The sequence below is a fragment of the Myotis nattereri genome (genome assembly GCF_964212035.1).
Source record: "Myotis nattereri genome assembly, chromosome: 10".
In the NCBI taxonomy this organism is placed as follows: Eukaryota; Metazoa; Chordata; class Mammalia; order Chiroptera; family Vespertilionidae; genus Myotis; species Myotis nattereri.
The window spans coordinates 11,455,128-11,599,306 of NC_138085.1; positions in this window are offsets into that span (position 1 = coordinate 11,455,128).

Consider the following 144,179-nt stretch of genomic DNA (forward strand, 5'->3'; position numbering starts at 1 on the left):
CAATTCCATGTCACGGGGGTGGGCAGGAGGCGGCTGGTGCGCCTCTCATCTGTGTTCTCTGCCTCTCCCTTCCCCTCTCTACTGTCTGTCTATATCTTGGAGGTATGATCCTTGTGTCAACCAGAACCTATACATGAAGCAAAATGAGAAGAAACTGTCACTTCTGGTAGTTTCACTGCTGACAGTTCACCAGTGTGAACATTCTGGTGTATATATTTCCAGATTTTATTTCCCCATTTTATCAGTGTATACGTAGTTATCAGAGGAAATTAAATGTTTCAAAACTTATTTTAAAACTGTATTATACAGTGAGCACCTTCCATGTCAGCATATATGTGTACGTGCATGTGTGTGTGTGTGTGTGTGTGTGTGTGTGTGTATGGAACTATGTATATGTACGTGAGAAGACATGATCTACACATGTTTTTAATAAACAAACTTATTTATTCAAAAGGAGTATTTAACTGAATGGGAAATAGTCTACATAAATAGGTAGGTACTTTTAGAAATTATCCTTATTTACTATTATAAATGTACAGTGGGGATGTATTCCTCTGAATTATTTAAGATAATCGCCTAGAACTCTTCTGATAGCACGAGAGAAGGCTTCCAGCGCAGCCAGTAGCTGGCTCCATAATGGCTTCAGGTACTGCCTCGGGCCAAGCCTGGCCAGGGCAGGGCCTCTCGTTGGACCAGGCTCTGGCCCCTGAGCGGGCCCTTCCTCTGCCTCCGGACAGCTCTGGAGCTCTGGGCGTGGACCTGGAGCAGGAGAAAGAGACACATTGACTCACACTCCTGGCTTTCCTGTGACTTAGTGCAGACAGGAAAGATGCCACCGCCTTTAAGGGAACTCCAGCCCATGAGCCTGCCCTCCCCCGATGATCTGCCCGGATGACCATTCCGCCTCACCTTGTTGAGTTGCCTCGGTGGGCTCAAGGTGCTGCAGCGCCAACCATAGATTTTGGGCGTGGCCCACCAGGTGTGAGGCAGGGGAGTTGACGGGCACCAAGACCTGCTCTACCTCGAAGCAGGCGAAAGGAAGGCGCTGCCCCAAACCCTGGACGTGGTCCAGCCAGGTCCCCACCATCGCAGCAAAGGCCCTGGGGAGAGGCAGGTGGGCAGCAGATTCTGAGTCCTGGTCTTTCCTTCCACTCTGCCCTCCCATGGCACACTTGTTTAGATCTGAGCCTCTATGCAGGCCCCCCCTTGCCCACCCAGGGGACAGCCCCATGCCACCCCCGGCCCCAGTGTGGCTGTCCTGGTTGTAGCAGTTGTGGGATCCAGCAGGTTCAACATGGAGTCTGTGTGAGACTCTTCTTCCCACTGGCAGCTCTCCTGAAGGTCCAGTGCACTGCCCACCCCCACCCTCCAGGCCCTGGGCATCTGGGCTGAGGACTGAGACAGACTTGTGAGCAGCCTGCTCACCACAGGCCTGTTGTGAGCCTGGCCACCGTGGTCAGGGGAGATGGATATGGAGAAGGGCAGGCAGAGCGGGTGGGTCTGTGGGGGGTGGGAGGGGACTGTGAGGGACAACTCAGCACAGCGTCTCCTCTGGGTCTACAAGGCCCGGGACCCCACCCACTGTCATCTTTAACTCCTGTCCTCCTGGAATAGAAGACTCCAGAGCCCAGGCCTTTCTTGGGAATCAGATGATGTATAAGATTAGGGTTCTGCCAGGCACTCTCCACCCCCCACCCACCACAGTCCCCACGATGCTGACTCTGGGGGCCCTCCTTCTGGACCCGGAGACCACTCACTTTATGACTTGGTCCTGCGGTGTGTCAGCGCGGTCATTGTAAGCATGTGTGCCTCCAGATGGAAAAATCACTCTGATTGCATCAGCCCTGATGGATGGTGGACACGACCTGCGAATGATGGAGAGCGTGACTGCTGGACCCAATGCCCAGAACTGAGTCCCAGGGATTGTGTCTGCTTCATTCCTTGAGTCAGGCTAAGTGTCTCCACAAGTGCGTGCACATTGTCGAGTAAAGAAACTCCAACCAGAAGCATGCCATACATCTGAGTGGGCCTGGGCCCGTGCTCTCCCCAGAAATCCCCAGTGTGGCTACACCAAGTTCCAGGACCGGCTAGGTGAAATCTCACACTGCTTAACAGGTTGCTTTGCATGTGCTTTTCCAACCTCTGATGCCACAGGCCGCTGATGGGTGTGTCATAGTTCTTTCCGTGGGACAGAGTGAAAGAGTTGCCACCAATAAGCGCCGCACATCCAGCTTCCCTGTCTGCAGAGCCAGGGAGCAGGTGAGACCTGCCCTGGCTTGTCCCCACAGTAGTGCTATGAGGTTCCCCCCACAGCAGCCCACTTTCAGAGGAGCATCCTGAGACTCGGGAAGATGTGGTGACGTTTTCATACCTCACAGCTAGCAGTGGGCAGAGTCACGAGTGTGTGCTCACCTAGTTAGAAGCTCGTCCAGGAACCGTTGGGCTCTGGAGCAGGCCAGCGTGGAGACGTGGGGGACGATTCCCCCCGGGAAAGCTGGTACCATGGCCATGGCCACCTTCTCCGAGGTGCCTTCCTGGAGGGCCTGCATCCTGCAGGACTCATGCAGGTTACCAGTTCGCTCAGCTGCACACTGGGTGGGAGAAGGAAGGATATCCATGTCAGCGGCATGACCGTGAATCCCACAAGGATGGAGGTTCTGAGCTCAGTCGGGAGGTCCCAGCCCCACTGGGACGTGTGCAAGAGGAGGGACAGGAGTGCCCCGGCTGGAGGAGGTTCTAGGCCTTCAAAGTGCCACTGAAGTTCCGTACATGTTCATACAATTGCCACCTTCTCGGCACCTTTCCCCCCTCACGGCCCCCTTCCCTTTAGCTGACGATCCACAAACCTCCTTGTAGTGATAGTGTATATGAGAGCCCGGGCCCTGTGAGTCCCAAAGAAAGGTCCTCGTTACAGAGATGAGAACACAGAGGCTTGGGAAATATCAGATGCCTGCTCACGGGCATGCAGGTCAGAACTGGGTGCTGTCCCGCATGCCATCCCCTCTCAGGTGCCAGAGACTTCCCTGCTACGGACATGGGTGGAGAGGGTGTGGGGACCTTGTCCCTCCCCAGCGTGGGAACAGTGTACACGGTAGAAATGGCCTGTGAAAGCCTTTGACTTCAAAAGAGAAAGTTATGTTTTATCCTTTTACATTAAAGGGCATTGTAAGACCCTCATTATGGGGATGGCAGATTCCGCAAGGTGGCAAATGCGTGGAGACTGCAGATGGGAGAAAGGCGATCACGGGGCAGGAATCTGACCAGAGGACTCGGGGAGGAGCTGATCCAGGTGATGGGTGTAAAGTGACAGGTGCCTCAGTGTCCCCATGAGGCCATTGCCAGGGACGGAACACTGTGTTTGAGTTGGACACCTTGACGTCGGCCAGGTGAAAATTTCAATGAGTGAGATTTCCTGGGCCAGGCTGAGAGCAAGGCAGCAGCCATCATCAGAAACTGCTGTTGGCAACGTCCCTGCCACAGCCCTTTGGGCTTGGAATCTGCCTGCAGCCATTCAAATTTTACACGTGCTCGTCCTTCCCCCAGCAGTGGGCGTTCATCTCCAGCTGGGGACATTACATGTCCTGTGGCCTGAATTGTGTACCCCTAATCCCATGACTTTGCAACCCCTCGAACTTGATTATGTGTCTGCATTTGAGTTTTAGTCTTCAAGCAAGTCATTCAGGTGACGTGAACTCAGTGGTGTGGGTCTTCATCGAATCTGACCAGTGTCCTTAGAAGAGGAGGGGAGGACACGTGTCAGTGCAGAGGGGAGTCCATGTGACACACAGAGAGAAGACAGCCATCTACAAGCTGAGGAGCGACCCCCTCAGGAGATACCAGCCCCACTGACAGCACCACCTCTCACTTCTAGCCTCCGGAATTGTGAGAAAATGAATGTCTGCTGTTAACACCACCCAGTGCGGCCCTATGTTATGGCAGCACAAGCAAGCAACCTAACACAGTCCGTTCCGACACACATCAGTGTTCCGGGCAGCACTGCTGACATGGCAGCTGAACTGCATTAGGCCCATGTCCATCAGCACTGAAAGGCCGCATCGCTGGGCAAACGACCTCCCCGACTGGACCAGGTCTGCAAGGACAGTGGAGCTGAGTGCTCCAGAGGATTTGTGGCAAGTGTAGTTTAAGCAACACAAACAGCGAAATGCCCACGTGCTCATGGTCGACTGTGAAGTCACACGACATTTCTCTCTCTGATATTGCTACAAATATGTGAGGAGCGTCTCTCTACCATCCCATGTAGCTGGAGGGGGGCGTGGGTGTCCACATTTCTTTGTCTTGGGGCTTTGGGACACTAGGGAGAGTCCTGCGAGGGTGCCCGGGGAGTCCCCAGATTGGAGTGTGGGTTCTGGGCACTGCCAGGTTGTGTTGGGGTTTTGGGTGTAGAGACCCTCGAGGCCAACTCTCACCTCAGACAGGCACTGGTCTGTGTCATCAGCCTGGTGCACCTGCACCCTGACCCCGTAGGTGGTGTAGTCGGGTCCATGGGCCAGCACCTCAATGATGTCCTCCTTGGAGCTCTGCAAAGACAGAGTGGGTACTGAGCCAGGAGGCATCAGGAACCTTCCACCCAATCTGTGGTCCTGTGTCATGGCAGACCTAGTCTGTGAGGACACAGGGAGGATGTTCCTTGCAGCCCTGCTGAGCTAGCAACAATTGATTTGTGTCAAGGTGTAGCCACAGTGAAAGCCTGAATGACTGAAGAAAACTCTGTCCTTGTTGGGATGATATGGAGTTGGGTCAGGCCACAGCTCCTGAGCTGGCCGCACTGCAATGGTTTGTCGTCCTCTGTGAGGTGATAGGTTGCAGAGAAAAGTATTCAAGACCTTAATCCCTTCCTACACCCCTAACCGCCCCCCGCTCCCCCCCCCCTTTTTTTTTCTTTTTTAAATACACTGCACTATCAAGTGGGATGATGTGTAAGGCTTGCAGAAGGCCTACAAGGACAGTCGGGCAGGGGCTGGTCCACAGGATACTTGGGTCAGGGTGTTCATCAGTTGAAAGGGGCATGAGGCAAAGACAGCAACAGATGCTTTCTCTCTGATCCCAAGAACACAGGAAGAAAGACTGCTTTTTTCCCCTACCAGGGAGCTGGTCGGGAGGATTGAAGGTGCAGATCACTTTGGGAGTGGGCCTGTGAGAACTTGAGGCCGCAGATTTGAGTCTGACTTCTGGTCCCACCCCAGTCACCTCAGGGTCCTGGGTGTGGGCCAGCTCTCACCTCAGTTTGGCACTGGACGGTTTTCCTGCCTTGACGCACTTGTCCTTTGTACCCGTTGAGGGCATAAGTGAACCTGTCAGCCAGCTCCTCGACGCTGCCCTTGTTGGAGCTCTGCAAAGACAGAGCCCGCTACCGGGCCAGGAGGCATGAGGGGCCCGGGCATTACCAGTGGGGAAGATGCCCACCACCCATTCTGCTCCCCAGATCAGGCAGAGAGGGGCATCTGCAAAGACCTCCAGGCAGGGAGTGAAGTTGATGACCCCTTGAGCACCCCTGCGATTTCACAAGTGGGTAGCAGAGCTCCGACCCCAGCACTCAGCTTCCCTTCCTGTGAGCCATGACCTGGGCAGTGAACATGACACACCCTCCAACACCCTCCAGACTTCTGACACTTACCAACCTGCTCCTGAGCCCAGGATGAGCATCCCTCATTCCCCGCTTCCTTCCCCTCACCATCCCGGACACACACACACACACCCGGGATGAGGGGTAGGAGGTGTGGTGCTCCCCAGGTGTGACCCCTAATTGGCACCCAAGTGTGAGCTTAAAGGGCCTGCCCTCGGTTACCTGTGTGTGCCTCCTGCCAGAGGGCGAGGGGTCTAGGTGGTGGCGCTTGCGCCTGTTTCCCCAGCAACAGAAACATCTCTTGCCCTGGGCTTTCTTCTTGCCAGAGCATCGGAAGAACGGGAAGCAACAGAGAGACATCCTGGTCTCCTGACCTTCTCCACTCAAGTGAGCTGGAAAGGCAGTTGTCTCTAGAATGTGGGTACCTGGTTACCACGGTTCCCATTTCTGTTGGGGATCTGTCCCCAGGGAAGTGAGGTCACCCCTTCAAGGTTCCATGACCTGTGCCCCTTCCTCCAATCAGGGCCACCCAATGGCCCCTCTGGGCTGCTGACCTCTCACCTTCCTGGCCCATGTTATCTCCATACCTGTATACAAGCATCCAACACAGCCCTCCCCCATGCTCCCTGGGAAGAAGGAGGCCCCTGGTTTTGGGGGAGAAAGCCGAGTTCACACCTCCTTTTTCTTAGGTGATCTGTGCCCTGGGGGAAGCCTCTGTGCCTCTCAGGGCCTCCCCCAGGCTCCCAAGCTGCCCAGTGAGGATGTTGCTAGACACCATTTCCATAGGAAGTCATCAGGTGCAGATGGGACAATTCCCCTAACAGCTGTGGGCTGGTGTCCCATGAATCTGGTACACAAACATAGAGGTGGAAGGTGACAAGAATGAGTGGGACACAGCATGCAACACTAGACAAAAGAGCCCTGGGCCCAGCCTGTGATCTCAGGGAAGTCACTGCTCATGTGGGCCTCATTTTCAAGTCTGTACCTTTAAGGGTTTGAAAGGACAGGAAATTCAGATATGGTCACTCACTGGCCTAAAACCTCACCGTGGTCTCTTGTTATAAACTTAGCCTCGGACGAGTGCCTCATGTGGGTCCAAGCGTTAGGGGCCTTCACAGTGGCTTCGAGTGAGTCCAGCCTCCTGGTGGGAACATCCTTGTGTGTCCGCTGAGTGCTCAGTAACTGGCTTCTGAACAACATAGAGGACAGCCCAGCTGATGGGGTGTCAGGTCCTGTCACTTGTACTCTCGTTCTTGAGGTCCCTTCCTTCCTCTCAGCCTCTCTCTGGCTTTCTGTGTGTGTGTGCGTCTCTGTCTGTGCCACTGACCGGTTGTTCTGTCTGGAAGCTGAGTCCACACCCTGTTCCTTACCACTTTAACCAATCTTGGTTTTGGTATGTTCTCCACTTTGTTCGGAGAGTGTCTTGGTCTGAGAAAACATACGGCATATCCTGCTACTTTATTATAACTTCTAGACATAAGCTGTCTAGTCCCATGAGTGGGATAGATTTCCACCTTGACATTCCTGATACGACGATTCTAGTGTGAACCCATCAAGGTTAACAGCAAGAGTACTAAGCCACATTGACTTCAGGGCCTCCTGATCCCATGTGTTCTCTGTGACCTGTCAACCTCTAGTATCGCCAGGTCCCTAAGCATTCTCTACCAGCAGCCCGAAGGATCTTTTGAAAATGTCAATATGATCATGTCTCTTCGGAAAACTGCCAGTGGTCTCCTATGGCCTTTAGAAATGAGTCCCAAATCCTTAGCGTGTCCGTCCAGGCCGTCCATGATCCGACCTTAGCTTCTTTTGCAGTCTTGTCTCTGCCTCACCCCTTTTCTGTGGTCACACTTTGAGATCCTCATTGGCATCACACTCTGCCAGCCCAGCTTAGAGCTGTGCCATGCCCTGTATCCCGACGTCTCACTCTGGAGTCAGTGGAAGGCTGGTGTACATTCCGGAATCGCCCATCTTTCCCCTGTCCTGCTCTCTGCTCCCATCGTCTTTTGTTTTTGTTTTCGTGTTTGTTGTTGTTGTTGTTTTGCAATACCATGAAATGCTACAACCTTGTCCACCCTCAGGAGTTTTAAGGATCTCATTCAGTGTGGCAGCTGAGAATTATAAGCAGCAGAATAGTGATGAAGCTCACAGTAGGGACTTGTCTTTCTCACCAAAGAACAAGTCCACAGGTAGGTGGATCCAATATTGAATTCAGCTGCTCAGTGATGTCAGGGTAGGCTCCCAGCATCAACGAGAGGAAAAAAATCCTCTGCTCGCTATTGTGCTTTATATCAGGGAGAAACTTAGTGTCTCAGAAATCAACTATGAAACTCTGGCGTGAACCCTTGGGCAGAACGGGCCAAATTGCAAGGGACATGGGGCAGTTTAGTGTCAAAGTGCTCCTGAAGGAGGTGCCTCAGCCCAGGAGGAGGTGGTGAGGGGAAGGGCAGTGGGGACCTGTCGGATGGAGAACTTCCTGTTTCTACTGTGATCACTAAGGGCCCCGTACATGTCTTCTGTGTGGACTTGTGGAGGAAAGGTGTCCCGAGACTCAGGGATGACTGTTTCACAACAGTTGCCTAGTGTTTTGAAGTACCCTGTCTCATAGGGTCCATATTATCCACATAGAACTGGTTAAACATATATGTTTTCATTGATCTCAGAGAGAGGAAGGGAAGGGGAACAGAGAGAGCCGGGGGTGGGGGTGGGGGTGGGGGTGGTGAGGAGGCTGGGGAAGGGGAGAGAGAAACATCCATGATGAGAGAGCATCATCAGTCCCATAGCTCCTAGCGCGCAACCCCAGTACGGGCCCTGACTGGGAATGAATCGGGGATCTCTTAGTTCCGGGGTCCACGCTCAAGCACTGAGCCACGCCAGTTGGGCAGCCACATATCAATTTAAAATGAAACCTTTTTTTAAGTCAAATTTAGTAAAACTTAAAATTCACTGAGACATTTAGGTTTCGCTTGTTGGATACCTGAGGAGTGTTGGCTTGGTGTATTGACCAGCTGGTTTTCCTTGAAAGCAAATATGAAATGAAAGAAAGGAAATGTGTCTCCCCTCAGAGCAAGAGTACTGCTCACATGAGAACGATGAGCTTTGGATGATTGGGCCACAGCACTGAATGGATCCCTCTTGCACAGCGTGCCTCCTTTTGAAATACTCACCAGTGGCATTCCTTTGTCCTTTTCTGCTTAGAATTTTCTGACATGGTGGTTTTCATTTTAATTATAGATTGTTCCAGTGGTGGTGTCAGTGAACTATGGCCCCTCGGGTAGAACCAGGCCTGTGTACCTTGTTTCCGTACTGTCCTGTTCCAGTGGAACCATTGCCTCTCCCTAAGCTGAGTTTGACTGGTGAGTTAAATACTGGGCTCATGGAGGAAGGGAAATGATTCAGGAAGTGTTTAGTGGAGGGAGTTGTTTTGAGTTACTCCTGTTGCAACCAAAGCAATGCTCTTGCTATCCCTAGTGATTTTAAGTATGGTTGAGAGCTAGTCTACTGGTTGTTTCTGGCCAAATAGCAAATGCAGCTAAACGGCGAGGGAAGTAAGAATGCCCCCCATTAAGTAAATTTTCCTTTCCTGAGACCATTTCAGGACACAAATTGGCACTTGGGAAAGTTTAGAAAGATATGATTGACTCTGGCCAGTGTTGCACGGTGGTCGAGCGTCCGTCTGTGAAGCAGGCAGGAGTGCACAGTTGGTTTGATTCCGGGTCAGGGCACAGGCCTGGGTTGCAGACTGGATCACCAGTAGGGGTCGTGAAGGAGGCAACCTATCCATGTTTGTCTCTCATGGTTCACGTTTCTGTCTCGCCCTTTGTCCCGCCCTGAAATCAATCAAAGTGTATTGTTAAAATATATATTGAGTCTAACCCCAGCTGATGGGGCTCATTGGATTGGCCTCTCCCCTTGCACTGAAAGTTTCTGGATCTGTTCCCAGGGAGGGCACATGGCAGGGTTTTGTGGTCAATTCCATGTCACGGGGGTGGGCAGGAGGCGGCTGGTGCGCCTCTCATCTGTGTTCTCTGCCTCTCCCTTCCTCTCTCTACTGTCTGTCTATATCTTGGAGGTATGATCCTTGTGTCAACCAGAACCTGTACATGAAGCAAAATGAGAAGAAACTGTCACTTCTGGTAGTTTCACTGCTGACAGTTCACCAGTGTGAACATTCTGGTGTCTATATTTCCAGATTTTATTTCCCCATTTTATCAGTGTATACGTAGTTATCAGAGGAAATTAAATGTTTCAAAACTTATTTTAAAACTGTATTATACAGTGAGCACCTTCCATGTCAGCATATATGTGTACGTGCATGTGTGTGTGTGTGTGTGTGTGTGTGTGTGTGTGTGTATGGAACTATGTATATGTACGTGAGAAGACATGATCTACACATGTTTTTAATAAACAAACTTATTTATTCAAAAGGAGTATTTAACTGAATGGGAAATAGTCTACATAAATAGGTAGGTACTTTTAGAAATTATCCTTATTTACTATTATAAATGTACAGTTGGGATGTATTCCTCTGAATTATTTAAGATAATCGCCTAGAACTCTTCTGATAGCACGAGAGAAGGCTTCCAGCGCAGCCAGTAGCTGGCTCCATAATGGCTTCAGGTACTGCCTCGGGCCAAGCCTGGCCAGGGCAGGGCCTCTCGTTGGACCAGGCTCTGGCCCCTGAGCGGGCCCTTCCTCTGCCTCCGGACAGCTCTGGAGCTCTGGGCGTGCACCTGGAGCAGGAGAAAGAGACACATTGACTCACACTCCTGGCTTTCCTGTGACTTAGTGCAGACAGGAAAGATGCCACCGCCTTTAAGGGAACTCCAGCCCATGAGCCTGCCCTCCCCCGATGATCTGCCCGGATGACCATTCCGCCTCACCTTGTTGAGTTGCCTCGGTGGGCTCAAGGTGCTGCAGCGCCAACCATAGATTTTGGGCGTGGCCCACCAGGTGTGAGGCAGGGGAGTTGACGGGCACCAAGACCTGCTCTACCTCGAAGCAGGCGAAAGGAAGGCGCTGCCCCAAACCCTGGACGTGGTCCAGCCAGGTCCCCACCATCGCAGCAAAGGCCCTGGGGAGAGGCAGGTGGGCAGCAGATTCTGAGTCCTGGTCTTTCCTTCCACTCTGCCCTCCCATGGCACACTTGTTTAGATCTGAGCCTCTATGCAGGCCCCCCCTTGCCCACCCAGGGGACAGCCCCATGCCACCCCCGGCCCCAGTGTGGCTGTCCTGGTTGTAGCAGTTGTGGGATCCAGCAGGTTCAACATGGAGTCTGTGTGAGACTCTTCTTCCCACTGGCAGCTCTCCTGAAGGTCCAGTGCACTGCCCACCCCCACCCTCCAGGCCCTGGGCATCTGGGCTGAGGACTGAGACAGACTTGTGAGCAGCCTGCTCACCACAGGCCTGTTGTGAGCCTGGCCACCGTGGTCAGGGGAGATGGATATGGAGAAGGGCAGGCAGAGCGGGTGGGTCTGTGGGGGGTGGGAGGGGACTGTGAGGGACAACTCAGCACAGCGTCTCCTCTGGGTCTACAAGGCCCGGGACCCCACCCACTGTCATCTTTAACTCCTGTCCTCCTGGAATAGAAGACTCCAGAGCCCAGGCCTTTCTTGGGAATCAGATGATGTATAAGATTAGGGTTCTGCCAGGCACTCTCCACCCCCCACCCACCACAGTCCCCACGATGCTGACTCTGGGGGCCCTCCTTCTGGACCCGGAGACCACTCACTTTATGACTTGGTCCTGCGGTGTGTCAGCGCGGTCATTGTAAGCATGTGTGCCTCCCGATGGAAAAATCACTCTGATTGCATCAGCCCTGATGGATGGTGGACACGACCTGCGAATGATGGAGAGCGTGACTGCTGGACCCAATGCCCAGAACTGAGTCCCAGGGATTGTGTCTGCTTCATTCCTTGAGTCAGGCTAAGTGTCTCCACAAGTGCGTGCACATTGTCGAGTAAAGAAACTCCAACCAGAAGCATGCCATACATCTGAGTGGGCCTGGGCCCGTGCTCTCCCCAGAAATCCCAAGGGTGGCTACACCAAGTTCCAGGACCGGCTAGGTGAAATCTCACACTGCTTAACAGGTTGCTTTGCATGTGCTTTTCCAACCTCTGATGCCACAGGCCGCTGATGGGTGTGTCATAGTTCTTTCCGTGGGACAGAGTGAAAGAGTTGCCACCAATAAGCGCCGCACATCCAGCTTCCCTGTCTGCAGAGCCAGGGAGCAGGTGAGACCTGCCCTGGCTTGTCCCCACAGTAGTGCTATGAGGTTCCCCCCACAGCAGCCCACTTTCAGAGGAGCATCCTGAGACTCGGGAAGATGTGGTGACGTTTTCATACCTCACAGCTAGCAGTGGGCAGAGGCACGAGTGTGTGCTCACCTAGTTAGAAGCTCGTCCAGGAACCGTTGGGCTCTGGAGCAGGCCAGCGTGGAGACGTGGGGGACGATTCCCCCCGGGAAAGCTGGTACCATGGCCGTGGCCACCTTCTCCGAGGTGCCTTCCTGGAGGGCCTGCATCCTGCAGGACTCATGCAGGTTACCAGTTCGCTCAGCTGCACACTGGGTGGGAGAAGGAAGGATATCCATGTCAGCGGCATGACCGTGAATCCCACAAGGATGGAGGCTCTGAGCTCAGTCGGGAGGTCCCAGCCCCACTGGGACGTGTGCAAGAGGAGGGACAGGAGTGCCCCGGCTGGAGGAGGTTCTAGGCCTTCAAAGTGCCACTGAAGTTCTGTACATGTTCATACAATTGCCACCTTCTCGGCACCTTTCCCCCCTCACGGCCCCCTTCCCTTTAGCTGAGGATCCACAAACCTCCTTGTAGTGATAGTGTATATGAGACCCCGGGCCCTGTGAGTCCCAAAGAAAGGTCCTCGTTACAGAGATGAGAGCACAGAGGCTTAGGAAATATCAGATGCCTGCTCACGGGCATGCAGGTCAGAACTGGGTGCTGTCCCGCATGCCATCCCCTCTCAGGTGCCAGAGACTTCCCTGCTACGGACATGGGTGGAGAGGGTGTGGGGACCTTGTCCCTCCCCAGCGTGGGAACAGTGTACACGGTAGAAATGGCCTGTGAAAGCCTTTGACTTCAAAAGAGAAAGTTATGTTTTATCCTTTTACATTAAAGGGCATTTTAAGACCCTCATTTTGGAGATTGCAGATTCCGCAAGGTGGCAAATGCCTGGAGACTGCAGATGGGAGAAAGGCGATCACGGGGCAGGAATCTGACCAGAGGACTCGGGGAGGAGCTGATCCATGTGGTGGGTGAAAAGTGACAGGTGCCTCAGTGTCCCCATGAGGCCATTGCCAGGGACGGAACACTGTGTTTGAGTTGGACACCTTGACGTCGGCCAGGTGAAAATTTCAATGAGTGAGATTTCCTGGGCCAGGCTGAGAGCAAGGCAGCAGCCATCATCAGAAACTGCTGTTGGCAACGTCCCTGCCACAGCCCTTTGGGCTTGGAATCTGCCTGCAGCCATTCAAATTTTACACGTGCTCGTCCTTCCCCCAGCAGTGGGCGTTCATCTCCAGCTGGGGACATTACATGTCCTGTGGCCTGAATTGTGTACCCCTAATCCCATGACTTTGCAACCCCTCGAACTTGATTATGTGTCTGCATTTGAGTTTTAGTCTTCAAGCAAGTCATTCAGGTGACGTGAATTCAGTGGTGTGGGTCTTCATCGAATCTGACCAGTGTCCTTAGAAGAGGAGGGGAGGACACGTGGCAGTGCAGAGGGGAGTCCATGTGACACACAGAGAGAAGACAGCCATCTACAAGCTGAGGAGCGACCCCCTCAGGAGATACCAGCCCCACTGACAGCACCACCTCTCACTTCTAGCCTCCGGAATTGTGAGAAAAGGAATGTCTGCTGTTAACACCACCCAGTGCGGCCCTATGTTATGGCAGCACAAGCAAGCAACCTAACACAGTCCGTTCCGACACACATCAGTGTTCCGGGCAGCACTGCTGACATGGCAGCTGAACTGCATTAGGCCCATGTCCATCAGCACTGAAAGGCCACATCGCTGGGCAAACGACCTCCCCGACTGGACCAGGTCTGCAAGGACAGTGGAGCTGAGTGCTCCAGAGGATTTGTGGCAAGTGTAGTTTAAGCAACACAAACAGCGAAATGCCCACGTGCTCATGGTGGACTGTGAAGTCACACGGCATTTCTCTCTCTGATATTGCTACAAATATGTGAGGAGCATCTCTCTACCATCCCATGTAGCTGGAGGGGGGCGTGGGTGTCCACATGTCTTTGTCTTGGGGCTGTGGGACACTAGGGAGAGTCCTGGGAGGGTGCCCGGGGAGTCCCCAGATTGGAGTGTGGGTTCTGGGCACTGCCAGGTTGTGTTGGGGTTTTGGGTGTAGAGACCCTCGAGGCCAACTCTCACCTCAGACAGGCACTGGTCTGTGTCATCAGCCTGGTGCACCTGCACCCTGACCCCGTAGGTGGTGTAGTCGGGTCCATGGACCAGCACCTCAATGATGTCCTCCTTGGAGCTCTGCAAAGACAGAGTGGGTACTGAGCCAGGAGGCATCAGGAACCTTACACCCAATCTGTGGTCCTGTGTCATGGCAGACCTAGTCTGTGAGGACACAGGGAGGATGTTCCTGGCAGCCCTGCTGAGATAGCAACAATTGATTTGTGTCAAGGTGTAGCCACAGTGAAAGCCTGAATGAAGAAAACTCTGTCCTTGTTGGGATGATATGGAATTGGGTCAGGCCACAGCTCCTGAGCTGGCTGCACTGCAATGGTTTGTCGTCCTCTGTGAGGTGATAGGTTGCAGAGAAAAGTATTCAAGACCTTAATCCCTTCCTACACCCCTAACCGCCCCCCCCTCTCCCCCCCCTTTTTTTTTCTTTTTTAAATACACTGCACTATCAAGTGGGATGATGTGTAAGGCTTGCAGAAGGCCTACAAGGACAGTCGGGCAGGGGCTGGTCCACAGGATACTTGGGGCAGGGTGTTCATCAGTTGAAAGGGGCATGAGGCAAAGACAGCAACAGATGCTTTCTCTCTGATCCCAAGAACACAGGAAGAAAGACTGCTTTTCTCCCCTACCAGGGAGCTGGTCGGGAGGATTGAAGGTGCAGATCACTTTGGGAGTGGGCCTGTGAGAACTTGAGGCCGCAGATTTGAGTCTGACTTCTGGTCCCACCCCAGTCACCTCAGGGTCCTGGGTGTGGGCCAGCTCTCACCTCAGTTTGGCACTGGACGGTTTTCCTGCCCTGACGCACTTGTCCTTTGTACCCGTTGAGGGCATAAGTGAACCTGTCAGCCAGCTCCTCGACGCTGCCCTTGTTGGAGCTCTGCAAAGACAGAGCCCGCTACCGGGCCAGGAGGCATGAGGGGCCCGGGCATTACCAGTGGGGAAGATGCCCACCACCCATTCTGCTCCCCAGATCAGGCAGAGAGGGGCATCTGCAAAGACCTCCAGGCAGGGAGTGAAGTTGATGACCCCTTGAGCACCCCTGCGATTTAACAAGTGGGTAGCAGAGCTCCGACCCCAGCACTCAGCTTCCCTTCCTGTGAGCCATGACCTGGGCAGTGAACATGACACACCCTCCAGCACCCTCCAGACTTCTGACACTTACCAACCTGATCCTGAGCCCAGGATGAGCATCCCTCATTCCCCGCTTCCTTCCCCTCACCATCCCGGACACACACACACACACACACACACACACACACACACACCCGGGATGAGGGGTAAGAGGTGTGGTGCTCCCCAGGTGTGACCCCTAATTGGCACCCAAGTGTGAGCTTAAAGGGCCTGCCCTCGGTTACCTGTGTGTGCCTCCTGCCAGAGGGCGAGGGGTCTCGGTGGTGGCGCTTGCGCCTGTTTCCCCAGCAACAGAAACATCTCTTGCCCTGGGCTTTCTTCTTGCCAGAGCATCGGAAGAACGGGAAGCAACAGAGAGACATCCTGGTCTCCTGACCTTCTCCACTCAAGTGAGCTGGAAAGGCAGTTGTCTCTAGAATGTGGGTACCTGGTTACCACGGTTCCCATTTCTGTTGGGGATCTGTCCCCAGGGAAGTGAGGTCACCCCTTCAAGGTTCCATGACCTGTGCCCCTTCCTCCAATCAGGGCCACCCAATGGCCCCTCTGGGCTGCTGACCTCTCACCTTCCTGGCCCATGTTATCTCCATACCTGTATACAAGCATCCAACACAGCCCTCCCCCATGCTCCCTGGGAAGAAGGAGGCCCCTGGTTTTGGGGGAGAAAGCCGAGTTCACACCTTCTTTTTCTTAGGTGATCTGTGCCCTGGGGGAAGCCTCTGTGCCTCTCAGGGCCTCCCCCAGGCTCCCAAGCTGCCCAGTGAGGATGATGCTAGACACCATTTCCCTAGGAAGTCATCAGGTGCAGATGGGACAATTCCCCTAACAGCTGTGGGCTGGTGTCCCATGAATCTGGTACACAAACATAGAGGTGGAAGGTGACAAGAATGAGTGGGACACAGCATGCAACACTAGACAAAAGAGCCCTGGGCCCAGCCTGTGATCTCAGGGAAGTCACTGCTCATGTGGGCCTCATTTTCAAGTCTGTACCTTTAAGGGTTTGAAAGGACAGGAAATTCAGATATGGTCACTCACTGGCCTAAAACCTCACCGTGGTCTCTTGTTATAAACTTAGCCTCGGACGAGTGCTTCATGTGGGTCCAAGCGTTAGGGGCCTTCACAGTGGCTTCGAGTGAGTCCAGCCTCCTGGTGGGAACATCCTTGTGTGTCCGCTGAGTGCTCAGTAACTGGCTTCTGAACAACATAGAGGACAGCCCAGCTGATGGGGTGTCAGGTCCTGTCACTTGTACTCTCGTTCTTGAGGTCCCTTCCTTCCTCTCAGCCTCTCTCTGGCTTTCTGTGTGTGTGTGCGTCTCTGTCTGTGCCACTGACCGGTTGTTCTGTCTGGAAGCTGAGTCCACACCCTTTTCCTTACCACTTTAACCAATCTTGGTTTTGGTATGTTCTCCACTTTGTTCTGAGAGTGTCTTGGTCTGAGAAAACATACGGCATATCCTGCTACTTTATGATAACTTCTAGACATAAGCTGTCTAGTCCCATGAGTGGGATAGATTTCCACCTTGACATTCCTGATACGACGATTCTAGTGTGAAACCATCAAGGTTAACAGCAAGAGTACTAAGCCACATTGACTTCAGGGCCTCCTGATCCCATGTGTTCTCTGTGACCTGTCAACCTCTAGTATCGCCAGGTCCCTAAGCATTCTCTACCAGCAGCCCGAAGGATCTTTTGAAAATGTCAATATGATCATGTCTCTTCTGAAAACTGCCAGTGGTCTCCTATGGCCTTTAGAAATGAGTCCCAAATCCTTAGCGTGTCCGTCCAGGCCGTCCATGATCCGACCTTAGCTTCTTTTGCAGTCTTGTCTCTGCCTCACCCCTTTTCTGTGGTCACACTTTGAGATCCTCATTGGCGTCACACTCTGCCAGCCCAGCTTAGAGCTGTGCCATGCCCTGTATCCCGACGTCTCACTCTGGAGTCAGTGGAAGGCTGGTGTACATTCCGGAATCGCCCATCTTTCCCCTGTCCTGCTCTCTGCTCCCATCGTCTTTTGTTTTTGTTTTCGTGTTTGTTGTTGTTGTTGTTTTGCAATACCATGAAATGCTACAACCTTGTCCACCCTCAGGAGTTTTAAGGATCTCATTCAGTGTGGCAGCTGAGAATTATAAGCAGCAGAATAGTGATGAAGCTAACAGTAGGGACTTGTCTTTCTCACAAAAGAACAAGTCCACAGGTAGGTGGATCCAATATTGAATTCAGCTGCTCAGTGATGTCAGGGTAGGCTCCCAGCATCAACGAGAGGAAAAAAATCCTCTGCTCGCTATTGTGCTTTATATCAGGGAGAAACTTAGTGTCTCAGAAATCAACTATGAAACTCTGGCGTGAACCCTTGGGCAGAACGGGCCAAATTGCAAGGGACGTGGGGCAGTTTAGTGTCAAAGTGCTCCTGAAGGAGGTGCCTCAGCCCAGGAGGAGGTGGTGAGGGGAAGGGCAGTGGGGACCTGTCGGATGGAGAGCTTCCTGTTTCTACTGTGATCACTAAGGGCCCCGTACATTTCTTCTGTGTGGACTTGTGGAGGAAAGGTGTCCCGAGACTCAGGGATGACTGTTTCACAACAGTTGCCTAGTGTTTTGAAGTACCCTGTCTCATAGGGTCCATATTATCCACATAGAACTGGTTAAACATATATGTTTTCATTGATTTCAGAGAGAGGAAGGGAAGGGGAACAGAGAGAGCCGGGGGTGGGGGTGGGGGTGGGGGTGGTGAGGAGGCTGGGGAAGGGGAGAGAGAAACATCAATGATGAGAGAGCATCATCAGTCCCATAGCTCCTAGCGCGCAACCCCAGTACGGGCCCTGACTGGGAATGAATCGGGGATCTCTTAGTTCCGGGGTCCACGCTCAAGCACTGAGCCACGCCAGTCGGGCAGCCACATATCAATTTAAAATGAAACCTTTTCTTAAGTCAAATTTAGTAAAACTTAAAATTCACTGAGACATTTAGGTTTCGCTTGTTGGATACCTGAGGAGTGTTGGCTTGGTGTATTGACCAGCTGGTTTTCCTTGAAAGCAAATATGAAATGAAAGAAAGGAAATGTGTCTCCCCTCAGAGCAAGAGTACTGCTCACATGAGAACGATGAGCTTTGGATGATTGGGCCACAGCACTGAATGGATCCCTCTTGCACAGCGTGCCTCCTTTTGAAATACTCACCAGTGGCATTCCTTTGTCCTTTTCTGCTTAGAATTTTCTGACATGGTGGTTTTCATTTTAATTATAGATTGTTCCAGTGGTGGTGTCAGTGAACTATGGCCCCTCGGGTAGAACCAGGGCTGTGTACCTTGTTTCCGTACTGTCCTGTTCCAGTGGAACCATTGCCTCTCCCTAAGCTGAGTTTGACTGGTGAGTTAAATACTGGGCTCATGGAGGAAGGGAAATGATTCAGGAAGTGTTTAGTGGAGGGAGTTGTTTTGAGTTACTCCTGTTGCAACCAAAGCAATGCTCTTGCTATCCCTAGTGATTTTAAGTATGGTTGAGAGCTAGTCTACTGGTTGTTTCTGGCCAAATAGCAAATGCAGCTAAACGGCGAGGGAAGTAAGAATGCCCCCCATTAAGTAAATTTTCCTTTCCTGAGACCATTTCAGGACACAAATTGGCACTTGGGAAAGTTTAGAAAGATATGATTGACTCTGGCCAGTGTTGCACGGTGGTCGAGCGTCCGTCTGTGAAGCAGGCAGGAGTGCACAGTTGGTTTGATTCCGGGTCAGGGCACAGGCCTGGGTTGCAGACTGGATCACCAGTAGGGGTCGTGAAGGAGGCAACCTACCCATGTTTGTCTCTCATGGTTCACGTTTCTGTCTCGCCCTTTGTCCCGCCCTGAAATCAATCAAAGTGTATTGTTAAAATATATATTGAGTCTAACCCCAGCTGATGGGGCTCATTGGATTGGCCTCTCCCCTTGCACTGAAAGTTTCTGGATCTGTTCCCAGGGAGGGCACATGGCAGGGTTTTGTGGTCAATTCCATGTCACGGGGGTGGTCAGGAGGCGGCTGGTGCGCCTCTCATCTGTGTTCTCTGCCTCTCCCTTCCTCTCTCTACTGTCTGTCTATATCTTGGAGGTATGATCCTTGTGTCAACCAGAACCTGTACATGAAGCAAAATGAGAAGAAACTGTCACTTCTGGTAGTTTCACTGCTGACAGTTCACCAGTGTGAACATTCTGGTGTCTATATTTCCAGATTTTATTTCCCCATTTTATCAGTGTATACGTAGTTATCAGAGGAAATTAAATGTTTCAAAACTTATTTTAAAACTGTATTATACAGTGAGCACCTTCCATGTCAGCATATATGTGTACGTGCATGTGTGTGTGTGTGTGTGTGTGTGTATGTGTGTGTATGGAACTATGTATATGTACGTGAGAAGACATGATCTACACATGTTTTTAATAAACAAACTTATTTATTCAAAAGGAGTATTTAACTGAATGGGAAATAGTCTACATAAATAGGTAGGTACTTTTAGAAATTATCCTTATTTACTATTATAAATGTACAGTTGGGATGTATTCCTCTGAATTATTTAAGATAATCGCCTAGAACTCTTCTGATAGCACGAGAGAAGGCTTCCAGCGCAGCCAGTAGCTGGCTCCATAATGGCTTCAGGTACTGCCTCGGGCCAAGCCTGGCCAGGGCAGGGCCTCTCGTTGGACCAGGCTCTGGCCCCTGAGCGGGCCCTTCCTCTGCCTCCGGACAGCTCTGGAGCTCTGGGCGTGGACCTGGAGCAGGAGAAAGAGACACATTGACTCACACTCCTGGCTTTCCTGTGACTTAGTGCAGACAGGAAAGATGCCACCGCCTTTAAGGGAACTCCAGCCCATGAGCCTGCCCTCCCCCGATGATCTGCCCGGATGACCATTCCGCCTCACCTTGTTGAGTTGCCTCGGTGGGCTCAAGGTGCTGCAGCGCCAACCATAGATTTTGGGCGTGGCCCACCAGGTGTGAGGCAGGGGAGTTGACGGGCACCAAGACCTGCTCTACCTCGAAGCAGGCGAAAGGAAGGCGCTGCCCCAAACCCTGGACGTGGTCCAGCCAGGTCCCCACCATCGCAGCAAAGGCCCTGGGGAGAGGCAGGTGGGCAGCAGATTCTGAGTCCTGGTCTTTCCTTCCACTCTGCCCTCCCATGGCACACTTGTTTAGATCTGAGCCTCTATGCAGGCCCCCCCTTGCCCACCCAGGGGACAGCCCCATGCCACCCCCGGCCCCAGTGTGGCTGTCCTGGTTGTAGCAGTTGTGGGATCCAGCAGGTTCAACATGGAGTCTGTGTGAGACTCTTCTTCCCACTGGCAGCTCTCCTGAAGGTCCAGTGCACTGCCCACCCCCACCCTCCAGGCCCTGGGCATCTGGGCTGAGGACTGAGACAGACTTGTGAGCAGCCTGCTCACCACAGGCCTGTTGTGAGCCTGGCCACCGTGGTCAGGGGAGATGGATATGGAGAAGGGCAGGCAGAGCGGGTGGGTCTGTGGGGGGTGGGAGGGGACTGTGAGGGACAACTCAGCACAGCGTCTCCTCTGGGTCTACAAGGCCCGGGACCCCACCCACTGTCATCTTTAACTCCTGTCCTCCTGGAATAGAAGACTCCAGAGCCCAGGCCTTTCTTGGGAATCAGATGATGTATAAGATTAGGGTTCTGCCAGGCACTCTCCACCCCCCACCCACCACAGTCCCCACGATGCTGACTCTGGGGGCCCTCCTTCTGGACCCGGAGACCACTCACTTTATGACTTGGTCCTGCGGTGTGTCAGCGCGGTCATTGTAAGCATGTGTGCCTCCCGATGGAAAAATCACTCTGATTGCATCAGCCCTGATGGATGGTGGACACGACCTGCGAATGATGGAGAGCGTGACTGCTGGACCCAATGCCCAGAACTGAGTCCCAGGGATTGTGTCTGCTTCATTCCTTGAGTCAGGCTAAGTGTCTCCACAAGTGCGTGCACATTGTCGAGTAAAGAAACTCCAACCAGAAGCATGCCATACATCTGAGTGGGCCTGGGCCCGTGCTCTCCCCAGAAATCCCAAGGGTGGCTACACCAAGTTCCAGGACCGGCTAGGTGAAATCTCACACTGCTTAACAGGTTGCTTTGCATGTGCTTTTCCAACCTCCGATGCCACAGGCCGCTGATGGGTGTGTCATAGTTCTTTCCGTGGGACAGAGTGAAAGAGTTGCCACCAATAAGCGCCGCACATCCAGCTTCCCTGTCTGCAGAGCCAGGGAGCAGGTGAGACCTGCCCTGGCTTGTCCCCACAGTAGTGCTATGAGGTTCCCCCCACAGCAGCCCACTTTCAGAGGAGCATCCTGAGACTCGGGAAGATGTGGTGACGTTTTCATACCTCACAGCTAGCAGTGGGCAGAGTCACGAGTGTGTGCTCACCTAGTTAGAAGCTCGTCCAGGAACCGTTGGGCTCTGGAGCAGGCCAGCGTGGAGACGTGGGGGACGATTCCCCCCGGGAAAGCTGGTACCATGGCCATGGCCACCTTCTCCGAGGTGCCTTCCTGGAGGGCCTGCATCCTGCAGGACTCATGCAGGTTACCAGTTCGCTCAGCTGCACACTGGGTGGGAGAAGGAAGGATATCCATGTCAACGGCATGACCGTGAATCCCACAAGGATGGAGGCTCTGAGCTCAGTCAGGAGGTCCCAGCCCCACTGGGACGTGTGCAAGAGGAGGGACAGGAGTGCCCCGGCTGGAGGAGGTTCTAGGCCTTCAAAGTGCCACTGAAGTTCCGTACATGTTCATACAATTGCCACCTTCTCGGCACCTTTCCCCCCTCACGGCCCCCTTCCCTTTAGCTGAGGATCCACAAACCTCCTTGTAGTGATAGTGTATATGAGACCCCGGGCCCTGTGAGTCCCAGAGAAAGGTCCTCGTTACAGAGATGAGAACACACAGGCTTAGGAAATATCAGATGCCTGCTCACGGGCATGCAGGTCAGAACTGGGTGCTGTCCCGCATGCCATCCCCTCTCAGGTGCCAGAGACTTCCCTGCTACTGACATGGGTGGAGAGGGTGTGGGGACCTTGTCCCTCCCCAGCGTGGGAACAGTGTACACGGTAGAAATGGCCTGTGAAAGCCTTTGACTTCAAAAGAGAAAGTTATGTTTTATCCTTTTACATTAAAGGGCATTGTAAGACCCTCATTATGGGGATGGCAGATTCCGCAAGGTGGCAAATGCCTGGAGACTGCAGATGGGAGAAAGGCGATCACGGGGCAGGAATCTGACCAGAGGACTCGGGGAGGAGCTAATCCATGTGGTGGGTGAAAAGTGACAGGTGCCTCAGTGTGTCCATGAGGCCATTGCCAGGGACGGAACACTGTGTTTGAGTTGGACACCTTGACGTCGGCCAGGTGAAAATTTCAATGAGTGAGATTTCCTGGGCCAGGCTGAGAGCAAGGCAGCAGCCATCATCAGAAACTGCTGTTGGCAACGTCCCTGCCACAGCCCTTTGGGCTTGGAATCTGCCTGCAGCCATTCAAATTTTACACGTGCTCGTCCTTCCCCCAGCAGTGGGCGTTCATCTCCAGCTGGGGACATTACATGTCCTGTGGCCTGAATTGTGTACCCCTAATCCCATGACTTTGCAACCCCTCGAACTTGATTATGTGTCTGCATTTGAGTTTTAGTCTTCAAGCAAGTCATTCAGGTGACGTGAATTCAGTGGTGTGGGTCTTCATCGAATCTGACCAGTGTCCTTAGAAGAGGAGGGGAGGACACGTGGCAGTGCAGAGGGGAGTCCATGTGACACACAGAGAGAAGACAGCCATCTACAAGCTGAGGAGTGACCCCCTCAGGAGATACCAGCCCCACTGACAGCACCACCTCTCACTTCTAGCCTCCGGAATTGTGAGAAAATGAATGTCTGCTGTTAACACCACCCAGTGCGGCCCTATGTTATGGCAGCACAAGCAAGCAACCTAACACAGTCCGTTCCGACACACATCAGTGTTCCAGGCAGCACTGCTGACATGGCAGCTGAACTGCATTAGGCCCATGTCCATCAGCACTGAAAGGCCACATCGCTGGGCAAACGACCTCCCCGACTGGACCAGGTCTGCAAGGACAGTGGAGCTGAGTGCTCCAGAGGATACGTGGCAGGTGTAGTTTAAGCAACACAAAGAGCGAAATGCCCACGTGCTCATGGTCGACTGTGAAGTCACACGACATTTCTCTCTCTGATATTGCTACAAATATGTGAGGAGCATCTCTCTACCATCCCATGTAGCTGGAGGGGGGCGTGGGTGTCCACATTTCTTTGTCTTGGGGCTGTGGGACACTAGGGAGAGTCCTGGGAGGGTGCCCGGGGAGTCCCCAGATTGGAGTGTGGGTTCTGGGCACTGCCAGGTTGTGTTGGGGTTTTGGGTGTAGAGACCCTCGAGGCCAACTCTCACCTCAGACAGGCACTGGTCTGTGTCATCAGCCTGGTGCACCTGCACCCTGACCCCGTAGGTGGTGTAGTCGGGTCCATGGGCCAGCACCTCAATGATGTCCTCCTTGGAGCTCTGCAAAGACAGAGTGGGTACTGAGCCAGGAGGCATCAGGAACCTTCCACCCAATCTGTGGTCCTGTGTCATGGCAGACCTAGTCTGTGAGGACACAGGGAGGATGTTCCTGGCAGCCCTGCTGAGCTAGCAACAATTGATTTGTGTCAAGGTGTAGCCACAGTGAAAGCCTGAATGACTGAAGAAAACTCTGTCCTTGTTGGGATGATATGGAGTTGGGTCAGGCCACAGCTCCTGAGCTGGCCGCACTGCAATGGTTTGTCGTCCTCTGTGAGGTGATAGGTTGCAGAGAAAAGTATTCAAGACCTTAATCCCTTCCTACACCCCTAACCGACCCCCCCGCTCCCCCCCCCCTTTTTTTTTCTTTTTTAAATACACTGCACTATCAAGTGGGATGATGTGTAAGGCTTGCAGAAGGCCTACAAGGACAGTCGGGCAGGGGCTGGTCCACAGGATACTTGGGGCAGGGTGTTCATCAGTTGAAAGGGGCATGAGGCAAAGACAGCAACAGATGCTTTCTCTCTGATCCCAAGAACACAGGAAGAAAGACTGCTTTTCTCCCCTACCAGGGAGCTGGTCAGGAGGATTGAAGGTGCAGATCACTTTGGGAGTGGGCCTGTGAGAACTTGAGGCCGCAGATTTGAGTCTGACTTCTGGTCCCACCCCAGTCACCTCAGGGTCCTGGGTGTGGGCCAGCTCTCACCTCAGTTTGGCACTGGACGGTTTTCCTGCCCTGACGCACTTGTCCTTTGTACCCGTTGAGGGCATAAGTGAACCTGTCAGCCAGCTCCTCGACGCTGCCCTTGTTGGAGCTCTGCAAAGACAGAGCCCGCTACCGGGCCAGGAGGCATGAGGGGCCCGGGCATTACCAGTGGGGAAGATGCCCACCACCCATTCTGCTCCCCAGATCAGGCAGAGAGGGGCATCTGCAAAGACCTCCAGGCAGGGAGTGAAGTTGATGACCCCTTGAGCACCCCTGCGATTTAACAAGTGGGTAGCAGAGCTCCGACCCCAGCACTCAGCTTCCCTTCCTGTGAGCCATGACCTGGGCAGTGAACATGACACACCCTCCAGCACCCTCCAGACTTCTGACACTTACCAACCTGATCCTGAGCCCAGGATGAGCATCCCTCATTCCCCGCTTCCTTCCCCTCACCATCCCGGACACACACACACACACACACACACACACACACACACACACACCCGGCATGAGGGGTAAGAGGTGTGGTGCTCCCCAGGTGTGACCCCTAATTGGCACCCAAGTGTGAGCTTAAAGGGCCTGCCCTCGGTTACCTGTGTGTGCCTCCTGCCAGAGGGCGAGGGGTCTAGGTGGTGGCGCTTGCGCCTGTTTCCCCAGCAACAGAAACATCTCTTGCCCTGGGCTTTCTTCTTGCCAGAGCATCGGAAGAACGGGAAGCAACAGAGAGACATCCTGGTCTCCTGACCTTCTCCACTCAAGTGAGCTGGAAAGGCAGTTGTCTCTAGAATGTGGGTACCTGGTTACCACGGTTCCCATTTCTGTTGGGGATCTGTCCCCAGGGAAGTGAGGTCACCCCTTCAAGGTTCCATGACCTGTGCCCCTTCCTCCAATCAGGGCCACCCAATGGCCCCTCTGGGCTGCTGACCTCTCACCTTCCTGGCCCATGTTATCTCCATACCTGTATACAAGCATCCAACACAGCCCTCCCCCATGCTCCCTGGGAAGAAGGAGGCCCCTGGTTTTGGGGGAGAAAGCCGAGTTCACACCTCCTTTTTCTTAGGTGATCTGTGCCCTGGGGGAAGCCTCTGTGCCTCTCAGGGCCTCCCCCAGGCTCCCAAGCTGCCCAGTGAGGATGTTGCTAGACACCATTTCCATAGGAAGTCATCAGGTGCAGATGGGACAATTCCCCTAACAGCTGTGGGCTGGTGTCCCATGAATCTGGTACACAAACATAGAGGTGGAAGGTGACAAGAATGAGTGGGACACAGCATGCAACACTAGACAAAAGAGCCCTGGGCCCAGCCTGTGATCTCAGGGAAGTCACTGCTCATGTGGGCCTCATTTTCAAGTCTGTACCTTTAAGGGTTTGAAAGGACAGGAAATTCAGATATGGTCACTCACTGGCCTAAAACCTCACCGTGGTCTCTTGTTATAAACTTAGCCTCGGACAAGTGCCTCATGTGGGTCCAAGCGTTAGGGGCCTTCACAGTGGCTTCGAGTGAGTCCAGCCTCCTGGTGGGAACATCCTTGTGTGTCTGCTGAGTGCTCAGTAACTGGCTTCTGAACAACATAGAGGACAGCCCAGCTGATGGGGTGTCAGGTCCTGTCACTTGTACTCTCGTTCTTGAGGTCCCTTCCTTCCTCTCAGCCTCTCTCTGGCTTTCTGTGTGTGTGTGCGTCTCTGTCTGTGCCACTGACCGGTTGTTCTGTCTGGAAGCTGAGTCCACACCCTGTTCCTTACCACTTTAACCAATCTTGGTTTTGGTATGTTCTCCACTTTGTTCGGAGAGTGTCTTGGTCTGAGAAAACATACGGCATATCCTGCTACTTTATTATAACTTCTAGACATAAGCTGTCTAGTCCCATGAGTGGGATAGATTTCCACCTTGACATTCCTGATACGACGATTCTAGTGTGAACCCATCAAGGTTAACAGCAAGAGTACTAAGCCACATTGACTTCAGGGCCTCCTGATCCCATGTGTTCTCTGTGACCTGTCAACCTCTAGTATCGCCAGGTCCCTAAGCATTCTCTACCAGCAGCCCGAAGGATCTTTTGAAAATGTCAATATGATCATGTCTCTTCGGAAAACTGCCAGTGGTCTCCTATGGCCTTTAGAAATGAGTCCCAAATCCTTAGCGTGTCCGTCCAGGCCGTCCATGATCCGACCTTAGCTTCTTTTGCAGTCTTGTCTCTGCCTCACCCCTTTTCTGTGGTCACACTTTGAGATCCTCATTGGCATCACACTCTGCCAGCCCAGCTTAGAGCTGTGCCATGCCCTGTATCCCGACGTCTCACTCTGGAGTCAGTGGAAGGCTGGTGTACATTCCGGAATCGCCCATCTTTCCCCTGTCCTGCTCTCTGCTCCCATCGTCTTTTGTTTTTGTTTTCGTGTTTGTTGTTGTTGTTGTTTTGCAATACCATGAAATGCTACAACCTTGTCCACCCTCAGGAGTTTTAAGGATCTCATTCAGTGTGGCAGCTGAGAATTATAAGCAGCAGAATAGTGATGAAGCTCACAGTAGGGACTTGTCTTTCTCACCAAAGAACAAGTCCACAGGTAGGTGGATCCAATATTGAATTCAGCTGCTCAGTGATGTCAGGGTAGGCTCCCAGCATCAACGAGAGGAAAAAAATCCTCTGCTCTCTATTGTGCTTTATATCAGGGAGAAACTTAGTGTCTCAGAAATCAACTATGAAACTCTGGCGTGAACCCTTGGGCAGAACGGGCCAAATTGCAAGGGACATGGGGCAGTTTAGTGTCAAAGTGCTCCTGAAGGAGGTGCCTCAGCCCAGGAGGAGGTGGTGAGGGGAAGGGCAGTGGGGACCTGTCGGATGGAGAACTTCCTGTTTCTACTGTGATCACTAAGGGCCCCGTACATTTCTTCTGTGTGGACTTGTGGAGGAAAGGTGTCCCGAGACTCAGGGATGACTGTTTCACAACAGTTGCCTAGTGTTTTGAAGTACCCTGTCTCATAGGGTCCATATTATCCACATAGAACTGGTTAAACATATATGTTTTCATTGATCTCAGAGAGAGGAAGGGAAGGGGAACAGAGAGAGCCGGGGGTGGGGGTGGGGGTGGGGGTGGTGAGGAGGCTGGGGAAGGGGAGAGAGAAACATCCATGATGAGAGAGCATCATCAGTCCCATAGCTCCTAGCGCGCAACCCCAGTACGGGCCCTGACTGGGAATGAATCGGGGATCTCTTAGTTCCGGGGTCCACGCTCAAGCACTGAGCCACGCCAGTTGGGCAGCCACATATCAATTTAAAATGAAACCTTTTTTTAAGTCAAATTTAGTAAAACTTAAAATTCACTGAGACATTTAGGTTTCGCTTGTTGGATACCTGAGGAGTGTTGGCTTGGTGTATTGACCAGCTGGTTTTCCTTGAAAGCAAATATGAAATGAAAGAAAGGAAATGTGTCTCCCCTCAGAGCAAGAGTACTGCTCACATGAGAACGATGAGCTTTGGATGATTGGGCCACAGCACTGAATGGATCCCTCTTGCACAGCGTGCCTCCTTTTGAAATACTCACCAGTGGCATTCCTTTGTCCTTTTCTGCTTAGAATTTTCTGACATGGTGGTTTTCATTTTAATTATAGATTGTTCCAGTGGTGGTGTCAGTGAACTATGGCCCCTCGGGTAGAACCAGGCCTGTGTACCTTGTTTCCGTACTGTCCTGTTCCAGTGGAACCATTGCCTCTCCCTAAGCTGAGTTTGACTGGTGAGTTAAATACTGGGCTCATGGAGGAAGGGAAATGATTCAGGAAGTGTTTAGTGGAGGGAGTTGTTTTGAGTTACTCCTGTTGCAACCAAAGCAATGCTCTTGCTATCCCTAGTGATTTTAAGTATGGTTGAGAGCTAGTCTACTGGTTGTTTCTGGCCAAATAGCAAATGCAGCTAAACGGCGAGGGAAGTAAGAATGCCCCCCATTAAGTAAATTTTCCTTTCCTGAGACCATTTCAGGACACAAATTGGCACTTGGGAAAGTTTAGAAAGATATGATTGACTCTGGCCAGTGTTGCACGGTGGTCGAGCGTCCGTCTGTGAAGCAGGCAGGAGTGCACAGTTGGTTTGATTCCGGGTCAGGGCACAGGCCTGGGTTGCAGACTGGATCACCAGTAGGGGTCGTGAAGGAGGCAACCTATCCATGTTTGTCTCTCATGGTTCACGTTTCTGTCTCGCCCTTTGTCCCGCCCTGAAATCAATCAAAGTGTATTGTTAAAATATATATTGAGTCTAACCCCAGCTGATGGGGCTCATTGGATTGGCCTCTCCCCTTGCACTGAAAGTTTCTGGATCTGTTCCCAGGGAGGGCACATGGCAGGGTTTTGTGGTCAATTCCATGTCACGGGGGTGGGCAGGAGGCGGCTGGTGCGCCTCTCATCTGTGTTCTCTGCCTCTCCCTTCCTCTCTCTACTGTCTGTCTATATCTTGGAGGTATGATCCTTGTGTCAACCAGAACCTGTACATGAAGCAAAATGAGAAGAAACTGTCACTTCTGGTAGTTTCACTGCTGACAGTTCACCAGTGTGAACATTCTGGTGTCTATATTTCCAGATTTTATTTCCCCATTTTATCAGTGTATACGTAGTTATCAGAGGAAATTAAATGTTTCAAAACTTATTTTAAAACTGTATTATACAGTGAGCACCTTCCATGTCAGCATATATGTGTACGTGCATGTGTGTGTGTGTGTGTGTGTGTGTGTGTGTATGGAACTATGTATATGTACGTGAGAAGACATGATCTACACATGTTTTTAATAAACAAACTTATTTATTCAAAAGGAGTATTTAACTGAATGGGAAATAGTCTACATAAATAGGTAGGTACTTTTAGAAATTATCCTTATTTACTATTATAAATGTACAGTTGGGATGTATTCCTCTGAATTATTTAAGATAATCGCCTAGAACTCTTCTGATAGCACGAGAGAAGGCTTCCAGCGCAGCCAGTAGCTGGCTCCATAATGGCTTCAGGTACTGCCTCGGGCCAAGCCTGGCCAGGGCAGGGCCTCTCGTTGGACCAGGCTCTGGCCCCTGAGCGGGCCCTTCCTCTGCCTCCGGACAGCTCTGGAGCTCTGGGCGTGCACCTGGAGCAGGAGAAAGAGACACATTGACTCACACTCCTGGCTTTCCTGTGACTTAGTGCAGACAGGAAAGATGCCACCGCCTTTAAGGGAACTCCAGCCCATGAGCCTGCCCTCCCCCGATGATCTGCCCGGATGACCATTCCGCCTCACCTTGTTGAGTTGCCTCGGTGGGCTCAAGGTGCTGCCACGCCAACCATAGATTTTGGGCGTGGCCCACCAGGTGTGAGGCAGGGGAGTTGACGGGCACCAAGACCTGCTCTACCTCGAAGCAGGCGAAAGGAAGGCGCTGCCCCAAACCCTGGACGTGGTCCAGCCAGGTCCCCACCATCGCAGCAAAGGCCCTGGGGAGAGGCAGGTGGGCAGCAGATTCTGAGTCCTGGTCTTTCCTTCCACTCTGCCCTCCCATGGCACACTTGTTTAGATCTGAGCCTCTATGCAGGCCCCCCCTTGCCCACCCAGGGGACAGCCCCATGCCACCCCCGGCCCCAGTGTGGCTGTCCTGGTTGTAGCAGTTGTGGGATCCAGCAGGTTCAACATGGAGTCTGTGTGAGACTCTTCTTCCCACTGGCAGCTCTCCTGAAGGTCCAGTGCACTGCCCACCCCCACCCTCCAGGCCCTGGGCATCTGGGCTGAGGACTGAGACAGACTTGTGAGCAGCCTGCTCACCACAGGCCTGTTCTGAGCCTGGCCACCGTGGTCAGGGGAGATGGATATGGAGAAGGGCAGGCAGAGCGGGGTGGGTCTGTGGGGGGTGGGAGGGGACTGTGAGGGACAACTCAGCACAGCGTCTCCTCTGGGTCTACAAGGCCCGGGACCCCACCCACTGTCATCTTTAACTCCTGTCCTCCTGGAATAGAAGACTCCAGAGCCCAGGCCTTTCTTGGGAATCAGATGATGTATAAGATTAGGGTTCTGCCAGGCACTCTCCACCCCCCACCCACCACAGTCCCCACGATGCTGACTCTGGGGGCCCTCCTTCTGGACCCGGAGACCACTCACTTTATGACTTGGTCCTGCGGTGTGTCAGCGCGGTCATTGTAAGCATGTGTGCCTCCAGATGGAAAAATCACTCTGATTGCATCAGCCCTGATGGATGGTGGACACGACCTGCGAATGATGGAGAGCGTGACTGCTGGACCCAATGCCCAGAACTGAGTCCCAGGGATTGTGTCTGCTTCATTCCTTGAGTCAGGCTAAGTGTCTCCACAAGTGCGTGCACATTGTCGAGTAAAGAAACTCCAACCAGATGCATGCCATACATCTGAGTGGGCCTGGGCCCGTGCTCTCCCCAGAAATCCCAAGTGTGGCTACACCAAGTTCCAGGACCGGCTAGGTGAAATCTCACACTGCTTAACAGGTTGCTTTGCATGTGCTTTTCCAACCTCTGATGCCACAGGCCGCTGATGGGTGTGTCATAGATCTTTCCGTGGGACAGAGTGAAAGAGTTGCCACCAATAAGCGCCGCACATCCAGCTTCCCTGTCTGCAGAGCCAGGGAGCAGGTGAGACCTGCCCTGGCTTGTCCCCACAGTAGTGCTATGAGGTTCCCCCCACAGCAGCCCACTGTCAGAGGAGCATCCTGAGACTCGGGAAGATGTGGTGATGTTTTCATACCTCACAGCTAGCAGTGGGCAGAGTCACGAGTGTGTGCTCAACTAGTTAGAAGCTCGTCCAGGAACCATTGGGCTCTGGAGCAGGCCAGCGTGGAGACGTGGGGGACGATTCCCCCCGGGAAAGCTGGTACCATGGCCATGGCCACCTTCTCCGAGGTGCCTTCCTGGAGGGCCTGCATCCTGCAGGACTCATGCAGGTTACCAGTTCGCTCAGCTGCACACTGGGTGGGAGAAGGAAGGATATCCCTGTCAGCGGCATGACCGTGAATCCCACAAGGATGGAGGTTCGGAGCTCAGTCGGGAGGTCCCAGCCCCACTGGAACGTGTGCAAGAGGAGGGACAGGAGTGCCCCGGCTGGAGGAGGTTCTAGGCCTTCAAAGTGCCACTGAAGTTCCGTACATGTTCATACAATTGCCACCTTCTCGGCACCTTTCCCCCCTCACGGCCCCCTTCCCTTTAGCTGAGGATCCACAAACCTCCTTGTAGTAATAGTGTATATGAAGAGCCCGGGCCCTGTGAGTCCCAGAGAAAGGTCCTCGTTACAGAGATGAGAACACACAGGCTTAGGAAATATCAGATGCCTGCTCACGGGCATGCAGGTCAGAACTGGGTGCTGTCCCGCATGACATCCCCTCTCAGGTGCCAGAGACTTCCCTGCTACTGACATGGGTGGAGAGGGTGTGGGGACCTTGTCCCTCCCCAGCGTGGGAACAGTGTACACGGTAGAAATGGCCTGTGAAAGCCTTTGACTTCAAAAGAGAAAGTTATGTTTTATCCTTTTACATTAAAGGGCATTGTCAGACCCTCAATATGGGGATGGCAGATTCCGCAAGGTGGCAAATGCCTGGAGACTGCAGATGGGAGAAAGGCGATCACGGGGCGGGAATCTGACCAGAGGACTCGGGGAGGAGCTGATCCAGGTGATCGGTGTAAAGTGACAGGTGCCTCAGTGTGTCCATGAGGCCATTGCCAGGGACGGAACACTGTGTTTGAGTTGGACACCTTGACGTCGGCCAGGTGAAAATTTCAATGAGTGAGATTTCCTGGGCCAGGCTGAGAGCAAGGCAGCAGCCATCATCAGAAACTGCTGTTGGCAACGTCCCTGCCACAGCCCTTTGGGCTTGGAATCTGCCTGCAGCCGTTCAAATTTTACACGTGCTCGTCCTTCCCCCAGCAGTGGGCGTTCATCTCCAGCTGGGGACATTACATGTCCTGTGGCCTGAATTGTGTACCCCTAATCCCATGACTTTGCAACCCCTCGAACTTGATTATGTGTCTGCATTTGAGTTTTAGTCTTCAAGCAAGTCATTCAGGTGACGTGACTTCAGTGGTGTGGGTCTTCATCGAATCTGACCAGTGTCCTTAGAAGAGGAGGGGAGGACACGTGGCAGTGCAGAGGGGAGTCCATGTGACACACAGAGAGAAGACAGCCATCTACAAGCTGAGGAGCGACCCCCTCAGGAGATACCAGCCCCACTGACAGCACCACCTCTCACTTCTAGCCTCCGGAATTGTGAGAAAAGGAATGTCTGCTGTTAACACCACCCAGTGCGGCCCTATGTTATGGCAGCACAAGCAAGCAACCTAACACAGTCCGTTCCGACACACATCAGTGTTCCGGGCAGCACTGCTGACATGGCAGCTGAACTGCATTAGGCCCATGTCCATCAGCACTGAAAGGCCACATCGCTGGGCAAACGACCTCCCCGACTGGACCAGGTCTGCAAGGACAGTGGAGCTGAGTGCTCCAGAGGATTTGTGGCAAGTGTAGTTTAAGCAACACAAACAGCGAAATGCCCACGTGCTCATGGTGGACTGTGAAGTCACACGGCATTTCTCTCTCTGATATTGCTACAAATATGTGAGGAGCATCTCTCTACCATCCCATGTAGCTGGAGGGGGGCGTGGGTGTCCACATGTCTTTGTCTTGGGGCTGTGGGACACTAGGGAGAGTCCTGGGAGGGTGCCCGGGGAGTCCCCAGATTGGAGTGTGGGTTCTGGGCACTGCCAGGTTGTGTTGGGGTTTTGGGTGTAGAGACCCTCGAGGCCAACTCTCACCTCAGACAGGCACTGGTCTGTGTCATCAGCCTGGTGCACCTGCACCCTGACCCCGTAGGTGGTGTAGTCGGGTCCATGGACCAGCACCTCAATGATGTCCTCCTTGGAGCTCTGCAAAGACAGAGTGGGTACTGAGCCAGGAGGCATCAGGAACCTTACACCCAATCTGTGGTCCTGTGTCATGGCAGACCTAGTCTGTGAGGACACAGGGAGGATGTTCCTGGCAGCCCTGCTGAGATAGCAACAATTGATTTGTGTCAAGGTGTAGCCACAGTGAAAGCCTGAATGAAGAAAACTCTGTCCTTGTTGGGATGATATGGAATTGGGTCAGGCCACAGCTCCTGAGCTGGCTGCACTGCAATGGTTTGTCGTCCTCTGTGAGGTGATAGGTTGCAGAGAAAAGTATTCAAGACCTTAATCCCTTCCTACACCCCTAACCGCCCCCCCCTCTCCCCCCCCTTTTTTTTTCTTTTTTAAATACACTGCACTATCAAGTGGGATGATGTGTAAGGCTTGCAGAAGGCCTACAAGGACAGTCGGGCAGGGGCTGGTCCACAGGATACTTGGGGCAGGGTGTTCATCAGTTGAAAGGGGCATGAGGCAAAGACAGCAACAGATGCTTTCTCTCTGATCCCAAGAACACAGGAAGAAAGACTGCTTTTTTCCCCTACCAGGGAGCTGGTCGGGAGGATTGAAGGTGCAGATCACTTTGGGAGTGGGCCTGTGAGAACTTGAGGCCGCAGATTTGAGTCTGACTTCTGGTCCCACCCCAGTCACCTCAGGGTCCTGGGTGTGGGCCAGCTCTCACCTCAGTTTGGCACTGGACGGTTTTCCTGCCCTGACGCACTTGTCCTTTGTACCCGTTGAGGGCATAAGTGAACCTGTCAGCCAGCTCCTCGATGCTGCCCTTGTTGGAGCTCTGCAAAGACAGAGCCCGCTATCGGGCCAGGAGGCATGAGGGGCCCGGGCATTACCAGTGGGGAAGATGCCCACCACCCATTCTGCTCCCCAGATCAGGCAGAGAGGGGCATCTGCAAAGACCTCCAGGCAGGGAGTGAAGTTGATGACCCCTTGAGCACCCCTGCGATTTCACAAGTGGGTAGCAGAGCTCCGACCCCAGCACTCAGCTTCCCTTCCTGTGAGCCATGACCTGGGCAGTGAACATGACACACCCTCCAACACCCTCCAGACTTCTGACACTTACCAACCTGCTCCTGAGCCCAGGATGAGCATCCCTCATTCCCCGCTTCCTTCCCCTCACCATCCCGGACACACACACACACACACACACACACACACACACACACACACCGGGATGAGGGTTAAGAGGTGTGGTGCTCCCCAGGTGTGACCCCCTAATTGGCACCCAAGTGTGAGCTTAAAGGGCCTGCCCTCGGTTACCTGTGTGTGCCTCCTGCCAGAGGGCGAGGGGTCTCGGTGGTGGCGCTTGCGCCTGTTTCCCCAGCAACAGAAATATCTCTTGCCCTGGGCTTTCTTCTTGCCAGAGCATCGGAAGAACGGGAAGCAACAGAGAGACATCCTGGTCTCCTGACCTTCTCCACTCAAGTGAGCTGGAAAGGCAGTTGTCTCTAGAATGTGGGTACCTGGTTACCACGGTTCCCATTTCTGTTGGGGATCTGTCCCCAGGGAAGTGAGGTCACCCCTTCAAGGTTCCATGACCTGTGCCCCTTCCTCCAATCAGGGCCACCCAATGGCCCCTCTGGGCTGCTGACCTCTCACCTTCCTGGCCCATGTTATCTCCATACCTGTGTACAAGCATCCAACACAGCCCTCCCCCATGCTCCCTGGGAAGAAGGAGGCCCCTGGTTTTGGGGGAGAAAGCCGAGTTCACACCTCCTTTTTCTTAGGTGATCTGTGCCCTGGGGGAAGCCTCTGTGCCTCTCAGGGCCTCCCCCAGGCTCCCAAGCTGCCCAGTGAGGATGATGCTAGACACCATTTCCCTAGGAAGTCATCAGGTGCAGATGGGACAATTCCCCTAACAGCTGTGGGCTGGTGTCCCATGAATCTGGTACACAAACATAGAGGTGGAAGGTGACAAGAATGAGTGGGACACAGCATGCAACACTAGACAAAAGAGCCCTGGGCCCAGCCTGTGATCTCAGGGAAGTCACTGCTCATGTGGGCCTCATTTTCAAGTCTGTACCTTTAAGGGTTTGAAAGGACAGGAAATTCAGATATGGTCACTCACTGGCCTAAAACCTCACCGTGGTCTCTTGTTATAAACTTAGCCTCGGACAAGTGCCTCATGTGGGTCCAAGCGTTAGGGGCCTTCACAGTGGCTTCGAGTGAGTCCAGCCTCCTGGTGGGAACATCCTTGTGTGTCCGCTGAGTGCTCAGTAACTGGCTTCTGAACAACATAGAGGACAGCCCAGCTGATGGGGTGTCAGGTCCTGTCACTTGTCTTGTACTCTCGTTCTTGAGGTCCCTTCCTTGCTCTCAGCCTCTCTCTGGCTTTCTGTGTGTGTGTGCGTCTCTGTCTGTGCCACTGACCGGTTGTTCTGTCTGGAAGCTGAGTCCACACCCTTTTCCTTACCACTTTAACCAATCTTGGTTTTGGTATGTTCTCCACTTTGTTCGGAGAGTGTCTTGGTCTGAGAAAACATACGGCATATCCTGCTACTTTATTATAACTTCTAGACATAAGCTGTCTAGTCCCATGAGTGGGATAGATTTCCACCTTGACATTCCTGATACGACGATTCTAGTGTGAAACCATCAAGGTTAACAGCAAGAGTACTAAGCCACATTGACTTCAGGGCCTCCTGATCCCATGTGTTCTCTGTGACCTGTCAACCTCTAGTATCGCCAGGTCCCTAAGCATTCTCTACCAGCAGCCCGAAGGATCTTTTGAAAATGTCAGTATGATCATGTCTCTTCTGAAAACTGCCAGTGGTCTCCTATGGCCTTTAGAAATGAGTCCCAAATCCTTAGCGTGTCCCTCCAGGCCGTCCATGATCCGACCTTAGCTTCTTTTGCAGTCTTGTCTCTGCCTCACCCCTTTTCTGTGGTCACACTTTGAGATCCTCATTGGCATCACACTCTGCCAGCCCAGCTTAGAGCTGTGCCATGCCCTGTATCCCGACGTCTCACTCTGGAGTCAGTGGAAGGCTGGTGTACATTCCGGAATCGCCCATCTTTCCCCTGTCCTGCTCTCTGCTCCCATCGGTTTTTGTTTTTGTTTTCGTGTTTGTTGTTGTTGTTGTTTTGCAGTACCATGAAATGCTACAACCTTGTCCACCCTCAGGAGTTTTAAGGATCTCATTCAGTGTGGCAGCTGAGAATTATAAGCAGCAGAATAGTGATGAAGCTAACAGTAGGGACTTGTCTTTCTCACAAAAGAACAAGTCCACAGGTAGGTGGATCCAATATTGAATTCAGCTGCTCAGTGATGTCAGGGTAGGCTCCCAGCATCAACGAGAGGAAAAAAATCCTCTGCTCGCTATTGTGCTTTATATCAGGGAGAAACTTAGTGTCTCAGAAATCAACTATGAAACTCTGGCGTGAACCCTTGGGCAGAACGGGCCAAATTGCAAGGGACATGGGGCAGTTTAGTGTCAAAGTGCTCCCGAAGGAGGTGCCTCAGCCCAGGAGGAGGTGGTGAGGGGAAGGGCAGTGGGGACCTGTCGGATGGAGAGCTTCCTGTTTCTACTGTGATCACTAAGGGCCCCGTACATTTCTTCTGTGTGGACTTGTGGAGGAAAGGTGTCCCGAGACTCAGGGATGACTGTTTCACAACAGTTGCCTAGTGTTTTGAAGTACCCTGTCTCATAGGGTCCATATTATCCACATAGAACTGGTTAAACATATATGTTTTCATTGATCTCAGAGAGAGGAAGGGAAGGGGAACAGAGAGAGCCGGGGGTGGGGGTGGGGGTGGGGGTGGTGAGGAGGCTGGGGAAGGGGAGAGAGAAACATCAATGATGAGAGAGCATCATCAGTCCCATAGCTCCTAGCGCGCAACCCCAGTACGGGCCCTGACTGGGAATGAATCGGGGATCTCTTAGTTCCGGGGTCCACGCTCAAGCACTGAGCCACGCCAGTCGGGCAGCCACATATCAATTTAAAATGAAACCTTTTCTTAAGTCAAATTTAGTAAAACTTAAAATTCACTGAGACATTTAGGTTTCGCTTGTTGGATACCTGAGGAGTGTTGGCTTGGTGTATTGACCAGCTGGTTTTCCTTGAAAGCAAATATGAAATGAAAGAAAGGAAATGTGTCTCCCCTCAGAGCAAGAGTACTGCTCACATGAGAACGATGAGCTTTGGATGATTGGGCCACAGCACTGAATGGATCCCTCTTGCACAGCGTGCCTCCTTTTGAAATACTCACCAGTGGCATTCCTTTGTCCTTTTCTGCTTAGAATTTTCTGACATGGTGGTTTTCATTTTAATTATAGATTGTTCCAGTGGTGGTGTCAGTGAACTATGGCCCCTCGGGTAGAACCAGGGCTGTGTACCTTGTTTCCGTACTGTCCTGTTCCAGTGGAACCATTGCCTCTCCCTAAGCTGAGTTTGACTGGTGAGTTAAATACTGGGCTCATGGAGGAAGGGAAATGATTCAGGAAGTGTTTAGTGGAGGGAGTTGTTTTGAGTTACTCCTGTTGCAACCAAAGCAATGCTCTTGCTATCCCTAGTGATTTTAAGTATGGTTGAGAGCTAGTCTACTGGTCGTTTCTGGCCAAATAGCAAATGCAGCTAAACGGCGAGGGAAGTAGAATGCCCCCCATTAAGTAATTTTTCCTTTCCTGAGACCATTTCAGGACACAAATTGGCACTTGGGAAAGTTTAGAAAGATATGATTGACTCTGGCCAGTGTTGCACGGTGGTCGAGCGTCCGTCTGTGAAGCAGGCAGGAGTGCACAGTTGGTTTGATTCCGGGTCAGGGCACAGGCCTGGGTTGCAGACTGGATCACCAATAGGGGTCGTGAAGGAGGCAACCTACCCATGTTTGTCTCTCATGGTTCACGTTTCTGTCTCGCCCTTTGTCCCGCCCTGAAATCAATCAAAGTGTATTGTTAAAATATATACTGAGTCTAACCCCAGCTGATGGGGCTCATTGGATTGGCCTCTCCCCTTGCACTGAAAGTTTCTGGATCTGTTCCCAGGGAGGGCACATGGCAGGGTTTTGTGGTCAATTCCATGTCACGGGGGTGGTCAGGAGGCGGCTGGTGCGCCTCTCATCTGTGTTCTCTGCCTCTCCCTTCCTCTCTCTACTGTCTGTCTATATCTTGGAGGTATGATCCTTGTGTCAACCAGAACCTATACATGAAGCAAAATGAGAAGAAACTGCCACTTCTGGTAGTTTCACTGCTGACAGTTCACCAGTGTGAACATTCTGGTGTATATATTTCCAGATTTTATTTCCCCATTTTATCAGTGTATACGTAGTTATCAGAGGAAATTAAATGTTTCAAAACTTATTTTAAAAATGTATTATAGAGTGAGCACCTTCCATGTCAGCATATATGTGTACGTGCATGTGTGTGTATGCGTGTGTGTGTGTGTGTATGTATGGAACTATGTATATGTAAGTGAGAAGACATGATCTACACATGTTTTTAATAAACAAACTCATTTATTCAAAAGGAGTATTTAACTGAATGGGAAATAGTCTACATAAATAGGTAGGTACTTTTAGAAATTATCCTTATTTACTATTATAAATGTCCAGTTGGGATGTATTCCTCTGAATTATTTAAGATAATCGCCTAGAACTCTTCTGATAGCACGAGAGAAGGCTTCCAGCGCAGCCAGTAGCTGACTCCATAATGGCTTCAGGTACTGCCTCGGGCCAAGCCTGGCCAGGGCAGGGCCTCTTGTTGGACCAGGCTCTGGCTCCTGAGCGGGCCCTTCCTCTGCCTCCGGACAGCTCTGGAGCTCTGGGCGTGGACCTGGAGCAGGAGAAAGAGACACATTGACTCACACTCCTGGCTTTCCTGTGACTTAGTGCAGACAGGAAAGATGCCACCGCCTTTAAGGGAACTCCAGCCCATGAGCCTGCCCTCCCCCGATGATCTGCCCGGATGATCATTCCGCCTCACCTTGTGGAGTTGCCTCGGTGGGCTCAAGGTGCTGCAGCGCCAACCATAGATTTTGGGCGTGGCCCACCAGGTGTGAGGCAGGGGAGTTGACGGGCACCAAGACCTGCTCTACCTCGAAGCAGGCGAAAGGAAGGCGCTGCCCCAAACCCTGGACGTGGTCCAGCCAGGTCCCCACCATCGCAGCAAAGGCCCTGGGGAGAGGCAGGTGGGCAGCAGATTCTGAGTCCTGGTCTTTCCTTCCACTCTGCCCTCCCATGGCACACTTGTTTAGATCTGAGCCTCTATGCAGGCCCCCCTTGCCCACCCAGGGGACAGCCCCATGCCACCCCCGGCCCCAGTGTGGCTGTCCTGGTTGTAGCAGTTGTGGGATCCAGCAGGTTCAACATGGAGTCTGTGTGAGACTCTTCTTCCCACTGGCAGCTCTCCTGAAGGTCCAGTGCACTGCCCACCCCCACCCTCCAGGCCCTGGGCATCTGGGCTGAGGACTGAGACAGACTTGTGAGCAGCCTGCTCACCACAGGCCTGTTCTGAGCCTGGCCACCGTGGTCAGGGGAGATGGATATGGAGAAGGGCAGGCAGAGCGGGTGGGTCTGTGGGGGGTGGGAGGGGACTGTGAGGGACAACTCAGCACAGCGTCTCCTCTGTGTCTACAAGGCCCGGGACCCCACCCACTGTCATCTTTAACTCCTGTCCTCCTGGAATAGAAGACTCCAGAGCCCAGGCCTTTCTTGGGAATCAGATGATGTATAAGATTAGGGTTCTGCCAGGCACTCTCCACCCCCCACCCACCACAGTCCCCACGATGCTGACTCTGGGGGCCCTCCTTCTGGACCCGGAGACCACTCACTTTATGACTTGGTCCTGCGGTGTGTCAGCGCGGTCATTGTAAGCATGTGTGCCTCCAGATGGAAAAATCACTCTGATTGCATCAGCCCTGATGGATGGTGGACACGACCTGCGAATGATGGAGAGCGTGACTGCTGGACCCAATGCCCAGAACTGAGTCCCAGGGATTGTGTCTGCTTCATTCCTTGAGTCAGGCTAAGTGTCTCCACAAGTGCGTGCACATTGTCGAGTAAAGAAACTCCAACCAGAAGCATGCCATACATCTGAGTGGGCCTGGGCCCGTGCTCTCCCCAGAAATCCCAAGGGTGGCTACACCAAGTTCCAGGACCGGCTAGGTGAAATCTCACACTGCTTAACAGGTTGCTTTGCATGTGCTTTTCCAACCTCCGATGCCACAGGCCGCTGATGGGTGTGTCATAGTTCTTTCCGTGGGACAGAGTGAAAGAGTTGCCACCAATAAGCGCCGCACATCCAGCTTCCCTGTCTGCAGAGCCAGGGAGCAGGTGAGACCTGCCCTGGCTTGTCCCCACAGTAGTGCTATGAGGTTCCCCCCACAGCAGCCCACTTTCAGAGGAGCATCCTGAGACTCGGGAAGATGTGGTGACGTTTTCATACCTCACAGCTAGCAGTGGACAGAGGCACGAGTGTGTGCTCACCTAGTTAGAAGCTCGTCCAGGAACCGTTGGGCTCTGGAGCAGGCCAGCGTGGAGACGTGGGGGACGATTCCCCCCGGGAAAGCTGGTACCATGGCCATGGCCACCTTCTCCGAGGTGCCTTCCTGGAGGGCCTGCATCCTGCAGGACTCATGCAGGTTACCAGTTCGCTCAGCTGCACACTGGGTGGGAGAAGGAAGGATATCCATGTCAGCGGCATGACCGTGAATCCCACAAGGATGGAGGTTCTGAGCTCAGTCGGGAGGTCCCAGCCCCACTGGGACGTGTGCAAGAGGAGGGACAGGAGTGCCCCGGCTGGAGGAGGTTCTAGGCCTTCAAAGTGCCACTGAAGTTCCGTACATGTTCATACAATTGCCACCTTCTCGGCACCTTTCCCCCCTCACGGCCCCCTTCCCTTTAGCTGAGGATCCACAAACCTCCTTGTAGTGATAGTGTATATGAGACCCCGGGCCCTGTGAGTCCCAGAGAAAGGTCCTCGTTACAGAGATGAGAACACACAGGCTTAGGAAATATCAGATGCCTGCTCACGGGCATGCAGGTCAACACTGGGTGCTGTCCCGCATGCCATCCCCTCTCAGGTGCCAGAGACTTCCCTGCTACTGACATGGGTGGAGAGGGTGTGGGGACCTTGTCCCTCCCCAGCGTGGGAACAGTGTACACGGTAGAAATGGCCTGTGAAAGCCTTTGACTTCAAAAGAGAAAGTTATGTTTTATCCTTTTACATTAAAGGGCATTTTAAGACCCTCATTTTGGAGATTGCAGATTCCGCAAGGTGGCAAATGCCTGGAGACTGCAGAAGGGAGAAAGGCGATCACGGGGCAGGAATCTGACCAGAGGACTCGGGGAGGAGCTGATCCAGGTGATGGGTGTAAAGTGACAGGTGCCTCAGTGTGTCCATGAGGCCATTGCCAGGGACGGAACACTGTGTTTGAGTTGGACACCTTGACGTCGGCCAGGTGAAAATTTCAATGAGTGAGATTTCCTGGGCCAGGCTGAGAGCAAGGCAGCAGCCATCATCAGAAACTGCTGTTGGCAACGTCCCTGCCACAGCCCTTTGGGCTTGGAATCTGCCTGCAGCCATTCAAATTTTTCACGTGCTCGTCCTTCCCTCAGCAGTGGGCGTTCATCTCCAGCTGGGGACATTACATGTCCTGTGGCCTGAATTGTGTACCCCTAATCCCATGACTTTGCAACCCCTCGAACTTGATTATGTGTCTGCATTTGAGTTTTAGTCTTCAAGCAAGTCATTCAGGTGACGTGAATTCAGTGGTGTGGGTCTTCATCGAATCTGACCAGTGTCCTTAGAAGAGGAGGGGAGGACACGTGGCAGTGCAGAGGGGAGTCCATGTGACACACAGAGAGAAGACAGCCATCTACAAGCTGAGGAGCGACCCCCTCAGGAGATACCAGCCCCACTGACAGCACCACCTCTCACTTCTAGCCTCCGGAATTGTGAGAAAATGAATGTCTGCTGTTAACACCACCCAGTGCGGCCCTATGTTATGGCAGCACAAGCAAGCAACCTAACAGTCCGTTCCGACACACATCAGTGTTCCGGGTAGCACTGCTGACATGGCAGCTGAACTGCATTAGGCCCATGTCCATCAGCACTGAAAGGCCACATCGCTGGGCAAACGACCTCCCCGACTGGACCAGGTCTGCAAGGAAAGTGGAGCTGAGTGCTCCAGAGGATACGTGGCAGGTGTAGTTTAAGCAACACAAAGAGCGAAATGCCCACGTGCTCATGGTCGACTGTGAAGTCACACGACATTTCTCTCTCTGATATTGCTACAAATATGTGAGGAGCGTCTCTCTACCATCCCATGTAGCTGGAGGGGGGCGTGGGTGTCCACATTTCTTTGTCTTGGGGCTGTGGGACACTAGGGAGAGTCCTGCGAGGGTGCCCGGGGAGTCCCCAGATTGGAGTGTGGGTTCTGGGCACTGCCAGGTTGTGTTGGGGTTTTGGGTGTAGAGACCCTCGAGGCCAACTCTCACCTCAGACAGGCACTGGTCTGTGTCATCAGCCTGGTGCACCTGCACCCTGACCCCGTAGGTGGTGTAGTCGGGTCCATGGGCCAGCACCTCAATGATGTCCTCCTTGGAGCTCTGCAAAGACAGAGTGGGTACTGAGCCAGGAGGCATCAGGAACCTTCCACCCAATCTGTGGTCCTGTGTCATGGCAGACCTAGTCTGTGAGGACACAGGGAGGATGTTCCTGGCAGCCCTGCTGAGCTAGCAACAATTGATTTGTGTCAAGGTGTAGCCACAGTGAAAGCCTGAATGACTGAAGAAAACTCTGTCCTTGTTGGGATGATATGGAGTTGGGTCAGGCCACAGCTCCTGAGCTGGCCGCACTGCAATGGTTTGTCGTCCTCTGTGAGGTGATAGGTTGCAGAGAAAAGTATTCAAGACCTTAATCCCTTCCTACACCCCTAACCGACCCCCTGCTCCACCCCCTTTTTTTTCTTTTTTAAATACACTGCACTATCAAGTGGGATGATGTGTAAGGCTTGCAGAAGGCCTACAAGGACAGTCGGGCAGGGGCTGGTCCACAGGATACTTGGGGCAGGGTGTTCATCAGTTGAAAGGGGCATGAGGCAAAGACAGCAACAGATGCTTTCTCTCTGATCCCAAGAACACAGGAAGAAAGACTGCTTTTCTCCCCTACCAGGGAGCTGGTCAGGAGGATTGAAGGTGCAGATCACTTTGGGAGTGGGCCTGTGAGAACTTGAGGCCGCAGATTTGAGTCTGACTTCTGGTCCCACCCCAGTCACCTCAGGGTCCTGGGTGTGGGCCAGCTCTCACCTCAGTTTGGCACTGGACGGTTTTCCTGCCCTGACGCACTTGTCCTTTGTACCCGTTGAGGGCATAAGTGAACCTGTCAGCCAGCTCCTCGACGCTGCCCTTGTTGGAGCTCTGCAAAGACAGAGCCCGCTACCGGGCCAGGAGGCATGAGGGGCCCGGGCATTACCAGTGGGGAAGATGCCCACCACCCATTCTGCTCCCCAGATCAGGCAGAGAGGGGCATCTGCAAAGACCTCCAGGCAGGGAGTGAAGTTGATGACCCCTTGAGCACCCCTGCGATTTCACAAGTGGGTAGCAGAGCTCCGACCCCAGCACTCAGCTTCCCTTCCTGTGAGCCATGACCTGGGCAATGAACATGACACACCCTCCAACATCCTCCAGACTTCTGACACTTACCAACCTGATCCTGAGCCCAGGATGAGCATCCCTCATTCCCCGCTTCCTTCCCCTCACCATCCTGGACACACACACACACACACACACACACACACACACACACCCGGGATGAGGGGTAAGAGGTGTGGTGCTCCCCAGGTGTGACTCCTAATTGGCACCCAAGTGTGAGCTTAAAGGGCCTGCCCTCGGTTACCTGTGTGTGCCTCCTGCCAGAGGGCAAGGGGTATCGGTGGTGGCGCTTGCGCCTGTTTCCCCAGCAACAGAAACATCTCTTGCCCTGGGCTTTCTTCTTGCCAGAGCATCGGAAGAACGGGAAGCAACAGAGAGACATTCTGGTCTCCTGACCTTCTCCACTCAAGTGAGCTGGAAAGGCAGTTGTCTCTAGAATGTGGGTACCTGGTTACCACGGTTCCCATTTCTGTTGGGGATCTGTCCCCAGGGAAGTGAGGTCACCCCTTCAAGGTTCCATGACCTGTGCCCCTTCCTCCAATCAGGGCCACCCAATGGCCCCTCTGGGCTGCTGACCTCTCACCTTCCTGGCCCATGTTATCTCCATACCTGTATACAAGCATCCAACACAGCCCTCCCCCATGCTCCCTGGGAAGAAGGAGGCCCCTGGTTTTGGGGGAGAAAGCCGAGTTCACACCTCCTTTTTCTTAGGTGATCTGTGCCCTGGGGGAAGCCTCTGTGCCTCTCAGGGCCTCCCCCAGGCTCCCAAGCTGCCCAGTGAGGATGATGCTAGACACCATTTCCATAGGAAGTCATCAGGTGCAGATGGGACAATTCCCCTAACAGCTGTGGGCTGGTGTCCCATGAATCTGGTACACAAACATAGAGGTGGAAGGTGACAAGAATGAGTGGGACACAGCATGCAACACTAGACAAAAGAGCCCTGGGTCCAGCCTGTGATCTCAGGGAAGTCACTGCTCATGTGGGCCTCATTTTCAAGTCTGTACCTTTAAGGGTTTGAAAGGACAGGAAATTCAGATATGGTCACTCACTGGCCTAAAACCTCACCGTGGTCTCTTGTTATAAACTTAGCCTCGGACAAGTGCCTCATGTGGGTCCAAGCGTTAGGGGCCTTCACAGTGGCTTCGAGTGAGTCCAGCCTCCTGGTGGGAACATCCTTGTGTGTCCGCTGAGTGCTCAGTAACTGGCTTCTGAACAACATAGAGGACAGCCCAGCTGATGGGGTGTCAGGTCCTGTCACTTGTGTTGTACTCTCGTTCTTGAGGTCCCTTCCTTGCTCTCAGCCTCTCTCTGGCTTTCTGTGTGTGTGTGCGTCTCTGTCTGTGCCACTGACCGGTTGTTCAGTCTGGAAGCTGAGTCCACACCCTATTCCTTACCACTTTAACCAATCTTGGTTTTGGTATGTTCTCCACTTTGTTCTGAGAGTGTCTTGGTCTGAGAAAACATACGGCATATCCTGCTACTTTATTATAACTTCTAGACATAAGCTGTCTAGTCCCATGAGTGGGATAGATTTCCACCTTGACATTCCTGATACGACGATTCTAGTGTGAAGCCATCAAGGTTAACAGCAAGAGTACTAAGCCACATTGACTTCAGGGCCTCCTGATCCCATGTGTTCTCTGTGACCTGTCAACCTCTAGTATCGCCAGGTCCCTAAGCATTCTCTACCAGCAGCCCGAAGGATCTTTTGAAAATGTCAATATGATCATGTCTCTTTTGAAAACTGCCAGTGGTCTCCTATGGCCTTTAGAAATGAGTCCCAAATCCTTAGCGTGTCCGTCCAGGCCGTCCATGATCCGACCTTAGCTTCTTTTGCAGTCTTGTCTCTGCCTCACCCCTTTTCTGTGGTCACACTTTGAGATCCTCATTGGCATCACACTCTGCCAGCCCAGCTTAGAGCTGTGCCATGCCCTGTATCCCGACGTCTCACTCTGGAGTCAGTGGAAGGCTGGTGTACATTCCGGAATCGCCCATCTTTCCCCTGTCCTGCTCTCTGCTCCCATCGTTTTTTGTTTTTGTTTTCATGTTTGTTGTTGTTGTTGTTTTGCAATACCATGAAATGCTACAACCTTGTCCACCCTCAGGAGTTTTAAGGATCTCATTCAGTGTGGAAGCTGAGAATTATAAGCAGAAGAATAGTGATGAAACTAACAGTAACTTGTTAATTTGTTTTTCTCACAAAATATCAAGTCCACAGTTCGGTGGATCCAGTTTTGAATTCAGCTGCTCAGTGATTTCAGGCTAATCTCCCAGCTTCAAGGAGAGGAAAAACCCCTCTCTTCACTATTGTGTTTTATATCAGGGAGGAAAATAGTGTCTCAGAAATCAACTATGAGACTCTTGCGTGAACCCTTGGGCAGAACAGGCCGAATTTCAAGGAACATGGGGCAGTTTAGTGTCAAACTGCTCCTGAAGGAGGTGCCTCAGTCCAGGAGGAGGTGGTGAGGGGAAGGGTTGTGGGGACGTGTTGGATGGTAAGCTTCCTTTTTTTACTATGAACACTTATGGCCTGTCCATGTCTTCTTTGCGGACTTGTGGAGCAAAGGTGTCCTGAGATTCAGGGATGACTGTTTCACAACTGTTTCCTAGTATCTTAATCTATTCTGTCCAATACAGTCAATATTAGCCACATACAAGTTTTTAAAAATATGTTTTTATTGATTTCACAGAGTGGAATTGAGAGAGATAGAAACCTCAATGATGAGAATCATTGATTGGCTACCCCCTGCACAGCCTCTATGGTTTATCAAGCCTGCAACCCAGGCATGTTCCCTGACTAGGAGTCCGACTGTGACCTCCTGGATCATGGGTGGATGCTCAACCACTGAGCCACAGCAGCCCTTCAACCACACATAACTTTATAAGATTAAATGTATATTGATTAAAATGAAGTAAAACGTAAAATTCACTTAGACATTTGGGTTTCCCTTTTTGGATACCTGGGGAGTGCTGTCTTGGTATATAGACCGGCTGGTTTCCATTCACAGCAAATAGTAATGAAAGGAATGTGTTTCCCCTCAGAGCAAGTGTGTTCACATGAGAATGAGCACCTTTGGGTGATTCGGCCACATCTTTGCATGGGTCCCTCTTACACAGCATGCCTCCTTCTGAGATACTCACCTATAGATGGCATTCTTTATCTTTTTTCTTAAAAAATTTTGACAATGGTTTTAATTTTAATTATAGGTTGCTCCAGTGGTGTCAGTGAACTATGGCTCTTCCAGTAGAACCAAGGGTGTGTACCTTGTTTCTGTACCGTCCTGTGCCAGTGGGACCATTGGCTAAGATGAGTTTGACTGGTGAGTTAAATTCTGGGATCACTGAGGAAGGGAAAAGATTAAGGAAGAGTTTAGTGGGGGGGAGTTGTTTTGAATTATTCCAGTTGCTACCAATGCAATGCTCTTTCTATCTCTAGTGATTTTGAATGTTAACAGCTACTCTAGTGGTTGTTGCTGCTCCAATAGCATATCAAGCTACACACTGAGTGAAGTGAAATGTAGCTCACTAAGTAATTTTTACTTGTAATGAAACCATTTCAAGATGGGAAACAGTGCTTGGAAATTGAACCGAGATCCTACAGTCCATGGGCTGGCGCTCTAACCACTGAGCCAAGCTAGCTAGGACTTGCCACTCGCTTTTGTATGGCCTGTGAGCTAATAAGTCTTTACATTTTTAAATGATTAAAAACAAATTTTTTAAAGAATGACATTAAAAAAAAACTCTATAGAATCCAAAGGACAATGTCCACCAGTAAAGGGTCATTGGAGCACAGCCTTCCCGTTTATTGACAGATGGTCTAGGACTGCCTCCTGCCCAGCGGCAGCGTAGAGTAACTGCACAGAGACTGCAGGGCTCAGCCCTCCATGTTGGCCGTTCTGCCCGCTCCCTGCATGGATGGAGAGAACAGCCTCCCAGGTCTGGGTGGGCTGCCAGCACAGTCACTTTCTGGCTAGTGGTTATGTCCCCCATCCAAGCCAGCTCTGCACCCAGGTGGCGCCAGCCCTACCCCATCCCTCTCTGTGAAGTTGCTGTCCAGTTCTCTCCTCTGATCCAGGTCCATCTGAGGGGAGAGAGGAAAGAGCGCTCATTTCACTGAGAAATCTGGCAACACTTCATGTGCATTTCATGTCCTGACTTCAAGGCTGCCAGGCCCTTCATGTTCTTGGGGAGAATTGCAATGAAAAAGTTCCAAATGGCCCTTGAGTAAAACCCTATTTTCTTGGGCTGACACATGAGTTTCAGAGCCAAGGGCTCAGCTTCCTCATGAGGGAGAAGCCAAATAGTCAGCTCCCCCTGGAGAAGGCCCTTAGTGTCCATTAAAGTATAATTGTCTTCAATCAGGCTGCCTCCACGGCACCAGCGGCTGCTGCCTACCCTCTGACAGCTGCTCCAGCTCCCAGCACAGGTGGGCAGACTCCTCCACATTCTGCCCCTGTGCAGTTTTGAGGGCCAAGTTCTTTTCTGCAGCTCCTCAAGGTGTTTCTGGTCTGTGTCCTGGGCCTGAATGTGCAGGAAGGGGGGGTGTGAGGATGCGGACTGGGGCACGCTCTGGACAGGCCCCAGCCCGCATGCATCTGTCGTCATTCCGCCAGGATGAAGGACCTCCATGCCCCTGCTCACTTCCCAAAACACAGCTGCACAGAAATGACTCCAACAAATAGCCCAGCTGTGAGACTTACAACCACTAGAAGGTATGTTGACCCAGTGACCTGGGGGATGAAGACACCCGAAATCTGAGTGGTGTCTGAACACAGTGATGTACAGCGCAGGGCTTTAGAGCAAGTGCTATGGTGACGGCAGCTCTGTGGTCCCTTAGCAGGCCTAACGCCTTGGAAAGGCCATAGGGACTCACACATCACAGCTCAACCCACATCATAAACGCCAGGGGAGACCCTTTTCGCAAAAGAGGCCCAATCCCTCCATCCTCACAGGAAAGCAACACAGCATCAGGGCCTCTCTGTGATGGAGCCTTCAGTGGTGCCCACTCAAGCCATTGAGCTTAGCAAGCGACTCTCCGCCATCAGCGAGTCACTGTGCCGGCGGCAGCACCGACCCAGTAGCTGAACATCAGAGAAGGGCACAACGTGAACCGAAAACTGCCCCCATCTATGTTACACTTGGGAACAATAGCCTGTCCTACCAAATGTAGGCGGCGCAGCTTTGATTTCAGTTGCACGTTCTCCTCCTCAAGCTCATACAGCTTATTGACCTGGGACCAAGCGACCATCAGCTGCTCCTGGAGATGGCCCTTGGTGTCCATTGAAGTGTAATTGTTTTCAGTCAGCTCCTGGTCAGCAAGAACACACATGAAAGCAATGAGGTTAAGGCCCCTGGTCATCACGATGGCTCTTCCAGGCACCTGGAACCAAACCAACAACCTAGGGATGACGCTGCTGCAGTGGGAAGTCCTATCTCCGCTTTTGAGCCCCTACCCTTCTCCATTAGGCCAGGCAGATGGAAAAATCCCCGAAGCAAGACACTATTTAAATTCGGGAAGGCTGTCTGGCACGTACAGCTTCAGGTGGTTGGAAGAGTGCACCTGCTGACAGGTATGAGACTTGCCTGAGCCCCTTTCCTTAATAAGGAAGGGGTGGGGCTGAGAGTCTGTTCTGGGTTTGAGGGCTGAGGCTAGGCCTCTCACAGTCACTCCACTGATCTGGGTTCTGGAACAATATTCAGAGGAGCTCTTGTTCAATACGCAGTTCCTATTTGAACATTTCACACACCTACTCTCAGCAGTTTCCTGGAAATGAGGGGTCTGTAAGACACAACAAGTACTATGGCCTCTGTGTGTCAGGCACATGCTGAGTGTGGAACACAATGGCTGGGCCCTCACTGCCCGCCCCCCCCCCCCCCACACACACACACAGGAGGAGTCCACTGCACTTACTCCTGTCCCAGTGCCCAGCACACACAGGGAAGCCATTCAGCTCATTCCCCTCATCCCTGGTCCTCCCCTCCAGAGTCCTCCCAGCACCACTCATGTCTTAGGGGGCTGAGTCTCCCCTGAATGCCCTCACAGTTTGCGAGCACCGATACACGCTGATATGTCTGTTTCTCTTGGGGAGCAGTTTTCCAAGGCTTGCCCCACTCATGGGTTCTAACACCTGGGAGATGGGCCAGTAGCTCCTGCTTATCCAAGTGTTCATTTCCCCACACTGGCCTGAACCCCAGATTCTCGGTAGAGGGGAAACCATGCACCTACCACCAGTGGACATGGTTCTGGTCAAAGCCTGGCAGCCGGAAGGGTTTGGTCAGTGACTCTGGCTTCACCTGGCAGCCCCCTCGCTGCCTGTCCCCGGCCCTGCACTAGGTGCTCTCTGTCTCTGCCACATTCACTCTTCACAACAGCCCCCAGAGGGAGGCAGGGACAGTCCCTTCCTACACACAAAGAGGCTGACTTGGGTCAATTAAGGAATGAGCCCCAAGTCACAAAGCCAGCTAGGGGTGAAGCTGGGCTTGAACTCAGGATGGAGAACTCCAGACCTGTGTCTCTCCACTGCCCTCAGCAGCCTGCACCCCATCCTTATGGAGCCCGCGTGGTTAAGGAGCCCCAACTAGTCTCAACGATGTGAGCTGGAGCACATGGAGGGGCTTCATGCAGGAAGAAGGCCCAGCTCTCCCTCTTTGGCCACTGCCCCCAGCATTCTGAACTAGTGTTCCAGCCGGTCTGCCCACCACTGGTGATACTCACTAGTATCACCATAATCCCAGACCCTGAGCTCCCATTACACAGCCTGCCCCTTCACCCTTACAACCAACTCCTAACCAGCCTTTAAGACCCAGCTGGAATTGCCCCCTCTGAGTAGGACTTCAACTCCACTCTGTCCCACGCACTGAGTCAGATGCTGGGCACCCAGAGTGCATACTATGAGGCAACACTAAGCTGGCCTGTCCCCCACCCCAAGGCTAGTCCTGCAGGACAGGCCTGTGCACTTCTGTTCTCACGGGGCCCCCAGAAGTGTTCAAAGACACTTGTCAGCTGAACCACACCATGAGGGGGAATGAGAGGTGCCATGTGAGTTGGGTCCTGACAGACCTGGGGAAAGGCAGGATGGACAAGTGTCCAGAAGCAGAGTGCAGCATGGAACGGAATGATTTATAGCTACTCTTCCAGTGGGCCTCAGTTCTCTGGGGGTGCCAACCTTCCCCATGTATCAGGCAGCAGAAACATCTAAACCTGCTTTGCACACCCCACCACCCCACCACCGCAGAAGTGAGAGAGACCAGACCCCGAGAAGCTGTGCCTGAGTCCTAAAGTGGCAAAGGCTCCTCTTGCTCCCCCTTCAGTCCCTCATACGGGGTGTGCCAGTGGTTCACCTCCAGCTGTGTGTCCTTCAGAGAGGTTCCAACCTCCTTGGTATGGGTCTGCAGCTCCTCCTGCTCACCCTTTAGTCCCTAGTACAGGGCCGGCCAGTGGTTCACCTCTAGCTTAGTGTTATTCAGGGAGGTTACCACCTCCTTGGTGTGGGTCTGCAGCTCCTGTTTTGCTGTCCCTCATGCCCTTTGAACTAGGTATGCCCGCAGTTCACCTCCAGCTATGTTTCGTTCAGAGAGGTTTGCAGCCAATTGCTGTGGGTCTGAAGCTCTTCCTGCTCGCCCCTCTGTCCCTTGTACAGGGCCTGCCAGCGGGGTTCACCTCAAGCTGCCTGTCATATAGGGAGGTTTGCAGCTCCATGGTGTAGATCTGCAGGTCCTCATGTTTCTCCCTCAGCCAGTTTCATTGGGCCTGCCCGCGGTTCACCTCCAGCTTTGTTTCATACAGGGAGGATAGCACCTCTTTTTTGTGGGTCTGCAGCTCCTGCTGCTGCCTCTTCAGCCCTTTAAACTGGGACTGCCAGCAGTTCCCCTCCTGCTGCTGTCATTCAGGGAGGTTTGTAGCTCCGTGGTGTAGATCTGCAGCTACTCCTGTTCCTCCTTCGGCCAGTTGCACAGGGTTTGCTAGCAGTTCACCTCTGGCTGTGTGTCCTTCACAGAGGTAAGCATCTTCTTGTTGAGGGTCTGCAGCTCCTCCTGCTGCCCCCTCAGTCCCTTGTCCGGGGCCTGCCAGTGGTTTACTTCTAGCTTCCTGCTGTTCAGGGATGGTTGCACCTCCTTGCAGTGGGTGTGCAGCTCCTCCTGCTCCCTCTTCAGTCCCTTGTACAAGGTCTGCCAGCGGTTCTCCTCTAGCTTCCTGTCCTTCAGGGAGGTTTGCACCTCCTTAGAGTGGGTCTGCAGCTCCTCCTGTTGCCCCTTCAGCCCCTTGAACTGGGCCTGTCAGCGGTTCACCTCCATTTGCCTGTCATTCAATGAGGTTTGCAGTTTCTTGTTAGAGATCTGCATCTCCTGCTCTTCTCTCAGCCAATGGCACTGGGCGGGCCAGTGGTTCACCTCTAGTTTCGTGTAGTTCAGAGAGGTTTGCTCCTCCTTGGTGTGGGTCTGAAGCTTTTCCTGCTCTCCCGAAAGTCCCTCGTATAGGGCCTGTCAGAGGTTGACCTTCAGCTGCCTGTCATTCAATGAGGTTTGCAGTACCTCGTTATAGATCTGCAGCTCCTCCTGCTCCTCCCTCAGCCAATTGCACTGGGCAGGCCAGCAGTTTACCTCAAAGTGTGTGCCTTTCAGGGAGGTTTGCACCTCCTTGGTGTGGGTCTGCAGTTCCTACTGTTCCTCTCCCAGCCAGTTGCACTGGTCATGCAAGCAGTTAATCTCCATTTGCCTGTTATTCAATGAGGTTTGCAGCTCCTTGGTGTAGATCTGCAGCTCTTCCTGCTCCTCCCTCAGCCAGTTGCACCTGGTGGGCCAGCAGTTAACCTCCAGCTGTGTGTAGTTCATAGATATTTGAAGCTTCTTGGTGTGGGTCTGCAGCTCCTACTGCTCCCCCTTCAGTCCCTTGTACAGGGCCTGCCAATGGTTCACTTCTACCTTTGCATAGTTCAGGTAGGTTTTCACCTCCTTGGTGTGGGTCTGCAACTCCTCCTGCTACTCCTTCAGTCCCTAGTACAGGGCCTGCCAGCAGTTCACATCTAGCTTCCTGTTATTCAGGAAGGTTTGCACTTCCTTGTTGTGGGTCTGCAGCCAGTCCTGCTGTCCCTTCAGCCCTTTGAACTGGGCCTGCCAGCGGTTCACCTCCATTGACTGTCTTTCAATGAGATTTGCAGTTTCTTGGTATAGATCTGCAGCTCTTCCTGCTCCTCCTTAGACAGATTCACTGGGCGGGCCAGCAGTTCTCCTCCACCTGTATGTACTTCAGAGAGGTTTGCAGCTTCTTGTGGGTCTGCAGCTCTTCGTGCTCCCTCTTCAGTCCCTCCTACAAGGCCTGCCAGCAGTTAGCCTCTGGCTTCTTGTTGTTCAGGAAGGTTTACACCTCCTTGGTGTGGGTCTAGAGCTCTTAGTGCTTCCTGTCAGGCCTTTGAAATGGGCCTGCCAGCAGTAAACCTCCATTTGACTGTCATTAGATGAGGTTTGCAGTTCCTTGGTGTAGATCTGCAGCTGCTCCTGCTCCTCCCTCAGGCAGTTGCACTGGGCAGGCCAGCAGTTTACTTCTAGCTGTGTGCCTTTCAGGGAGGTTTGCAGCTTTTTCCTGTAGCTCTGTAGCTCCTCCTGCTCCCCTTTCAGTCCCTAGTACAGGGCATGCCAGAGGTTCACCTCTAGATTCTTGTAGTTAAGGGAGGTTTGGACCCTTTGCTGTGTTTCTGCAGCTCCTCCTGCTGCCCATTCAGCCCCCTGAACAAGGCCTGACAGCGGATCACCTCCATTTGCCTGTCATTCAATGAGGTTTGCGGTTCCTGGGTGTAGATCTGCAGCTCCTCCTGCTGCCCATTCAGCCAATTGAACTGGGAATCCCAGGAGATCACTTCCATTTGCCTGTCATTCAGTGAGGTTTGCAGTTCCTGGGTGTAGATCTGCAGCTCCACCTTCTGCCCATTCAAGTCCTTGAAGTGGGCCTGCCAGCAGATCACCTCCATTTGCCTGTCATTCAATGAGGTTTGCAGTTCCTGGGTGTAGATTGGCAGCTCCTCCTGCTCCTCGCTCAGCCAATTGCACGGGGCAAACAAACACTTTACGTCCAGCTGTGTGCCTTTCAGGGCAGTTTGCACCCCCTTGGTGTGGGTCTCCAACTCCAACTCTTCCTCTCTTAGTCACCTGCACTAAGAATGCAAGCAGTTAACCTCTTTTTCTGTGGCATTCAATGAGGTTTGCAGTTCCTGGGTGTAGATCTGCAGCTCCTCCTGCTTCTCCCTCAGCCAATTGCACTGGGCAGGCCAGCACATTACCGCCAGCTGTGTGCCCGTCAGGGCAGTTTGCACCCCCTTGGTGTGGGTCTTGAGCTCCTACTCTTCCTCTCTTAGCCAGTTGCACTAATAATGTAAGCAGTTAACCTCCATTTGCCTGTCATTCAATGAGGTTTGCAGTTCCTGGGTGTAGATCTGTAGTTCCTCCTGAAGCCCTTGGAGCCCCTTGAACTGGGCCTTCCAGCAGACCACCTCCATTTGCCTGTCATTCAAAGAGGTGTGAAGTTCCTCAGTGTAGATCTGCATCTCCTTCTGCTGCCCAAACAGCCAATTGAACTGGGACTCCCAGGAGATCACGTCCCTTTGCCTGTCATTCAGTGAGGTTTGCAGTTCCTGGGTGTAGATCTGCAGCTCCTCCTGCTGCCCATTCAACCCTTGAACTGGGCTTGCCAGAGGATCACCTCCATTTGCCTGTCATTCAATGAGGTTTGCAGTTCCTGGGTATAGATCTGCAGCTCCTCCTGCTCCTCGCTCAGCCAATTGCACTGGGCAGACAAACATTTTACGTCCAGCTGTGTGCCTTTCAGGCCAGTTTGCACCCCCTTGATGTGGGTCTCCAGCTCCAACTCTTCCTCTTTTAGCCAGCTGCACTAAGAATGCAAGCAGTTATCCTCCTTTTGTCTGTCATTCATTGAGGTTGGAAGTTCCTGGGTGTAGATCTGTAGCTCCTTCTGCTGCTCATTCAGCCCCTTGAACTGGGCCTTCCAGCAGATCACCTCCATTTGCCTGTCACACAATGAGGTTTGCAGTTCCTGAGTGTAGATCTGCAGCTCCCGCTGTTGACCATTCAGCCAGTTGCATTAAGAATGCAAGCAGTTAACCTCCATTTGCCTGATATTCAATGAGATTTGCAGTTCCTGGGTGTAGATCTGAAGGTACTCCTGCTGCCCATTCAGCCCCATGAACTGGGCTTGCCAGCGGATCACCTCCATTATCCCGTCATTCAATGAGGTTAGCAGTTCCTGAGTATAGATCTGTAGCTCATCTTGCTGCCCATTCAGCCAATTGCACTAACAATGCAAGCAATTAACCTCCATTTGCCTGTCATTCAGTGAGGTTTGCAGTTCCTGTGTGTAGATCTGCAGCTCCTCCTTTTGCCCATTCAGCCCCTTGAACTGGGACTGCCAGCGGATGACCTCCATTTGCCGATCATTCAGTGAGTTTTTCAGTTCCTGGGTTTATATCTGCAGCTGCTCCTGATGCCCATTCAGGCCCTTGAACTGGGCGTACTGGCAGATCACCTCCATTTGCCTGTCATTCAGAGAGTTTTCAAGTTCCTGGGTGTAGATCTGCAGCTCCTTCTGCTGCCCATTCAGCCAATGGAACATGGACTCCCAGGAGATTTAACATTTACCTGTCACTCAGTGAGGTTTGCAATTCCTGGGTGTAGATCTGCAGCTCCTCCTGCTTCAACCTCAGCCAATTGCACTGGGCAGGCCAGCACTTTACCGCCAGCTGTGTGCCCTTCAGGGCAGTTTGCACCCCCTTGGTGTGTGTCTTGAGCTCCTTCTCTACCTCTCTCAGCCAGTTGCACTAAGAATGTAAGCAGTTAACCTCCATTTGCCTGTCATTCAGTGAGGTTTGCAGTTCCTGGGTGTAGATCTGAAGCTCCTCCTGCTGCCCATTCAGCTAGTTGCACTAAGAATGCAAGCAGTTAACCTCCATTTGCCTGTCATTCAGTGAGGTTTGTAGTTCCTGGGTGTGGATCTGTATTTCCTGCTGCTGCCAATTCAACCCCTTATACCTGGGCCTGCCAGCGGATCACCTCCTTTTGTCTGTCATTCAAAGAGGTTTGCAGTTGCTGGGTGTCGATCTGAAGCTCATCCTGCTGCCCATTCAGCCAGTTGCACTTAGAATGCAAGCAGTTAACCTCCATTTGCCTGTCATTCAATGAGGTTTGCTGTTCCTGGGTGTACATCTGCAACTCCTCCTGCTCCTTGCTCAGCCAATTGCACTGGGCAGACAAACACCTTACCTCCAGCTGTGTGCCTTTCAGGGCAGTTTGCACCCCCTTGGTGTGGGTCTCCAGCTCAAACTCTTCCTCTATTAGCCAGTTGCACTAAGAATGCAAGCAGTTAACCTCCATTTGCCTGTCATTCACTGAGGTTTGCAGTTCTTGGGTGTAGATCTGCTGCTCCTGCTTCTCCCTCAGCCAATTGCACTGGGCAGGCCAGCACTTTACCGCCAGCTGTGTGCCCTTCAGGGCAATTTGCACCCCCTTGGTGTGGCTCTGAAGCTCCTTCTCTTCCTCTATTAGCAAGTTGCACTAAGAATGTAAGCAGCTAACATCCATTTGCCTGTCATTCAATGTGTTTTGCAGTTCCTTGGTGTTGATCTGAAGGTCCTGCTGCTGCCCATTCAGCCAGTTGCACTACGAATGCAAGCAGTAACCTCCAATTGCCTGTCATTCAGTGAGGTTTGCAGTTCCCGGGTGTAGATCTGTAGCTCCTCCTGCTGCTCTTTGAGCCCCTTGAACTGGGCCTTCCAGCAGACCATCTCCATTTGCCTGTCATTCAATGAGGTTTGCAGTTCCTTGGTGTGGATCTGTAGCTCATCCTGCTGCCCATTCAGCCAGTTGCACTTAGAGTGCAAGCAGTTAACCTCCATTTGCCTGTCATTCAATGAGGTTTGCAGTTCCTGGGTGTACTTCTGCAGCTTCTCCTGCTCCTTGCTCAGCCAATTGCACTGGGCAGACAAACACTTTACCTCCAGCTGTGTGGCTTTCTGGGCAGTTTCCACTTCTTGGTGTGGGTTCCAGCTCAAATTCTTCCTCTATTAGCCAGTTGCACTAAGAACGCAAGCAGTTAACCTCCATTTGCCTGTCATTCAGTGAGGTTTGCAGTTCCCGGGTGTAGATCTGTAGCTCCTCCTGATGCTCTTTGAGCCCCTTGAACTGGGCCTTCCAGCAGACCACCTCCATTTGCCTGTCATTCAATGAGGTTTGCACTTCCTGGGTGTAGATCTGCAGCTCCTCCTGCTTCTCCCTCAGCCAATTGCACTGGTCAGGCCAGCACTTTACCACCAGCTCTGTGCCCTTTTGGGCAGTTTGCACCCTCTTGGTGTGGGTCTCGAGCTCCTTCTCTTCCTCTCTTAGCCAGTTGCACTGAGAATGTAAGCAGTTAACCTCCATTTGCCTGTCATGCAGTGAGGTTTGCAGTTCCTGGGTGTAGATCTGAAGCTCCTCCTACTGCCCATTCAGCCAATTGCACTAAGAATGCAAGCAGTTAACCTCCATTTGCCTGTCATTCAGTGAGGTTTGCAGTTCCTTGGTTTCGATCTGAAGCTCCTCCTGCCGCCCATTCAGCCAGCTGCACTAAGAATGCAAGTAGCTCTTGGCCACTGGGCCACCGTTGCATCGGTGAGTGTGGTCGGGGAGCCTAACTAGTTCGAAATGAAGGACTCTTTGCTTTTGCATCAGACTGATGGGCTCTCTTGGGGTCCTGGGAACCTTGAAATCTGGGCACAACAACACCATTTCCATTCGTGTAAGAGGGGCCATGGGGCCTGCGGGAACAGGACTAGTACCATCCAGTTGTAAGTATTGTGATTTTGGGGGGAAAAACCCAAAACCTCAAACTCATCATTTGGAAAGCACTAGGAGTTAAAGGTTGCCCTAGTCACAGACATTGAAGAAAGTAAAAAGTGGTGGACCTGGCCTCCCTGGGCCGCTAGAGCTGCGGGCAGTGGCACTGAGGACACAGGCCGAGGAACTGAGGGGGCCCCACCAGGCTGGCTTCAGTTCCCGAGCAAAGAGCACTCATCCACTGCACCCCAAAGCCCACTCTGTGTGTCCCCCCAAACATATAAGCTACAGCAAGTGGGCTTGAAGGCTTTGTGAGTTTTTCTTTTTCATACATAGCTATGCATAGAGACGCCTATTTTTACGCGAGGAGAATGCTTATCCCGGACCGACAGACATTTCCTGGCGCCGACGCTGGCCCTGCACAGCATCCCATGGAAAAGGGGCCGCCACCCGCTCAGACGGCTCCACCCGTGGACGTTCAGGCAACTTGCTAGTGGCTGCTTTTCAGAGAGAAGACCCGACTCCCAAGGCTGTGCCTGATTAAAAGAGAAAGTGAAAGGGCGAGTCATCGCGGTGCCTGACCACGCTGCTGGCGGCTTCGGGCACCGACTCCCCAGCCCACGGCGGGAGCCCGGCGCAGGCTGCCACCCGCCCGCCGCCCCCGGCCGCAACAGCGGCCGCAGGGCGGGGCGTGTGCCCTCGCCCGAGGAGATGGAGGAGGAGGCGATCACCGGCGCCCCCTGGAAACGAGATGGAGGACGTGGACTTCCTGTCTGGGCTGGAACTGGTCGATCTGCTGGACCCCCAGCAACCGGACTGGCCCCTGGAGCCCGGGCTCAGCTCGTCCTGGGGGGGGGCTAGGACTGCGCCCTCCATCTTGCCCTGGGTCCTCCAGTTTTGGGGCGGCCGCCATGTGCTCAGGAGAGTGCCTTCTTCCCGGAAGCCCAGGCCCCTGCTGGCCACGCCCAGGATTTCTTTAAACTAACCAATGACAGTCAAGGGACGTGTGCGCCAGAGAGATGACCACATCCTGTGTAACAAGACCCGACTCGCGCCTGGCCAATCGGCGGGGCCCACAGTCCCCTCCCCTGCCCTTACTATAAAACCCACAATCCCATCAGGCCTCGCTCTCTTTCGGCCACTGGGCTTACCGTTGTTGTATCGGTGAGTGTGGTGGGGAGCCGAAGTAGTTTGAAATGAAGGACTCTTTGCTTTTGCATCGGACTGACGGGCTCCCTGGGGGTCCTGGGAACCTTGAAATCTGGGCACAACATTTTGGGGGCTCGCCCGGGGTTCCCAAGGCCATCGAGGAACCCCCGATCCTAAGAGTCTGACTGACCGCGGTAGGTGTGTGTCCTTGTGTGTTCTGTTCTGTTTGAGCTCCTTTCTGGAATCTGTAATTGCCTGAGGGGTCTAGGCGTACGCGCCCTGAACGACCACAGGCAGGGGAGAGTTGGAAGAAGTTCTGCTCCCCAGGAGGGATGGATATGCCCCTCACCCCAGGAGGGATGGATATGCCCCTCCTGGATTTGAGAGGAGGCAGGTCGCTCCTGCCGGTTTGGCGTGAGGCCAACGTCTAGCTTTCGGGTTTGGCTTCCATGGAATTGGAAGCCTGTATTTTCGGGCCCTGTTTAGTGTTCTGTATTTGTACTGGATGGATGTTATGGGATGGACTCAGACTGCACCTTTGAGTATTGTGATTGATCATTTCAAGGAGACTGGGGGAGGCTTTAGAGCTCCTTCAGGGGTTGGGAAGTTGTTAGGAATTGAATGGATTGTTTAAACTCTGAATGAATGTCTGGTGAAAGTGTGCGAGTGTGGAGGAGGGGGACTGCCCTCCCCCCTCCTTTGTGTGGCAGTCGGGCGGCCGCCTGAGTGAGGGTCTGTGGAAACAGGTCACCCCCTCCCCAAGTAAATGCATCTGGGATTTCTGTGCACGTTTAAGGAGAAAAGCTGGCTTAAAACTAATGTGCGCACCGTCCCATTTTGGATAGGGTTTTAGGCTAGTGTCTCCTTTCAAATGTGCAGGATAAATCTCAAGACTAATCCATAATAAAGAACAGTTTATCCAAAGGGAAAAAAGCAAAACAAAAAACTGGTCCTTTGTTAATTAAGAAAGCTTTTCTTAATGGAGGGAGGAGATAGTCGCCTCCTGGCTGCAGCAAAATCTTAAAGAATGTGGTCAATTTACATCTGAAAAGACCAGGGAGGCCAAAAACCTGTCTTGCAAGGCTAGAATGTGGTTCTCCAGAGCCGCTTGAAAGTAAAAAGTAATTTGCCTCATGAAAAATCTAGAAGACAGAATTAAATCTGTTGGTTACGTATTGAGAAATAAAATCTAGAAAACCCTGATTTCCTTAAACTAAGGACAATTAAAGGTTATGTCAAAGTCTTTAAAAGGATTTCAGGTAGAAACTGTGGTTTCATACTGATCTTAAAGGGCTCCAGTTACCTTGCCAACTCAGTGTTTGGGAGACCCAGGATATGCCTAAGTTTAACCTAGGTTCTAGATAATGTGTTTACTTAAATATGTATCTTTGTTGTTTAAAATTGTTTAACTAGTGCTAATCACCTAAAAATTAAGGCTAAAAGTTCTAGCTACCTGGAAAGCATGGCCTTGGTGTGATAGAAGGAAAAAGAAATGTTAAATGGATGGTAGACCAGCGAGCTGGGACTGGTCACTAATGGTGGCTTGTGAGAAGGACTGGACGTGGCCTAACTTCTCCTTCCTTGGTACCCCTGAAACGTCAGAGGGTACTTCTGGCCTTGGTTTTCCAATGTGTTTAATCTGTCAATTTTGTTGTTTAGCCGAAATCCTCTTGAATGACATTGAATGATTCTTTCCTTCCTCTTTAACTTTTGGGCGATTGTGTGAATGGATTAATGGCTTCTAGATGGTATTCACCATCTCTGAGACTTCCAGAGAGAAGTCAAAACTCGGACTGGCTACACAACTGAAACTGATTTGTTGGTATTTTGTGGTATAAATGTGGACCGTTTCTATCTGGATGAGACATAGGTCAAAAGTCCTGTCCTAGGATGTGAGAAAGGGAGGCCTCCACATCTGTTCCTGTCTGCTCAAGATCCCAAGACTGTAAAGGTACTTGTTCACTAAAAGGGTGTAAGTGTAAATGTTTATTTGCATGTAAATGTGGAAGTATATTCTGTGCTAGGTTGGGATTTTGGAATTCTGGGGTAGATTTAAAAGGTATTTGTGGCTTTTCTAGTCTGATTGGGACATTTAAGGGTGGGGCTCACAGTTCCTCAGGGCAGAGATTCCATGTGCCCTTCCCCCTGCCTGTGCTGAATTAAATAATGCAGGCCAGTGTCATTTAGCTTGCTGGTTAAAGGAAAACAATGGGCCTTAGAATCTGTAAAGGTGGGCAGGAATGAAGCTGGTCAAATGTACTGGAAGGGTTTGGTACCTGTTGCTGCTAGCTAAGGAGGGGCTGATACCCACTTCTAGCGCACTCCCTTGAAAGAGGCCTGGTTGCTGCTCTGCCACAAAGGGAGCTGGTAGAAAGACAAGAAAGCAGAGCCCTGTAACTGATAAACAGGGTTCCATCAGGACTTTGAAGTTCTCCAAGAGAGGAGGACTCTTTCCTTGAGAGGGCTCCAGAGGGCGCACGAGGACATTTGGCCGTGCCTCCGCGCCATCTACGAGACCAGCCCAACCCCAACTCCTCATCAGCACAGACCAGGAGATTGGGTCTATGTCAGAAGGCACTACCGGGAGACCCTAGAGCCACGTTGGAAGGGCCCCTACACTGTGGTGCTGACGACCCCCACCGCTCTCAAGGTAGATGGACGTCGCGACCTGGGTCCATCACACGTCCGGTCAGCGGATCCATCCATGACCCGGAAAGACTTCATCAGCAAATGAAGCATCGATCTACTGAGATCAACGCAACCCGCTCAAGCTCAAGCTACGGCGTCCTCGACCTGCCTGATGCCGGTAACATGACTCGCGATCACTCCTGTCACCAGGAGCCCCCACAATACTGTGTAATACACTTAGATAATGCCTGCATCCTCATGGACATGGCTCCAAAGAGACAAGGACCATTTATAGGATCACATGTTTAGTAGATGATGTTATATTAACCTTTGATTCTTTTGCAGGTTTGAATGTATGTTGGCTGTCCTGGAAGGGAGCTGTGTTGGGTGACCCCTAAAAATAAAGGGTGCCTAGCTGCCAAGAGGGCAGGTGTCCAACTGGGCAGGGAACGGTGCCCATCAGGTTTTGGTCTCTGTTGAGAGACAGCTAACAGTTGGCAGCCTGTAATACTGTCTTGCAGGCCTGAGTCACCATGCCCATGTCAGGGGTAGTAAAGCTGGAAAAAGCCTGTTTAGAATAGAAGGTCTGAGGCATAGTTATGCATAGAAAGAAGGTTTTATACCAACAGTTACTGTTTTGTTTTAAATCCATGAAAAGGAATTAGCAAGGAAAGTCAGAAAATCTTAGAGCAGATCAGTATGTTTTTCTCCTTATGTAATTCCTCCGAAATCTGGCAATGCTAAATAAGTCATGGCAAACATCAGGCTTTGCATAGATACAGTAAGACTGATTCCTAATAGTGGTTTTATTAACGAAAAACTTTGACTGGAGTATCATGTTTTAAAGAGCCCTGTCTGAGCTCTAAAGACTTGAAGCCACTAAGAATGCCACGAAGAAAGCCTGGAAAGCCTGGTATCCTGTTTGGGAGCCCTGAAGATGGCTGGCGCTGGAGCGTCAGGCCCATGCCCTACCATCACTGGCGGTTGGTCAGAGTAGAAGGGGAGCAGTAAAGATGCCTCTGCATCCCTGCGGAACCCCCACACACTCTGGGCCGCAACGAGTAGGAGGGCTACTGAGATGGGCCTTAAAGCCTGGAGCGTGAGCTCGGGTGGAGTTGCTACAGGTGAGGGATTCACCTAACTCAGCAGATACTGCAGGCAGGCCTGATGGCATCTGGATGGCTTGGCTTCCTGGCCCTACGGGGCACATAAGGTTCAACCATGAAATTCCAGCAAAGGTAGTCAGTTACCATTCTTGTTGTGTTTATGCAAACATCAGGACAGTAGATAAATTAATCTTGATTTGGCTTTTTGATAGCCATGGAGGAATTTTAAGAAGAAAAATCCTATTTCAATAGAAGTTGTTAAATCTAAAATGGTTTCTTTCCCTTCCACCGGACCATTTGTTAAGCTTATAGGGATAGTTCAGTTGATAGTTCTGTGTGCCCAGTATGGGCCTCTAGCAACGGTGGAATAGAAATGCAGTCCATCTCATGATTGAGCCGGAAGTTCCAAGACAAGGGGGGGAATGAAAGGGCAAGTCGTCACGGGGCCTGACCACGCTGCTGGCGGCCTCGGGCACTGACTCCCCAGCCCACGGGGGGAGCCCGGCGCAGGCTGCCACCCGCCCCCCGCCCCCGGCAGCAGCAGCGGTGGCAGGGCGGGGCGTGTGCCCTCGCCCGAGGAGATGGAGGAGGAGGCGATCGCCAGCGCCCCCCAGGAACGAGATGGAGGACGTGGACTTCCTGTCTGGGCTGGAACTGGTCGATCTGCTGGACCCCCAGCAACCGGACTGGCCCCTGGAGCCCGGGCTCAGCTCGTCCTGGGGGGGGGCTAGGACTGCGCCCTCCATCTTGCCCTGGGTCCTCCAGTTTTGGGGCGGCCGCCATGTGCTCAGGAGAGTGCCTTCTTCCCGGAAGCCCAGGCCCCTGCTGGCCACGCCCAGGATTTCTTTAAACTAACCAATGACAGTCAAGGGACGTGTGCGCCAGAGAGATGACCACATCCTGTGTAACAAGACCCGACTCGCGCCTGGCCAATCGGCGGGGCCCACAGTCCCCTCCCCTGCCCTTACTATAAAACCCACAATCCCATCAGGCCTCGCTCTCTTTCGGCCACTGGGCTTACCGTTGTTGTATCGGTGAGTGTGGTGGGGAGCCGAAGTAGTTCGAAATGAAGGACTCTTTGCTTTTGCATCGGACTGACGGGCTCCCTGGGGGTCCTGGGAACCTTGAAATCTGGGCACAACAAAAGTACCGCTTCCTGTGGACCGGACTCCTTGTGAGTTACCGGGCAGAGCCTTCGGGCAGCTACGCGTCTATCAGATGCGGCTGAACTTCCCCCGAGGCCGGCGCTCAGCCCCCCTCAGCGCCCCAGGCTCCGCACCCCGCGGGCGCTCTCTCCTCTACGCCCGCAATTCTCCCCGCCACTACGGGCGGGAGGCGCTGGAACCCGAGTCCCTGCGGGAGCCGAGGCTCCAGGACATGGACAGGGCGGGGCAGGGAGAGTTCAGCTCAGGACCCGGTTCCGTCCAGAGCCTGCGCCACAGAAAAGAGGATACGGGCTGGGCTCCTGCAGACACGGCGAGGACCCCGCCCTGGGCTGGACGGAGGGATGGAAGGTGGCTGTCAGGCGCCCTGACCCCTCCACTCCCCAGGTGGTGGCCGAAGCCCAGTACCTTTCCATTGATGCTCCCCGCGGAGGCCACTAGCGCTGCTCTAACGGGTGTACTTGGGTGCCAGTGGGGAACCCCCCCTATCCCCCCCCCGCGCCCCCTCCCCTGCTTCCGTGCTTGCCTGGCGCGCACGTGCTCAGCCTGCACCTCCGGGGAGGAGGTGCCAAGGAAGTGGCCATCCGGCAGCGCAGAAGGTGCAGTCGCAACAAAGTATCCTATCCAGGACGCGACCAATCCGGCGGGAGCCCCGCCCAAGGCCCCGATGCGGGTGTCGGTGCCCAGTCCCTGTGCCCTGGGTCCCTGCACCCGGGGTGCGCAGAGAGGTTCTGGGGTTTGGCAGTGCCCACAAGCCTGGCTCTGGTAGTCCTCAGGCCCTGGGCAGAGCGGCAGGTTGGGGGGGGGGGTGGGAATTGGGGAGGACCAGGCGCCGCTGCCTACACGCCCCATAGGCGTGGGCAGGAGGAAGAGGCGACCCTTGGATGACCCCAGGCTACCGGTGTGGGTGGACCTGGAGCAACCCCCTGCCCACCCCCCCCCGCCCCAGCTTGGGACGCCCCAATTGCCTTCTGCACCCACACCGGCTTCCTGCCCCACGGGCGACCGCGCCTTTCAAACCCAGAGCCCGAGGCCACAGGGTGGGAGCAGAGGCCCCGCTGAGCTGGGCCATGAGGACAGCGCCCAGTGACACCCACCCCCATGCCAGGGCTCTCACTGACCCTGGTCACCACGGAATGCCAAGGCCCCACTGGGCAGGGTCCTTCGTGCCATGACAACGGCAGAGCCTTGGGGCCCAGCGCGATGGACGGCAGTCTGGACAGGAGAGAGCAAAGGGCGGTCAGGTGTTACTGGAAGGAAGGTTCTCTGACTTCCAGGCTTGTTTGTGAGAAAGGCTTCGGGACAAAAACAAGCACTTGAACGTTTGCTCAAGTGAAAAATCTGGAAGCAATCCAGACAGCTGAAATGTGTTCTCCAAGTTACGGACAAATATGTCCAACTAACATCAGAGGGCAGTTCTTTCACCTCTACTTTTTCGTGATTTTTAAGCGTTAGTGTTAAGTGCAGGCAGAGTTAGGATTTATTTTTGGTGAAATAGTACTTTTAGAATTAGGACTCTCTTCCTGACAACTACCTTTGCCCTGGGTATTTCCAGAAAAGGGTACATATTTTCAAATGTCAGGTGATACATTAGGAGACTGGGTGAGACAGAATCAGTCTGACCTGTATTTAAGCTGCGTGGACTTTGTTGCAGGTTTAGGTTCGATTTAGTTCACTCCTTTCAACTATTCCGAAGCAGGATGTTTCCCTCAGCGGGGCCTGAGACCTGAACCTGCACGTTTGCGATCCGCTTGTGCTCACAGGGAAGCCAACAGCTTTTGGAAAACGTGAGCTCCATCGCCCTGCCTCACAGCGCGAGTGCTTTTCTGGGATCTGAGATCCCTTTGCTTTCCAGTTCTGACTTCAGAGCTCCCAGCCCTGTGTGAAGGCCTAGCTCTCCTGAGCCCTCCCCCATGTTTTGTAGTGCAAAGCCCTACGTGCATTGGGGTGGTTTTCATATACCTGAGGGGGTGGGCAGCAACAGGCAAGGGATGGTGTGCTCTCTGAGTCCTTTACCCATCTCTCAGCCTAAAAGTACAGATCGCCTCGAATGGGTTTCCTTCAACTATTGCATTGTCCACCTTCCTGCCCTCAGATAGCGTCTGCCTTGCACTTAGAAGTCAGCCCAATCTTTCATTTTTCGCTTTCTCTGCCAACCTCATACTTGTCATACTATCCCTAAGGGTCCGTGATGACCCAGGGGAAAGAGTGGCTGGAAACGCCTCTGTGGTGTGGTTCTCTGGGTTTCTAAGCCCACACGCCAGCCAAGGCGACTGGTCTACGCAGGACATCACCTCTTCCTGCCCTTGCACCCAGGATGAGAGCAGCAACTCCTTGCTGATAAAAAATGTTCCTTCGTTTCTAGTGCGTTGTTCCTTTGGGTTTCTTTGTTCTGTTATTTTTGAAGCTTACCCAGTTGGTTTAACCAGAGCATGACTGATTTGTAAAAATTGGAAATTTTCTGTTTCTGACATAACAATTCCTTATAACTTTTTGTTTTCACACCTTGGCTAAAATTTCCATTACGTTGTTCAATAAATGTGATGAGCATCCTGGTAATTTTCTACAAAAAAAAAAAAAAGAATGCAAGTAATTAACCTCCTTTTGCCTGTCAATCAATGAGGTTTGCTGTTCCTGGGTGTACATCTGCAGCTCCTCCTGATGCCCATTCAGCCCCTTTAACTGGGCCTACCAGAGGATCACCTCCATTTGCAGGTCATTCAATGAGTTTCCCAGTTCCTGGGTGTAGATCTGCAACTCCTCCTGCTCCTTGCTCAGCCAATTGCACTGGGCAGACAAACACTTTACCTCCAGCTGTGTGCCTTTCAGGGCAGTTTGCACCCCCTTGGTGTGGGTCTCCAGCTCAAACTCTTCCACTATTAGCCAGTTGCACTAAGAATGCAAGCAGTTATCCTCCTTTTGTCTGTCATTCAATGGGGTTTGCAATTCCTGTGTGTAGATCTGCTGCTCCTCCTGCTGCCCATTGAGCACTTTATACTGATAGCAGATACTCATTTGCAATGGCTCATGTACATAATGCTATTTACAAGGTAGGGGACTCCACAGAAGCAAGAGGGAACTGGGCAACAGACTACGCAGCCTGGGAGGCTGCCCTAAATCCAGTGGGGCCTCTACAGATTCTAGTGACTCTTCCAAACCCTGACCTACCCAATCTGAAAAATCTGAAATCCATAACCAATCTTTATTTGAGTTCTTACAGGCTTTACAGTCCCCCCAGAAACAGTCCAGAAGCACGTGCCAGATGCTCTGCCTTTATCAACTTCTGATCTGGTCCATCCCTTCAAACCTGGTGACTCTCTTTAGATAAAGAAATTTGCCACCCAAGGACTGATTCCTACCTGAAAAGGACCATCCCCATGGCAATCAAGGTCAATGGGATCCCGAAGTGTCTTTACCACAGACAGCTTAAGAGAACCAGGCAAAATAGAGAGTCCAGGACTCTTCAGACCCTCTAGAGCAGTGGATCTCAACCTTATGGCCCTTTAAATACAGTCCCTCATGTTGTGACCCAACCATAAAATTATTTTCTTTTTTTTTAAAAAAATATATTTTATTGATTTTTTTACAGAGAGGAAGGTAGAGGGATAGAGAGTTAGAAACATCGATGAGAGAGAAACATCGATCAGCTGCCTCCTGCACATCTCCTACTGGGGATGTGCCCGCAACCCAGGTACATGCGCTTGACCGGAATCGAATCTGGGACCCTTCAGTCCGCAGGCTGACGCTCTATCCACTGAGCCAAACCGGTTCGGCCATAAAATTATTTTCGTTGCTACTTCATAACTGTAATGTTGCTACTGTTATGAATCGTAATGTAAATGTCTGATATGCAGGATGGTCTTAGGCGACCCCTGTGATAGGGTTGTTCGACAGCTAAAAGGGTCGCGACCTACAGGTTGAGAACCAGTGCTGTAGAGATTATTCCTGGCCCTCATTCTGGGCCCTTATCTTATAAACAGGCCCACTGACTTTATTTGGCAGAGAATTAATTCTATGAAGCTTATAGTCCTCAGGGGTCAATATAACTCCCTCCCCAACAATGACACAAAAGAGTCAATGATTTGACTCATGTACATAAAACCAATGGGGAATGAAGTATCCATCTTATACAAAAACTGTTTGAAATTTTAACCCTGCTATTTGGCTTCTGTAAATGCTTGCTTGGTTAAATAATAAGGAAAATAAGACTACTCCCATTCTAGAGAGGCCATTAAACCTTCCCCGACGAACTTATCAGTGCTGGCACCAGGCCAAGCCTTTGGTTGAGGTCTCAAAGCCCCAGAAAACAGGGGCTCTCTAAGAACTCACAAAGGTGACCAGAAAACCCCATATTTGGGAGACAAAGAGGAAGAGGGTAAAAAGGTATAAATACAGGAAACTTCCTGTGTGACTTCGCCCAGAATTCTAGAGGCATTTTTCTCTGGGCCCGCGCGTAATAATAAATGTAACTCCATCTCTCTAAGCGTTGCTTGGTTCTTCTCCGGTCTTCTGTAACACCTGCACTAGGCTGCTCCAGGCTGGGAGGTGCTGACAGAAGGTGGCAGTCCCCAGAGCAGGGTCAGAACTGGGCCTCCGTGGGCTCTGCCCACCCCCCTTGTGGTGGGAAAGGACTGGTTGCATCGCCAAAGGGAAGCCCAGCTGGCACGCTGCTCAGCGGGGGGCAGCCTGAAGGGAAAAGTGGTGGGTGGCCATCCCCTGCATAGTCTTGGCCTTGAGTTCCCCTCACCTGCCTCACTCGTTCCCTCCCACCACCCCCTTTCCCAGATCAGGAGAAGGGTCTAGGTGGCTGCAAGGGTTTTGAGTGGGGCTGGTCTTCATGCATTTCTCTTCCTTGTGGCCTAAGATGAAACCCTCGCCAGGCGCCTGAGCTGGTGGACTGAGGACAGAGCACAGTCTGCCCAGTCAGCTCCGCCTCCCCCTCTGCTGGGTGGGAAATGAGGAACAGAAGGAAACAGTGGTCTGTGCTCAGGCTTCCAGGTGTGACCTGCCCTGAGTGGATGAGTTTGTGGAAAGCCTCTTCCCTCTCTGGGTCTGTTTTCTTGCTGGTGAAGTTAGGGGCTGCCTCGTGCCATCTGGCTTTTCTCCCTGACCCTGAGTTGCACCGGTCCCGCCATCCTCACCAAGGGCAGTGTGTGTGCTCTTGCCTCTCCCTTGCACAGCCCTGCACACTGGTCCCCAGGCCCCCAGGCAGAAGTCAGCCATGGCCCACCAGTCGGCACAGTGGGAGGTACACAGGGATCGGGGCCAGGCCAGTGCCCCAGGCACCCCCTCCCCCTGCTCCAAACCCCCAGACTGGGGGCATTGGCTGGGAGTCTCTTCCCCTCTGGCGCTTGTCTCCAGGAGCTTAGGAGACTGTGGTCCAGGCAGGTGGGCAGTGACCAGAGCCCTCCACACTGAAGCTTGTCCAGCCTCCAGGGCTCCCAGCTCAGCCTGTGAAATACTCATCCCCAGAAATCAAGGTGCGGGCAGGGTGGGCTCCTTCTGGGCCACAAGAGAAAATCGGTCGAGGTCCACCCCAGCTTCTGGTGGCAGCCAGCTATCCTTGGTCCATGACTCGGAGACCCATCCCCCACCCACCCCTGAGTCCCAGTCACATGTCCTGTGTGTCCAAATTTCATCTTAGAAGAACACCTGTCATTGCAGGTAAGGCCCACCCAATCCAAGCCCTCCTCTGAACTTAATTACATCTGCAAAGGCCCTATTCCAAATAAGGTCAGAGACACTATTCCCAAAGGCATGGGTTGGGGGACACTGTAGAACACACCCCAGGAGATGTATCACAAGCCACACGAAGGAGACAGAGGCCCAGGGTTGAGTCGAAACACAAGTCTCAGAGCAGCAAGTTGAGTATGAAATACCCCATAACTACTGGTAACACAAGCAGGAATAACTCGGCACATTTTCCTATGTAGATGGGCATCCAGGTAGATGTGCCCACGTGTGAAAAGGTTCACGCCCTGCCGACAAGCAGGGCTCCTTCGGTGGCAGGTCCTGAAGAGGCCTCTTGTCCATAACCTGTAGGGACCTCCTGTACAAAGTGAGAACATATCCCTGCACTCACCACCAAGTCAGGGGACCATGTGTTCTGAGAGGAGACACACTGAGGCTGCTGAGCCTTTTCCGGCACTGCTGCCCTCCCGCCAACAGGGGGCGCCACCCCACCTCTCGCAGAGCGCTGCTCTCTACCTGGAAATCCTGCCCAGGCCAGAAGTCCACAGGCGAGGGAGCTTCTGCTGGTGGTTATGCACCACGTGGCCGCTGGAAGCCCAGAGGGGTCAGTGCCCTGAAGCAGCTAAGCCCATGGTGAGGAGTCCTTTCTGGGGCCTCCGAGGCCAGCCCTGCAGTGGAGCAGCGCCCATTGCAGGGGGTCCATTCCCTTCCCCCAGAAGGTGGCCAGGGCAGGGCAGGCGGGGCTCATGTCCTCCCGTTGGGGCCCCCGCTCTGTGGGCACCAGCTGCTTAGGGAGCCACCTTCTGAGGTCAGGGTTTCCCTTCATCCTCACCACAGCCAGGCCCGCTCCTCCCTGCAGAGTGTGACGGAGCCCAGCGCCTTCCTCGTGCCCTGTGCTGCCAGGACTCGGGGCTGTGCCAGGGTTTCCTAGTGCCCGCCCTCCCTCTCCCCCGCAGCTTGCACCCTTTCCAATCTGGGACCCCCTCGGGGATTATCTGACTGCTGATCGCTGTAGGATCAGGCCTAAACCGGCAGTCAGACATCCCTCTCGCAATCCAGGACCACTGGCTCCTAACCGCTCACCTGCCTGCCTGCCTGATCGCCCCTAAGCACTCTGCCTGCCTGCTCACCCCCAACTTCCCCCTCCACTGGCCTTCTTGCCCCCAACCTCTCCCCCCCTTTGCCAGCCTGATTACCCCCACTGACCCCTGCAGGCCTGTTTTCCCCCAGCTGCCCCCACACCAGCCTGCTCACCCCCAACTGCCCTCCCCTTCTGGCCTGATCACCCCCAACTGCCCTCCCCTTCCGGCCTGATCGCCCCTAACTGCCTCTGCCGCGGCTTCGCCACCATGGCTTTGTCTGGAAGGACTTCTGAAAGGTTTCCCGGAAGGTCCTGGTCTAATTAGCATATTACCCTTTATTAGTATAGAGGTCTGGTGCACAGATGGGGGCTGGCTGCTGTGCCCTGTAGGGGGTCCCGCTTCAGGTTGGGGGTCCCTATGGGGGGCGGGACCGGCCTGGGTGAGGGGCTGCCATGGATTTGCAGGCCGGTCACACCCTGATCAGGGTGGGGGTGGGGGGGTCCCTGCTGCGGGGGGGGGGGGGGGCCTGCCTGGTTGAGTGGCTCAGGGCTGTTTGTAGACTGGCCATGCCCCCACTAGGGTGAGAGTACCTGCTTGGGGGCATGGCTGGCCTGGGCGAGGAGCTGAGGGCCGTTTGGAGGTGGTTTGCAGGCTGACCAAGCCCCCGGCTTTGTCTGGAAGGACATCTGGAAGGTCTCCGGAAGGTCTCCCAGTCTAATTAGCATATTACTCTTTCATTAGTATAGATGATTAAATACCAGTGAGCTAGATGTCAACTCAAAAATTTAGAAAAAGAATATGAAAGAAACAAAGAAAGTAAAAGGAATGAAGTAGTAAAGGAACATCATGAAAGAAATAGAAAAAAATGAGAGGCTTGGCAAAGTTACTTATTGAATGAGAATAAAAAAATGGACAAATCTCTAGCAAATTGCTCAATTAGAAAAGAAAAGTTAAAAGTCAATAGTAGTAATTTAAAAGAAAATATTACTATAATTAAAAGGATAAAAAATAAGGAAATTCTATAAACAACATGGTGCCAGAAAATGTAAAAAGAAAAAATATACCATTTTCTGTAAACATATAACTTACCAAAATCCACTCAAGAAGAAATTGAAAACCTACATATAACTAAAAATGTGTGGATGAAAGGGGTCACATGCTAACCTGACAAGCTCAGGGAAGGCCTGCTTGTTGGTCTTGCAAACTCAGACCTAAAGTCACCACAAAGGATGGTCTGAAATTAAACTTTACCCACTTTATGGTGGGTAGTTACATCGTAGGCCAATATCTTCACTGAAAAGGTCAACCTTTACCTTAAGTGAGCCTATGTGCCGTTGTGCATCTATAATAACTTATCCTTGAGATGTCTAGGTAACTTGTAACTTCTCTTTTCTGGACCCCTTGAGGCACAACCTAATGTGCTGGGCACCAGGACAGATACCACAAATTCCTTCATTGTTATCATGTTAATTGTTTCTGCACCCACCTAAGTGTGTGTCTATCATTTTACTTTTTATTCAATCCCAGGGGTTCCCGCCACCCCACCCCTTTGCTTTCTCCCGCCTCTCTAGTCTAGCACCAATGGATTTCATGTAACCCACCTACGTCCCTTTCCTTTGATTGCAATGTATAAATACAGATGTAACCCGCCATTCTCTGGAGCATTATCTCAATTCGTTGAGGTTCTGCTTCCCGGCATATGTCGAGAGTTTGGCTCAAATAAACTCACAAAAATTCTTTACAAGTTTAAATGCTTTTTTATGTTAACAAATGTTTTTAAAATATTAAATCAGTATTTTAAAAGCCAATCGAACTCACCTAAGAGAGAAAAAAGAAAAGGAAAAAATGTACCCTGATAGCATGTAGAGGAATAGGAATAGGATCCCTGTCTTATATAAACTATTCCAAATTCATTTCATATAAAGCCATTACTTACCAACAGTGCTTCTGATTTTTTCTTTTTCTATACGCATCAATGTAAAAATTCTAAGTGAATCTTTAAATTAGTGGAACTAATATGAAGTCAGCAATATTGCTATGTACAAGATAACATTCCTACGCTTTGTCAAGAAAAACTTAGATATTCTAACTTTTATAAATAGGAACGAAAACTATAACATTAACAGAAATAAATTTAATATATGTATGCAGCATTACAAAGAAAATCATAAAAATGTTATTGAAGAACATAAAGACAAAAAATGGGAAGATATAAATGTTCACTTAGGCAAAATCATTGATTGGAGAATTCAGAATCCAAAGATGGCAGTTCTCTCCAAATTTACTTATAAATTCCATTCCACACTTCCTGTAGGGAAGCAAAAGACTGAGACTAGAGAAGATAGTGAAGGAGGAGGATGTAGGTCAGGGGAAAGGAGAAGAGCATAGTAGGTAAAGAGTGAAGAGGAAAAAGATCTCACTGCCCAGCTGACATGGCTCAGTGGTTGAGTGTCAATCTATGAACCAGACGACCACAGTTTGATTCCTGGTAAGGTTATAGGTTCAGGTTGTGGGTTCCATCCCTAGTGTGGAGTGTGCAAAAGGCAGCCGATCAATGATTCTCTCTCATCATTGATGCTTCTATCTCTCTTCCTCTCTGAAATGAATAAAAATATATATTTTTTAAAAAGATCTCAGCTTTCCAGATTTAAGACCTAGTGTAAAATCATGGCCTTTAAGACATTTGGGTTTGACTTAAGGCGAGGCAAATAGACAAAAGGAATTGAATGAAGAGCCTAGGAATAGATTCACGAGCATGCATAGGAATCTGGCATATGAAAGATTGAATTTTAAATCAGTAAGGAAAGGAATAACTGACTATTCAATGAAAGTTGGGTCAACTGGATTATCTATATAAAAAGAAATAAGATCTTCACCATGTCGTTTATAGAATTTCCTTATTTTTTAACCTCTTTTAATTGTAGTAAAATTAAAGTGTAGTAAAGTCAACATGCTAGAGATATGTCTATTTTATTATTATCATCCAATAAATAACTTTGTCAAGCCTCTTATTTTTTCTATTTCTTTCATGATGTTCCTTTACTACTTCATTTCTTGTTCTGAGATGGGTCTCTTGTACACAGCATATAGTTGGGTCACATTTTTGTATCCATTCAGCTACCCCACAGAACAAAAGATACAGACAAGATGAGAGTAGTGGAATGATAGTAGAAATCAATCAGAGTATAAATAGCCAAAAGCAAACACATGAAGATTAAATAGCATGTTATTAAACAATGAATGGGTTATCAAGGAGATCAAGAAAGAAATCAAAAACTTCCTGAAACAAATGAAAATGAACACACAACAACCCAACAATCTCTGGGACACAGCAAAAGCAGTCCTGAGAGGGATGTTCATAGTACTACAGGCATACCTCAAGACACAAGAAAAATCAACACTAAACTATTTAACCCTGCAACTTAAAGAACTAGAAAGAAAACAAAAAGAAAAGCCCTGAGTAAGTAGAAGGAATGAAATAATAAAGATTAGAGCAGAAGTAAATTAAATAGAGACAAAAAAAAAACCAATGAAACCTAGAGCTCGTTTTTTGAAAGGATAAACAAAATTGATGAACCATTAGCCAGACTCATCAAGAAAAAAAGAGAAAGGACCCAAATGAATAAAATCAGAAACAAAAGCAGAGAAGTAACCACTGACACCACAGAAATACAAAGGATTGTAACAAATACTATGAATAACTATATGCCAAGAAGCTGGACAATGTGGATGAAATGGACAAATTCATAGGAAAATACAATCTTCCAAAACTGAACCAGGAAGTATCAGAAAATCTGAATAGGCCAATAACAACTGATGAAATAGAAGCAGTAATGAAAAAATTCCCAGCAAACAAAAGCCCAGGTCCAGACGGCTTTACAGGGGAGTTTTACCGAACATTCAAAGAAGAACTATCACGTACACTCCTCAAATTATTCCAAAAAGTCCAAGAGGAAGGAACACTATCAAGTTCTTTTAATGAGGCCAGGATTATCCTAATTCCAAAACCAGATAAAGAGACTACAAAGAAATAGAATTATAGGCCAATATCCCTGATGAACACAGATGCTGAAATCCTCAACAAAATATTAGCAAATCGGATCTAGCAGTACATTAAAAAGATCATACACCATGTCCAAGTGGAGTTTATTCCAGGAATGCAAGACTGGTACAATATTTGCCCTAACCGGTTTGGCTCAGTGGATAGAGCATTGGCCTGTGGACTGAAGGGTAGCAGGTTTGATTCCGGTCAAGGGCATGTACCTTGGTTGCGGGCACATCACTAGTGGGGAATTCGCAGGAGGCAGCTGATCCATGTTTCTCTCTCATCGATGTTTCTGACTCTCTATCCCTCTCCCTTCCTCTCTGTAAAAAATCAATAAAATATATTTTTAAAAAACACACAAAAAATAATTGCCAAATATAATAGAGGTGTTTGTGTGTCTGATCTGGCTACCCAGTATGGCAGAAATTGACCATTAACACAATTTTAAAACATGAAGTGGCCATCAAGAGCACTGATGTTGCCAAGGGCATGAAAATGCTTACAAAACAACATCACTGGCAAGTGAAGAGGTAGAAAAATTGTTGTTGATTGGGATAAACAAAAAGCAGTTAGCAGGTGATAGCATTTTGGAGGCAATGATATGTGAAAAGTAGAAGATGCTGCATACTGGCCTCCTGAAAGACACCCTGGGATGAACACTGAAAGAGATTCATTTAAACCCAGTAGGAGGTGGTTCGATAAATGTAAGAAAAGAGGTGGCATTCATAGTGTAGTGAGGCAGGGGAGGCTGCCTGTCCTACGCAAGTAGCTGCTGATAATTTCATGACAAAATTTCAAGAAAATAGAGATGCTGAAGGATTTGTTCCCCAACAAGTGTTCAGTTGTGATGAGGCAGGCCTCTTCTGGAAGAAAATGCCAACGAGGACCTACATCACCCAGGAGGAGAAGTCATTGCCAGGACACAAGCCAGTGAAGGACAGGCTGATATTATTGTTAGTGGAATGCGAGTGGGGACTTCAGAATGAAACCTCTACTCATCTACCATTCTGGAAACTCACGAGGTTTTGAGAAAAATAATGTCATGAAAAACAAGGTGCATGCGATGTGGAAGGCTTAGAGCAAAGCTTGGGTAACCAGGAAATTTTTTATTGAGTGGATTCACAAAGTGTTTGCCCAGGCGTGAAGAAATTCCTCCGGGAAGAACAGTCGCCACTCAGAGCACTTGGGATGGACAAGGCTCCTGCCCACCCCCTGGGCTTGGAGACCGAGTTGGCGGAGGAGTACAGCTTCATCACTGTCAGGTTCTTGCCACCTAACGCCATTCCTCTCTTCCAGGCCATGGACCAGCAGCTCATTTCTAACTTTAAGAAACTCTACACAGAGACACTATTTCACAGGTGTTTTGAGGTGACCTCTGATCCTAATTTAACCCTCAGAGAGAGTTCTGGAAGGAACATTTTATTTATTTATTTTAAGTATATTTTGATTTCAGAGAGGAAAGGAGAAGGAGAGAGAGATAGAAACATTGATGATGAGAATCATTGATTGGCTGCCTCCTGCGTGCCCCCTACTGGGGATTGAGCCGGCAACCTGTGCATGTGCCCTGGCCAGGAATTGAACCTGGGACCCTTCAGTCCCAAGGCGGATGCTCTATCCACTGAGCAAAACTGGTGAGGGTTGGAAGGAACATTTTAATATCCTCACTGGCTTGAGGCTCATAGACAAAGCATGGGGGGAAGTGTTTTCCAGGACCATGCAGTCAGCCTGGAAGAAACTGTGGCCTGAGTGTGTGGCTGAAAGAGACTTTGAGGATGAGCTGGTGTCTGATGTGAAGGCTATGGTGTCTCTGAGCAAGTCCATGGGCTTGGAGGTGGATGATGATAATGGGGAGGAGTTGTTGGAAGACCTCACCACTGAGCTGACCACCGAGGAACTCCAAGACCCTTCCGAGGGAGCAGCAAGAGACGGCAGCAGAGGAGCTCTCTTCAGAGGAGGAGGGCAGGGAGGATATTCCCACTTCACTAATCAAGGAAATGCTTGGGAAATGGGGAGAAATGCAAAGTTTTATTGAGAAATATCACTCCGACAAAGAAGCAGCAAACCGAGTGATTATCTTGTCCTGCCCACACTACACAGATTGGTGAATTTCCCTTAGAGAAATGAAAGGATGGTGTACAACCATCCATGTAAGAACTGTGGGCTCTCTGAGATGCCATGAGGCCCACAATATATACCACATCTTTCAAGCTATTAGACTATGGAGAGGTTTAACTACTATCACAGACCGACACCCACTGGCTCAATACTTCACATGATGTTCAGCTAATCCAAGTTTCTGGTGTTCCCTTTAAAAAATCACCACTTGGCCAGATCCCTTAATTAGAATCCACTTTCACAAGGTTAACTTCCCTCTATCTCCAGGAGAGAGGGAAACCCCTGGGTATAAATTGTCCATTACCTGGCACATAACCTTTAGAACCTGAAATCTGGCTTTGTTTAGTTACAGAATACATGTAGCTGACATCTGATTTGAGATTGTTTTTCTTTTTTAAAAAAAGGTATTTTTTGTTGTTGTTTTATTTGCTTGTTGTCACCAATCACTAGCCAATAGTAAGGTTTTCTGGTGTTGCTCAGTAATGCACCATGGTTGCTTTTCCTTTTTACCCCTTTATCCATTTTTACCGTCCGCCAACTATGGTAGCCACTAGTCTGTCCTCTGCATCTATGAGGGTGTTTTGTTTTTAATTCCACATATAAGCCAGATCGTATGGTATTTGTCTTTCTCTGTCCAACTTAGTTCACTTAGCATCATGCCCTGAAGACCATCTATGTTGTTGCAAATGTCAAGATTTCATTCGTTTTTATGACTGAATAACACTCTCCTGTGTATATGCCCCACATCTTCTTTATCCAGTTGTCTATGGGTGGACACTTAGGCTGCTTCCATAGCTGTGCTCTTGTAAGTAATGTTGCAATAAACACAGAGGCACATATATCCTTTTGAATTAGTGTTTGGGATTTCCTCCTAGAACCATAAGTGAAATAGCTGGGTCATATCATAGTTCTATTTTTAATCTTTTGAGGAACTTTCATACTTTTTTTCCCTAGTGGGTGCACCAATTTATAATCCTACCAACAGTGCCCAAGTTCCCCCCCTTCCTCACACTACTTGTCCCTTCTTGTCTTTTTGATAACGGTCTTTCTGGCAGTGGGAGGTGACATTTTGTGGTTCTTATTTGCATTTTCCCTGTGATTAGTGACCTTGAGCATCTCCTATAATTTGATTTTGAATGCTAAAGAATAGGCAGCACTGTATGTAAAAGTGAAACCACTGCCATCCCCATTCCTCAAGGATTATAATTCTACTACACTAAAAACATCAATTATTTTACTTGTAAATACAAGTTTTTTTTGAAACCTTCTCTTTTAACTAATACATTAGAAAGCTTTAACTTTCAACTGACATACATTGGGAATATAAGAAATTCTAAGGTCAAATAATATCCCAAATCTGGAGATGAAGGATTTGACCTGATAAAACAATCACCATCAAGCAAGCATGCAAGGTGCCAGTAACCTGAAACAATGAAAAATTAAAGTCACTAATAAAAATTAAAATGGGGGGTGGGGGGAGGGAGTGTTCAGCTCCATTCACTTGTAAATGCTTCATGACCTTGTAGCACAGTAAAGGTCTCTTACAGGAAACAAAAAGCAGATGGACTGGACTCATCTGAACCAATGATTTGAAATGCAAAACTTTCACTTTGTGTTAAAGGGAAATAACTTTACGTTCACTTACCCTTTCCTTAGAGAGGCTAAGTAAAACAAGTACTACACCTACACGCCCAGGGTGTGATGGATGTCATTTGCACATATAAGATCTTTATACTGGCCACAGTTCCTTGTGAACAGAGCTAAAATTAAAGACTTCATACTCACATTGGTATGTGAGCCCTGTGAATTTCCCTTTGCTCATTCTCCTCCCTCTCCTGGGACAACCACATCCCTCTTTCCTGCCAATAAAACCCCACCATCCTTCAAGGTCTAGTTCTCCCTCCTCTGTGCTTCCACAGCACAGGAGGCCCATAACTGCTACATTCTGCCATTGAGACAGTTCTAACAGTACCCACCCCGTAGGGTGCCCTAAGGATTCCATGAGATAATGCACATGGTTAGAGCTGCATAAACACAGGTGTTTAATTATGTGTGCATAGGTTCCTTCCCTAACACCATGTAAGTTCCCTCAATACCTAGGAAAGGTGCCTTGTACCTCACAGATGCTGAATTTCATTCAACATACTTATCCTTCCAAACAGTTCACCTCTCTGTCTGAGAAAACATTAGAAAACTCTACTCCAAACACTTCACATACACAGACACGCCACAGCAGGACTATGAAGTGTTGTGCCAAAATACCAGCAGGAGGAAGCTTAGAGGATCACAGGGCCTTTTAGGAGTTGTACTCCAGACATGTGTGCACACACAGCACACAGCCTGCAGGCACCTCTGCCAGGCACCTGGTGCCCTCTCACTGAACCTCTGTCCTGCTTTCAGGTCTTTTGATGCCATAAGAGGGAGTTAATGAAGGTTCTTAGGGTGCAGGGACACACGGGAACTAGTGTGGCAGGGAAGTAAATACTAAAGCAATGAAAATGTGAGGGAAGAGAAAATAAAGTGAAATAAACCACAGACAACTAATCTTATCAAATGAGCACCGACACCTTCGTCTTCATTGCTGCCACGCAGTGCTGACTCAGGGGTTGGAAACCACCGGGTCTCACTCCAGTCCCTTCATCCCTGTATTAACAGTCCCTGGGCGTGATGTCCCAGACACCTAGGCGTCAACCTTGATTTTATCTGAAGAAAGCACAGCTTTCAACTTTGGAAAACACCTCCGAAATGTCATTTTTCTGTTTTCATCAGAGGGGATTTCTTAGATTTGAACCCTGAAATGCATTGAATGAGATGATTCATAGGAATTCTGACTTTGCTGAGTCAATAAGGAGAGTAATTTTTATGTACATCTTCAAAGAACATTAAATAAAGATTTGAATCAGACCCCATATTTTCTAAACATAACCATGCCATTTCAGAAATACACTTTACATTCTCGCCTTAGAAATTAATTGCCTATCACTTGACAGAAAAGAGAAGTTCACCTTCCATTGCATTCATTCAGCAGATGACTCACCTGGGGAGAAAGGTCCATGTTTTGGGCTTTCTAGGCTGCCATGTGGCTCTCACTGCACAAATGATGCTCAGAACCGGAAATGATATTTTCCCATTTGAAGCATGTAGGAAGCTCTCTGAAACACCAGGAAACCTCAACACCCCAAACAGTTAACAGGGACTATGCTGTCTGGGGCAGGGGGAGTGTTATGCCCAGAGCTCGGGGTCCCCAACAATCCACCACCAGGGAGCCTCCTCCGATGCAAAAGCAACGAGTCTTTATTGATCAATTCTAGAATTGGCTCCCAGCCTCTATCCGGCACAGCGGTGAGGCGAGAGAGCGTGTCCCAGGAGAACAAAGGTTATATAGGGCTAGCTATTTGGGGTGGGCTTTAGGGGTGACGTGAGTTACAGAGATTGGTCAGGGTTTTACAGCATAAGGGTCAGGAAGTGACCGTCACATTCTGAAGGTTGGAGCCGTCCTCCACTATAGCCTTATTAGGACCGTAGCTACATTTCTGGAGCTTCATTGGTCCACTCAGGTGGGTGGTTTGGAGAGTTAGGACAATACCAGCATTCTTGTGGTCAGTCTCGGGGGGTGGAGGGGCGGCTTGGGCTGAGGGCCCAGCCTTGCAAGACAAGATAGAGGAGAGGGAGAAGAGCATGTCTCTGCCTCGTCCTTGAAGAGGGAGGAGGGTGCATTTCTGCTTAGTTCTGCTTAGTTCTTTGAAGTTCCGTTCTGTCCCTTCATTCCCCCCTTGTCTTGGAACTTCCGGCTCAATCATGAGACGGACTGAACTATTAACTGAATTACTTTTATACATTCCTTGACAAATTGGACTAGTCTGTTGATAATGCAAGGGCCGAAAGTCAACAGCATCAGGAGGGTTACAAGGGGTCCGCCGAGGTTTGCTGTCTTCTTGAGGGTGATCTGCAGTGGGTGTGTCTAGTCAGAGGTCACCTTCCAGTCAGGCTCCCTGCTGTCCTGGGCACAGAAGGAGCTGGGCTTGTGACCTGGTAGAGACAAACTATAACAACTGGCTTGGTGGAAGGGAAAAAGCTTTAATAACTTCATTGAAATAGGATTTTTCTTCTTAAAATTCCTCCATGGCTATCAAAAAGCCAAATCAAGACCAATTTATCTACTGTATTCAATTTGGCCTGATGTTTGCATAAACACAACAAGAATGGTAACTGACTACCTTTGCTGGAATTTCATGATTGAATCTTAATGTGCCCCGTAGGGCCAGGAAGCCAAGCCATCCAGCTGCCATCAGGCCTGCCTGCTGTATCTGCTGCGTTAGGTGAATCCCTCACCTGTAGCAACTCCACCTGAGCCCACGCTCTAGGCTTTAAGGCCCATCTCAGTAGCCCTCCTACTCGTTGCGGCCCAGAGTGTGTGGGGGTTTCGCAGGGATGCAGAGGCATCCTTATTGCTCCCCTTCTACTCTGACCAACCGCCAGTGATGGTAGGGCATGGGCCTGACGCTCCAGCGCCAGCCATCTTCAGGGCTCCCAAGCAGGATACCAGGCTTTTCCTGTGGCACTTTTTTTGGCTTCAAGTCTTCAGAGCTCAGACAGGTTTCTTTAAAACATGATACTCCAGTCAAAGTTTCCGGTTAATAAAATCACTACTGAAAACCGGTCTTATTGATTTCATGCAAAGAAATGTATTGCCATGACTTACTTAGCATTGCCAAATTTCAGAGGAATTATATAAGGAGAAAAACATACTGATCTGCTCTAAGATCTTCTGATTTTTCTTGTTAGTTCTTTCTCATGGCCTCTTCAGAGTTATAACAAAACAGTAACTGCTGGATTTCTTTTATCAGTTCTTTCTAAGTACTTTGGCATAACTATTTACCCTCTGTTTAGTGAGGCAGTATGTAAGTTATTTACTCTTTCTGACTTACTGGCCTATACCATTTGATTCATTTTCTTTTAACATTTCCCCCTTTTTTTTTTTATCATGTATACAACTTTTATAAATTTTATACTTTCAAACCAGCCTTTAAACCTTATTTCTATGTTCTTTAGAAATGCATAACCATGCCTCAGACCTTCTATTCCAAACAGGCTTTTCCCAGTTTTCTACAGTAGAGGTTTTGTGCCACCTCTGACATGGGCATGGTCACACAGGCCTACAAGATAGTATACAGGCTGCCAACTGTCAACTGTCTCTCGATAGAGACTAAAACCTGATGGGTATTCTCCTTTGCCCAGTTGGGCACCTGCCCTCTTGGCAGCTAGACACCCTTTACTTTTGGAGTTCACCCCACATAGTCCCCTTCCAGGACAGCTAACACATAGCTATAGCAAAGTTCCTCAGTGTGGGAGACTGGACATTTGCCAGTTACAGCTACATTTAAACCTGTAAGAGAATTGAAGGTTAATACAACATATTAATACAATGAAATATAATATTGGCATCATGGCCTCTTCAGGCAGTCAAATCCTCCGCTACTAAACATGAGATATGGCAGGGCTATACAAACATTTTAGGGAGGTGACTAAAGTCCACTCTTTGACCTTTCTATATAAGGTAAAATTGTCCTTGTCTTTCTGAAGCCATGTTTATGAAGATGCAGGCATCATCTGAGTCTATTATACAATTTTCTGCAGGTATAGTCCTTTTCAAGTTGGGGTGAGTCCTGGGGTCGTGAACTTTTTTTACCCACATCGAGTCCCCAGGCTGGAAAGGATGTAGAGAGTCCGAGGTGGCACTGGCAGGGCATCTCGAACAAGCTTATGGGTGGCTTGTCATTTCTGTAAGAGATCACATCCAAGTAAGGGGTACAGGCATTCTGGCATGACTAGAAACGAATGAGTTACCGTGTTCTTTCTGAGGTCCACAGTCCTCTTTGATGTCCAAGGAAAAAGGCAGTTTGTCTGGTGGCTTTTAGAACTGGTGTCTTTTTAGATGTTACTGGTCCCATTGGCTCTGTCAAGACTGAATAGGCTGCTCCAGAATACACCAGGAAACTAACCGGGGGTTTTATTTATTTTACAAATATTTATACCTAAGTAGATATATAAATATTAAATAAACATTTACATTTATACCTTTTCTGTGAACAAGTACTTTTACAGTCTTGGGAATTTTGGCAGATAACAGAAACACTGCCCAAGTCCCCTGATGGCAGCCTGACAAGAACAGATGTGGGGTCCTTTGGCTGGGGGGTATAAAGTCTTCATTCTTTCTCTCTCGGCACTGCTAAGGACAGGACCATTGGCGAGGTCTCTTCACCTAGGCAAGGCTGTGCTGAGCCATCTGGGGTAAAAGTGTTTTCTGCTTCCATTTTGGCTAAAAGGTCTCTGCCCATTAGAGGGACCAGGTCAACTGGTAAATATAGAAATTCATGAACCACCTGATGGCCGCCTAACTGACATCAGTGGGGGTGGCAGAACAGTCTGCAGCTGTGGTACTGTACCGGTAGCTCCAATATTGGTGACTTCCTGTCCTGAGAGGGGAGCTACCTTCTGAGTAACTACCGAGTGCTCTGCTGCTGCATCAATCATAAAGTTCCCAGTCTGGCCCCCGATCTTCATTTTGACCATCGGCTCATGGGGGTCCAGTTGGAAAAAGCCCAATCTGTCCTAGTCAGAGTCAGCTGTTGCCAGTCCGAGGAGGTCCGCCTCAGGCGGCTCTGGCGAATAGCGGCTGGGTGGTTTGGATGGCCTTGCCAGCTTTTTCTGGCCTTTACTCTGTCCCTTCTTACACATGCAGAACTGGACCCAAGGCAGCGAGGTTTGAGCAATTTTAAAATTCCTTAACATACATTTTATCATTTATGTTGCAGGGAGGGACCGGGTTGGCTCCTCCTGAATAAAGGAACTCATCAAAATAAGGCTTATTTTCTAACTTCATTTGTCCCTGGGTGTGGACAACAAATGACACTAATCAGATTGACATAAACGATTTAACCTTTGTTTTAGGGAGGCAAATGCAAAGCATTTACTCCCAAGTGTCATTGGTTTAGGGAAGATAGGATTTCTGCTCAGTTTCCCTACTTTACTTGTTCCAGCTTACTGGTTTATCATGCATTCAATTTTCTTAAAATGTATTCTGGCACAGGAGAAAGTTGTTTTGCTGTACAAGGTAGCTTAACCCCTATATAACCGGGCTTTGACCTCTGCCCAGCAAACTGCAGTCTATAAGTTTAATATGCAGCCTCCGGTTTTTCTAACCCAACGAGGTTTTGTCCAGTCTGAGTCAGACTCCTCCTCCCTTGGAGAATTTCAAAGTCCTGATAGCTCCCAGGTCCAGGGAGAGTGCTTTTTTGTTAACCCTTAGGGCCCTGCTTTTTGCCTTTTTACCAGTTCCCTTTGTGGCAGAGCAGCAACCAGGCCTCTTTCAAGGGAGTGCACTGGAAGGAGATATTAACCCCTCCTCTTCCAGCCTAGGGTCTCCCAGGGGCCCAGCCAGAGCGTCCCCCAGCAAATCCCGGAAGCCGCTGCCCTTTTGCAGTGGTATGGACTCAAGCAGGGGTTCACTGGATGTAGCCGGCAGTGAAGCGCTCACTGGCTTCTGCCTGCAGCTGCTCGTGCCCACAAGCTCTGCCCTGCAGCACGCAGCACGCGCCACACCATCAGCTCCAGCACCTAGGCATTCTCCAGCTTAGCCTGCACCTTGGTGCCAGCCAGCAGCTGCTGCAGCTCCTGTAGGCTCTCCTTGACTGCGCGCACGCCTCTTCTCCACCAGGGGCTTCCGGGCTTTGCAGGCAGCTCAGGCATTCTGCCCCCACTTCTTTGACCTGGCTCTCAGGGGCTGAGTCTGCCTGGCAAACAGTTCTAAATCAGCAGGGGGGGCTGCAGATTCTAGCTTTGTTCCTCCTCCGCTTTTCTAGCAGGAGTTCAGTTGTTGTTTTATTATTCTTAGAAACCTTAATCCTTTAATGATTATCAAAGGTGAACATTCAGCAATTTTAGATTAATATTTATGAACATATTTTAAATGTACTTTTACTCTTAAGATATATCTAGACCTTTTGTGATAAAACTAAGAACAGGTATCGGTCTGACTCAGCATTGGAGGGGTTAAAAGAACAAACCAGGGCAGAGAAAGACTGTGCTTACAGTTATTTTTTGTAACCTTGAAGTTCATTGATAAGACCTGTTAGGTTTGCAGCCAGCAGCATAACTGCCAACCCTCCCACTTCTCTCAGCCCAGGCTGCTTTTCCTCACAGATTTTTTTCTTTTACTCTTTTATAAGCAATCTCAGAACTAAGCAATCTTGGAATTACAGCGATATACAACCCAGGTAAGAGCAACTGATAGACAGAAATTTATATTAACTAAGTGGGCTGATTCCTTCTGTAGTGGCGAGCAAAAGACTCTGAGAATTGCCAGAGATTCTTGCAGCCCACCGCGGGTCCAGTCCAAACGTTCAGCCAGATGAATTAACAGAAATGCAAAATAAATCAAAGTAACTTTCACTTTACACAGACTAGTAATGAGCAGCCAAAATAGATAAACACTCATATTCACACTCTCAGTAGACCAGCCCAGACTGGAGCTGAGCAGATAAACAAAACAATGCCCAACTCCCCAGACGGGCGTGGGGGCACTCCTGGCACCCATGTCCCAGAACAGAATTCTTGACCAACGTTTTGGTGAGAACCTACCGGAGGAGTTAAGACTGCGTCCAGTTCCCCCCTCTTGGTAGCAAATTGGCTAGTTCCACACAAACAAACAGCTGTTCACTCAGTTCACTCATGCTTCCTCAGTGTTTTAGCATTCATTTTAATTTTACAATCTCTATTGTATTCCTTAAAAAAAATTCTTTTTAACATGTAATTAAGAACAGCAGGTTTACTTTGTCCCGACCTCATGATGATCGGTGACGAGAGACAGACAAGGGAGGGGTGACCTGTTTTCACAGATCTTCACTCAGGTACCCGCCTGACCAAAGTTGTGGAGCCACACAAAGGAGAGGAGAGGGCAGGCCCCCTCCCTCCACACTCGCACACTTTCACCAGACATTCATTCAGCAAAGGCATTTAGCTACCACAACACACAGTTTTTCTCAATCAGTAACATTTTTAAGAATAACCTTCAAAAATGCAAGACATAAGTTTTTTATCATTTGAATTCAGTAAGCTTCAAGGTCCCAAGTTCTCAGAAGTTCTGGAAAACCACACCTGAGGCTGGCAAGCAGGTTTGGCCCAGCCCTTGACTTTAAAACGACCATAATGCTTAAAGGAGTAGTTTGAGTCTGTCCCATAGCGTCCGTCCAGTGAGTCCACAAAATCAAACAAAAGAACACAGACACCAAACAAACAAAGACACCTAAGAACAGCCTTCCGACCCCGCGGAAGAAAAACTGAAAAAAAAGCCAGATGGGGGCTTTCACACCCCGCCAGATGGGGGCTTTCACACCCCGCCAGATGGAGGTGCAAGGCGTCCCTTGCCTCCTCCTGCCTGAGACCCGCCTGTGCGTCCACTTAGATCTTTATCAGGCCAGATTACAGAAGCGAGCTCACATAAGACAGAACAGATAACACATAGACACTTACCGCGGACAGCAGACTCTCGGAGTAGGGTCCCTCGTGGGTTTTTCCTTGGGATCCCGGACGCGCCCCCAAAATGTTATGCCCAGAGCTCGGGGTCCCCAACAATCCACCACCAGGGAGCCTCCTCCGATGCAAAAGCAACGAGTCTTTATTGATCAATTCTAGAATTGGCTCCCAGCCTCTATCCGGCACAGCGGTGAGGCGAGAGAGCGTGTCCCAGGAGAACAAAGGTTATATAGGGCTAGCTATTTGGGGTGGGCTTTAAGGGTGACGTGAGTTACAGAGATTGGTCAGGGTTTTACAGCATAAGGGTCAGGAAGTGACCGTCACATTCTGAAGGTTGGAGCCGTCCTCCACTATAGCCTTATTAGGACCGTAGCTACATTTCTGGAGCTTCATTGGTCCACTCAGGTGGGTGGTTTGGAGAGTTAGGACAATACCAGCATTCTTGTGGTCAGTCTCGGGGGGTGGAGGGGCGGCTTGGGCTGAGGGCCCAGCCTTGCAAGACAAGATAGAGGAGAGGGAGAAGAGCATGTCTCTGCCTCGTCCTTGAAGAGGGAGGAGGGTGCATTTCTGCTTAGTTCTGCTTAGTTCTTTGAAGTTCCGTTCTGTCCCTTCAGGAGAAGGGTCTTTCACTTCTTTCTTTGTGCAATTCTGTGATTCCTTTTCGTTTAATGTCAAGTACATAGGAGAACAGTATGGAGCTTTCTCAAAAAACTAAAAATGGAACTCCCATTTGACCCAGTGATCCCACTACTAGGAATATATCCCAAGAAACGAGAAACGCCAATCAGAAAGGATATATGCACCCTATGTTCATAGCAGCACAATTCACCATAGCTAAGATTTGGAAACAGCCTAAGTGCCCATCAGCAGATGAATGGATTAGAAAACTGTGGTACATATACACAATGGAATACTATGCTGCGGTAAAAAAGAAGGAACTCTTGCCTTTTGCAACAGCATGGATGGAACTGGAGAGCATTATGCTAAGTGAAATAAGCCAGTCAGAGAAAGATAAAAACCACATGATCTCACTCATTTGTGGATTATAGAGAACAACATAGACTGATGAAAAGGGACAGATCCAAAGACTGAGAAACAGCGATCAGGCTATCAATCCCCAGAAGGAAAGTTGGGGAGGGAGGGGGTAAGGGGAAGAGATCAACTGAAGGACTTGTATACATGCATATAAGCCAAACCAATGGACATGGACAACAGGGGGATGGGAGCATGCATGAGTGTGTGTGTGTGTGGGGGGGGGAGGGGGTTGGGCTTTAATGGGGTGGGGATGAGGACGCATTTGTAATACCTTAACTAATAATTAAAAATAAATGCAAGGATATTTAGGCAATGCCAAACACAATTATCAAGTACATATATCACTTTAAAAATGATTAACAAAAACAAATTTTACAGGACTTATTTATAAAACAGAAAAGGAACTAATAAAATGAACCCAGACTCAGATCTTTGCACTAGTAATAAATTACATTAAGTGAGATACATCTGAACTGAACTGGATTTATCAGAAAAGTCAGTGAAATTTCGGGTACAAATGACCTTTTAGGACACGTGACCTTGTCAGAGCATTTCACACGTAGTCCCTCACCTGCCCCTCAGACAGACAAGGCAACAACTCAGGTACATGCTTCCATCTTCTTCAAGATCTCAAGGCCCATCCTACATAATAAAAGTCTACTATGCAAATTGACCAAACGGTGGAACGACTGGACGCTATGATGCACACTGACCACTTGGGGGCAGGAGCTTCCCCCTGGTGGTCAGTGTGCTCCCACAGCAGGAGCACCACTCACCCAGAAACCAGCCTCACAGCTGGTGAGCACTGCGGTGGTGGTGGGAGCCTCTCTTGCCTCCGTGGCAGCGCTAAGGATGTCTGACTGCTGACTTCTCCCAAGGGCTCCTGTACTGCAAGAGGGTGCAGGCTGGGCTGAGGGACCACGCCCCCATGCACGATTTTCGTGCCCTCGGCCTCTAGTACATTATATTCTTCCTGCAACTTATTTCTTTTAAAATGCCACTGTAGAACCTAGCCCCACAATATACATAAAACAATGAAACACAAAAGGGGCCAAAACTGTAAAGATGGGTTCAAATTCCGTAAATTTATGGTCAAAATTGACATCTTTCAAAGGATTAGTAATCAATTTTTATTTTCAACAAGTGTATTTTAGTATAGCACTTCTAAAACTAAGCTTTGAAAGTAATTAGAAATTACCCCAAACATGTCAGCTTAGGTCAAATTCAATCTATTGCCCTCCAAGCCCCTACTGGTAGGCAGTTAGCAGTATCTCACGGGCATCCCAGTAGTTTTCCACATACGAAAGTTCCCGTCTCCCTCAACACCTAATACACATGAATTTATTTAAACTCTCCCTAAAGTAATATGTATTATCAACCTGGACTCTTGGAGTACAAACTCCTTCTGACTATTATCTTGTGTTTAAGGTGAGACTGCATTTTATTTATTCTAAGGTGCCAAGGAGAGGAGAGTTTGGAGCCAGAATGTAATAGAGAAAATAATGGCTGAAAAATCCCAAAATCTGGCAAAAGACATAAGCTACAGATTTAATAAGCTACACAAACCCCAACTAGGATAAACCCAAGAAATCCATGCTGAGATACAACTATTTTACTCCCAGTTCAGATGAAAGAACACCACTTTTCTTGAATCATGAGTTAGATGTCTACCAGGATAAGCTAAGCAAAACCCACCAATCCCTTCAGAGCTTGTCTGCTTTCAGTGTCCTGACCAAAGTGTACATCAGCACCATGGACAGGGCCCATTCTCCTTGACCAGCCACATCTCAAAGGGAGACCTCATCTGCATCTCCTAGGGCTGAAAGCAAGCCTGCCCTTTGTTCCAGAGGCTGACATGCTCTTCTGTCGTAAATGTTTCCTTCCACGTCCTGCGTGGTTCAGGGTTCAATATCTGGAAGAGGAGCCACACACAAATGAAATAGAAAAGACAAGAGATAATTTGGAAATATTGGGGGACCAGGCGGGTAAGTCCAACTCAAGAGGAAGGACTTCCACCTGTGCTCAGTCCGCACCGAACTTTTATAGTCTGAGGTAAACAAGGCAGTGGTTACCATAGTTACAGTTCTTGTGAGTTTCACCTGTTTTGATCATGTTTACACTCCCTGCACTTCCCTCAGCCCATTAGCTTCCCAGGTAAGATCTGGGGAGTGTTATAAGGTCAAGCCTAATTATGCTAAGAGGACTGAGCCCTCTAAGCCGGGACTTGTTTGTGACTTTGCCAGCAGGTCAGTCCGAGGCTCAACCCTATATCAGTTTCCCACATCTCACCCTTATTATTATTATTATTATTATTATTATTATTATTAGCTAATATAATGAAAATAAAACTTAAACATCAAGAACAAAACTCTGGCTATTAAAACAATAACAAAACAATGCCAATCCATAACCCTAAACATTTTAAAACTTAAACATAACATTTTAAGAACAAAGAATGTTCAAATCCCAATTTCAATGTCCAACAGTTCTGAGTCCAAGTTTCAATGTCTGACAGTTCCTTATGTGTACATCTCAGCAATGATATTTCAGTTCTGGATGGTGGACAAATGATGACAATGCAGGTCTGAACTTCTCTGGTTTGATCCTGGGCAACCTGCAGTGACACACAGCTGCTGACTGCTAGCATGGCAAGGCGTCTTCAGCGTCTTCCATCCCTGGATTGTTTTTCCTCTTGTCTTCATGGCTGGAGCATTCCTGAGAATTCCTCTCTGTTGCAGGAATCCACATGCTCTTGAAGTTGTTTTCTGAAAATATACAAACCTATTCTCGACCGAAGGTTAATAAAGGGAATTTAACTTGGGGTCCTTTTTATATTTTCCCAAATTATTTTCCTTTGGCTTATTTTGACACCATGCATGTTGTTTATGGGTGTCTTGCTGTTAGCATTATAGATGAAAAAAATTTTTTTTCCAGATGTAAATTAGTTACCGGATATTTTTCCTTACATGGTATTTTTCTACTATCCCCCCCTTTTTTTATTTAATTATTAGGAGGCTTTTGGAAAATTTTTATAATGCAGTCTAGATAATTAAAGGATTATTTTGCATCCTTGAGGAGGCCCTAAGCATTCCTGGTGTTAGTCTGGATTTAGATATAGGGTAGCTGTTGTTAGCCAAGTCTCTATTTTCTGGGTACCTATCTCAGCTGGGCCAAGTCTCTTTCTGTTATCTGGGTCCCTATCTGAGCGGGGCATGGGAAGCGCAGCAGCCATGGGGGCAGGAGACCTCCCTCAGAAGGGGCGAGTGTTCAAGCCCCTGCATAGTTGGGGTGGTGAGGATCTGTGCCCCACCTCTGTTGACCCCCAAGTTCTCTCCTGGTGGCCCCTCTGCGACTGTGCCTGTCTTAGGTCGCCCCTCCCAGAGGGGTCTTACCCGTCATTGACTAACCAGCCATCCTCCGGGGCCAAGCAGGGTGATGTGAGGTTCAGTTCTGTCTCCTTGGTAGCCTATGCCCCTGTGGCCTCCATGCCCAGCAACTGCCTTTGGATCCCCTCGCCCGCTGGCGGGGCCCTGGCATTGATCATGGGGAACCCAGGTTTCTTCTCCAGAGAGGGCCCAGCTCATGCCGTTGGGCGAGAGACAGATCCACGGTACCAGCCATCACGATGCTTCAACCTCAGCATGAACAGAGCTCAGGCAATAGCTGTGGGCAACTGGGTTGTAAGAAGAGGGACCCTCTTGGCAAAAAGGTCAAGAGAGGTCAGTACAGAATGCTCAAGTGCCTTCTCAGGGAGCCTTCCACACAGTGGAAAGGATTAAATCCTTTTGTGTCCTTCCAAACATTCAAAGAATTAGTTTGTAAGTTTGTTTGGGACAATGTACAATATACTGTTGTGAAATATCAAAAATCATTGATGACCTTGTAGAACAATAACATGTAAGGATATTCTTTGCTCTAGGCGATGGCAATTCAATTTTAGACTGGAAATGACATTAATTAAAGTTCTTCAATTAGTCTTTCAGTAACTTTACTGTAGCTATATTCAGGAAAGCAAAAACCCGATTTATTTACCTTTCTATATTAAACCTAGTACATTTAATTACAGTCCTCCAGATGTTTAAAGGAAAAACCCCTTTCTATTTTCTTGCAGAGTAATTTCTAATCAGCATCCTCATACTATTTCACTTCAAAATATCTAGGTATAAGTTTTTATCATTTGATTCCATAAACTTCAAGGTCCCAAGTTCCCAGTGGCTCTGGAAAACCATGCTTAAGGCTGGCAAACAGGCCTGGCCCAGCCATTGACTTTAAAACGACCATAATTTTTTCTCTGGGGAAAGTCAAGAGCTACATTATTTCCTGCCGGTTGCTTGCCAGCAGGAAATTTCAAAATTGGCCACGCGATCGCAGCCTCAGGAAAAAACTGTTTTCCCCTGGTCTAACCTGGTCCATTTAAATGTCAAAGAGCTAAGCTAGTTTCTCCCTGGGCCACTGGACCTTCATAATTAATATACTTTAGATTAGAATACTTGGGGAGGGGGCATCCATGTTGAATTGCCGTGTGCTCCCTTCTTCTCTTCCCCACATGCTTTCTGGGGGGAGTTTCCCTAGGTAATATTACCGTACAGATGATTACCACTGGCATGGCAGGAAAGATGTTCTCAGACGTCAGGCGTCTGTACCGTCTTCTTTACCATGCCTCAGGTGGTCTCCGGGCTGTTTGTTGTCCTCCTCCTGCTGCTCATCTTCAGTAGACTGCTTGGAGTTGCTGCTCTCTGTGGCTGAGGTAGTGGATTGTCTGCAACTGCATGGTGTGGCTTCAGATGCAAGGTCCTCATTAGTCTGTGTAGTTTCTCTCTTGGATCCCTGTTGCAGTTTAATATTTCTAGCAGGAATCCACACGGATTTTGAAAAATTCTCTGGGAATATACAAGCATACCTTCTGCCAAAGGTTAATAATGGGTCAGGTCCCTTCCATAAACCAGATTCGGGATCCTTCCATTTAACTAGACCACTTTCTTTTGTTTTATTCTGACCCCAATGTAGCTCCATAGGTGTCTTTCCATCAGCATCACAAGTGAAAACATTTAAAGTGATTAAGGCTTGGTGCAACCTACCCGTAGGTGATTTCTCCACCATCCCTCCTTGTTGTTTTTCAAGTTGGGATTTTAGCCGCTGATGCTGTCGTTCAATAATGGCCTGTCCTTGGGAATTATATGGTATTCCTGTAATGTGCTGAATTTTCCACCTTTTACAAAATTCCTGGAATTGACAGCTTGTATAAGCAGGCCCATTATCAGTTTTAATAATTTTTGGAATACCCATGATGGCAAAAACAGCTAGACAATGATTAATAACCTGTTTTGCCGTTTCTCCTGTTGATGCAATAGCCCATAGGACTTTTGAAAAGGTATCTACAGAGACATGCAATGCCCCAAGACGTCCAAAAGGAGTATAATGTGTCACATCCATTTGCCAGATATGGTCCCTTAGCAAACCTCTAGGGTTGACTCCTGTGTTAGGCCCTTGAGGTAGATGTAACATGCAAGTGGGACATTCCTTGATAATCTGTTTTGCCTGATGTTGAGAGATTGAGAATTGTTTGGACAACATTTTAGCAGGCTGATGTAAAAGCTGATGAGACTCTGAGGACTCCTTTAATAAAGCAACCAATTGATCAGCATGTGCGTTTCCTTCCGTTAATGGGCCAGGTAATACACTGTGAGCCCTGATATGAGTGATATAGAAGGGGTATTGTCTCTGCTGCACAATCTGCTGGACTTGTTGAAATAGTAAGAATAAACTTTGGTCGCTGAGCCATTTCAAACGAGCAGTTTCAATTCTATTTACTAGGCCTGAAGCATAAGAGGAGTCAGAAATTATGTTAATAGGCTCTTGGAAATCTAGCAATGCAGCCTTAATAGCTTCCAATTCAATTCTTTGCAAAGAAGTATGACTGGTCAGTATGACTCGGTCTGAATTTATTGTATGATAGGCAGCTTTCCCGTTAGATGACCCATCAGTAAAAACAGTTAATGCTCCAGGGATGCGTTCCTGTTGAGTATTTGTTGGTATAATAATGGTATAATATAAAATAATGGTATAATATAAAAATTGTAGTAGTTTATCTTTTAATAGGTGACAGCTAAGTTCCCCTGAATATCCACTTAGTCCAATTTGCCAATTTAAGTCAGTTTGAAATAACATTTCTAATTGCTTCCCAGTGAGGGGAAGATAGATGCATTTTGGTTCTTCTCTAAGCTGCCTGCAACGCTTTCTAAGCTGAAATATCAATTGAGCCATCAGTTCTACATAAGTAATAGCAGTTTTAGAAGACTGATGGCCTAGGTGGACCCATTCAATAACAGCGGGAGAGTCTTTATTTTGGAAGATGACTCCAGTGGGACTATTTGCAGTATGGTTAATCTGTCCCAATAAAGGCAATTCAGGCTGTACCTGTGCTACTTGGGCTGAGGATATCACCTGATCAATTCTTAGCAACTCCTTTCTGGCTTCATTTGTTAGTGTTCTGGGTGAGGAAAGGTTAGAGTCACCCCTGAGTGTATTGAAAAAATTTGTCATTTCTCCCGTAGAGATTTTTAGGTAAGGTCTTAACCAGTTAATGTCCCCTAATAACTTCTGAAAGTCATTTAAAGTTTTAAGGCAGTCTTTTCTTAGTTCCAACTTTTGTGGTCTAAAGCATTGGTTTTCAATTATGGTTCCCAGATATTTAAAAGGTGTCTCTTTCTGTACCTTTTCTGGAGCAATTTTTAAGCCCCATTTAGGGAGCTCCTTTTCTAATTGGAAAAACATTTCCAAAGTCTGCTCTTCCCGTGGACTTGCTAAGAGCAAGTCATCCATGTATTGAATAATGTAACATTGGGAATATCTGTCCCTTAAAGGCTGCATAGCTTGAGCCACATATTTTTGGCACAAGGTAGGGCTATTGGCCATTCCTTGAGGCAAAACCTTCCATTGGTATCTTTTCATGGGTTCTATATTATTAACAGATGGCACTGAAAAGGCAAATCTTTGTTTATCCTGAGGTGCCAAGGGAATGGTGAAAAAACAATCCTTAAGATCTACTACTATAAGAGACCAATCAAGAGGGATTTGTGAAGGTGCTGGGAGTCCAGGTTGCAAAGCTCCCATGGTATGCATAGTAGCATTAACTGCTCTAAGATCATGTAACAATCGCCATTTTCCTGCCACCTTCTTGGGTATAATAAATATAGGCGTATTCCAAGGGCTATTGGAAGACTCTATGTGACCAGCTTCTATTTGTTCCTGTATCAATTCATGAATATGACCTAATTTCTCCTTGGTTAATGGCCACTGATCCACCCATGTAGGTTTATCATCTTTCCATTGTATAGGATCAGCATGGGGGCGAGGAGACTGAGCAGTGACCATTCCTAAAAAGGTTGATATCTTAATCCTTGTCTTCCTGGGTTTTTTATGCCTTGACCAGTCGGATGTCCCATCTGAGCTATAAACTGCTGTCCTTTGCCGGTAATAATACAAGCTTGTAAACCTTCTAAAACATCTCGGCCCCACAAATTGACTGCAATTCCAGAGACAATGTAGGGCTGAAACCATCCTGTCTGTCCTTCCTCATCTTGCCACCTTAAGACTGCAGCACTACGTTGTGTGTTGTCAGGAACTCCCACCCCCCTAATTGAGTCCATAGCTTCTACCACGGACCAACTTGGAGGCCAGAATTCTTTGCTGATAACGCTGACATCTGCCCCAGTGTCTACTAAGCCCTTAAACACTTTTCCTTCTATTCTCAAATTAATCATAGGACGGGTTTTGCTAATTTCCTGTATCCAATAGATGTCTGAGCTTCCAAACACTTGTGCCCCTCTCTTCCTGTTTACAGCCTTGCCTTGCTGAACATAAGGTAAAAGTAGTATCCGAGCAATCCTTTGTCCTGGAGTAATTCGCATAATATGATTACATTCTAATATAACTTTAATCTCTCCCTCATAATTTGAATCTATGACCCCAGGAAAAACAGTTAATCCTTTCAGAGTGTTTCCACTTCTCCCTAAAATTAATCCTAAAGTTCCCAGTGGCACAGGTCCCCATATTCCTGTAGGAACAGCTTGCCGAGCCATATCAGGGGTCAAAGTGACCACTATAGTACTGTTAAGATCTAGGTCTGCGCTCCCTGTAGTGGTCCGGATCAGAGAGTCCACTGTGGGCTTTGCAGGGTAGATCTCCCCTTTTAATGACGGGGCTAGGGGCAGCCCCTCTGGCCGTTTCCCTGCGGTTGGCCATACCCTGTGTCTTGATATAACGGCTGCCTATTTTTATGGAATCTCGATTTACAATGGCTGGCCCAATGGTAGCCCTCCTGGCACCTAGGACACCGAGAGGTTGGTTTTGTGTTGATTGGCTCAAGAGGCGGGATGTTCGAGCCTTTCCCTAGAGCACCTCCTTGTGTCCTTCTTAGTTGCCTACATTCTTTTCTAAAATGTCCTGTTTTTCCACAGTTATAACACTTATTATTCTTTACAGTTACAGCGGCGGCAAGTACCTTTGCTAGAAAAGTACCTGACCCCACATTCTGACATGCTGGAATCATTTCTGTAATGGTACTACCTTTTCTCAGAGGCATCAGGCATTTCCTACAATCCTCATTGGCGTTTTCATAAGCTAATTGCTGAATTAAAATATCTCCTGCTATCTCATGGTGAATCTGTCGTCTCACTGCTCGAGTGAGACGAGCCACAAAATCAGAAAATGACTCTAAAGGTCCCTGCATGCACTTACTAAAAGCTCCCTCAGAGTCCCCTTTTGCTGGTAAAGCCCACCAAGCTTTCCTTCCACAAGCTCTGATTTGCTCATATGCCAGCTGCACATAATCTAACTGAGTTTGCACGTCATTATATTGTCCCAGTCCTGCTAGCATTTCATAAGTTATTTGAGCATTCAGTCCACGGTTTGTATGGGCTTGCTCCTGGCATTTCTCCAAAAATTCTCCCTTCCATAGTAAATAATCTCCTCCATCCAGAGTTGCACGAGCTAAAGAGTACCAATCATGAGGGATTAAGAATGCTTCAGAAATATTATTCATAATTTCTCCTGTAAAAGGAGCGGTTGGACTATTGTGAACTACACTTTCACGTAAGGCCTTTATCATTTTAAAGTCAATTTTTTCATGGTGTCTTGTTTTCTGATTCGGGAGCTGTGGGTCAGCTACCTGTATGATAGGAAATGCAAACCTTTCTTCCACCGGCATGTCCTTCATTCCTTCTCTGATGGCTTTTTGCACAGGTGGTTCCACTAACGGCGAGGTAATCATTTCAGGATTAGGACGTGGAGGTGGAGGTGGAGGTGGAGGGCGCCATGAAGGCCAGTCCTCCAATTGTTTGTCCTGCTCCTCTCTAGGAGGAGCGGAGGGAACCAGGCGAGGAGGCTCCTCCTCAGCCTCTCTAAAAGGCTTCAACAAACGCAATATTGTGTTCCCCATGGAAAAACAGTTTTTATGCGTGTGTGTGTGTGTGTGTGTGTGTGTGTGTGTTTGTTTTTTAAGATAAGTTTTTCCCTGCTTACTGAACTTTTTTCAAGTTCTGACTTACTTTTTGGCAAACTTTCAAGATCTAATGTACCTCCTTCTTACTTTTTAAAGCCGAATCTATTTATTTATTTATTTATTTATTTATTTATTTATTTATTTTTTAAAGCCAAATCCTGCCCCGTTAGCCTGGTTGAGAAAACGTTCCCACACCGCCTACAGCTCCGGACTACTGTAGCTGATTGGGGCCGTTTGTGTGTGGTGAAATAACCCCTCACCTTTACGGTGACTTTTCCTACCTTTACGGTGAATTCTTCGTTCCTCACTTTTGCCAGTGAAACTTCGTTTTTTCGCTCTAGCAAAACCTTCACTTCCAGAGTCCCCCTCGGGTGCCAGATGTCGTAAATGTTTCCTTCCACGTCCTGCGTGGTTCACGGTTCAATATCTGGAAGAGGAGCCACACACAAATGAAATAGAAAAGACAAGAGATAATTTGGAAATATTGGGGGACCAGGCGGGTAAGTCCAACTCAAGAGTAAGGACTTCCACCCGTTCTCAGTCCGCACCGAACTTTTATAGTCTGAGGTAAACAAGGCAGTGGTTACCATAGTTACAGTTCTTGTGAGTTTCACCTGTTTTGATCATGTTTACACTCCCTGCACTTCCCTCAGCCCATTAGCTTCCCAGGTAAGATCTGGGGAGTGTTATAAGGTCAAGCCTAATTATGCTAAGAGGACTGAGCCCTCTAAGCCAGGACTTGTTTGTGACTTTGCCAGCAGGTCAGTCCGAGGCTCAACCCTATATCACTTTCCCACACTCTTCCAAAACTGTTCCCTACACACCAAGGAACAAGGGCAGACAGTGCTCCGTGCAAGACAAGCAGAACCATGGGGGAGCCCCAGAGAACTGTCTCCCATCAGACAACATGTAACTTTCACTTTCAGGAAATTGTGTATGAACAAGCACCCTCTCTAATAGGAAGGTTCTTCTATACAAGTCAACTAAGGACGGAGAACTTGATTAGATAAAGGACATGGTGTATATTCCTTGCTGTTATCACTAACCTAGTGACAGTACACATTCCTGGCTATCTGACAGCTTCTGCAGTCAGGAGCAGGGCATGGCATAAGCGGTCCCTCTGATTTGGGGCTCAGAAGACCAGGGTTTTGGCTGAGACTGTGGTCTCCCCTGAGTGTCCAGGAGGAAAGGAGATGCTTCCAATCTCACCCCAGTTGTGGGCAGAATTCGGTTTCCTGCAGGTGTAGGACTGAGGGTGGATCTCCTGTGGCTGCGGCTGCAGGCGTCCTCAGCTCTGAGAGGCCACAGGGAGCTTCTTGACCCGTGGGCCACTTGCTGCTGAAGAGCCCACAGAGCAAAGGGCCAGCAACTCCAGCTAAATGGGCGCTGCAGTCGGTGTGAGGAACCCGTCAATGTGTCGGTGCCACCGCGGTGGACATGTGCTCTCGTGCTGTCTTCAGATGTGTTCCTGGATGGGGCTGGATGGGATCAGAATCAGTGGGGTGGATGCCAGGGTGTCCTACCAAAAGCCACCATTCGGGGTTGAGTGACAGTGTGTGTGTGAGGAGGGTGTGGGCACGAGGTGCCTGTGGAATTAGAAACTTGAGAGAAGTGGCCGCTGAATTGTCATTGAATGATCTGACTGGGTGTGTCTCTGTCCCACAGCCTGACCGTTCCCTGACCCAAGGCCTTGACGGTCACCAAGTGGAGCAGGGTCCCAAGACAGGACGCATTAACTGGGCTTTTCCCCAAAGGCCTTGGCTGGAAGCCCAGCTTCACCATCTATGGAAACACCAGGGAGGAGGCGTGTTCTCCTGAGAGCTGGGGCTGCATCTGTGATTCTTGGGGGCAGGAGTCCTGCAGCTGTGGGTTCCAGGTTTGCATTTCCTCCAGCTCCCAGTCTAGCGTCCAAACTAGCCATCCCTGACCAGGCCCTTCATGGGCTTCCACCCTCTGCCCCGTGCACATGTGCAGGCCCCGGTTCATGCAGCACAGCCCAGGGCCCTGGGGGGGGGGGGCACCGCAGGGAAGTTCCCGTACCCTTTGAGGGCAATGGGTGAAAACCTGTGTGGCAGGTGCGCCCACTCAGTCACACAGGACAATCTCCTTGTACTGGAGAGAGAAGAAATGAGACTTCACTGGCTCCTTCCTGCCTTATTCCTACAGATCAAACTTTGCCCCCTGTATCCTCAGGCCAGGGAAATACGTGGATAGTTTGCTTTTAGGGAAATGACCATAGAGAACGGCAGGCCACTCAAAGTTCTAAGAGTGACTCTGTCTTAGTGTTTGGGCTGCTATGACAAAAATACCATAAACTGCATGGCTTATAAGCAACAATTTATTTCTCATAGTTCTGCAGGCTGGGAAGTCCAAGATCATGGTGCTGGTAGTTTCAGTGTCTGCTGAGGGCCTGCTTTCTGGCTCATTGCCAACCTTCCCTTCACTGGGTCCTCACTTTGTGGAAGGGGCACTAATGCCAGTCAGGAATGCTCCACTCTCATGACCTAAGCACCACCTCCAAACACCATCACATACAGCATATGGCTTCCACATGGGAATTTTGGGGCGCGGGGGTGGGGGGGTACAAGTTTTCCGTCCTCTCAGCACGCTCCTTCTTGGATTGAAGTCTTCTGAGAAGAGGCATTTGAGCTAAACCCTGAGGGCTGGCATTCCAAATAAAGAAATGAGGATGTACCCAGATCCCAAGACCACAAAGTGCAAGGTGTGTTTGGGGACGCTCAGGAGATGATCTTAGTGCAGACATAGGTTTCAGCCAATTTTATATTTCAGGATAAAGAATTTGAACTTGATTTCTTAGGCTATAAGTTGTCTATTGAATATATAGTTTTCACCTTAGGATTTATTTATTTATTTATTTATTTATTTATTTAGAGAGAGAGAGAGAGAGAGAGAGAGAGAGAGAGAGAAAGAGAGAGACATCTATGTGAGAGAGAAACTTCAATCAATTGCCTCCTGCATGCCCCTCACCCGGGATCAAACTGCAACCTAGTTATGTGCCCTGATTGGAAATCATACTCCCAACCTTTTTTGGTTACAAGAGGACACTCAACCAATTGAACAACGGGGTCAGAGCTCCATTGATATTTTTTAAAAATATATATTTTTTATTGATTTCAGAGAGGAAGGGAGGAGAGAGAGATAGAAACATCAATGATGAGAGAGAATCACTGATCAGCTGCCTCCTGCACACCCCCTACTTGGGATGGAGCCTGCAACCCAGGCATATGCCCTTGGCCTGGATGGAACCTGGTACCCCTCAGTTCGCAGGCTGACTCTGTATCCACTGAGCCAAGCCCGCTAGGGCTCCATTGACATTTTTAACCTAGACATCCTATGCAGTGGGAGAGCAGAGCTCAGGAAAGTTTTCTAGTTTCCATCAGTGTGAGATTGTACAGCTAAGTCCACGGAGAGGGAGGGCAGGTAAAGCTGGGGTGCTTCATCCAGGTCTAGGCATCACCTGGCGGTGTGTCTGTGAAGCTCAGAAATTGCACGCCATGTTTCTGTGAGGACCTCCGTGTCTTTCCTGCACTTTTCACAGGGTCTGGCCCTACAGGGTGAAGGAGCACCGGCAGAGGGGAAAGCAGCGCGCCCCTCACCGCCCCAGTCCCACGGGGGAGCGAGCAGAACCGGCCTGGAAGTGCGGCAGCTCCGGGTGGAGGCAGCTCAGGCTCCTGGTGACAGGACCCGGTGCAGATGGAGAGGCCGGAACGGTCCGGTAACAGCTCAGACTCCAGCTGATCGGGTCCTGCTTCCGGCCTCCAGGCGGCGCCGGGGACCAGGCGGTACCGGCGGGCGTACCCAGCATCCTCCCCGGAGGCGAGCAGAGCCAGACCGCGGGCTGCGGCGCCTCCCGCGAGACCAGGTGCTTCAAGGCTCCGCCCCCGGGCCCTGCGCGAAGCAGGACGGGAAATTCAGCGGAGTCCGTCCTTTGGTTTTAGAGCTGGAGCTAACGCCCGCGGCCCTCGGCTGCTGCTGGCTGGTTCTCGGGAGCGGGGGACGGAGGGGGAGGAAACGCTCAGCGGCGGCGGAGTCCCCGCGACCGACTCTGCTGTGGCCCCGGGGGCGCAGCCGGGCTCCCGCGCCTCGCGCGTCCCGAGTGACTCAGGCGAGGCCCGGCCGGCGGCGCTGCTGGTCGCCGCGTGTCCCTGACCCCGCACCCGACCGCGCCGGGCGGCGTGGCCTGGGCTCCGCGCCGCCCCTCCCCGCGCCGCCCCTGGCCTCCTTCCCAGCTGAGCGCGGTGTCCCCGCGGCCGCAGCTCCAGGTGGGCACGCCGGCGGCCGGCACTGCTGAGGCCCCGGCTCAGCCTGCGGGTCTCGCCGACCCTGAGGCCCCCAACGCGGCCCTTCCGCCCAGACCGGCTCCGGTGCCTCCTGTGCCTTCGGGTCCCCCCGAGCCGCCTTGCGTACTCTTGGCAGGTCCGTGTTCCCAGGAAGCGAGGCCGCGGTCGCCTTGGGAGCGCATCAGTTCAATGCGGAGCTGTTATAGGGCCCCCGGGAAGCGCACACACAGTTGGGGCTGCAAAGATCTAAATATACTAATCAGCACAAAGTGCTCATTGTTCTGTGCAGGCGATCCTTTAATTACCGATTCTGTGGCTTCCTCTCAGAGTTAATATGTTGGTTAACCTGTTGACTAGAACATAGGAAGGCCGGCTGGATTTTGTGGGTGTTTGGTGTAAGTTTTATAAGGCACTGTGGGGTGCACAGTCCTCTGCCAGGGGCTATACCCACGTGAACGCCGGGCAGTAGACAAAGAGGACATGAGAAGACAGAGGCATATAGGAGAGTCTTTTTAAAAAAAATATTTTCATTTTTTTTACATAGAGGAAGGGAGAGGGATAGTTAGAAACATCGTGAGAGAGAAACATGGATCAGCTGCCTCCTGCACACCCCCTACTGGGGATGTACCTGCAACCAAGGTACATGCCCTGGACTGGGACCCTTCAGTCCACAGGCTGTTCTCTATCCACTGAGCAAAACCGGTTAGGGCAGGAGAGTCTCTTTTGCAGGCCATGTAGCCATTGCTAACAAGGAGCCATCAGACAAAACAGTTCTTCAAAGTAGCTTCACACAGTGGCTGCGCCAAGCAGCCCTTGCTAATACAGTAGCAAACAGGAACCATACCAAGCAGCCACCCACTGGCTGGTTAGTAACACGTTTGTACTAACTTAGACACAAAGGCTTCCTGCCCAATAGTGACATCAGTATTTGGGTTATAGTAAGGGACTCCTGCCCAGTGTGTACAGTACAATCTCTGTGTCCTTGCTTAGATTGGCCTTGAACATCCTCATTAGGATTCTCCTGCTCAGATTGGCCTTGAACATTGGCGTTCTCTGATTAGGCTCCCACAGGCACTATGTCAGTCATGGCCCAAGGTTAAGTGTTCTCAAAACTGACTTATCGGAAGGAGGAAAAAGTGTCATGAATGTGACATAACCGTTCTCTCAGGAATAACACTTAACTCACAGAAAACATAACTGCAACCCTAGAGGAGCTGCATGGGAACCACAGGCTCAGATATTTCAGCCAAGAAAGCTGCTGGTACCAAAAAGATCTCAGAGGAGAAACGAAGTCATATTAAACTGTTTGTGATGTGAAAGCCCTTTCAAACACTGTTTTTAAAGGTTGTCTAGTGCTGACATGAATGTTTGTTTTGATTCCTGTATTTGAGGATTGCAGCTTCACCTCTATGCCACAAAACCGTTTTCCATATAAGAGTTGTCTGAGACAGAACTGTCATCCACCTTCTACAGTGGCCGAATTTGACTGGCTGTCAGTTACTGTTCGTAGAAATGTTCTGGAGGTAAGGGGTGAGGGCTGTTTCCACCCACAGCTCATCCACTTCTTTGTAGTAACAAGCTGAACTGTAGTAGATTATGTTCTTTCAAAGCTAGAACTGTTAAGTTTGCAAACAAGCATGACTGTTCCATTGCCAGTAATTTTATTCATGCCTTGGTCTTTTGGGTTTGCACCAGAAATTGGCATTGCTTGCAATTACATGTTTAGGTGGATTGAGGCTCAAAATTAATGATGACATTTACTAGTTTCTTAAAGTACCAAGTGGCTCAACTTTTGATGAATTAGAAATGATATGTTGTTTTTGTTTGTTTCACTTCAATATGCCAGTGATCTGTTAGGTGTGCTTTTTAAATGTTGTTCCAGCATTTGAACAGAAATGCCCTTAAATGTTGAGAGCCATTTACTATGAAGTAAAACTTGTCTAAATCCTTAAATGTGAAATGTGGAGAAATTAGTGAGTAGTAGTAGGAAATGTAGGATCAATATTGTCAGACATAAGTGCTTATCTCTCAGCCCAGTGATTTCCTACAGTTGATTTTGTCAGCAGCTAACATGTAGCTGTAATGTTAATTATGTACTGATAGTGTAAGGTAACTATGAAATGGTAACTAATTACCTGAAAGAATCAGGTCTGGAATGCCCTTTGATGTTATGATTACTTGTACACCTACAATGTGATAGGATTGTATGACACTCATCTAAGGATTAATGGCTCTTCTGTAAACTTCTGATAATTTTCTTCTCGTTTTGATTCCAAAAGCTGTCCAGAATGTGTTTGAATTCATACAGAAATAATATTGATATCTGACAGCCATGTTGAACTTCTCTGAAGAAAGGGCAACAATGATTGCAGCTGGGGATTTGCAGGAATTTGTTCCTTTTGGTCGAGACCACTGCAGACACCACCCTAATGCTTTGAACCTTCAGCTTCGGCAGCTGCAGCCAGCCTCTGAGTTGTGGTCGTCTGATGGTGCTGCTGGCTTGGTGGGATCCCTGCAGGAGGTTACAATCCACGAAAAACAGAAGGTTTTATCAAGGTACTCAGTTTGCTTTTGAAATGTAGAGAGATTCGATCTACTTGTAATTTAAGGCTACCCAGATGCAACTGAGAAATGAGTATGATGCTACTTCTAGGGTATAGGTTAAGATTTGGTCATTTTTATCAAAGCTAAAAATAATGACCTTAATTGTATTACAGTGTCATGGCCGTTTAGACATATAACTCAGGGATTTATAATGAGAGTCACTATGATTATGCTCCATTTAAATCTCTTTTTCTCCACTTAGTATGTGGGACCAGATTTCATGTTATTTGATGGTTAGATAGTAGAGTTAGCAATGGTCCCTGCTGCCAAAAATTTACATGTTTCCAGAGGAGAAAAGAAATGCCACATAAGTAGATACAGTACTAGTTTTTAAATAGGGGAATGAGAAGTAATTGCATGTTAAACAGTCAGTCTTTCTAATCTTAATTCCATTTCTGTATCCCTTTTGGGATACCAAAATTTCCAGGAGCGGAAGTCTGTAGTTGGGAATCCAAACCTTTCTCTGCCCTGTTCATTTTGATGGTTGGCACAAGGGCAGGAAGGTGAATGTATATGCAGTTGTGAAGCAGGGAAGTCTGCATGGTGGGTAAGCTCCCCAGTGTCCTATGTGCACTTCACTGCGCCCTCTGCTTCACCCCCCATATGCTTAATATGTCTAGTCTCCCAAGAATGTTGGTTTAATTTTTGGATATATAGGTAAGGTCTAGTTTTTGTTTATGTTTTTAGCAGCATAAAATGGTAGTGTAATAATAAAATACTTAATATAGAGAATTCTTGAGGTAAATTCCCATTTTTGAAATCCTGTAAGATACAATATGATACATACACCCACACCCCCTCCTCTGTTAATCAGTGGCACCAAACCTAAGAGTTGGGCTTGGACTGAGTCTTACTCCACAGACAGAGTAGGAGACTCTTATCTGGATTGCTGTTCAATTTTAATGAATAAATCTTGCTCCATAATGTTGCAAAAGAAATAAAAACCGAGTAAACATGTCTTACGTATGTAAATTTTTAAGGAAAGCTGGCAGTTAAGGAGAGGCGGAAGTGAAATTGGAGAAGTGGATTATGACGAGGAACTCTATTTGGCTGGAAATATGGTGATCTGGAGCAAAGGAAGTAAAAGCCAGGCACTGGCTCTTTACAAGGCCTTTACAGTTGATAGTCCTGTTCAACAGGTGAGTTGATTCGAATTTTAGTATTTGATTGATTATTGAGTAATTTTTTTAAAAAAACAAAGCTTTTATCCTAAAATTTAACAGAAATAATAAAAACAATATATAATGATCCCAGTAGCTATATATATGTTTTAACATATAGTGAAGATAATGGTAGGGAAATAAACATTTCATTTATTTTCTATATCATCATTTTTTTGCACTGTTCTTTGTCAATTTAATGGTAATGTGTAAACACTTGAGTAATTCCATTAGTTATTGCCAAAAAAATTTATAAGACTTATATTTTAGGGTGTAAGAATATATTAGCACATGATTATATTTGGTTGCAAAGTGTTGAATAAATAAAAATCAATTTCATAGTAAAAATACTCAGAGAGTAAGGGAAAGGAAAAAAAAATTTGCTGTCATTGCATATGCTTGGGTTGCACTCAGGGGGCAGACTCAGTGAGCACCAAAGCCCCATTGAAGCAAGTCTTGCCCCGGAGGGGTGTGTCCAGCATAGAAGTTCTCCCTCTGCAGACACAGCTGATTCTCCCAGCCGATTGGCCTGGAGGTCAATTCCTCCCAGTGATAACTACAACAATCAAGGCTTAACTACAACAAGACTGTGCACAAAGACCACAAGGGGGTGCACCAAGAGTGTCCTCCTCAGGTAATTGGGGAGGCTGAACCACTGGGCCCTAGTAGACACTCAGCACAGAAAACCACTTTATCAACACAGGGCAGCATAAAAAATGCGGAGACAAAGAAGAAGGACACAAATGATAGAAATGGAGGAAAGCAAACTACTGGATATAGAGTTCAAAAACACACTTTTAAGGTTTTTCAAGAATTTTCTAGAAACTGCCGATAAACTTAATGAGGTCTACAAGAAATCTAATGAGACCCTCGAGGTTGTGATAAAGGACCAACTAGAAATTAAGCATACACTGACTGAAATAAAGAATATTATACAGACTCCCAACAACAGACTAGAGGATTGCGAGAATGAAGTCAACGATTTGAAATACGAAGTAGCAAAAAACACCCAACAAAAAAAGCAAAATGAAAAAAGAATCCAAAAATACGAAGATAGTGTAAGGAGCCTCTGGGATTGTCAAGCGTACCAACATCCGAATTATAGGGGTGCCAGAAGAAGAGAGAGAGCAAGATATTGAAAACCTATTTGAAGAAATAATGACAGAAAACTTCCTCTACCTGGTGAAAGAAATAGACTTACAAGTCCAGGAAGCGCAGAGAACCCCAAACAAAAGGAATCCAAAGAGGACCACACCAAGACACATCATCATTAAAATGCCAAGAGCAAACGACAAAGAGGGAATCTTAAAAGCGGCAAGAGAAAGAAAGTCAGTTGCCTACAAGGGAGTGCCCATACGACTGTCAGCTGATTTCTCAACAGAAACTTTGCAGTCCAGAAGGGAGTGGCAAGAAATTTTCAAAGTGATGAATGCCAAGAACCTACAACCAAGATGACTTTATCCAGCAAAGCTATCGTTCAGAATTGAAGGTCAGATAAAGAGCTTCACAGATAAGGAAAAGCTAAAGGAGTTCATCACCACCAAACCAGTATTATATGAAATGCTGAAAGGTATCCTTTAAGAAGAGGAAGAAGAAGAAAAAGGTAAAGATACAAATTTTGACACCAAAATACACATCTATCAACAAGTGAATCTGAAAACCAAGTGAATAATCTGATGAACAGAATGAAATGGTGATTATAATAGAATCAGGGGCATAGAAAGCGAGTGGACTGGCTATTCTTGGGGGGGAAAGGGGTGAGGGGGGTGTGGGAAGAGACTGGACAAAAATCGGGAACCTATGGATGAGGACAGTGGATGGGGAGTGAGGGAGGAGGGTGGGGTGGGAACTGGGTGGATGGGGAGTTATGGGGGGAAAAAAGAGGAACAAATGTAATAATCTGAACAATAAAGATGTAATTAATTAAAAAAAAAGAACAGTTGTAAAAAGCAAAAAAAAAAAAGAAGAGTCACGGAGGGGGAAAAAGGTGGGGCCTATTCTAGGTTAAAAGAGACTAAAGGACATCACCAAATGCAATATTTTTTGCACCATTTTGAATGAACTTTGATTGAGTCCTGGTTCTAGAAAATTATCTTAAAAAACATTTTGGGGAAAATTTGAAAAAGTTGCAAATGGACTATTAGGCGATGTTAGAAAAATTTTTTCTTAGGCAAGATGATGGTTTTGTGGTGTATAGGAGAGAATATTTATTTTGGGGAAATGCATGATGAAGTCATGATGTGGGGGATTTTCAGGTAGTCAGCACCCCCCACTCAAATCCCTCACATGCACATAAGCAGATATGGCATAATGGTAACCACAGTTAGATTTATTTGTTTATTTTTAAAACATTTTTTATTGATTTTAGGGAGGAAGGGAGAGGGAGAGAGAGAGAGAGGAACATCAGTAACATCAATGGTAAGAAGAGAATCATTGATTGGCTGCCTCCTGCATGCCCACTACTAGGGATTGAGCCCGCAACATGGGTATGTGCCCATGACTGGAATCAAACGCAGGACCAGTCCGCAGGCCAATGCTCTATCCACTGAGCCAAACAGGCTAGGCCTTAACAACTGTTAGATTTAGATGAAACAGGTGTTCACTGTATTATTTCAACTTTTCTTACTGAATATTTTTTTTGTTTGTTTTTTTTTAAAATATATTTTATTGATTTTTTACAGAGAGGAAGGGAGAGAGATAGAGAGCTAGAAACATCGATGAGAGAGAAACATCGATTAGCTGCCTCCTGCACACCTCCTACTGGGGATGTGCCCACAACCCAGGTACATGCCCTTGACCGGAATCGAACCTCGGACCTTTCAGTCCACAGGCCGATGCTCTATCCACTGAGCCAAACCGGTTTCGGCTTACTGAATATTTTTAGAATAAAAAGTTTTGGGGCGAGGGAGAATATATTTATAGCAGTTTAATTAATTATTGGGCTATTGACAAGAGATTTCAAGACTTTTTGACTAATGTTAAATTCCTTAGTGGTAAGCATTGCAATCTTGGTACCTGGACATTGCTTTTTTGTGTTTTCCCCCATTAACTATTTCCTGATGAACATTGTACCCTTCTAACAATATACTGGGAACGGTAAACTGAATTATTCCTAAACTTGAGGGCATGTGTAAAAGCATTTCTGTCCAGGAGTGTTGAAGCCAGTGACCATTTTTTTCAAAATATATTTTTATTGATTTCAGAGAGGAAGGGAGAGGGATAGAAAGATAGAAACATCAATGATGAGAGAGAATCATTGATCGGCTGCCTCCTGCACGCCCCCTACTGGGGATTGAGCCCGCAACCTGGGCATGTGCCCTTGACTGGAATCGAAGCTGGGACCCTTCAGTCTACAGGCTAACGCTCTATCCACTGAGCCAAACCAGCAAGGGCGCCAGTGACCATTTTGATGATATTTCTGCCCCGCCCTCCCCCACACCCCCATGTAACCATATGGTTAGTGTAGTTGTGAAAGTGGCATGACGATATCCAACAAGTGTTTGGGTTTTTTGTTTGTTTGTTTGTTTGTTTTTTATTTTATTTTTTTTTCTTTTAATTAAATCTTTATTGTTCAGATTACATTTGTTCCTCTTTTTTCCCCCCCCATAACTCCCCTCCTCCCATATCCCACCCCACCCTCCGCCCTCACTCCCCACCCACTGTCCTCATCCATAGGTGCACGATTTTTGTCCAGTCTCTTCCCGCATCTCCCACACCCCTTTCCCCCCCAAGAATAGTCAGTCCATTCCCTTTCTATGTCCCTGATTCTATTATAATCACCAGTTCATTCTGTTCATCAGATTATTTATTCACTTGATTCTTAGATTCACTTGTTGATAGATGCATATTTGTTGTTCATAATTTGTATCTTTACCTTTTTCTTCCTCTTACTCTTCTTAAAGGATACCTTTCAGCATTTCATATAATCCTGGTTTGGTGGTGATGAACTCCTTTAGCTTTTCCTCATCTGTGAAGCACTTTATCTGACCTTCAATTCTGAATGATAGCTTTGCTGGATAAAGTAATCTTGGTTGTAGGTTCTTGGTATTCATTACTTTGAATATTTCTTGCCACTCCCTTCTGGCCTGCAAAGTTTCTGTTGAGAAATCAGCTGACAGTCGTATGGGTATTCCCTTGTAGGTAACTGAGTTTCTTTCTCTTGCTGTTTTTAAGATTCTCTCTTTGTCTTTTGCTCTTGGCATTTTAATTATGATGTGTCTTGGTGTGGTCCTCTTTGGATTCCTTTTGTTTGGGGTTCTCCACGCTTCTTGGACCTGTAAGTCCATTTCTTTCACCAGGTGGGGGAAGTTTTCTGTCATTATTTCTTCAAATAGGTTTTCAATATTTTGCTCTCTCTCATCTTCTGGCACCCGTATAATTCTGATGTTGGTACGCTTGAAGCTGTCCCAGAGGCTCCTTACACTATCCTCGCATTTTTGGATTCTTTTTTCATTTTGCTTTTCTGGTTGGGTGTTTTTTGCTTCCTCGCATTTCAAATCATTGACTTGATTCTTGCGCTCCTCTGTTCTGCTGTCGGGAGTCTGTATAATATTCATTATTTCAGTCCGTGTATGCTTAATTTCTAGGTGGTTCCCCAATATACGATCGAGGGTCTCATTAGTTTTCTTGTAGATCTCATTAAGTTTATCGGCGGCTTCTAAACAGTTCTTGAGAGACCTTAAAAGTGTGGTTCTGAACTCTATATATTCCATTGACAATTTTGTCCTGTTTCTTTGTCTCCGCATTTTGTTATGCTTTCTTGGTGCACCCCCTAGTGGTCTTTGTGCGCAGTCTTATAAACCTTGATTGTTGTAGCTAATACCAGTGAGGGTTTGACCTCCAGGCCAAGTGGCTATGAGAATCAGCTGTGTCTGCAATGAGAGAACTTCTGTCCTCTAGGGAGGTGCTAATCTAGCCTTTGCCTGAGGCTATCCGGCAAATGCCTCTGTGCAGGGCTTGGGCGGGGCGGGTCGCACAGGATCAACAGGGTGGGCCGGAGAGAGCAGTGATGGCGGCTCTCAGTCCTGTCCCCAGGGGCTCTGCCTCTCTGAGTCCCAGCAAGGGCTGCAAACCTCGGAGAGAAAGCTGCACTCGCTCTGACCGAAGCCAGACAGTCCCGCTTCTCCCGTTTGAGTCTGGGTCCCTAAAGACTCGCCCGGATCTGGAGCTCAGAGTCTGCGACTCCCTCCCGATTGAAAACGCCAACCGTGCACTCCGCCGCCAGCCCGCTCGCGAGCGCACTCGGCACCTCAGAATTTGACTTCAGCACTGCGCCTCCTCTGAGTGTCCCTATGCGTTTCTCTTTCCTCCTAGTTGTAGGACTTCCACTCAGCCAGCGTTCCTGTGGTTCTGTGTGATGTCCCTTCCGTTTTTTGGTTTCACTTTTGAAGTAGTTGTTCAAAGCAGCAAACTCCGGCGTTAACCTATGCCGCCATCTTGGTTCTCCAACTCTGTTTGTTTGTTTTTTAAATTTGTATTTTTATTTATCGGAGAGGAAGGGAGAGGGAGAGAGAGATAGAAACATCAATGATGAGAGAGAATCATTGCTTGGCTGCCTCCTGCACAACCCACACTGGGGATGGAGGCTGCAATTCAAACATATGCCCTGACCTGGAATCAAACTGTGATCTCCTGGTTCATTGGTTGATGCTTAACCACAGAGCCATGCGCGCCGGGCTCAAACTAATTCTTTGCTTCTATGTTTCCATCTTAAATTCTCCAAAGGATGATTGCATGTTTACTAGAATCCATGGATGTGCAGTTAGATGAATTGTCTCTTTTGTCTCCTTTATCTTAAGATTGCTTGTAAATAGAAAGATAAGATTTTTAATTTCAGTCCTTTTGGTCTGGAAAACATATTGTTCTTTAGTCTTCTTACTATATGGGGGAAGATATTTTGTATTTGGTTAGGAATCAATACCAGGTGTATGTGACTCAGATTTAGTTGAACAAATAAACAGATAACTAAAATGCTGTATGCAGATAAATTAAAATGCCATATAATACCTGTGTGTCCTGACTCCTGTGTGGTGAGTCAGGGGACTGGCTCTGAAGGCAGGATTTCTCAAAGAAGTTGCTGATTGAACTGGAAGTTGGGAAAAGAAGGGCATTCTAGGCAGAGCGAATCAGCCAAACGATTTATGGAAAAACATGATGTTTTCTAAGTTCAGAACGGATGTACACAGGGTTTGGGTGTGGAGAGATGCTTGCAGGTGCTGAGTGGATCCAAACTGAAGGGCCTTGTTTGTACCTGGGAACTTGAAATTTACACTGTGCACAGAAGGAGCCTGTCAAGGATGTTAAAATGGAAAGTACATCTTCAGTTCTGTATTTTGAGAAGATATGACTTTGGTGGCAATGTGTAGGATGTGTAGGATTGGCTGGAGAGTAGAGAGACTGTTGTCAAGGATACTGTTCTATGATAGTTCAGGGGAAAAAGATTGGCTCTGAAGAGAGAAGACGGAGATGAGAGACAGAGCTGAGGGAATGTGCAAGCCCTGAGACATCCATCAGGAGTAAGGGAGAGTATGAAAATACTATTGGGGTGGGGTGGGGATGGGAGTGGCCTGGAAGAGATTAATGCGGGGAAAGGAGGACCTATGTAATACTTTCAACAATACAGATTTTAAAAATAAAAATAAAATAAAATACTATCTGCTTTTAGAGACTGGGAGGATGGGATTTCATAAAAGGAAGCTGAGTCAATAATAGGTACAGTGTAGATTTGAGACATTTCAGGTGGGAGTGCAGCTCTAATGCCGGTTTTTCCTAAATTCAACAACCACAGATCAGACAATTCAATTTAAAACTGGACAGAGGGCTTGAACGGGAATTTCTCTAAAGATATGTACATGGCCAATGAGCACATGAAACTGTGCTCAGCATGTTTAATCATTAGGCAAATGCAAATCAAAACCACAGTGAGCTATCATGTCATACCTACTGAGATGACTGATGTATTAAACAATGAAAAAAATAAGTGAGGATGTTGAAACTGGAACCCTGTGATTACTGGTGGAAAAGTAAAAAATGCCACTCTTGGAAACTATTTGCTGTTTCTCAAAAAGTTAAACCTCGGCAGGGTGGAGGGGATCAATGGGGGATAGAAAGGGACATCTATAATATTTTCAACAATAAATTTCAAGATAAATTGGGGGGGGGTGGAGTTAAACCTAGAATCACCATATGATTCAACAATTCCCCTTTTGGGTATATATACACAAAAGACAGAAGCATTGATCAGATGCTCAAACCTCAGAGGGAAGGTAGGGGAGGGTGGGGTTCAGGGATAGAGGTCAACCAAAGGACTTGTATACATGCATATAAGCATAACCAATGGACACAGACCCAGGGGAGTGAGTTCATGAATGGGAGTGGGGTGGGGGGCAATGGAGGAATAAGGACATGTATGTAATACCTTAATAAAAAAATGTTGAAATAAAAAGAAAAGATTTGAAAGCAGGGACTCAGTGGAACACCAGTGTTCATAGCAGCATTATTCACAATAGTTGAAATTGGAAACAACCCCAATGTGTATGGAGAGGTGACTGGATATACAATATGTGGTATTTGCCTACAATGAAATATTTAGCCTTTAAAATGAAGGAAATTCTGAGATGTGCTACAACATAGATGAACCTTGAGGATGTTATACCCAACATTACATAAATACTGTATAATTCCACCTTCATGGGGTACTTTGCTTTGAATAGGTAAATTCATAAGGACAGAAAATATAATGGAAGCTGAGGGAGGGAGAAAGGGGGAGTTGTTGAATTGGCAGTTTCTGTTTGGGATAATGGAAAAGTTCTGGAAATGGATAGCATTGAGGTTACACAACTTTATGAATGAATGTATTTAATGGTACTGAATTTGTACACCAGAAATGGTTAAAATGGTAAATTTTACATTATGTATATTTAACCACAATTAAAAAACCCATAAAATACCATGAAATAATTTCAAGTAAGTGATTGTTAGGCATGCTAGTGAAAGTTGAATGGCATTTCCTAGTTATGTTTTGCAAGATGAAACGGAAAGTTTAGTTTTTCTAAAGATTTTTTTCTGACTGTCTAAGAATGGTGAGATCATTAAGAAACCTGTAGGTTATGAATAGCTCTTCTGGTAATCTTTAGTTTTATAAAAGACCTAAGGTCAATACAGGTTGAGCCACGGTTTGAGGACACTTTTGTGGCAAGGCTTCTATCTAGTAGATTTTTAAATTTTTGTCTACTCTTTTCTTAAAATTTACACACATACTTTATCTTTTCTTATAATATTTATCATTAATCTGTTTAATTTTATTTTACCTTTTTTAGTTCCCATGGTGCATGTGTTGATCTGTTGAGAAGATAGTATATAGCTATATGTCATACTTATTTATTTATTTATTTTTAAAATCTTTCCTTGTGAAAGTATTATAGATGCCCCCCCCCCCTTTTAAAAATATATTTTGTTGATTTCTTACAGAGAGGAAGGGAGAGAGAGAGTTAGAAACATCACTGATAGAGAAACATCAATCAGCTGCCTCCTGCAGACCCCCTGGGGATGTGCCCACAACCCAGGTACATGCCCTTGACTGGAATCGAACCTGGGACCTTTCAGTCTGCAGGCCGACGCTCTATCCTTGAGCCAAACCGGTTTTGGTGTCCCCCCTTTGTTATTGTTCCCTTCTAGCTCACCATAATTCTTATTTATTTATTTATTTATTTTTTTTATTGCTTAAAGTATTACAAAGGGTATTACATATGTGTCCATTTTATCCCCCCGCCCTAGATAGTCCCCCAGCCTCCCCTATCCCCCAGTGTCTTATGTCCATTGGTTATGCTTATATGCATGCATACAAGTCCTTTAGTTGATCTCTTACCCCCCTACCTCCTGCCCCCCAACCCTCCCCGGCCTTCCCGCTGCAGTTTGACAATCTGTTTGAGGCAGTTCTGCCTCTGTATCTATTATTGTTCAAAAGTTTATAATGGTCTCTATTATCCATGAATGAGTGAGATCATGTGGTATTTTTCCTTCATTGACTGGCTTATTTCACTTAGCATAATGGTCTCCAGTTCCATCCATGACGTTGCAAATGGTAAGAGTTCCTTCCTTTTTAGAGCAGCATAGTATTCCATCGTGTAGATGTACCACAGTTTTCTAATCCATTCATCTACTGATGGTCACTTAGGCTGTTTCCAGATCTTAGCTATGGTGAATTGTGCTGCTATAAACATAGGGGTGCATATATCCTTTCTGATTGGTGTTTCTGGTTTCTTGGGATATATTCCTAGAAGTGGGATCACAGGGTCAAATGGGAGTTCCATTTTCAGTTTTTTAAGGAAACGCCATACTGTCTTCCATAGTGGCTGCACCAGTCTGCATTCCCACCAGCAGTGCACAAGTGTTCCTTTTTCTCCACATCCTCTCCAGCACTTGTCGTTTGTTGATTTGTTGATGATAGCCAGTCTGACAGGTGTGAGATGGTACCTCATTGTTGTTTTGATTTGCATCTCTCGGATGATTAGTGACTTTGAGCATGTTTTCATATGTCTCTTGGCTTTCTGAATGTCCTCTTTTGAAAGGTGTCTATTTAGGTCCTTTGACCATTTTTTGATTGGATTGTTTATCTTCCTTTTGTTAAGTTGTATGAGTTCCCTATAAATTTTGGAGATTAGGCCCTAATCAGATATGACATTGGCAAATATGTTTTCCCACACAGTGGGTTTTCTTGTTGTTTTGTTGATGGTTTCTTTTGCTGTGCAGAAGCTTTTTATTTTGATGTAGTCCCATTTGTTCATTTTCTCTTTAGTTTCAAGTGCCCTAGGAGCTGTATCAGTGAAGAAATTGCTTCGGCATATGTCTGAGATTTTGTTGCCTTTGGATTCTTCTAGAATTTTTATGGTTTCCTGTCATACATTTAAGTCCTTTATCCATTTTGAGTTTATTTTGTGTATGGTGTAAGTTGGTGGTCTAGTTTCATTTTCTTGCATATATCTGTCCAATTTTCCCAACACCATTTATTGAAGAGACTATCTTGGCTCCATTGAATGTTCTTGCCTCCTTTGTCAAATACTAATTGAGCATATTGGTTCGGGCCAATTTCTGGGCTCTCTATTCTATTCCATTGATCTATATGCCTATTCTTGTGCCAGTACCAGGCAGTTTTGAGAACAGTGGCTTTGTAATACAACTTGATATCTGGTATTGAGATCCCACCTACTTTGTTCTTTTTCAGGATTGCTGCAGCTATTCGGGGTCTTTTTTTATTCCAGATGAATTTTTGGAGAGTTCGTTCTAGATCTCTGAAGTATGCCGTTGGTATTTTAATGGGAAGTGCGTTGAATTTATAGATTGCTTTGGGTAGTATGGACATTTTAATGATGTTGATTCTACCAATCCACGAACACGGTATGTTCTTCCATCTGTTTATGTCTTCCTCTATATCTTTTTTCAACGTCCTGTAGTTTTCTGAGTAGAGGTCTTTTACCTCTTTAGTTAAGTTTATTCCTAGGTAGCTTAATTTTTTTGGTGCGATGGTAAACGGGATTGTTTTTATAATCTCTCTTTCTGAAAGTTCACTATTGGTGTATAGAAATGCCTCAGATTTCTTGGGGTTAATTTTGTATCCTGCTACATTGCCAAATTCATGTATTAAGTCTAGTAGCTTTTTGATGGAGTCTCTAGGGTTTTGTATGTATAATATCATGTCATCTGCAAATAAGGACAGTTTTACTTCCTCTTTTCCAATTTGGATGCCTTTTATTTCTTCTTCTTGCCGAATTGCAATGGCTAACACTTCCAGTACTATGTTGAACAGGAGTGGTGAGAGGGGGCATCCCTGTCTTGTTCCTGTTCTTAGGGGAAATGGTGTTAGTTTTTGTCCATTGAGTATGATGTTGGCTGTGGGCCTGTCATATATGGCTTTTATTATGTTGAGGTATGATCCATCTACTCCCACCTTGCTGAGAGTTTTTATCAAAAATGGGTGTTAAATTTTGTCAAATGCTTTTTCTGCATCAATTGATATGACCATGTGGTTTTTTTCTTTCAATTTGTTTATGTGATGTATCACGTTTATTGATTTGCGGATATTGTACCATCCTTGCATCCCTGGGATAAATCCTACTTGGTCATGGTGTATGATCTTTCTGATGTACTGCTGGATCCGATTTGCTAAGATTTTGTTGAGGATTTTGGCATCTATGTTCATGAGGGATATTGGCCTGTAATTCTCTTTCATTGTGTTGTCTTTACCTGGTTTTGGTATTAGGGTGATGCTGGCTTCATAGAATGAGCTTGGAAGTGTTCCTTCCTCTTGAATTTTTTGTAGTAGTCTGAGGAGGATAGGTTTTAGTTCTTCCTTGAATGTTTGGTAAAACTCCCCTGTGAAGCCGTCTGGTCCTGGGCTTTTGTTTGATGGAAGCTTTTTGATGACTGCTTCAATTTCTTCCATAGTTATTGGCCTGTTGAGATTTTTAGATTCTTCCTGATTGAGTTTTGGAATGTTGTATTTTTCTAGGAATGTGTCCATTTCCTCCAGGTTGTCTAGTTTGTTGGAGTAGAGCTGACCATAGTATTTTTTAACAATCATTTGTATTTCTGTGGGGTCTGTTGTTATTTCGCCTCTATCGTTTCTGATTTTGTTTATTTGGGTCCTCTCTCTTTGCTTCTTGGTGAGTCTGGCTAGAGGTTTGTCAATCTTGTTTATCCTTTCAAAGAACCAGCTCTTGGTTTCATTGATTTTCTGTATTTTTTTTTGGTCTCTATGTCATTTATTTCTGCTCTAATCTTTGTTATCTCCTTCCTTCTGCTCACTCTGGGGTTTTCTTGTTGCTCTCTTTCTAATTCTTTGAGTTGTAGAGTTAGCTGATTTACTACCATTTTTTCTTGTTTTTTGAGATAGGCCTGTAGAGCTATAAACTTCCCTCTCAGGACTGCTTTCATTGTGTCCCATAGGTTTTGGATTGTTGTGTTTTCATTGTCATTAGTTTCCAGGATGTTTTGAATTTCTTCTTTGATTTCATTGGTAATCCAATCAATATTTAATAGCATGCTGTTCAGCTTCCAGGTGTTTGAGTATTTTGGGTTGTTTTTATTGTAGTTTATTTCTAATATTATGCCATCGTGGTCTGAGAAGATGCTTTTTATGATTTCAATCTTCTTGAATTTGGGGATACTTTGCTTGTGACCCAGTATATGGTCTATTTTTGAATATGTGTCATGAGCACTTGAGTAGAATATATATTCCGTGGCACTGGGGTGAAGTGTTCTGAAGATGTCTATTAAGTCCATCTGATCTAGTGAGTCATTTAGGATTGCTGTATCTTTGCTGATTGTTTGTCTAGAGGACTTATCCAGTGCTGTCAGTGGTGTATTAAAGTCCCCTACTATGATTGTATTGTTGTTGATCTTCCTTTGATATCTTCCAGGAGTTTTTTTATGAATTTGGGTGCTCCTGCATTGGGTGCATATATGTTTACCAGGGTTATATCTTCTTGTTGAATTGATCCCTTTAGTATTATGAAGTGGCCTTCCTTATCTCTTGTTATGGCCTTCACTTTGAGGTCTATTTTGTCCGAATAAGTATTGCTACCCCAGCTTTCTTTTCCTTTCCATTTGCCTGAAAGATATTTTTCCATCCTTTCACTTTCAGTCTGTGTGAGTCCCTTCTAATGAGGTGGGTTTCTTGTAGACAGCAGATGTATGGGTCATGTTTTTTTATCCATTCAGCCACTCGATGTCTTTTGTTTGGAGCATTTAGTCCGTTTACGTTTAAAGTTATTATTGAAAGGTACTTGTTTGTAGCCATTTCTGTTTGTGTGTGTGTGGCTGTTTTCTTTCTGAGCTTTTTATTATTTTTATACCAGTCCCTTTAGCATTCCTTACATTGCTGGCTTGGTGGTGATAAACTCCCTTAGCCTTTTTTTGTCTGTGAAGCTTCTTATTTCCCCTTCAAGTTTGAATGATAGCCTTGCTGGATAGAGTATTCTTGGATTCAGTCCTTTGCTTTGCATCACTTTGTAAATTTCTGTCCATTCTTTTCTGGCCTGATGTGTTTCTGTTGAGAAATCATTTGACAATCTAATGGGCGATCCCTTGTATGTAACTTTCCGTCTCTCTCTTGCAGCCTGTAAGATTCTCTCTTTGTCCTGAACATTTGCCATGGTAATTATGATGTGTCTTGGTGTGGGTCTTTTCGGGTTCACCTTGTTTGGGACTCTCTGGGCTTGTGTGACTTTTTTCTTCCCCACCTCAGGGAAGTTTTCTGATATTATTTCTTCTAATAGGTTTTCTAATCCTTGTTCATCCTTCTGTTGTTCTGGTACCCCTATTATTCGTATGTTGTTTCGTTTCATGTTGTCCCAAAGCTCCCTTAGGCTCTCCTCCTGTGTTTTAATTTTTTTCTCCAATTGCAGTACATTTTGGCTGTGTTTTGCTTCCTTGTCTTCTAATTCACTAATTCGGTCCTCCGCTTCTCCTAGTCTACTGTTGATACTTTTAATGGAGTTTTTCATTGCAGCTATATCACTCTTCATTTCTTCTTGGGTCTTACTTAAGTTGTTGATTTTTTCATCTGTTTCTTCTAGCTTCTTCCATATGTTATCGATTTTTTCATCTGTTTCTTCTTGCTTCTTGCAGAGGATGTCGATTTTTTCCTCCATCCGGTTTATGCACTCTAGGACCCTTATTCTGAATTCTTTGTCTGTCATGTTGCATGCCTCTGTATTACTTAGCTGCTTTTCTGGAGAGCCCTCCTTCTCTTTCCTTTGGGGGTTTCTTTGTCTACCCATGTTTGATCTCACTGACATATCTAGACGTTGAGTCGTTCAGTGGTTGCTCCCTTGGTGGCAGTGACTCCTTGGTCTGTGGTTGCTCTTCGGGCGGTTGCGGTAGCAGCTGCTCTTCAGTTGGCAGCAGCTCCTCTGGTGTGTGCTGTTCACAGCTGAGGTGGCTCTTCTGGCTGGTGGGGCGAGGCTTCACATACAGCTGCTGTTCCTCAGCAGAGGGTGTGGTGCTCTGGAGGTTGCTGTAGCTTCGATCTGCGGGACTGCATGGTCTGGTCAGCTCTTCAGGCTGCCCCCTTTAGGCTCAGTCCTCCGTGATCACAGAACCCAGCTCTCAATTCCCCCGGCGGCGCCAGGAATCCCGCGGTTCTCCTTTCCCCCTGTCAGGGGCTGTGCCTGTCCCAAGGGACGCGGCTGTCTGCCACGCGGTCTCACTCCGACTCTCTGTGCTCCCATAATTCTTATTTAGATACTATTTGTTAATAGGCTATTATTTAGATGCAATTCTTAGATAAGCATTTTGTCTTAATTTTAGGCATTTATCATATCACAGGGTAAGTCTGAAAAAGCCTACAATAAGTTTCTTTTTAGAATTTTATTGAACTGTTTGATTCCAAATGTATACCCCCTTTTTTTTGTGTTGTTCAAAACAAAATGAATAATTGTGGTTTTGTCTAAGCATTTTTATATTATTCATTAAAGGAAGAGTCCCACATCTTTCTGGAGAAGGTGCTGTGGAGACTGTGGAAATGACAACAAAGAGCCTCAAATCTCGTGGAGAAAGTGCTTTGGAGACTGGAAATGACAACAGAGGATTTAGAAGATCACTAAAGTTATTTAGGTGTGTTGATATTCCTTTCATTTTCCAGCATTGTGATTACTTAATTTTTAAAATGTTTTAATTGATTTCAGGGACAGGAAGGGAGAGGGAGAGAGATAGAAATATCCTTGATGAGAGAGAATCATCAGTTGGCTGCCTCCTGCACACTCCCTCCTGGGAATAAAACCGGAAACCTGGGCATGTGCCCTGGTCAGGAATTGAACCATGACCTCTTGTGTTGGGAGCCATTAGAGATATTGGCCTAGACAAAGCCATCTTAAGAACAATAAGTTTCTGGTAGGAACTCCTAGTTACCAGAAACCATTGTATTTCCTGAGGTTTGGTCAGCAGCTAAAGATAATTATCTCATACCCTGAAGCAACTACCGCCACAACCAGAGCCTGCTACAACCCTGTTGATAAGCTAATAGGCTTCTCCACCCACCCCCCATCCCTAAAACAATATATATTCTGCTCCTGGAAGAATAAAATTTGAGGCTTGATCAGGATCTTGTCTTGCCTCCATTTCTTCACGTCTCCTATCCTCTCATTCCCTTACAGGAATCGTCACGGTACCCACGTTGCATGCCCCGCGGGACGGGGCACTCTTGGTTCATGGATTGATGCTCAACCACTGAAGCCACACCTGCTGGGCCAGCATTGGGATTTTTTTTTTCATATTCTTAGATCAACTTAATGTGAAAATGGAACTTGAATCCTTTAATTGAACTTTTTATTGTTTAAAGCAGTGGTTCTCAATCTGTGGGTCGTGAGCCCTTTAGGGGTCGAATGACCCTTTCACAGGGGTCGCCTAATACCATGGGAAAACATATAATTACATATTGTTTTTGTGATTAATCACTATGCTTTAATTATGTTTAATTTGTAACAGTGAAATTGGGGGTCAACATAACATGAGGAACTATATTAAAGGGACGCGGCATTAGGAAGGTTGAGTTTAACACTGGTTTAAAGTATTACATATGTCTCCTTCTCCCCCCATCGACCCCTCCTTGATCACTCCCACGCCCCTAATTACAAGGAGGCATGATTTAAAAAATCAATATCTGTTTCTTCTTCTCGGGATTGGGAGTATTTACTGAATTCAGACCACCACCAGAAGGTTGAGTCTCACCTTTTGAACAGATCTTTATGTCTGAATCCTTTGGAAAGTTTCTCAGATGAAGGATGAAGACTTGTCACAGAATCTCAGTCTGGATTCTTCTACACTTCTCTCACATACCTGCAATCTTTTTCCTTCTTCACTGGGTCTCTGAGGAGCCTAAATGGAATACTCTGATGGGAGAAGGAATTCATTCACTTGTTGACCCCCCTTGTTCAGTTGGCAAGGTAAATACTGTGTGTAGAGTGAAAACTTCCAGGAGTGCTCAGGTGACTCAGAAATTGGCCTTAGGAACCCAGAGCATTTTTTGCAAAACACAGAATTGTTTGAAGATACTGGCTATGTAAGGTCTTGTGAGTCATCTTTGTCCTAAGATCAGCAGGAAGCCAGGAAACAGGGTAAACACTGGGGGTGACCCAGTGCATTTCATGTTGACAAGCTGACTGCCTGCACTGTGGTTGAAGGTCTATAACAATACCTGCTATGCTGTAACAATACCTACATTCTAGTAGTGCTTACAGTTCATAGAATTGCAGTTTAGCTAAATAAATTGTCAACAAGGCCAGGGAATCTGACCCCCATTAGTGATGAGAAAACCTGACAGAGTGTGTTTCCAAGACCATGACGCTTGGTTCGCTGTGGGCTCTGCTGCACTTGTGCTGTGGCCTTCTGTGTCTTTCAGGTTCCTGGTGGATCTGCGTTTAAATGGTGCTGACACTGCACTCTCCCAGCCTGGCCAGCACTCTGTTTCACACTGAATTCTAAAGGTCACATACTTGGGTATTGTGACCCTTGATAATAAAATTGAATGGAATAAAAATATCAACATCTGAGTTAATATTACAGCACGTTTTCTAATTTTTGTGATCTTCCTTGAGACAAAGAAGTTGTATTCTGAGACATGGCACTTTTAATTTTTTTATTTCTCTTAGGACAAATCATTACTATCATGAAAACTGTTTTATAATGAAATGATTTCCAACCCTAATAACGGGCTCTGGTATTTTTCACATATTTTATTTAGTTTTAAAACTTCACAGTGAATTAACTGGTATTTCCCCATTTTCTGGAGGAAATGTTGAGGCTCTAGAGATGGTTTTTTGAAGATCAACAGCTAATAGGTAATGGAAGAGAACCGAGATCACAGTGTTTTTACAGTAGTTTCACCTGCACAAAATTTGTCTAGCAAAAGTCGTTGAGGTTGCACTTATTATACTGGGCACTGGAAAGTCCAGAAATAGAATAAAGGGGCTCTGGGTTTGATTATCTTTTTTCTCATAAGTATGTTTTTAAATGGGAAATTCTACTGATGAATGCTAACTGTTGGGGGTAAATATTGGAATACCTTCCTAGTTATTTGTATTTTATATGTTCTTGTTGTTGTAGGGCCTAAAAATTGGAGTTTTACTTAGATCATTACTGCAAGGATTACACAATGCTTTTCAGAACAACTGAAGAAGTATGCACACTTGATCAAGGTAAGCATCTGTGTCATTAAAGGTTTTGTGAAGAGTATGGTGACATTTGCTTGTATTTCTGTTATGTTTGGACTCTATGTCATAAACTCGCTTCTAAACAACATAGAGTACAGCCCAGCTGATGGGGTGTCAGGTCCTGTCACGTCTCTGGTACTCTCGTTCTTGAGGTCCCTTCCTTCCTCTCAGCTTCTCTCTCGCTTCTCTCTGTGTGTGTGTGCGTCTCTGTCTGTGCCACTGACCTCCTGTTTTTCAGTCAGTAAGCTGAGTCCACCCCCTTTTCCTTACCACTTTAGTAAATCTTGGTTTTGGTAAGTGCTCCATTTTGTTCTGAGAGTGTCTTGGTCTGAGAAAAGATACGGCATATCGTGCTACTTTATTATAACTTCTAGACATAAACTGTCAAGTGCCATGAGTGGGATAGATTTCCACCTTGACATTGCTGATACGACGATTCTAGTGTGAAGCCATCCAGGTGAGCAGCAAGAGTACTAAGCCACATTGACTTCAGGGCCTCCTGATACCATGTGTTCTCTGCGACCTGTCAACCTCTAGTATCGCCAGGTCCCTAACCATTCTCTACCGGCAGGCCGAAGGATCTTTTGAAAATGTAAATATGATCATGTCTCTTCTGAAAACTGACAGTGGTCTCCTATGGCCTTTAGAAATGAGTCCCAAATCCTTAGCGTGTCCGTCCAGGCTGTCCATGATCCGACCTTAGCTTCTTTTTCAGTCTTGTCTCTCCCTCACCCCTTTTCTGTGGTCACACTTTGAGATCCTCATTGGCATCATACTCTGCCAGCCCAGCTTAGAGCTGTGCCATGCCCTGTATCCGGACGTCTCCCTCTGGAGTCGGTGGAAGGCTGGTGTTCTTTCCGGCATCTCCCATCTTTCCCCTGTCCTGCTCTCTGCTCCCATAGTTGTTTTGTTTTTGTTTTCGTGTTTGCTGTTGTTGTTGTTTTGCAATACCATGAAATGCTACAACCTTGTCCACCCTCAGGAGTTTTAAGGATCTCATTCAGTGTGGAAGTTGAGAATTATAAGCAGCAGAATAGTGATGAAGCTCACAGTAGGGACTTGTCTTTCTCACCAAAGAACAAGTCCACAGGTAGGTGGATCCAATATTGAATTCAGCTGCTCAGTGATGTCAGGGTAAGCTCCCAGCATCAACGAGAGGAAAAAAATCCTCTGCTCGCTATTGTGCTTTATATCAGGGAGGAAAATAGTGTCTCAGAAATCAACTATGAGACTATTGTGTGAACCCTTGGGCAGAACAGGCCGAATTGCAAGGGACATAGAGCAGTTTAGTGTCAAAGTGCTCCTGAAAGAGGTGCCTCAACCCAGGAGGAGGTGGTGAGGGGAAGGGCAGTGGGGACCTGTGGGATGGTGAGCTTCGTGTTTCTACTGTGATCACTGATAGCCCCGTACATTTCTTCTGTGTGGACTTGTGGAGGAAAGGTGCCCCGAGATTCAGGGATGACTGTTAACAACGGTTTCCTAGCGTTTTGAAGTGCCCTGTCTCATAGGGTCCATATTATCCACATATATCTGGTTAAACATATATGTCATTATTGATCTCAGAGAGAGGAAGGGAAAGGGAACAGAGAGAGCGGGGGGTGGGGATGGGGGCGGTGAGGAGGCTGGGGAAGGGGAAAGAGAAACATCATTGATGAGAGAGCATCATCAGTCCCATAGCTCCTAGCGCGCAACCCCGGTACGGGCCCTGACTGGGATTGAAACGGGGATCTCTTGGTTCTGAGGTCGATGCTCAAGCACTGAGCCACGCCATCCCGGCAGCCACATATGACTTTAAAATGAAGCTTTTTTTTTTTTTAATTCAAATTTACTAAAACTTAAAATTCACTGGGACATTTCGGTTTCTCTTGTTGGATACCTGAGGAGTGTTGGCTTGGTGTATTGACCAGCTGGTTTTCCTTGAAAGCAAATATGAAATGAAAGAAAGGAAATGTGTCTCCCCTCAGAGCAAAGTGTTCACATGAGAACGATGAGCTTTGGATGATTGGGCCACATCACTGAACGGATCCCTCTTGAACAGCGTGCCTCCCTTTGAAATACTCACCAGTGGCATTCTTTTGTCCTTTTCTGCTTAGAATTTTCTGACATGGTGGTTTTCATTCTAATTATAGATTGTTCCAGTGGTGGTGTCAGTGAACTATGGGCCTTCCGGTGGAACCAGGCTGTGTACCTTGTTTCCCTAGCGACCTGTTCCAGTGGAACCATTGCCTCTCCCTAAGCTGAGTTTGACTGGTGAGTTAAATTCTGGGCTCATGGAGGAAGGGAAATGATTCAGGAAGTGTTTAGTGGAGGGAGTTGTTTTGAGTTACTCCTGTTGCAACCAAAGCAATGCTCTTGCTATTCCTAGTGATATTAAATATGGTTAAGAGCTAGTCTACTGGTTGTTTCTGGCCAAATAGCAAATCCAGCTAAATAGCAAGGGAAGTAGGTCCCCCATTAAGTAATTTTTCATTTCATGAGACCATTTCAAGATACAAATTGGCATTTCGGAAAGTTTAGAAAGATATGATTGAGTCTGGCCAGTGTTGCACAGTGGTCGAGCGTCTGCCTGGGAACCAGGCACGAGTGCACAGTTGGTTTGATTCGGGGTCAGAGCACAGGCCCGGGGTGCAGACTGGATCACCAGTAGGGGTCATGAAGGAGGCAACCGATCCATGCTTCTCTCTCATCATTTATGTTTCTGTCTCGCCCTTTCTCCCGCCCTGAAATCAATCAAAGTGTATTGTTAAAATATATATTGAGTCTAGCCCCAGCTGGTGGGGCTCATTGGATGGGCATCTCCCCTTGCACTGAAAGGTTTCCGGATCAGTTCCCAGGGAGGGCACGTGGCAGGGTTTAGCGGTCACTTCCATGTCGGGGTGGGCAGGAGGCGGCTGGTGCGCCTCTCATCTATGTTCTCTGCCTCTCCCTCCCTCTCTCTACTGTCTATCTATATCTTGGAGGTATGATCCTTGTGTCAACCAGAAGGTATACATGAAGCAAAATGAGAAGAAACTGTCACTTCTGGTAGTTTCACTGCTGACAGGTCACCAGTGTGAACATTCTGGTGTATATATTTCCAGATTTTATTTGCCCATTTTATCAGTGTATATGTAGTTATCAGAAGAAATTAAAGGTTTCAAAACTTATTTTAAAACAGTATTATACAGTGAGCACCTTCCATGTCAGCATATATGTGTACGTGTGTGTGTGTGTGTGTGTGTGTGTGTGTGTATGGAATTATGTATATGTACATGAGAAGACATGGTCTACACGTGTTTTTAAATAACAACCTTATTTATTCAAAAGGAGTATTTAACTAAATGGGAAATAGTCTACATAAATAGGTAGGTACTTTTAGAAATTATCCTTATTTACTATTATAAATGTACAGTTGGGATGTATTCCTCTGAATTATTGAAGATAATCGCCTAGAACTCTTCTGACAGCATGAGAGAAGGCTTCCAGGGCAGCCAGTAGCTGGCTCCATAATGGATTCAGGTACTGCCTCGGGCCAGGCCTGGCGAGGGCAGGGCCGCTCATTGGACCAGGCTCTGGCCCCTGAGCGGGCCCTTCCTCTGCCTCCGGACAGCTCTGGAGCTCTTGGCATGGACCTGGAGCAGGAGAAAGAGACACATTGACTCACACTCCTGGCTTTCCTGTGACTTAGTGCAGACAGGAAAGATGCCACCGCCTTAAGGAAACTCCAACCCATGAGCCTGCCTTTCCCCCATGATCTGCCCACATGATCATTCCCCCTCACCTTGTTGAGTTGCCTCGGTGGGCTCAAGGTGCTGCAGTGCCAACCATAGATTTTGGGCATGGCCCACCAGGTGTGAGGCAGAGTTGACGGACACCAAGGCCTGCTCTACCTCGAAGCAGGCGAAAGGAAGGGGCTGCCCCAAACCCTGGACCTGGTCCAGCCAGGTCCCACCATCACAGCAAAGGCCCTGGGGAGAGGCAGGTGGGCAGCAGATTCTGAGTCCTGGTCTTTCTTTCCACTCTGCCCTCCCATGGCACACTTGTTTAGATCTGAGCCGCTGTGCAGGCCCCCCTTGTCCACCCAGGGGACAACCCCATGCCACCCTCGGCCCCTGTGTGGCTCTCCTGGTTGTAGCAGTTGTGGGATCCAGCAGGTTCAACACGGAGTCTGAGTGAGACTCTTCTTCCCACTGGCAGCTCTCCGGAAGGTCCTGTGCACTGCACACCCCCACCCTCGAGGCACTGGGTGTCTGGGATGAGGACTGAGACAGACTTCTGACCACAGTCCTGTTCTGAGCTTGGCCACCGTGGTCAGGGGAGGTGGATATGGAGAGGGGCAGGCAGAGCGAGGTGGGATGTTTCTCACAAAACTTTCTCATACTGGCAAGGAAAAAAGAAGCTGATGTTTAATATAGGTTTAGAATTGGGAGGGTGGGATGGATGGTGGTGGTCGCAGTCATGAGGAACAGGGTGTTGTTTTAGTGCCGGCAGTGTATAATAATGAGTTTGATTTCCTTTTACATGGTAGACTATTGAATATTGTTAAATTATTGAAAGGATGGGCAGCTCAAGATCTGAAGTTTTATGCCACAACTGGTACAGTTTTTCCTTTAACAACTTCGTCTAGAACAATATTGCTAGATATTGGAGTACTAGACAAGTGAGGTTTCACTCTAACTGTTTCACTGATTATTCACTTCATGTTAAATTTGCCCAAACATAAGTAAGATGTAATAAGGGAAATTGTGTGTGGTGTACATGGTTATTATCTTCACAATTTTTCTGTAAATGTGGAAATATTCTAAAATAAAACATCCATTAAAACAACACAAAAATCCTAGGAAATTGTAGCAACTGAACAGAGTGGAATGGACCACTGAAATGACGGGGGAGTATGGGAATTGTCTTAGAGGAAACACCACCTCCCTGCCATATGCTGGACTATAATGGAACTAGAGGAAATGAGAGAGAGGACAGTTTGGGAAAATGTTAGGAGTTAAGAGGAAGGTCTCTGTTTTTTAACCAGAGTGTGTGAGATTTCTGCATCTTCTGCCACCACCGCCCCTCCTGGATGGTCTAGCTTAGGCTTTGTGATGTCAAGCCACACCATGGACACCACAGAATTTGGACAAGGTGAGCTGAAGCGAGTGGCTCCTCATTACCCTAAAAAGTATAAATAGAGGCCAGGCCCCCTTCAGTAGTGTCTGTAGCCTCAAGATAGCGAAACTTAAGAAGACGATGTTGTAGACTAGTAGAGATAAGGAGTAAGACTCCAAACAGAAGGGAGGACGAAGAAACTGTAAGTCCCAAAGTGAATTTATGTTCGTATTGGGGGTAGTTGGATGGATGGTGGAGGTCGAAGTCATGAGTAACAGGGTGTTGTGTTAGTGATGGCAGTGTATAATAAAGAATATGATTTCCTTTTCATATAGCAGACTATTGAATATTGTTAAAGTATGGAAAGGATGGTCAGCTCAAGATGTGAATGTTATGCCACAACTGGTAGTTTTTCCTTTAACAACTTGGTCTAGAACAACATTGTTGGATATTGGAGATACTAGAGAATTGAGGTTTCACTCTGTTTCACTGATGATTCACGTCATGTTACTTTTGCCCCATACATAAGTAAGATATTAGTAATAAGGGAAATTGGGTATGGTGTACATGGTTATTATCTTCACAATTTTTCTGTAAATGTGAAACTATTCTAAAATAAAATATCCATTAAAACAACACTCAAAATCCTAGGAAATTGTAGCAACTGAACATAGTGGAATGGACCACTGAAATGACTGGGGAGTATGGGAATTGTCTTAGAGGAAATACCAAGTCCGTCCCAAATGCACGACAGTAAAGGAACTAGAGGAAATGAGAGAGAGAGAGGACAGTTTGGGAAAAATGTTAGGAGTTACGAGGAAGGTCTCTGTTTTTAACCAGAGTGTGTGAGATTTCTGCATTTTCTGCTATACCAGGCCCTCCTGGATGGTCTAGCTTAAGCTTTGTGATGTCAAGCCACACCATGGCAACCACAGAATTTGGGCAACCAGAGCTGAAGGGGGAGTGGCTCCTCATTACCCTAAAGAGTATAAATAGAGGCCAGGGCCCCTTCAGTAGTGTGTGTTGCCTAAAGATAGCGAAACTTACTAAGACGATATTGTAGACTAGTAGAGATAAGCAGTAAGACTCCTAACAGAAGGTTGGATGAAGAAACTAAGTCCAAAAGTGAATTTATGTTCGTATTGGGGGTAGGTGGGATGGATGGTGGAGTTCGCAGTCATGAGTAACAGGGTGTGTGTTAGTGATGGCAGTGTATAATTAAGTATTTGATTTCCTTTTTATATGGCAGACTATTGAATATTGTTAAAGTATGGAAAGGATGGTCAGCTCAAGATGTGAATTTTATGCTACAACTGGTACAGTTTTTCTTTTAACTAGTTGGTCTAGAACAGCATTGCTGGGTATTGGAGATACTAGAGAAGTGAGGTTTCACTCTGTTTGACTGATGATTCACGCCATGTTACTTTTGCCCCATACATAAGTAAGATATTAGTAATAAGGGATCTTGGGTATGGTGGACATGGTTATTATCTTCACAATTTTTCTGTAAATGTGGAACTATTCTAAAATAAAACATCCATTAAAACAACACTCAAAATCCTAGGAAATTGTAGCAACTGAACATAGTGGAATGGACCACTGAAATGACGGGGGAGTATGGGAATTGTCTTAGAGGAAATACCAAGTCCCTCCCATATGCAGGACAGTAAAGGAACTAGAGGAAATGAGAGGGAGAGAGGACAGTTTGGGAAAAAATGTTAGGAGTTAAGAGGAAGGTCTCTGTTTTATAACCAGACTGTGTGAGATATCTGCATCTTCTGCCACCCACGCCCCTCCGGGATGGTCTAGCTGAGGCTTTGTGATGTCAAGCCACACCATGGCAACCACAGAATTTGGGCAACCAGAGCTGAAGGGGGAGTGGCTCCTCATTACCCTAAAGAGTATAAATAGAGGCCAGGCCCCCTTTAGTAGTGTCTGTTGCCTCATGAGAGCGAAACTTTCTAAGACGATATTGTAGACTAGTGGAGAGAAGGAGTAAGACTCCAAACAGAAGGGTGGATGAAGAAACTGTAAGTCCAAAAGGGAATTTATGTTCCTATTTGGGGTAGGTGTAATGGATGGTGAAGGTCGCAGTCATGAGTAACGGTGTTGTGTTAGTGATGGCAGTGTATAATTAAGTATTTGATTTCCTTTTTATATGGCAGACTATTGAATATTGTTAAAGTATGGAAAGGATGGTCAGCTCAAGATGTGAATTTTATGCCACAACTGATACAGTTTTTCTTTTAACATCATGGTGTAGAACAAAATTGTTGGATATTGGAGATACTTGAGAATTGAGTTTTGACTCTGTTTCACTGATGGGGAGGGATCTAAGCAGGGGGCAGGCATGTGAGACTGGAGTAATGTAGATTTCCTAAGTTGGGTCACTAGAGAAGCCATTCAATACTGAGCCAGACACTTAGAAAAAGGAAAGGAGAAGTCTGAATGGGGATTTTTTTCACAACACTTTCTCATACTGGAAAAGAAAAAAGATGCTGATGTTTAATTTAGGTTTGGATTCTGGGGGTGGGATGGATGGTAGTGGTCGCAGTCATGAGGAACAGGGTGTTGTGTTAGTGCTGGCAGTGTATAATAATGCATTTGATTTCCTTTTTACATGGTAGACTATTGAATATTGTTAAATTCTTGAAAGAATGTTCAGCTGAAGATCTGAAGTTTTATGCCACAACTGGTCCAGTTTTTCCTTGAACAAGTTGGTCTAGAACAGCATTGCTGGGTATTGGAGATACTAGAGAATTGAGGTTTCACTGTTTCACTGATTATTCACTTCATGTTACATTTGCCCAAACATAAGTAAGATGTTAGTAATAAGGGAAATTGGGTATGGTGTACATGGTTATTATCTTCACGATTTTTCTGTAAATCTAGGACTATTCAAAAATCAAACATCCATTAAAACAACACTCAAAATCCTAGGATATTGTAGCAACTGAACAGAGTGGAATGGACCACTGAAATGACGGGGGAGTATGGCAATTGTCTTAGAGGAAACACCACCTCCCGGCCATATGCTGGACTGTAATGGAACTAGAAGAAATGAGAGAGAGAGAGGACAGTTTGGGAAAAATGTTAGGAGTTAAGAGGAAGGTCTCTGTTTTATAACCAGAGTGTGTGAGATTTCTGCATCTTCTGCTACCCCCGCCCCTCCTGGATGGTCTAGCTGAGGCATTGTGATGTCAAGCCACACCATGGCAACCACAGAATTTGGGCAACCAGAGCTGAAGGGAGTGGCTCCTCATTTCCCTAAAGAGTATAGAGGCCAGGCCCCCTTCAGTAGTGTCTGTTGCTTCAAGATAGCAAAACTTACTAAGATGATATTGTAGACTAGTAGAGATAAGGAGTAAGACCTCAAACAGAAGGGTGGATGAAGAAACTAAGTCCAAAAGTGAATTTATGTTCGTATCGGGGGTAGGAGGGATGGATGGTGATAGGAGTCATGAGTAGCAGGGTGTTGTGTTAGTGATGGCAGTGTATAATAAAAAATTTGATTTCCTTTTTATATGGCAGACTATTGAATATTGTTAAAGTAAGGAAAGGATCATCAGCTCAAGATGTGAATTTTATGCCACAACTTGTACAGTTTTTCCTTTAACATCATAGTCTAGAACAGCATTGTTGGATATTGGAGATACTAGAGAAGTGAGGTTTCACTCTGTTTCACTGATGATTCACATCATGTTACTTTTGCCCCATACATAAGTAAGATATTAGTAATAAGGGAAATTGGGTATGGTGTACTTGGTTATTATCTTCACAATTTTTCTGTAAATGTGAAACTATTCTAAAATAAAACATCCGTTAAAACAACACTCAAAATCCTAGGAAATTGTACCAACTGTACATAGTGGAATCGACCACTGAAATGACGGGGGAGTATGGCAATTATCTTAGAGGAAACACCACCTCCCTCCCATATGCTGGACAGTAATGGAACTAGAGGAAATGAGAGAGAGAGAGGACAGTTGGGAAAAATTTTAGGATTTAAGAGGAAGGTCTCTGTTTTATAACCAGAGTGTGTGAGTTTTCTGCATCTTCTGCCACGCCCGCCCCTCCAGGATGGTCTAGCTTGGGCTTTGTGTTGTCAAGGCACACCATGGCAACCACAGAATTTGGGCAACCAGAACTGAAGGGAGTGGCTCCTCATTACCCTAAAGAGTATAAATAGAGGCCAGGCCCCCTTCAGTAGTGTTTGTTGCCTCAAGATAGCGAAACTTAATAAGACGATATTGTAGACTAGTAGACATAAGGAGTAAGACTCCAAACAGAAGGGTGGATGAAGAAACTGCAAGTCCAAAAGTGAATTTTTGTTCGTATTGGGGGGTAGGTGGGATGGATGGTGGAGTTCGCAGTCATGAGTAACAGGGTGTTGTGTTAGTGATGGCAGTGTATAATTATTTGATTTCCTTTTTATATGGCAGACTATTGAATATTGTTAAAGTATGGAAAGGTAAGTCAGCTCAAGATGTGAATTTTATGCCACAACTGGTACAGTTTTTCCTTTAACAGCTTGGTTTAGAACAGCATTTTTGGATATAGGAGATACTAGAGAAGTGAGGTTTCACTCTGTTTCACTGATGATTCACTTCATGTTACTTTTGCCCCATACATAAGTACGATAGTAGTAATAAGGGAACTTGGGTATGGTGGACATGGTTATTATCTTCACAATTTTTCTGTAAATGTGGAACTATTCTAAAATAAAACATCCATTAAAACAACACTCTAAATCCTAGAAAATTGTAGCAACTGAACATAGTGGAATGGACCACTGAAATGACTGGGGAGTATGGGAATTGTCTTAGAGGAAATACCAAGTCCGTCCCATATGCAGGACAGTAAAGGAACTAGAGGAAATGAGAGAGAGAGAGGACAGTTTGGGAAAAATGTTAGGAGTTACGAGGAAGGTCTCTGTTTTTAACCAGAGTGTGTGAGATTTCTGCATTTTCTGCTACACCAGGCCCTCCTGGATGGTCTAGCTTAAGCTTTGTGATGTCAAGCCACACCATGGCAACCACAGAATTTGGGCAACCAGAGCTGAAGGGGGAGTGGCTCCTCATTACCCTAAAGAGTATAAATAGAGGCCAGGGCCCCTTCAGTAGTGTGTGTTGCCTAAAGATAGCGAAACTTACTAAGACGATATTGTAGACTAGTAGAGATAAGCAGTAAGACTCCTAACAGAAGGTTGGATGAAGAAACTAAGTCCAAAAGTGAATTTATGTTCGTATTGGGGGTAGGTGGGATGGATGGTGGAGGTCGCAGTCATGAGTAACAGGGAGTTGTGTTATTGATGGCAGTGTATAATTATTTGATTTCCTTTTTATATGGCAGACTATTGAATATTGTTAAAGTATGGAAAGGAAGGTCAGCTCAAGATGTGAATTTTATGCCACAACTGGTACAGTTTTCCTTTAACAACTTGGTCTAGAACAGCATTTTTGGATATTGGAGATACTAGAGAAGTGAGGTTTCACTCTGTTTCACTGATGATTCACTTCATGTTACTTTTGCCCCATACATAAGTAAGATATTAGTAATAAGGGAACTTGGGTATGGTGGACATGGTTATTATCTTCACAATTTTTCTGTAAATGTGGAACTATTCTAAAATAAAACATCCATTAAAACAACACTCAAAATCCTAGGAAATTGTAGCAACTGAACCTAGGAATGGACCACTGAAATGACTGGGGAGTATGGCAATTGTCTTAGAGGAAACACCACCTCCCTGCCATATGCAGGACTGTAATGGAACTAGAGGAAATAAGAGAGAGAGAGGACAGTTTGGGAAAAATGTTAGGAGTTAAGAGGAAGGTCTCTGTTTTATAACCAGAGTGTGTGAGATTTCTGCATCTTCTGCTACCCCCGCCCCTCCTGGATGGTCTAGCTGAGGCGTTGTGATGTCAAGTCACACCATGGCAACCACTGATATTGGGCAACCAGATCTTAAGTGAGTGGCTCTTCATTAACCTAAAAAGTACATATAGAGGCCAGTACCCTATGAGTAGTGTCTGTTGCCTCAAGATAGCGAAACTTAATAAGACGATCTTGTAGACTAGTAGAGATAAGGGGTAAGACTCCAAACAGAAGGGTGGATGAAGACACTGCAAGTCCAAAAGTGAATTTATGTTTGTAATGGGGATAGGTGGGATGGATGCTGCAGTTCGCAGTCATGAGTAACAGTTTGCGGTGTTAGTGCTGGCAGTGTATAATAAAGAATTTGATTTTCTTTTTACATGGCAGACTATTGAATATTGTTAAACTATTGAAAGAATGGTCAGCTCAAGATGGGAAGTTTTATGCCACAACTGGTACAGTTTTTCCTTTCACATCATGGTCTAGAACAGAATTGTTGGATATTGGAGATACTAGAGAAGTGATTTTTGATTCTGTTCCACTGATGGGGAGGGATCTAAGCAGGGGGCAGGCATGTGAGCCTGGAGTAAAGTAGATTTCCTATGTTGGGGCTCCAGAGAAGACATTCCATACTGAGCCTGACACTTAGATTAAGGACAAGGAGAAGTCTGAATGGGGATTTTTTTCACTACACTTTCTCATACTGGAAAATAAAAAAGAAGTTGATGTTTAATTTAGGTTTGGATTCGGTGGGTGGGATGGATGGTAGTGGTCGCAGTCATGAGGAACAGGGTGTTGTGTTAGTGCTGGCAGTTTATAGTAATGCATTTGATTTCCTTTTTACTTGGTAGACTATTGAATATTGTTAAATTCTTGAAAGGATGGTCAGCTAAAGATCGGAAGTTTTATGCCACAACTGTTCCAGTTTTTCCTTTAACAAGATGGTCTAGAACAGCATTGCTGGGTATTGGAGATATTTGAGAATTGAGGTTTCACTCTGTTTCACTGATTATTCACTTCATGTTACATTTGCCCAAACATAAGTAAGATGTTAGTAATAAGGGAAATTGGGTATTGTGTACATGGTTATTATGTTCACAATTTTTCTGTAAATCTGGAACTGTTGTAAAATAAAAGAGCCCTTAAAACAACACTCAAAATCATAGGAAATTATTTTAACTGAACCTAGTGGAATGGACCACTGAAATGACGGGGGAGTATGGGAATTGTCTTCGAGGAAACACCACCTCCCTGCCATATGCTGGACTGTAATGGAACTACAGGAAATGAGAGAGAGAGAAGACAGTTTGGGAAAAATATTAGGTGTTAAGAGGAAGGTCTCTGTTTTATAACCAGAGTGTGTGAGATTTCTGCATCTTCTGCCACCCCCTCCCCTCCAGGATGGTCTAGCTGAGGCTTTGTGATGTCAAGCCACACCATGGCAACCACAGAATTTGGGCAACCAGAGCTGGAGGGAGTGGCTCCTCATTACCCTAAAGAGTATAAATAGAGGCCAGGCCCCCTTCAGTAGTTTCTGTTGCCTCAAGACAGCGAAACTTAATAAGAGGATATTCTAGACTAGTAGAGATAAGGAGTAAGATTCCAAACAGAAGGGTGGATGAAGAAACTGTGAGTCCAAAAGTGAATTTATGTTCGTATTGGGGGTAGGTTGGATGGATGGTGAATGGCAGTCATGAGTAACAGGGTGTTGTTTTAGTGATGGCAGTGTATAATAAAGAATTTGATTTCCTTTTTATATGGCAGACTATTGAATATTGTTAAACTATGGAAAGGATGGTCAGCTGAAGATGTGAATTTTATGCCACAACTTGTACAGTTTTTCCGTTAACATCATGGTCTAGAACAGCATTGTTGGATATTGGAGATACTACAGAAGTGAGGTTTGACCCTGTTTCACTGATGGGGAGGGATCTAAGGTGGGGGCAGGCATGTGAGAAGGGAGTAATGTAGATTTTTTTAGTTGGGGCAACAGACAAGCCATTCCATACTTTGCCAGAGACTTAGATAAGGAGAACGAGAAGTCTGATTGGGGATGTTTTTCACAAAACTTTCTCATACTGGCAAGGAAAAAAGAAGCTGATTTTTAATTATAGCTTTGGATTCGGGGGGTGGGATGGATGGTGGTGGTCGCAGTCATGAGGAACAGGGTGTTGTGTTAGAGCTGGCAATGTATAATAATGAATTTGATTTCCTTTTACATGGTAGACTATTGAATATTGTTAAACTCTTTAAAGGATGGTCAGCTCAATATCTGAGGTTTTATGCCACAACTGGTCCAGTTTTTCCTTTAACAACTTGGTCTAGAACAGCATTGTTGGATATTGGAGATCCTAGAGAAGTGAGGTTTTACTCTGTTTCACTGATGATTCACTTCACGTTACTTTTGCCCCATACATGAGTAAGATATTAGTAATAAGCGAAATTGGGTATGGTGTACATGGTTATTATCTTCACAATTTTTCTGTAAATGTGGAACTATCCTAAAATGAAACATCCATTAAAACAACACTCAAAATCCTAGGAAATTGTAGCAACTGAACATAGTGGAATGGACCACTGAAATGTCGGGGGAGTATGGGAATTGTCTTAGAGCAAACACCACCTCCCTGCCATATGGTGGACTGTAATGGAACTACAGGAAATGAGAGAGAGAGAGGACATTTTAGGAAAAATTTTAGGAGTTAAGAGGAAGGTCTCTGTTTCATAACCGGAGTGTGTGAGATTTCTGCATCTTCTGCTACCCCCGCCCCTCCTGGATGGTCTAGCTGAGGCGTTGTGATGTCAAGTCACACCGTGGCAACAACTGATTTTGGGCAACCAGATCTTAAGTGAGTGGCTCTTCATTTACCTAAAAAGTACATATAGAGTAGTGTCTGTTGCCTCATGATAGCGAAACTTAATAAGACGATATTGTAGACTAGTAGAGATGAGGAATAAGACTCCAAACAGAAGGGTGGATGAAGACACTGCAAGTCCAAAAGTGAATTTATGTTTGTATTGGGGATAGGTGGGATGGATGCTTCAGTTCGCAATCATAAGTAACTGTTTGCGGTGTTAGTTCTGGCAGTGTATAATAAAGAATTTGATTTTCTTTTTACATGGCAGACTATTGAATATTGTTAAAGTATTGAAAGAATGGTCAGCTCAAGATGGGAAGTTTTATTCCACAACTGGTACAGTTTATCCTTTAACATCATGGTGTGGAACAGAATTGTTGGATATTGGAGATACTAGAGAAGTGATTTTTGACTGTCTTTCACTGATGGGGAGGGATCTAAGCAGGGGGCAGGCATGTGAGAAGGGAGTAATGTAGATTTCCTTCGTTGGGGCACCAGAGAAGCCATTCCATACTGAGCCAGACACTTAGAATAAGGACAAGGAGAAGTCTGAATGGGGATTTTTTTCACCACACTTTCTCATACTGGAAAAGAAAAAAGGAGCTGATGTTTAATTTAGGTTTGGATTCGTTGGGTGGGATGGATGGTAGTGGTCGCAGTCATGAGGAACAGGGTGTTGTGTTAGTGCTGGCAGTGTATAATAATGCATTTGTTTTCCTTTTTACGTGTTAGTCTATTGAATTTTGATAAATTCTTGAAAGGATGGTCAGCTCCAGATCTGAGGTTTTATGCCACAACTGGTCCAGTTTTTCCTTTAACAACTTGGTCTAGAACAGCATTGTTGGATATTGGAGATACTAGAGAAGTGAGGTTTTACTCTGTTTCACTGATGATTCACTTCATGTTACTTTTGCCCCATACATGAGTAAGATATTAGTAATAGGGAAATTTGGTATGGTGTACATGGTTATTATCTTCATGATTTTTCTGTAAATCTGGAACTATCCTAAAATGAAACATCCGTTAAAACAACACTCAAAATCCTAGGAAATGATATCAACTGAACCTAGTGGAATGGACCACTGAAATGACGGGGGTGTATAGGAATTGTCTTAGAGCAAACACCAACTCCCTGCCTTTGGGAGCCATCAGAGAAACTGGCCTAGCCAAAGCCATTTAAGAACAATAATTTCTGGTAGAAACTCCTCGTTACCAGAAACCACGTGTGTCCTGCTGTTTGACCCATCTTTAAATATAACCATCCCATACCCTGATGCAACAACCGCCACATCAGGAACCTGCTACATCCTTGCTGATAGGTAATATGCATAGGCTTCTCCACCCATCCCCCTTTCCCCTCAAACAATATATATTCTGTCGCTGTAAGAATAAAATTTGAGGCTTGACCAGATCTTTGTCTTGCCTCCATTTCTTCGCGTCTCCTATCCTTTCATTCCCTTACAGGAATTGTTATGGTACCCAGGTTGCATTCCCCGCGGGTCGGGCATAATTGGCACCCAGCATGGCCTCTGTGCTCCGGTTCTCCTTGGGAACATTCACTTTATGTCCGGCCGGACCTGTCCTTGGAGCCATTGGGATCGCCCTGTTAGTCAGCTTGTCTTTCTTGGTCGCCGCTCTGCCACCGGCCCTGTGAGTCAGACCTGCTGTATAGGTAAGTGAATGCATTTTACTTTTGGATAGGCATCACCCTCCCTGCTCACTGCCGTCTCTTACTCTTCTGCCTCTAGTCCACTTCGAGCATTCTCTTGTCATTTCGGGGAAGTGTGAAGGGTACCCGACTCTGATGGAGAAAACTCCGAATCACTCAGGTCTGTCCCCTGGTCTCATTCGCTTGGTTGATTGCCTTCCGAAAACCCTGTGTTCACTTTGTCTTAGTGGTCGTTCTCCTGGCATGGGGCTTATACATCCCGACCTATGACAGGTGAACAGGTGCCTCTTGACTGAGGTTGAGGTTGGTTAATCCTCCTTGTGAAATCGTCTCCTTGTGGACTCCTGAGCTGACCTGGTACGGGGTTTATACGTCCCGGAGGCTTACGTGGAAAAGGCTGAGATATGCGTCAGGCTCTGAGCTCCCATGAATTATTTCTCAGGGGACTCAAGGAGTCCCTCAAGGCGCGGGGATTTCGGGTTAAAAAGAAAGACTTGAAAAACTTTTTTTTACCTTTATCACTGACCTCTGCTCATGGTTTCCCCAAGAAGTCACTATTGATATTAAATGTTGGAAGCGTATGTAGTGCTCTCCAGGACTATTATCGGGTTCTAGGCCCCGAGAAAGTCCCTGTCTCTGTTTTTAGCTATTGGAATCTTATTAATGATATTCTTAAAGTCTACTCCCATGACTCTGATGTCAAAAACCTAATTGTAACTGGCGAGACTGTCCTTAGAGACTCATCCCGCCCTCCCTCCAAGTGCCCCTCCATTTCTGTCGACATACCCGAGGACCCCAAATCTGATCCTCCAGGCCAAACCCTAAAGAAACCTAATCCAAAACCCCGTTCTAGTCCCCCAGCCCCTACAGAAGAATTTTATCCACCCCTAGCCCCTTTTATGCGAGGTCCAGATACTGATGTCCTTCCCCTTGAAGATCAGGATACCCTTGAGGAGGCAGCCACCCGCTATCACAATTAAGATTTCCCTCTCCCACAACTTTCTTCTGCTCCCCCCTTTAAACCTCCTCCCTACTTATCACCTCTGTCCCACAACCCCCTTTTTTTAGCACCCATTCTCCAGCCTCTCCCCGGACCCCCGTCCTGCTCGGACCATGTTCGAAAAGCTAAAGTCTCCCTTACTCAGGAAATCTCCTCGTTAAAAGACATTCTCCATCAAAAACGTGAACATCTCCAGCTCATTACAGAACTTCAGGCCCTCGAGGCCGAACTTACCAATCTCACACCCAGCCAAACTGCTCCCAAGTCCCCTAAAAATTCTAAATCTAAACCCCTCGTCCATGCTTTCCCTGTCACTCGCAGTGAAAACCCCAGCCCCCCCGCCCCCCCTCCCGGACTAGAGACCAAAATCAAAATCAAAATTCGGATGATGAAACCTCTGACACAGAGGACCCTACCCCTAACTCTGCCCCTACCTCGAGCCAAAATACAGGCTAGAAAAACCGCCGCCTTAATCTTAAACACCTCAAAGATCTTAAAGCGGCCGTAAGTAATTACGGGCCCACTGCCCCCTTTACCCTAGCCTTACTCGAAGGTCTAAGCGACCGCTGGCTCACTCCTAATGACTGGCTCTCCCTAGCCCCTGCTACACTATCAGGGGGAGACTACGTCCTCTGGCGCACGGAGTTTGTAGAAAACTGCCCAGAAACCGCGCAACGCAATAGCGAAAGTAAAACTTCCCGCTCTTGGACAAGAGACAAATTACTTGGCCGGAGTTCCCCCTGTGATACCAATGAGGCTCAAGCTGCCTTCCCCCCTGGTTTATTGGCACAGATCCAAAACGCCGGCCTTAAGGCTTGGCGACGTCTCCCCCCGAAGGGGTCTGCTACCACCTCTTTGGCCAAAATTCGGCACGGTCCCAAGGAGCCCTATAGTGATTTCGTCAGCCGCCTCACTGACGCTGCTGAACGCTTAGTTGGTGGAGGGGAGACAGAGAGCGCCTTTATCAAACCTCTCGCCTAGAAAATGCTAACCCATCCTGCCAGGAAACTATCAGACCTGACCCCACCGCTGTGGTAGCCTTTCGGACTATATCAAGCTTTGTTCAGGCATAGGCACCTCACACGCCATAGGCCTGGCCATAGGGGCTGCCCTCAAAGATTATACTAAAACCAAACAAGAAAAAACGTGCTTTAATTGGAAACAGCCTGGACCCTTTGTCCGAGATTGTCCCTCTAGCAAACAAGGCAGGCCACCACCCTCCTCCATCTGCCCTAAATGCAGAAGGGGCAAGCATTGGGCAAATGAATGCCGATCTAAGACAGACATAGATGGCAAACCCATCCCCCAGAAACAGGGAAACTCCCAGAGGGGCCAGCCCCCGGCCCCCCACTCGGGACATAACCAAGGGGCTATCAGGTTTGTCCCTCAAACACAGAATCAGATTCTTCCCGCGCAGGCATCAACTCCCTCTGCCGTGCTACCCCAGGAAGCGCAGGATTGGACCTCTGTTCCTCCTCCAACACAATACTAACCCCAGACCAAGGGCTTCAACTCATCCCTACAGAGACTTTTGGACCCCTACCCTCTGGCATCTTTGGCCTCGTCCTAGGATGCAGTAGTTCCACCCTAGCTGGCCTTCACATTACCCCTGGAGTCATTGATAATGACTACACAGGTCAAATTACACTTTTAGCTACAGCCCCGTCAGGCCCCATTACCATTCTTAAAGGACAAAGAATAGCCCAACTTATATTATTGCCCTTAGACTCCACTTCTGGCAATTTTGTTCCACGCTCTAGGCTAGAGTCTGCCTTCGGCTCCTCTGACGCGTACTGGGTACAACAAATTACTCCTGAAAGACCTTTACTTACCCTTGGAAAATCATGTGAAGGACTAATAGACACGGGGGCAGATGCCACCGTCATTTCTGCCCATTTTTGGCCAACTTCTTGGCCCACTACAACTACTATAACTCACCTCAAGGATATTGGCCAATCTACCAATCCTAAACAAAGCTCAAAGGTCTTAACCTGGACCGACGATGAAGGCAACTCTGGGCAGATCCAACCTTATGTAGTCCCCAACCTTCCAGTTAATCTATGGGGTCGTGATATACTATCTCAGTTAAAACTCATTATGTGTAGTCCTAATGAAATTATAACTCAACAAATGCTCAATCAGGGCTATCTCCCTGGGCAAGGACTTGGAAAAAACAAGGCATCAAACAACCTATCTCACTTGATCCAAAAATTGATCGCTCAGGACTAGGGAGCAAAAATTTTTCATAATGGCCATTGACTTACCTGTACCCCATGCAGACAAAATCAAATGGAAATCCGATTCCCCTGTGTGGGTAGATTAATGGCCTTTAACAAATGAAAAACTTTTGGCTGCCACTAGGTTAGTACAGGAACAACTGGCCGCTAGACATCTAGAGCCCACTACCTCTCCTCAGAACACCCCCATTTTCGTAATAAAAAAGAAAAGTGGGGCATGGAGACTCCTCCAGGACCTCAGAGAAATCAATAAAACTATGTTTACCGTGGGAGCCCTCCAACCCGGCCTCCCCTCTCCCATGGCTATCCCAGCTAATTATTTCAAAATCATTATTGATCTTAAAGATTGTTTTTTTACCATCCCCCTGCATCCCCAGGACAGGGAACGCTTTGCATTCAGCCTCCCAGTCACTAACGATATCAATGGAAAGTCCTTCCCCAAGGCATGGCAAACAGCCCCACACTGTGTCAAAAATTTGTTGCCCAAGCCGTAGACCCTCTCAGAACACGATGGCCCTCTATCTATATCATCCATCATTATATGGATGATATTCTCTTAGCAGGAGCTTCCACCTCCGAGGTGCTCAAAGGCAGCCAAGAATTAACCCGCCAACTTGCTTCCTTTGGGCTCCAAATCGCCCCTAATAAGGTACAGCTTAAAGATCCCTACTATTACCTAGGCTTTGAATTAAACTCCAATAAAAATCACCACACAAAAAACTCAACTAAAAACCTCGCATTTACACACCCTTAATGACTTTCAAAAATTCTTAGGTGATATCAACTGGCTTAGACCTTATCTCAAACTCACTACTCATGACTTAAAACCCCTCTTTGATATTCTACAGGGAGACCCAGACCCGTTATCCCCCCTTACTCTCTCCCCAAAAGCAAGAGAAACCCTCCACATAATTAACACAGCCATACAACAACAACAAATAACATTCATTTCATACAATAAACCCTTTGCCTTCATTATTTGTGCTACACCCCATACTCCCACTGGACTTTTATGGCAAGACAACCCCCTCTTGTGGATTCACCTACCCTCTTCCCCATCTAAAGTTCTTGTCTCATATCCCTCCCTAGTTGCTCTCCTCTTAAAAATTGGAAGAGAAAAAAGCCGACACCATTTTGGCAAAGACCCTGATCAACTCATTCTTCCCTATACTAAGGAACAAATAAACTGGCTCACACAAAATGAGGATGATTGGGCTATATCTCTCTCCTCATTCCAGGCAAAGATTGATAACCCCTATCCGCCTCATGAACTAATCCATTTTGCCCGTTTACATCCATTTATATTTCCTAAAATCACCTCAAAGATACCACTTACACAAGCCTCCCTGGTATTTACAGATGGATCCTCTGGTGGTACAGCTGCTTATGTCATTGACAACGAACCTTATACCATCCCATCCCCCTTCAAGTCTGCACAACTTGTTGAATTATATGCAATCCTCCAAGTATTCACGAAATTACCTAACACCCCCTTTAACCTCTACACCAATAGCGCTTATATAGCACTCTCAATACCCTTACTAGAAACAGTGCCCTATATCAAGCCATCTACTAATGCAGTCCCACTCTTCCACCAGCTCCAGGCCCTTATCATAGCAAGAAATGCTCCCTTTTATATAGGACACCTAAGGGCCCACTCTGATCTTCCCAGCCCCCTCTCTCAGGGCAACGCCCTCGCCGATGAACATACTCATCTCATCTGCTCTCTTACTATAGACCCTATCTCTAAGGCTAAACAATATCATAACCTCCACCATGTAAATGCCCGCACATTACGCCTCTTATTCAATATTACCAGAGAACAAGCCAGACAAATAGTAAAAAACTGTCCAGGATGTGTTACTCTCCTTCCCCTTCCTCACTTAGGGGTTAATCCAAGAGGCTTACTTCCAAATGAAATATGGCAAATGGATATCACTCACATTTCTGAGTTTGGGAATCTTAAATACGTCCATGTACCCATCGACACCTATAGTGGATTTATTTTTGCCTCCCTTCACAGTGGTGAGGCTTCAAAGAATGTTATAGCCCATGTCCTCCAATGCTTAACTGCTCTCGGGAAACCACAAACAATAAAGACAGATAACGGACCCGGATATACCTCCCAGGCTTTTAAAAACTTCTGCCTTCAATTTACCATTAAACATATCACTGGAATTCCTTACAATCCCCAAGGCCAGGGAGTAATAGAACTGGCTCACCAAACCCTCAAAAATACCATAAATAAACTCAAATCAACTGGCATATATCCCACCAAAGGTTCTCCTCGCAATCTCCTATCTCATGCCTTATTTACCTTGAACTTCCTCCAACTTGACAAAGAAGGGAAATCCGCTGCAGACCGATTATGGCACCCAGAAACAAAAACTCAATATGCCAAAGTGATGTGGAAGGACCCTATGACAGCTAAATGGCATGGTCCCGATCCAGTGCTCTTCTGGGGACGAGGATCTCCATGTGTATATGATACCCAAGAGAAAGGACCAGGATGGCTGCCTGCATGCCTAATTAAGCCCATCAATTCCTCATAATAACCCACTCCCAATAACAATACACTCCTCCAGGGGAACAATCCCTGAGAACCATCTTTCTTTTTCCTTACAGAAAACAACAACATTGACTCCACCCAATAAGGTAAGTTCCCCCTAAGATATGCCCTGGTAGGCCTTCTGCTAATACTCCTCACAGTCCTTTGGGAGTGTAGACGTAACCCTGATTTAATTCCCGGAGGAAAACTTTTTGTCCTTGTTGGAATACTGATACATAAACCCTCCACAACGATGAAGCTCCCTCGGACGGCTATCCTTTTTCCCATCCTATTAGCCACCACCTTTGGGGGGCTCCAATCACCCCCGAGCATTTCAGAATTAAATCATGACCTTTATGGCAGCCCCTGTGATTGTAAAGGAGGATATACCTCGAGAACCCCCTTCTCCAATCAACATACCCATACAACTGATTGTGGCACTTCTACTGCCTACCTTACTTTTGAATCTCTCAAGACAGGAGGGCAAAAAGCAAGCTGGAAATGTGTAAAGAAACCTAAAATTATACCCTCTGTTAACGGCAAGCCAGGGCCTTGCCCTCAAGACTGCCAGCAGTCCACTCAAATGCACTCTGCTTGCTACACCACTGTTCAACAGTGCACTAACTCCGAGGGTAAAGTTCAGCATACTGCCACTTTAGAAAGAACATATAGTGGCTCCTTTGGAGGCGAATATGATTACTCCAATAGTCGAGGAAGTTCCAAATATGCCCAAGCCTCTTGCCAAGGTACCATTGGCAAACCTGTCTGCTGGCCTCCACAAGCACCAACCCAATATGGAAGGACCCTATGACAGCTAAATGGCATGGTCCCGATCCAGTGCTCATCTGGGGACGAGGATCTGCATGTGTATATGATACCCAAGAGAAAGGACTGCGATGGC